This window comes from Abramis brama, assembly GCF_963993115.1.
Source record: "Abramis brama genome assembly, chromosome: 9".
Lineage (NCBI taxonomy): Eukaryota > Metazoa > Chordata > Actinopteri > Cypriniformes > Leuciscidae > Abramis > Abramis brama.
This window is the reverse complement of record NC_139971.1, coordinates 40,072,383-40,178,091: the sequence shown is the minus strand read 5'-3', so window position 1 is coordinate 40,178,091 and position 105,709 is coordinate 40,072,383. Positions and strand designations below refer to the sequence as shown.

The 105,709-nt window shown below is 37.6% G+C and overlaps 1 protein-coding gene and 1 pseudogene across 3 annotated transcripts; one reads left to right on the top strand and one right to left on the bottom strand.

The window, feature by feature from the left end:
• Positions 1-4,908: 4,908 nt before the first annotated feature.
• On the top strand, positions 4,909-20,877 carry LOC311089534 (annotated as a pseudogene). Its single transcript has 11 exons — positions 4,909-5,093; positions 5,176-5,355; positions 5,437-5,563; positions 5,657-5,803; positions 10,804-10,912; positions 11,047-11,353; positions 17,110-17,239; positions 17,300-17,449; positions 18,725-18,831; positions 18,947-19,272; positions 20,632-20,877. The product of its transcript is annotated as an uncharacterized misc_RNA (transcript).
• A 13,381-nt stretch (positions 20,878-34,258) lies between these two features.
• Positions 34,259-104,567, bottom strand: LOC311089237 (uncharacterized protein). 2 transcript variants are annotated; one of them, XM_084123790.1, is made up of 14 exons: positions 104,058-104,567; positions 92,855-93,172; positions 60,461-60,518; positions 53,626-53,880; positions 52,577-52,637; positions 52,296-52,426; positions 46,574-46,693; positions 46,067-46,180; positions 42,755-42,868; positions 40,850-40,963; positions 40,553-40,599; positions 40,292-40,459; positions 38,530-38,680; positions 34,259-38,451 (listed from the first exon to the last, which is right to left on the bottom strand). In XM_084123790.1, the coding sequence occupies exons 1-14, from the start codon at positions 104,283-104,285 to the stop codon at positions 38,021-38,023; spliced, it is 2,310 nt and encodes a 769-aa protein (XP_083979916.1). In that variant the 5' UTR covers positions 104,286-104,567; the 3' UTR covers positions 34,259-38,020. The 2 variants fall into 2 exon arrangements, with proteins under 2 accessions (XP_083979916.1, XP_083979917.1); XM_084123791.1 differs by having other exon boundaries at positions 42,755-42,865.
• Between the last annotated feature and the right edge of the window lie 1,142 nt (positions 104,568-105,709).

The following is a 105,709-nucleotide window of genomic DNA, read 5'->3' as shown; positions in this document are numbered from 1 at the left end:
CTGCTCTTCGCTATAATCCGGCTTGTAAAGGTAGCCACAAACACCTGATTCAAGCATCAGACTTCCGAAATCCTCTTCCTCTATATCATATTGAGCACTCTCCTCCGCTATTGTCATAACTTTACATCTGTCTCCACAGCGTCTGTTAGCTTAGCTTCAAACAAGATGGAGGATATTGCTTTCAGTTTCAGAGAGTAAAGTCCCACCCACTGATCTGTAATAGGTCTGTAGCGTGAGCGGTTCCCGCCCCCTGGGAAAGATGAGGAACTAGTGCTTGTAGTCTCAACAGAAATCCCCCCCTCTTACACTTCCTCCTACAATGACGCAAAATGACGATTTTTGCGTCATTGTAGGAGGAAGTGTAAGAGGTAAATAACGGATTTCTCCCGTCTCAGGGGAAAATGAGAGAGTGTTGCACGACCATTCAATAGTATGACTGGGTTTCTAACAATGCAAAGCTTAATGCAAATGGGTGAAGTGTCCCTTTAAATGAACAACTACTAGTCAACCAGAAAAAATCTTTAGTCAGGGCAGCCCTAAAAATTACATAAGACTGTAATGAAAATATGAATTATGAATGAGCAATGAAATAAGGAATGATGGATTGCATACAGGAAAGAAGACACAGTGGCCTCAAAAAGTGTTTGGACACTTACGGCACAATTAAAAATTTATGAATTTCATCTATCTATAAATTACAGAAACGTCTGTCTGTCTGTCTGTGTGTGTATGTCTGTTAACCACATATCTCTCAAACCGTTAGTCCGATGGCTTTCAAACTCGACAGGTGTCTTGCTACGGGCATGAGTAAGTGCAGTGCCAAGTTTGACGTTGTTTGGATGATAAATGCTAAAGATCATTTTTAGAAGGTTGTGGTTTAAAAATAAACATTCTGACATTAGAGGGTTGTATCGGTCAAAGAAGCCCCAAGAAGGTTGTGGTTTAAAAATAAACATTCTGACATAAACACTCTGTCAGCTACACTGTTTACTTCTGAAAATTATAGTTTGGTTCCAAATCGTGATAAATTTCTGTTTCAAACTTTCACATAGCATCTTTAGGTTATAATAACATAAAAATTTAAAATCCAGATTTTGATTATCAAAGATTTATTATAAAAATGGATTATTTTCCCCCAAAAATGCAATAAATTCATGACACTTTTTTTTTTCAAAATGCAAATAATCCATTGAATCAATATAAAAGTTATTTTTTATCATATTGAAACTGTTGAAATCAGCCATTGCTAAGAAATATCTCCTGACCTTTTTTGACTGCGATCAGCTCACAAAAACTGATTTTGCACGGGCACTTTGCACTGCTCCCTGAATCGTCGCACTTATTCATTTGTGGATGTTAACTGAATCTGTAAGTCAGCTATGCTGTTTACTTCTGAATATTATATTTCATTCTGATGCGCTTAACATTATCGCTACTATAATAGTAGCCTATGCTATTCACCAACTAAACATATCCTATTCAATGCGATCACAGTCTCTTTCACGGCCATCATTTGTAGTAGCATTTTCTCAGAGTTCACTGTGTGCTGTCTACCATGCACAAATAAAAAAAAGTCACTGAACTTTTGCTGTGTTATTGTAACAATGAGCACTCAAACACACCAAACCAACAATTACTAAAAACACACAAAAACTGATTTTGCACGGGCATTTTGCACTAGTCTATCTATAAATTACAGGAACGTCTGTGTGTGTGTCTGTTAACCACATATCTCTCAAACCATTTGTCCAATGGATTTCAAACTCGACAGTAGGGCTGCACAATTAATCGAATTTGTAATTGCGATTACAATTACGGATGCCACAATTATGTAATCGTTTAAAGGCACAATTACAACAAAAAACTTCACTTACATTATTCTGTATGTTTAAGATGTGTTTTTGTTTGTCTTTCTATAACTTATTTTAAAGGTGCAGTGTGTAATTTTTAGCGGCATCTAGTGGTGAGTTTGCGAATTGCAACCAACAGAAGTTACGGTGGCTGACAGGAAGTGATGTCGTCTGAGACAGCAGAGAGTAGCCAGTTAATCAATGAGGTTTCTTAATTAAGTAATCCTAATTTCTTAATTTATCTTTAAGTAAAACGATGTTATTGCGAATATTAATGTTACTTGTTCTTCGTTGTGTCAGTGTTTTATTCGCTGACTTTAGCTAGCTTATTTGCATGAAGAACAACATGGTGACGAAACACATTTGTCTGCTTAGGGCCACTGTAGAAACATGTCGATGTAAGCGGACCCGCTTCAATGTAAATTATGATAATCGTAGTTAATAATCGCAATTACAATTTCAAGGGAATAATCGACAATTATGATTTTTGTCATAATCGTGCAGCCCTACTCGACAGGTGTCTTGCTACGGGCATGAGTAAGTGCAGTGCCAAGTTTGACGTTGTTTGGATGAGAAATGCTAAATATATCGTTAAATATATCATTTTTAAAAGGTTGTGGTTTAAAAATAAACATTCTGACATTAGAGGGTTGTATCGGTCAAAGAAGCCCCAAGAAGGTTGTGGTTTAAAAATAAACATTCTGACATAAACACTCAGTCAGCTACACTGTTTACTTCTGAATATTATAGTTTGGTTCCCTCTGAATATTATAGTTTTCTTTACCATGAAACCAACAATTACTAAAAACACACACAAAAACTGATTTTGCACGGGCACTTTGCACTGCTCCCTGAATCGACGGATGTGGATGTTATTCATTGTGGATGTAATTCATATTCATTTGTGGATGTTAACTGAATCTGTAAGTCAGCTATGCTGTTTACTTCTGAATATTATATTTAATTCTGGTGCGCTTAACGTTATCGCTACTGTGTAATAGTAGCCTATGCTATTCACCAACTAAACATATCCTATTCAATGCGATCACAGTCTCTTTCACAGGCATCATTTGTAGTTGCCTATTCACAAGCTGTTTGCTCAAGCATAGCGTTTTCTTAAATATATCGGTAAAAGAAGCACTTAGAAGGTTGTGGTTTAAAAATAAACATTCTGACATAAACACTCTGTCAGCTACACTGTTTACTTCTGAATATTATATTTTATTCATGGCCATCATTTGTAGTAACCTAGCCTGCTCCTTGAATTCAATGCGTTCACAGTCTCTTTCACGGGCACCAAACCAACAATTACTAAAAAGTCAAGAAGCTCAATGAGGTAGATAGGACCACACTAACAAGCCAAACCATGACGCACTGGTTATTTCCTACATGCAAATGTTGTCTTTGTACTCCTGCAGTTGATTCGGAAAGCGCAGTGCCATGTTGTCCGGGATGCGCAGATTAAGGAGAAGAAACAGAACCGCGCAAAGTGGCTGGAGGAGGAGAAAAGGCTGGATGCCATCATGGAGGCGGAGCGTTGCCGAGCCGTAGAAACTCAGGAAAAAAAACAAACAACTACGCAAAGAGCAGATGATTCAGTAAGGATGTTTACACTCTGTATTCCATATACTCTACATACAATGTATTGCTCCCTGGTTAATGGGTGGGTGTTATTAAAGGAGGAAGCTGTGCATCCTCGACCAGATCCAGATGCGTCTGGAGGAGAAAATGCTTCAGGATGAGATGAAGGACCAGGAGGGTCAGCAGTTGCTGGAAAACAAATAAAGGAGACGACAACACATTGACTGTTTTTTACGAGCGTTCATGCTTACGGTTGCCAGATTTTAATAATTAAATCCCCAGACAGAGCTTTTCTGTTAAAAGAACACGTTTCCTACCCGGCCTTTTCAATAGTATCTGGCAACCATGCGCGCGCTCGCTCTCTACACTGCTGAAGAAGCGCGGATGATCTGAAAACAACACAAGTAAGCTGGAGTTTAGCGATCTTCATTTGAGAATTTTATCTACTTAAATTAAAGTGTCTTTCAGTCGGTCTGTGTTCTGCCACGAGCCGTTTGCGCTATCTGTGCTACTAAATCTGCGATCAAAATATAGGCTGATATCTAGTGTTTTTAATGTCGATCATATTATACGAGCAAGAATGCAATGTTTCCTGAATATCTACACGATTTCAAATGAGACATTGATTTTATACAACAGTGCAACAAACAGAAGGGTAACATTAAATGATTTACTACATTTAAAACAGTATTGTCATAGGCGTATTGCTCTATTTTGCAACGAAAGCCACAGCAGAACTGCAGCACACAGCGGTGATTCGTGAACGATTCTGTGGCTTAGAATGATTTGTGAGATTCAATGACCCGTTCATAAAAATAGCAGCTTGCTTCCTTACTGAATGAATGAATGACTCCATGACTCGCTCATAAAGACAGTGACTTACTACTGGCTTTAATTTAATATTTTAAAAGTACCGGTATTACTAAGTTTTTACCATCATTGCATATTTATTGAACATTGTTTAATTTAAAAAAAAAAAAAAAAAAAAAAAAATATATATATATATATATATATATATATATATATATATATATATATATATATATATATATAACATTTTTTTTGTCCCTTAGTGGAAAAAATGTGAATGCAGTCTAAGTGGAAGAGGGGGTACCAGGGGGTAGGGCACTCTAAAAAACACTGAACTAAGGAAAAGGGGTATGTAGAATTGCACAAGTGCTACTGCTAAAGAGTGCAATGTCAATACAGCCTGTTACATAAATTTACATTTCTCATAAGCTTAATTGAATTGGCCTAGAGATAAAAAATGTAGGACATTTTTTTTGTCTAAAGACTACATATAAATAGCTACCTAAATGAATGTCGGTAACTGCAGTTTGACTAAAAGTTGACAAAAAACGCAATGACTTTTCGTCAACTAAAACTAGACTAAAACTATGAAAGACAAAATGACTAAAATGTGACTAAGACCAATAAGTATTTTTGTCTCAAGATGAAAACTAAGACTAAATCAAAAATGGCTGCCAAAATTAACACTGTCTGGTGGTTGTCATGTCAGGATTCTGCAGAGGAGAGAAAAGCACGGATGCGTCAGGCGGGCCTCTCTCGGCAGAAGAACCAGAAACTCAGTGAGCTCGAGATTACCTGTTGGAACGAGCCAATGCCATGGGAATGGAACAAGATGAAGTCAAGCTCAATGAGGTAGATAGGACCACACTAACAAGCCAAACCATGACGCACTGGTTATTTCCTACATGCAAATGTTGTCTTTGTACTCCTGCAGTTGATTCGGAAAGCGCAGTGCCATGTTGTCCGGGATGCGCAGATTAAGGAGAAGAAACAGAACCGTGCAAAGTGGCTGGAGGAGGAGAAAAGGCTGGATGCCATCATGGAGGCGGAGCGTTGCCGAGCCGTAGAAACTCAGGAAAAAAAACAAACAACTACGCAAAGAGCAGATGATTCAGTAAGGATGTTTACACTCTGTATTCCATATACTCTACATACAATGTATTGCTCCCTGGTTAATGGGTGGGTGTTATTAAAGGGGGAAGCTGTGCATCCTCGACCAGATCCAGATGCGTCTGGAGGAGAAAATGCTTCAGGATGAGATGGACCAGGAGGGTCAGCAGTTGCTGGAAAACATGGAAAAGATGAAGATGGAGGAGCTCAAAGTACATGCAATATCCAGAAAATTTTATCTCCAGATCAATTTGAATCAAAAGTACCGGTAGTTTTCGAACTCACTCTGTTTAATGTTATCTCAGGTCATTGAAAGGAAGAAGGAGGAGCAGAGGAAATTGCTTCAGGATATTCAGAGGATAAATGAGGAGAACCTGCTTGCTAAAAAGCAGAAAAAGGAAGAAGAGAGATTAGCAGATTTGCGTGCTGTAGAGTATACAACCAAGAAGTTGGTAAGAAAAGTCTTTTTAATGGGTTTAATCGCCTCTCTTGACATCCACCACCACTGTAATCTTAAACTTTAACCCTCTGGAGTCTGAGCTGTTTTCTGGGCCCTGGAGGTGTTCTGACATGCTCTGACATTTGTGCTTTTTTCAGTTATTTATAAACATGTTAATGGCAAAGGTGTAAATTCACTCTATATAGCACAAACAGGGCTACCAAAATATCTGATCAACATGCATGTATATGTTTGAATTTTTAAGAGAATGTTTATGCGTGGTTATTGGAAAAAATAAAAATGAAAGTTGCAGAAATAAGGCCACAAAACACATACTAAATATGTGGCAATAAGACTTTTGACTAATGGATGTCATCGCCTATAGTTTTTTCTTCAAAATTATGTGAAAATAGTCTTGCTTTATCGTTCCCATAAACCATACATTGATTTAAATTGATGTAAAACAGGTTTTGCTTGGAAAGCCAATATGCGAGGGGGGCGTGAACGAGGAGTGGTTTACACCTTAGAATACAATGTCCCATCCCACTCTGCATAATGATGAGCCATTCACTCAGGTGTGAAACTGACTGAGCCACAATGCAAGGACAAAAGATATATTTAGAAGAAGACTTATATTGACCATTTAAGATTTTGCTTACATCTATCTTGTAAATATGTAAATGCTATTTTATTAAAAAGGTTACAATTACAACAATTACAATTTCAACAATATTTCAAGTGTACTCTTTCTTTGTAAAAAAAAGATTATAGGCCTACATTTTATCTATGTATTCATTACTTTGAATATAGCCAACATTGGAACAGCTAACATCTTAGTTGATGACTTTATTTTTGACAAAAATAGTAGGCTATTTTATATATAGAAATTGCTAAACAAAAGCTTATTTGACGAGGCAGTATACTCTACAGTAAAAACTGTACCCAAATCTACTAAACAAAATGTTGTCTTTCATATTTCGCCTGACTGTAACGTTGTTTTCATGAAATACGCTTACACACGCTTAAAATGATGATAAATAAGTGTAAAGATAGGTATTACTGAAAATATTTGGTGTTTGGGGTGAGGATTGGGGTTGATCCATTTATAAAGTAACTGTTTTTTATTTATTTTTTCTGATGTGCACAAATAAGCGACAGGTATCATAAGATTTTCTTCTTCCTGTTCCTTTTTTTCTATTCTTTTATTCGTTCATGCATGTAATAATGAATGAATGAATGAATGAATTTATGTATGACTTGTGCAATAAATAAATATATAAATAAAAAAAATAAAAAAAATACGATAGGCGCGACTCGCGATCTTCGCAGTAGGCTAGTGAACGCACCGGAGAAATGCACATTTATTAGGCTACATAGTTTTTTTGTTTTGGATGGTTTTGTTTAGAACCAGCTTTCTGTAAATATATTTCAAATTTTTTAGACATGTGAGGCGAGTAGGCTACAGTCTGGTTCATGATGATCTCTTTAAATCCACTTTAAATCCAGGAAATTTGTTAATGAAAAAATTATTAAAATTAAGATACAATTGATACAAAACGAAATTCGTTTTAAAGAAAGGATTTGTACTTTCTGTTTTGAGGTCTCTGTGAATGTTTGAAAGTCTTTTAGTGCTTTTTTTAGACCGCTCGCGTCCATAATGGAGAACTGTCACGTAATGTTTTTTCCTCATAAATGCGAACATGAAAAATAAAAGACAAAAGACTTAAGTAAAACTTACTCCGACATTGTGTCCTCGGCGGAATTCGCTCTTCAAAATGCTGTCGTTCGTCGTCTGTTACAATCTTCCTCTGAGGAAACAACCTGGTATCGTGCATTCTTCCTCGCTGTCCAGAATCATCTGAAGGGCGTCTTTATTACCGGAGAAGCGTGCCATACTCAAAACGCGATGAACTATCAGTAAGTCTGATAGAAACTGTGTTTTATGGCATTGATCGGGGGGCGTATGCGATGCATACTAGATCACCTAAACTATTTACATGTGAATCGCGCCGGGGGGCGGGGCGGCCTCAGCTCATTATAGAGATAATGAGGCAGAAGTAAAAACGGTACCTCTCCTTGCTTTCAAACGGACTACATGAGTTGAAAACATTTTTTTTATATAAATTACTTCATTTAAAAGAAGAGATTTCAAGCTTCATAAAGACATATATCACGTGTCTGTGTGAGAAGTATTCGCTGAGTTATGATTCATTTTCGGACGCGTTTCAGAATGGACTACACTGGCAGAGAGAAGGCAGAACTCGCTTCGTGTTTATTTTTCTTTATTTGGCAAAAAGCACAACACTTTGTTTTTATTGTGAGTATACACAAAAATAATACACATTTAACAGAATCGATTGATGTATGAAACTCCTATGGAAAATCAAAGTCAACAGAGTATTTATGAGTTTCTTTTACACTGATAAAAAAAAAGCGAGCTGGTATCGCCGGCGATACCGTCGACCTCTGGGGGTTAAAATCAGGGGCAGACTGTTCTTGCAGTTCTTACCTTGTTAATCAAATACAATAAGATCAATTAAGCATTCATATAGGCCAATTCACACTGCATCGACAGACAGCGACCAGTGTGGACAAACACCAGATTACAATGTCACTTCTCAGACATTCCACAAGCCGGCAAACATGATTCAGCATAAAAAGCCCTATAAGCCCATGCAAACACCAGACGAACTGTCTTGTTGCTGTCTGTCTGCGCAGTGTGATTCGGCCTTATAATGTGAGATAAAATTTTCCCTGATCCCTTTTTGTATTAAGTACTACAGACTACTTTAAATGGATAGCTCACCCAAAAATGAAAATTCTGTCCTCATTTACTCACCCTCATGTTGTTCCAAATCTGTAAAACATTTGTTCATCTTCAAAACAAAAATGAAGATCTTTTTGCTGAAATCTGAAAGCTTTCTGTCCCTCCATTGACAGTCTTCGCAACTAACACTTTGACCACTTTCTCATAAAGAGTTCGTAAAAGGAACTGAGTGGTTTAGTCCAAATTTTCCGAAGAGACTCGATTGGTCAGTTTTTCTGTCATTTGGCCAAAATCTCAAGTAACAAACTGTGAAGTGGTTTGCACAGGCAATTGGGCTTGTACAGGATTGGCTATGACTCGACAACACATGCTAGACGAAGACACTCTTCTCCGCTCTTCAAATACATACATATATACATACATAATTATAACCACCCATTTTACAGAAAAAGTGTTTAAATATTAATATTTCAGTGCAAAAATGCTGGTTATTCTTGCAGGGTTCGTACGTTTTGAAAAAACCTGGAAAAGTTATGGAATTTGAAAAATGCAAATTCCAGGCCTGGAAAGGTTTTGAAAAAATAAAAAGACCAGAGAAAGTTTTGGAAAAGTCATGGAATTTTTTTTTTTTTTAACACAGCATAATATGTGATTAATACAAAAACTGTTTAATAACAAAAATATTTCGCGTTGTCTTAACGTCCTTATATTCGGGCGGCATAACGTTCAGTTCACTTCCGATTCACTCACTTGTTGCGATGTTGCCTGAGGCGAAGTCGGTGCTGACAGAAATTTAATTGAAATGCCAGGAAAGTGGCACGAGCATGCTAAAGTTTTGCAAACACCGGTGGGTCGAGAATGTAGCGGTAAGAGGATTGCAGCTCTGGCCACATGTGAAACGATACGCAGCATATTAGCCTACGTCTGTCTCCTGCACGCGAGAGGAGAGAAGAAAACGAGTAAATGTCAGTTCAATTGTAAGTTCATTCTTTATGCGCTTAGGAGTGTGCGATATTGTCTATGAACTATGATGATAGTAATCATTGTTTGAACTATACGAGGCACTGCGAGTGCGAGCTGACATCGCGTTTCTCTCATGCTTGCTTTCACTGCGTGATGTGTCAGTTTATAGATGTCCCCAAATGAGTTTTTGTCTTATATTTATATCATATTATGTTGTCATATTAGAATATCACATGAGCAAGAGTGCCTTTTTCCTGTGCATAATTGCAAATGTGATATTTATTTTATACAACAGTTAAATTAACAATAAAGTTAACATTGTGAGTTACTTTTTGGACACAATATTGTCAATTTTCACTTTATATCGCCGACGAGAATTTCATAATGAAGTCGTAGTCCAACAGACATCGATGATTTTTTTATTTATTTAATGAAATCCGCGTTTTGAACGAATCATTTTAATGATTCAATGAACAATCACTTTTTTTTTTTTGAATGAATCAGCCATCTGAACAAATCGGTTGAAATTACTCTAACAACTCGCTTATTAAGACAGTGACTTGCCGCCTCCTACTGGTGGTTTTAGTTTCATATTTAAAGTATCTTTTAATTAAAACGTTTAATTAACGTTAAATTTATAATAAAATTATAAATCATTTCATTTAAATATTGAATAGCTTTATTTATGCAATTGTAAATGAAGTGTAAATATAGTAGGCTAATGCCAGTTTTGATGCCGCTTCTGTGTCAGCTCTAATGTCGACTGACATTTTCAGGAATACATAGTCATGGAAATGTGCCGAAAAGTCATGGAAAGGTCATGGAAAAGTCATGGAAAAGTATTGGTTAAAATGTGTATGAACCCTGTTCTTGTGCTCATTGTTTTCATCAAGATCTGGCCGTGTGGTCACATAATATATATGGACCATATTATGGTCTAGTTGCAGAAGTTCAAATTGAATCAGAACATTTATGCATCTAAGTCAGACCTCCATGCAACTGGACCGTAATATTCTTCATTGGAAATTAATTATTTCCAGTCTGTCATTTGTCTGTCCATTGATTTTGACCAATATTAGAAGTGGACCACAAGGGAAAAAACATCTTTTTAAGTCTGACCTACTTTACTGTGATCAAAGGAAGGATCATATAATGGTAGATTAATATGTTGAGACAAGCTAAACAAAAAACTTTAAGGGCCTGGCGACATCAGCAGCTGCAGTTGGCTTGCCCACCAAGCCACATTGAATAGCCACATCAATCCCAGATGTGTTTAACTCTAGGAACGAGAGGCAGAGTATGAAGCTGAGCAGGTACGAATCAAAAAAGAAAAAGAGGAAGTGGCACGACAGAGCTCTTCAAGAACGGGACAGGGAGCATAAAGCCGAGCAGGTAAAATGTTACAGTATGTCTTTATAAAAAATTACTAAATTCCTTTGTATGAGCTGTATACCCATGATGGCGTAATACATTTTGCATGCTGGATTCTGGATTTCAAATAAATTAGTTTTTCTCTGAACTGTGAGGATGAGATCAGGGCACGGAGGAACCAGGAAGCGGCTGCGAGGGAATGAAAAGAAAAGAGAAAGAGCAGACTTTGAAAAAGCTGGAAGAGGAGCCAAAGGCTGCTCGTTTGGAACAAATGACTCATAAGAATCACTTGGTGTCCATTGAAGCCAGACGAGAAAGAGCAGACTTTGAAAAAGCTGGAAGAGGAGCCAAAGGCTGCTCGTCAATGGTGCAAATGACTCATGAGAATCACTTGGTGTCCATTGAAGCCAGACGAGAGAGAGCAGAGTTTGAGAGGGTCCTGAGATACAAACACCATCACATGTATCAAGTACTATTAGCATGGCCGTACACAAGGTTTTAGAAATACAGAGGTACAAAAACTAAGCTTGCTAACATTTTCGGGTCCCCCCAATCTACATTTGTGCATTTTAAAGGGGTCATATGATGCTATTTTAAAAGTTCATTATTTTGTTTATTGGGTGTAATAGAATAGGTTAACTTGCTTTTATGTTAAAAAAAACACTTTACATACTGTATATTATTGCATAGCCTCTATTCCCAGTCTGTCTGAAGCACAGATTGCTCTGATTGGCCAGCTGACCCAGTGCATTGTGATTGGCCAAAATCCTCAATGCACTTTCCAAGGCTTCTAAAGCAAATGTAAACACACAGTTAATAATGGCATTGGTATAACCGAATCAGAGCCCAAAATAATCAAGCAGATAGACCAGAACCAATTTCTGCAAGCACGTCTAGAGCAGGGCTGCGTTTCCCGAAACCTTCTTAACACTCCGTCGTTCTTAAGTTACACCTTAAGCTGTACCTTAGCGATAATACGCGTTTCCCGAAATGTTCTTCGTTAAGTATACCTTCTGTAAGTCATACGTTCGGAAGGTTGGTCTGGACCACTCTTAGCTTTACCTTATCACTGTTGCAGGTCTATACGAATATAACTCTGAAGTTTTAATACATTCAGACAGTGTTCAATTAGGCTCATTCAAGTGTTTTCATGCAAATAATAAAACTGTCATTACACTGATTGTTGTTAGATTTTTTTATTATATTATTATATATATTATATTATTCATTTAATTAAAGAGTGCTTTTAAAGGCCAGTGAAAGCATAGGCTACTGTTAGTAAGTTAGCTACTGTAAGTCCTAGGCCTATTCGGACGCTAATTGTTTCTCATGGGCTTGTATTTTAAACATTTACAGGGGTAAGTCGGTGATTTTAGTGCCGTCCGAATCCATAATATCAGTGTTTTTTCTCACCCAACCCGCGTAAAAATCCCTGGCCAAATTAGTACCTACTGTTTTTTGGCAAACAGTTTAACTGCCGTCTGAATCCACATCTCTGAGTTAACAAGAAGAGATTCAAAATTCACTATTTAAATCCTTTTTGATCACTGCAGAGCACCGTACGTAAGATGTACACTTTTATTTAGTCCTAATAAATGCAATTTAGAGGGGAGAATGGACAAAGATAACATTGAAGATTGTATGCTGTATACTCCTTTTCCAGGGCACAGCAGGATTTCATTGAGAAAGAACGAGATAAAGAGGAGCAGCGGCATCAACACATCTAGAGGCATGCTGAGGCTGTGAGGCAGCAGATACGGGAGAGAGAAGTGCAGGCCGTCAGCCAGCGCCGAGAGCTGTTTCGAGAGGGGGAACGACTGGAGGAGGAGGCGCGCAGTCGCAGAGCCTGACTGGAGGAGATTAAAGATAAGAAACTAAGGGAACTCAGGTATGTCCTTAGAGTAAAGTAGACAGCAAAATGCATTTTCTCTATATATACACTATTCTCTTTGCCACCGACATTGACTCATAAACACTAGTTTATCAATAAATGATTAAAAGTAATTCAATTAATGTCATAAACATGTGCGACTAGTCGACTAATGGCTTAAAGGGGCATTTCACCCATTTGAACATTGTTTTTTATTTAAAGTGGGTCATATATGTAGTCGATATGTAAAATAAATTTTGAATTTGGTGCCTTTGTGACCGAGGAAAGACAAAAAATAACTTCAGGACGCATTTGTATGAAAGACAACAACTCCCACAATGCACCACATTGCACAGCTCCGCAAGCCACTCCCACTAATCCAGAAAGCGCATATCTGCCTATAAGAGAAATCACTCTTCCGTCTACAAGGCTAGCTACCACCAGAGCTTGAAATTAATTTCACATTCACACGAAATGTCTAGTTAGTTGGCGAACTCATTAGTGCATTACTCCTCGTTTGTATTTCTTTCGAAAAGGTGAATTATTGCATGGTACCTGGATGTTCAGTCAGAACATATGCGGTGCGAAACTAGGATAGTTCTCAACACAAACGTCCGTGTCCTCGTCTGATTCAGAGATTTCGTCCAGGAGAAATTGTCATCGTTGAAATTCTTTGCCGCAGACGGACTCTATCTCTGTGTTCGTAGTTGCATCTGACAGTCTATGAGTTGCATAGTGAGATCACCGGCGCCACCAGTCCGCCCTAACTCGAGCCAGTCCGGGCTCCTCGTCCGCGGCAGGCAGGTCTTCTGCCTCGGCTGCTCTTCGCTATAATCCGGCTTGTAAAGGTAGCCACAAACACCTGATTCAAGCATCAGACTTCCGAAATCCTCTTCCTCTATATCATATTGAGCACTCTCCTCCGCTATTGTCATAACTTTACATCTGTCTCCACAGCGTCTGTTAGCTTAGCTTCAAACAAGATGGAGGATATTGCTTTCAGTTTCAGAGAGTAAAGTCCCACCCACTGATCTGTAATAGGTCTGTAGCGTGAGCGGTTCCCGCCCCCTGGGAAAGATGAGGAACTAGTGCTTGTAGTCTCAACAGAAATCCCCCCCTCTTACACTTCCTCCTACAATGACGCAAAATGACGATTTTTGCGTCATTGTAGGAGGAAGTGTAAGAGGTAAATAACGGATTTCTCCCGTCTCAGGGGAAAATGAGAGAGTGTTGCACGACCATTCAATAGTATGACTGGGTTTCTAACAATGCAAAGCTTAATGCAAATGGGTGAAGTGTCCCTTTAAATGAACAACTACTAGTCAACCAGAAAAAATCTTTAGTCAGGGCAGCCCTAAAAATTACATAAGACTGTAATGAAAATATGAATTATGAATGAGCAATGAAATAAGGAATGATGGATTGCATACAGGAAAGAAGACACAGTGGCCTCAAAAAGTGTTTGGACACTTACGGCACAATTAAAAATTTATGAATTTCATCTATCTATAAATTACAGAAACGTCTGTCTGTCTGTCTGTGTGTGTATGTCTGTTAACCACATATCTCTCAAACCGTTAGTCCGATGGCTTTCAAACTCGACAGGTGTCTTGCTACGGGCATGAGTAAGTGCAGTGCCAAGTTTGACGTTGTTTGGATGATAAATGCTAAAGATCATTTTTAGAAGGTTGTGGTTTAAAAATAAACATTCTGACATTAGAGGGTTGTATCGGTCAAAGAAGCCCCAAGAAGGTTGTGGTTTAAAAATAAACATTCTGACATAAACACTCTGTCAGCTACACTGTTTACTTCTGAAAATTATAGTTTGGTTCCAAATCGTGATAAATTTCTGTTTCAAACTTTCACATAGCATCTTTAGGTTATAATAACATAAAAATTTAAAATCCAGATTTTGATTATCAAAGATTTATTATAAAAATGGATTATTTTCCCCCAAAAATGCAATAAATTCATGACACTTTTTTTTTTCAAAATGCAAATAATCCATTGAATCAATATAAAAGTTATTTTTTATCATATTGAAACTGTTGAAATCAGCCATTGCTAAGAAATATCTCCTGACCTTTTTTGACTGCGATCAGCTCACAAAAACTGATTTTGCACGGGCACTTTGCACTGCTCCCTGAATCGTCGCACTTATTCATTTGTGGATGTTAACTGAATCTGTAAGTCAGCTATGCTGTTTACTTCTGAATATTATATTTCATTCTGATGCGCTTAACATTATCGCTACTATAATAGTAGCCTATGCTATTCACCAACTAAACATATCCTATTCAATGCGATCACAGTCTCTTTCACGGCCATCATTTGTAGTAGCATTTTCTCAGAGTTCACTGTGTGCTGTCTACCATGCACAAATAAAAAAAAGTCACTGAACTTTTGCTGTGTTATTGTAACAATGAGCACTCAAACACACCAAACCAACAATTACTAAAAACACACAAAAACTGATTTTGCACGGGCATTTTGCACTAGTCTATCTATAAATTACAGGAACGTCTGTGTGTGTGTCTGTTAACCACATATCTCTCAAACCATTTGTCCAATGGATTTCAAACTCGACAGTAGGGCTGCACAATTAATCGAATTTGTAATTGCGATTACAATTACGGATGCCACAATTATGTAATCGTTTAAAGGCACAATTACAACAAAAAACTTCACTTACATTATTCTGTATGTTTAAGATGTGTTTTTGTTTGTCTTTCTATAACTTATTTTAAAGGTGCAGTGTGTAATTTTTAGCGGCATCTAGTGGTGAGTTTGCGAATTGCAACCAACAGAAGTTACGGTGGCTGACAGGAAGTGATGTCGTCTGAGACAGCAGAGAGTAGCCAGTTAATCAATGAGGTTTCTTAATTAAGTAATCCTAATTTCTTAATTTATCTTTAAGTAAAACGATGTTATTGCGAATATTAATGTTACTTGTTCTTCGTTGTGTCAGTGTTTTATTCGCTGACTTTAGCTAGCTTATTTGCATGAAGAACAACATGGTGACGAAACACATTTGTCTGCTTAGGGCCACTGTAGAAACATGTCGATGTAAGCGGACCCGCTTCAATGTAAATTATGATAATCGTAGTTAATAATCGCAATTACAATTTCAAGGGAATAATCGACAATTATGATTTTTGTCATAATCGTGCAGCCCTACTCGACAGGTGTCTTGCTACGGGCATGAGTAAGTGCAGTGCCAAGTTTGACGTTGTTTGGATGAGAAATGCTAAATATATCGTTAAATATATCATTTTTAAAAGGTTGTGGTTTAAAAATAAACATTCTGACATTAGAGGGTTGTATCGGTCAAAGAAGCCCCAAGAAGGTTGTGGTTTAAAAATAAACATTCTGACATAAACACTCAGTCAGCTACACTGTTTACTTCTGAATATTATAGTTTGGTTCCCTCTGAATATTATAGTTTTCTTTACCATGAAACCAACAATTACTAAAAACACACACAAAAACTGATTTTGCACGGGCACTTTGCACTGCTCCCTGAATCGACGGATGTGGATGTTATTCATTGTGGATGTAATTCATATTCATTTGTGGATGTTAACTGAATCTGTAAGTCAGCTATGCTGTTTACTTCTGAATATTATATTTAATTCTGGTGCGCTTAACGTTATCGCTACTGTGTAATAGTAGCCTATGCTATTCACCAACTAAACATATCCTATTCAATGCGATCACAGTCTCTTTCACAGGCATCATTTGTAGTTGCCTATTCACAAGCTGTTTGCTCAAGCATAGCGTTTTCTTAAATATATCGGTAAAAGAAGCACTTAGAAGGTTGTGGTTTAAAAATAAACATTCTGACATAAACACTCTGTCAGCTACACTGTTTACTTCTGAATATTATATTTTATTCATGGCCATCATTTGTAGTAACCTAGCCTGCTCCTTGAATTCAATGCGTTCACAGTCTCTTTCACGGGCACCAAACCAACAATTACTAAAAAGTCAAGAAGCTCAATGAGGTAGATAGGACCACACTAACAAGCCAAACCATGACGCACTGGTTATTTCCTACATGCAAATGTTGTCTTTGTACTCCTGCAGTTGATTCGGAAAGCGCAGTGCCATGTTGTCCGGGATGCGCAGATTAAGGAGAAGAAACAGAACCGCGCAAAGTGGCTGGAGGAGGAGAAAAGGCTGGATGCCATCATGGAGGCGGAGCGTTGCCGAGCCGTAGAAACTCAGGAAAAAAAAAAAAACAACTACGCAAAGAGCAGATGATTCAGTAAGGATGTTTACACTCTGTATTCCATATACTCTACATACAATGTATTGCTCCCTGGTTAATGGGTGGGTGTTATTAAAGGGGGAAGCTGTGCATCCTCGACCAGATCCAGATGCGTCTGGAGGAGAAAATGCTTCAGGATGAGATGAAGGACCAGGAGGGTCAGCAGTTGCTGGAAAACATGGAAAAGATGCAGATGGAGGAGCTCAAAGTACATGCAATATCCAGAAAATTTTATCTCCAGATCAATTTGAATCAAAAGTACCGGTAGTTTTCGAACTGGAGGAAGAAGGAGGAGCAGAGGAAATTGCTTCAGGATATTCAGAGGATAAATGAGGAGAACCTGCTTGCTAAAAAGCAGAAAAAGGAAGAAGAGAGATTAGCAGATTTGCGTGCTGTAGAGTATACAACCAAGAAGTTGGTAAGAAAAGTCTTTTTAATGGGTTTAATCGCCTCTCTTGACATCCACCACCACTGTAATCTTAAACTTTAAAATCAGGGGCAGACTGTTCTTGCAGTTCTTACCTTGTTAATCAAATACAATAAATAAGATCAATTAAGCATTCATATAGGCCAATTCACACTGCATCGACAGACAGCGACCAACGTGGACAAACACCAGATTACAGTATGTCACTTCTCAGACATTCCACAAGCCGACAAACATGATTCAGCATAAAAAGCCCTATAAGCCCATGCAAACACCAGACGAACTGTCTTGTTGCTGTCTGTCTGCGCAGTGTGATTCGGCCTTATAATGTGAGATAAAATTTTCCCTGATCCCTTTTTGTATTAAGTACTACAGACTACTTTAAAGGGATAGATCACCCAAAAATGAAAATTCTGTCCTCATTTACTCACCCTCATGTCGTTCCAAATCTGTAAAACATTTGTTCATCTTCAAAACAAAAATGAAGATCTTTTTGCTGAAATCTGAAAGCTTTCTGTCCCTCCATTGACAGTCTTCGCAACTAACACTTTGACCACTTTCTCATAAAGAGTTCGTAAAAGGAACTGAGTGGTTTAGTCCAAATTTTCCGAAGAGACTCGATTGGTCAGTTTTTCTGTCATTTGGCCAAAATCTCAAGTAACAAACTGTGAAGTGGTTTGCACAGGCAATTGGGCTTGTACAGGATTGGCTATGACTCGACAACACATGCTAGACGAAGACACTCTTCTCCGCTCCTCAAATACATACATATATACATACATAATTATAACCACCCATTTTACAGAAAAAGTGTTTAAATATTAATATTTCAGTGCAAAAATGCTGGTTATTCTTGTGCTCATTGTTTTCATCAAGATCTGGCCGTGTGGTCACATAATATATATGGACCATATTATGGTCTAGTTGCAAAAGTTCAAATTGAATCAGAACATTTATGCATCTAAGTCAGACCTCCATGCAACTGGACCGTAATATTCTTCATTGGAAATTAATTATTTCCAGTCTGTCATTTGTCTGTCCATTGATTTTGACCAATATTAGAAGTGGACCACAAGGGAAAAAACATCTTTTTAAGTCTGACCTACTTTACTGTGATCAAAGGAAGGATCATATAATGGTAGATTAATATGTTGAGACAAGCTAAACAAAAAACTTCAAGGGCCTGGCGACATCAGCAGCTGCAGTTTGCTTGCCCACCAAGCCACATTGAATAGCCACATCAATCCCAGATGTGTTTAACTCTAGGAACGAGAGGCAGAGTATGAAGCTGAGCAGGTACGAATCAAAAAAGAAAGAGGAAGTGGCACGACAGAGCTCTTCAAGAACGGGACAGGGAGCATAAAGCCGAGCAGGTAAAATGTTACAGTATGTCTTTATAAAAAATAACTAAATTCCTTTGTATGAGATGTATACCCATGATGGCGTAATACATTTTGCATGCTGGATTCTGGATTTCAAATAAATTAGTTTTTCTCTGAACTGTGAGGATGAGATCAGGGCACGGAGGAACCAGGAAGCGGCTGCGAGGGAATGAAAAGAAAAGAGAAAGAGCAGACTTTGAAAAAGCTGGAAGAGGAGCCAAAGGCTGCTCGTTTGGAACAAATGACTCATAAGAATCACTTGGTGTCCATTGAAGCCAGACGAGAAAGAGCAGACTTTGAAAAAGCTGGAAGAGGAGCCAAAGGCTGCTCGTCAATGGTGCAAATGACTCATAAGAATCACTTGGTGTCCATTGAAGACAGACGAGAAAGAGCAGACTTTGAAAAAGCTGGAAGAGGAGCCAAAGGCTACTCGTTTGGTGCAAATGACTCATGAGAATCACTTGGTGTCCATTGAAGCCAGACGAGAGAGAGCAGAGTTTGAGAGGGTCCTGAGATACAAACACCATCACATGTATCAAGTACTATTAGCATGGCCGTACACAAGGTTTTAGAAATACAGAGGTACAAAAACTAAGCTTGCTAACATTTTCGGGTCCCCCCAATTTACATTTGTGCATTTTAAGGGGTCATATGATGCTATTTTAAAAGTTCATTATTTTGTTTATTGGGTGTAATAGAATAGGTTAACTTGCTTTTATGTAAAAAAAAAAAACACTTTACATACTGTTTACATACTGTATATTATTGCATAGCCTCTATTCCCAGTCTGTCTGAAGCACAGATTGCTCTGATTGGCCATCTGACCCAGTGCATTGTGATTGGCCAAAATCCTCAATGCACTTTCCATAATTGGAAACTCCAAGGCTTCTAAAGCAAATGTAAACACACAGTTAACAATGGCATTGGTATAACCGAATCAGTTAGAGCCCGAAATAATCAAGCAGATAGACCAGAACCAATTTCTGCAAGCACGTCTAGAGCAGGGCTGCGTTTCCCGAAACCTTCTTAACACTACGTCGTTCTTAAGTTACACCTTAAGCTGTACCTTAGCGATAATACGTGTTTCCCGAAATGTTCTTAGTTAAGTATACCTTCTGTAAGTCATACGTTCGGAAGGTTGGTCTGGACCACTCTTAGCTTTACCTTATCACTGTTGCAGGTCTATACGAATATAACTCTGAAGTTTTAATACATTCAGACAGTGTTCAATTAGGCTCATTCAAGTGTTTTCATGCAAATAATAAAACTGTCATTACACTGATTGTTGTTAGATTTTTTATTATATTATTATATATATTATATTATATTATTCATTTAATTAAAGAGCGCTTTTAAAGGCCAGTGAAAGCATAGGCTACTGTTAGTAAGTTAGCTACTGTTAGCTACTGTAAGTCCTAGGCCTATTCGGACGCTAATTGTTTCTCATGGGCTTGTATTTTAAACATTTACAGGGGTAAGTCGGTGATTTTAGTGCCGTCCGAATCCATAATATCAGTGTTTTTTCTCACCCAACCCGCGTAAAAATCCCTGGCCAAATTAGTACCTACTGTTTTTTGGCAAACAGGTCGTGTGGTAATTTAATTGCCGTCTGAATCCACATCTCTGAGTTTACAAGAAGAGATTCAAAATTCACTATTTAAATCCTTTTTGATCACTGCAGAGCACCGTACGTAAGATGTACACTTTTATTTAGTCCTAATAAATGCAATTTAGAGGGGAGAATGGACAAAGATAACATTGAAGATTGTATGCTGTATACTCCTTTTCCAGGGCACAGCAGGATTTCATTGAGAAAGAACGAGATAAAGATGAGCAGCGGCATCAACACATCCAGAGGCATGCTGAGGCTGTGAGGCAGCAGATACGGGAGAGCGAAGTGCAGGCCGTCAGCCAGCGCCGAGAGCTGTTTCGAGAGGGGAACGACTGGAGGAGGAGGCACGCAGTCGCAGAGCCCGACTGGACGAGATTAAAGAAAAGAAGCTAAGGGAACTCAGGTATGTCCTTAGAGTAAAGTAGACAGCAAAATGCATTTTCTCTATATATACACTATTCTCTTTGCCACCGACATTGACTCAGGCGTGTTCTGGCGCAAACGTTCCCTGGTGCTATTTTGCAGTTCCAGAAAACAATTCCACCACAGACAAGAAAAAAACCTAGTCTAAAGTCAGTGGCGCATTATTCAGATGCTATTTTAAGGGCGCATGCTTGGCCATAATGTAGCGTGTGCACAACGCGCATACACTTTGCTTCTCTCATCTACACACAGCAGTTGCCATTTTTGCAAACCATACATAATTACAAGGAAAAATATTCCACATCAGGGAAATCATTGTGGTGTCCATGAAGATGTGATTTATCTGTGATAAATCTAGCTTACATATTTACCAAAATTATTATACGCCTGTTTAACTGAACAATGTCACTTCTCTGTCTTTTATGGCCCTGACGAGAACGTCAGTCTCCTCGGCTGTGAACTGCTCCTGGCAAATCTGCCGTTATAATAGCAATCCGCCATGGAACAAGCGCGCCTGCTCTTAAAGGGAATGTGAGATGACGCTCTGATTGGTTTATGGCACGTTACGCCCAAACCACACCTATGAGTAATGAAGCTACTTCAGACCAACCCATTTTAGATTTGCGTCGGGCGCAAGAGTCATTTATCCCGTCGGTATAATAGCAACAGCGCCTTAGATCCGCCCACAAAGTTACTTGCGTTTCGCGTTTAATATTTGCGTTTCAGATCGTTAAAATAGGGCCCATAGTGGCATTCAGGGTTTTTATTGGGAACAAGTCTAAGGCCCAAAAGATTGTCATAAATTCAGTGTTTTTTTATGTAAAAAAAATTTGTAAAAGAATATTTGAAACATAACTTTGTATGAAGCAAGTAATTTTGGTATTTCAATCATTTCTACCACTCCAAAAAAAAAAAGGAAGATGGAGAGAAATCTGCTTGCTACACAAGAATGAAAGGGAAAAGCATTATAGAGTATGCACATGACGTCAAAGAAAGACATTGCGGGTTCACCCACTGAGTGGCTGCATTAGTGTTAAGCTAACACTAACGCAGCCACTCAGTGGGTGAAACCGCAGTGAATGACAAATCTAAAATGTGAAAGAGCTGCTGTGTTATTGACTATATTTCACAGTTAGGATAGGAAGGAGGAGAGTTGAGGATCTAGCCTATGTGTAAACTGAACTTCAGTTAATCAAAACAAAAGAAAAAGGCACTAGGAGAGCTAGGGAAAAAACAAGAAATGCTTAATTTCTACAACAGGGTATCTGCACAATTTTTAATGTCAAATTTAAGGCATTTTAAGACCTTTTTAAGACCCGAAGAAATCAAAATGAATACTGTACATTAGGGGTGCGCAATATTGACAAAAATATGTCTAGATATTTTCTAAGTTTTGTTGATAATAATTAGATGATATTTTACTGATTGTGTTTTTGTACTGGTATCCTGGCTGGTTTAGGCCTGTTGTTGACAGCAGACCCACGAAGATATTCATATTTTTTATATTCTATGCAGTGGTCAGTTCACAGTAGTGACCGAAATTAACATTTTTATTAAGGGGCAATATTTGCCATCTTAAATTGATTTCCAGGGGCATTTTATCCCTATATATGGACATTGTTTCTAAACGTATTTAGAGGTATGCATCACCTTTGATGTCAAATTCTAACATTCAAATTAAATTATCGTTAGCCTCATGGCATAATTGCCCAAGTAATTTTTTTTAAAAATAGGACGTAGGCAATTATGCTATGAGGCTAAATAACACAGTCCCAATGTCAAATTAAATCATTAAATTAAAATCCATCCTTGCAGTGCAGAGGTGACACAGAAGCGTTATCAAAACTGGCATTAGCCTACTATATTTACACTTCATTTACAATTGCATAAATAAAGCTATGCAATATTTAAATATGAAATGATTTATAATTGTAACGTTTTAATTAAAGGATATTTTAAATATGAAACTAAAACCACCAGTAGGTGGCGGCAAGTCACTGTCTTAGCGAGTTGTTGGAGTCATTTATTCAACCGATTTGTTCAAACGGCTGATTCATTCAGAAAAACAAGTGATTGTTCATTGAATCGTTAAAATGATTCGTTCAAAACGCGGATTTCAGTAAAAAAAAAAAAAAAAAACATCGCTGTCTGTTGGACCACGGCTTCATTATGAAATTCTCGTCGGCGAAATAAAGTACAAATTGACAATATTGTGTCCAAAAAGTAACTCACAATGTTATTTTTATTGCTAATTTAACTGTTGTATAAAATAAATAGCACATTTGCAATTGACCCTTCGCAGGGAGCTTGATTGACAGGCGATCTAACCAATCATAATCCGCCATCCGCCATTTTGTCCGACAAAGCAGTCAGGAGAGATAGCAGATTAACATGGGAGGATATGAACTTGAAAAACGGAATGTACTGACGCCTTCCCGCGGTTTGAAACAACATTCCTTATGTTCATTCATGTTTATTTGATGCTATAAATGAACTAGAAGGAAGAGATGATCGGTTCACGAGCAACTTTAACTGATGCTCTACAGCGATCTGTCAGACATTTAAGAGCCACAAAACGGTAGCAGCTATGTATCGTTTAAATTTCTTTTTTTTTAAATGACCAAATTTGACAGGTGAGACTTTAATATGTTTAATATCAAAAGTAACCGAAAAGTAACCTGGTCTGTCCTGTCTGTCAGCGTGTTGTCAGTCTCCTCTCTGCTCCGCGATGTATTTTTCACTGCGTAGCTGCTACTAGTAACTAAGGGGGGGCGGGTCTTTGCGAAATGCGAAGGGTCAATTGTGCACAGGAAAACGCCACTCTTGCTCATGTGATATTCTAATATAACAACATAATATGATATAAATATAAGACAAAAACTCATTTGGGGACATCTATAACTGCACACATCACGCAGTGAAAGCAAGCATGAGAGACAAACGCGATGTCAGCTCGCACTCGCAGTGCCTCGTACATAACTTAGTTAAAACAATGATTACAATATCATCATAGACAATATCGCACATAAAGAATGAACTTACAACTGAACTGACATTCACTCGTTTTCTTCTCTCCTCTCGCGTGCAGGAGACAGACGTAGGCCGGTTTCACACTGCACGCGTTAGCGATAAAAACAAAGATGAACCAAAAGTTATATAAATGAAAAGATTAATAAAATAAGCTTCTTGACAAGTCTTTTCTCTTAAATGTATTTGAAAACGAAATAAAGCAATGCCAACTTACCCATTATAGAGTACTCTGTCTGTACACATGCCGCGCGTGACAAACGCTGCTAGTGTGAAAGCAAAACGCACGTATCCTGCTCTCGCTCACCATACGCTCTGCTAACGCGTGCAGTGTGAAACCGGCGTAATATGCTGCCGTAAGTGACGCGAATTGTCACGTGAACAAGCAAATCCACAAAGATAGAATTAAAAAAAATATGTAGGCCTACGCTAATTAGATCGTTTTAATTTCGAAAGCATTTAGATAAGTCTAAGTCAAAGTGTCATCTAAAATGTAAGACCTTTCATAAGTAAAAATAAGATATATATATATATATATATATATATATATATATATATATATATATATATATATATATATATATATATATATATATATATATATATATATATATTACTTTTTATGGCCTTAAATAAAAAAAAATCTAATTTAAGACCTTTTAGGACTTTTTAAGGATCCGCGGGGACCCTGTACAATATTTCCAGTGTTAGAAATTGCTTCCATTTGTCAGAAAAAGTGTGCCAGATGACACAAAACACTCCAAGACTTTTGTGAAAACTGCTTTACTTTTGTCTTTTATTTTTCGTGTTCGCATTTATGAGGAAAAAACAATATTACGTGACAGTTCTCCATTATGGACACGAGCGCTCTAAAAAAAGCACTAAAAGACTACAAATCCTTTCTTTAAAACGAATTTCGTTTTGTATCAATTGTATCTTAATTTTAATAATTTTTTCATTAACAAATTTCCTGGATTTAAAGTAAATATAGGCTAGCAATCACAACATAAGGTGCTTGAACTGGAGATCATCATGAACCAGACCGTAGCCTACTCGCCTCACATGTCTAAAAAATGTGAAATATATTTACAGAAAGCTGGTTCTAAACAAAACCATCCAAAACAAAAAACTATGTAGCCTAATAAATGTGCATTTCTCCGGTGCGTTCACTAGCCTACTGCGAAGATCGCGAGTCAATAGCCTATCGTCAACTTCATCTTTGCCAGAAGTTAAATTTAAATCGCGTGTGTGTATGAATGATGATGTTTTAGCAAACTGTATTGCTATACTGAGATGAGTAAAAATCGACTGAAATATGTTGAAATAAAATGTAGGCTATTTGTATAAGCAACGTATTAAACTGCAAATTAACAATATGCCCTAATATTTCATGAAAACAACGTTACAGTCAGGCGAAATATGAAAGACAACATCTTGTTGACTAGATTTGGGTACAGTTTTTACTGTAGAATATACTGCCACGTCAAATAAGCTTTTGTTTAGCAATTTCTATATATAAAATACTATTTTTGTCAAAAATAAAGTCATCAACTAGATTAGGGGTGGGAATCTTTTACCATCTCACGATTCGATTCAAAATCGATTTTCGATTCAAAAAGATTTTCGATTCAAAACAATTCAATTTTATTCATAATGATTTCTAATCAGGTTTCTGATCATGATCTACTCTCATCTGCTTTGCAATACAGAATGACAAACGGAGACATTAAAGTGTCTTTTTCACATTTATTAAGTTCAATTCTCAGGGAAGTGCCTTTTATCAAAAACATTGAAAAAATATTTTTACTTGGTACTTTTAAAGCAAAGTATTTATGATGACCCATAACGAACTTACTTCCAATACTTCCTATATTAATTGTATTAATAAAACAAATGGAAGTGATTTGGCAAGTCAACTGTAAGGTTGCATTTGCCAGCATATGTCCCAACATTGCTGAGAACCAACAGGAAAATAAATGTGTGCCTGTACTAGCAGCATACTTGTAGTAAATTAATACAAACTTCAGCATATTCTGAATCTCTAGCATTTAATAATAGACTTCTAACCAACATCCTCTTGTTATTTCCAATGAGCAATATAATCCTTCAGACAAAAAAACATTTTGCTGTAGCAAATTCACAAACAGTTTTCGTTCAAAAATATAGAATTATGTACCAGAAGCTATCATAACGTATAATGCTTGTGGACTTATGCATATTCTGAATAATTAGTAACATACAAAGTCGCTCTTGACTTATACACAACTAAATAATAAAGAGTTATGACTTGAAATGTTTGCTGTATACCACAATCAAAAATAGCAAAGAAAGTGAATGAACATTCTGCAGAGAGTAACTTAGTCAAAATGTAACTTTTTGTGACTGGCATTGCACATATTGCATACAGATCAGATCGGTTTACACAGCATATTGATGTGAAAACTAAAGAATACAGAAATTAGCTCTCATACAAAAAAATACTAAATAGATCACAATGAAATTGCCAATGTTCCATACGTTAGCTTTTAACGAAGACATTCTCTGGTGCCGTTCGGATTTGGCGCTCAGCCATCATGCGTCTGTTATGTGCGCGTCTCTGTTATGTGCACGCCACAGACTGTCCGCGCACTGCACGTCTGCTTCAGAGTTCCGCCTTTTGCGTTCCTTCAATGTTAAGTTATTAGATTTTTTTTTTTTTTTTTTTTTTTGAAAATCGATTTTTGACATTTGTGAATCGATTCAGAATCGTCCACGTCCCGAATCGTGATTCATCTAAGAATCGATTTTTTTTTCCCCACCCCTAAACTAGATGTTAGCTGTCCCAATGTTGACTAAATTCAAACTAATGAATACATAGATAAAATGTAGGCCTATAATCATTTTTTTTTACAAAGAAAGAGTACACTTGAAATATTGTTGAAATTGTAATTATTGTTGTAATTGTAACCTTTTTAATAAAATAGCAAAACATATTTACAAGATAGATGTAAGCAAAATCTTAAATGGTCAATATAAGTCTTCTTCTAAATATATCTTTTGTCCTTGCATTGTGGCTCAGTCAGTTTCACACCTGAGTGAATGGCTCATCATTATGCAGAGTGGGTGGGACATTGTATTCTAAGGTGTAAACCACTCCTCGTTCACGCCCCCCTCGCATATTGGCTTTCCAAGCAAAACCTGTTTTACATCAATTTAAATCAATGTATGGTTTTATGTGAACGATAAAGCAAGACTATTTTCACATAATTTTGAAGAAAAAACTCTAGGCGAGGACATCCATTAGTCAAAAGTCTTATTGACACATATTTACTATGTTTTGTGGCCTTATTTCAGAAATTTTAGTTTTTTCAATAACCATGCATAAACATTATTCTCTCAAAAATGAAAACATGTACATACACGTGGCTCACATATTATGGTAGCCCTGTTTGTGCTTTATAGAGTGAATTTACACCTTTGCCATTAATATGTTTATAAGCAACTGAAAAAAGCACAAATGTCAGGGCATGTCAGAACATCTCAAGGGCCCCAAAAACAGCCCAGACCCCAGAGGGTTAATGATATTATTACAGATTATAACCTAGATGGGCTGTGTTTGACAGAAACCTGGCTAAAACCAAACAATTATATTACTTTAAATGAGTCCACCCTGCAAGATTACTGTTATAAACATGGACCTCGTCTGAAAGGCAAAGGGGGAGGAGTTGCTGTAATTTATAGTAATATCTTCAGAATTAGTGAGAAGTCTTGTTTTAAATATAATTCTTTTGAAGTGTTGTTGCTAAATGTAACACTATCTAGTGTAAATGATAAATCACGTTTAGCATTTGTGCTGGCTAATGTATACAGGCCACCAGGGCAACATAAAGACTTTATCAAAGAATTTGCTGATTTTCTATCAGAGTTAGTACTGGCTGCAGATAAAGTCCTAATTGTTGATTTTAATATACATGTAGATAACGAAAAAGATGCATTGGGATTGGCATTTAAAGACATTCTTAACTCTATTGGAGTAAGACAACACGTGGCAGGACCTACTCATTCTCGTAATCATACTCTAGATCTAATATTATCACATGGAATCAATGTTGATGCTGTTGAAATTCTGCAGCAGAGCGATGACATCTCAGATCATTATCTAGTCTCGTGTAAACTTAATTTAGCCTGGCTGCAAAGTTGACTCCGTGTTACAAATATGTTAGACCTATCACTTCTGCCACTAAAGATTGCTTTATTAATAATCTTCCTGATCAGTTTCATCATCTCAGCATCCCAGATAGCTTAGAAGAACTCGATATTGCGACAAACTTTTAACTCTCTCTTTTCCAGCACTTTAGACACAGTTGCTCCTTTGCGCTTAAAGAAGGTTAAAGAAAATAGTCTAATGCCGTGGTACAATGAGCACACTCAGGCCCTTAAGAGAGCAGCCAGAAAAATGGAGCGCAACTGGAAGAAAACAAAATTAGAGGTATTTGCATTTCATGGAAAGAGAGCTCGATTGCATATAGAGAGGCCTTAAAAGCTGCTAGATCTGCTTATTTTTCAACCCTATTAGAAGAAAATAAACAAAACCCTAGGTATTTATTTGAAATAGTAGCTAAACTAACGAAAAATAAATCCTCAACCCCAGACGTTTCCAAGCAGCACAGCAGTAATGACTTTATGAACTTCTTTACTAACAAGATTGATAATATCAGGGAGAAAATTATAACTATGCAACCGTCTACTACAGTATCGCATCAGGCAGTGCAATGTAGTCTCCTTGAAGAACATTTTATTCATTCATTGCTATAGGAGAGGAAGAATTTACTAAACTCGTTAAATCATCTAAATCGACAACATGTATGTTAGACCCTATACCGACTAAGCTACTGAAAGAGATGCTTCCAGAGGTCACAGATCCTCTTCTTAATATCATTAATTCATCTTTGTCACTAGGATATGCACCGAAAACTTTAAGCTGGCTATGATTAAACCGCTTGTTAAAAAAACGCAACTTGATCCTATAGAATTATTCAATTACAGGCCGATCTCGAATCTACCTTTTCTGTCAAATATACTAGATAAGGCAGTATCCTCACAACTATGTTCCTTTTTAGAAAGAAATTATATCTGCAAGGATTTTCAGTCAGGATTTAGACCGTACCATAGTATGGAGACAGCTCTCATTAGAGTCACAAATGATTTGCTCCTATCATCTGATCGTGGTTGTATCTCGCTATTAGTGTTACTCGATCTAAGGGCTGCATTTGATACTATTGACCACAACATTCTTTTAAATAGACTCGAAAATTATGTTGGCATTAGTGGAATTGCATTAGCATGATTTAAATCATACTTATCTGACCGTTATCAGTTTGTAGCAGTAAATGAAGAGATGTCTTATCGATCACAAGTTCAGTATGGCGTACCACAAGGCTCAGTACTAAGACCGTTGCTTTTCACTCTGTACATGCTACCCTTAGGTTTACCGCAGTCCGCCGGATCCAGGCCGTATCCAGATCTGATGAAGGACCTGCGCCTGGACGCGACGACAACCCAGTACTGAAGTGTCAACCAGTCTCTCCGTTTACTGAAGTGAGGTGGACCCCGGCCGTATCCAGAACAGATGGTGGACCACACAGATGGTTTATGACCTCAGCAGAATTAGTGCGTAAACATTTTTGTGGAAAAGATTGCATCATCATAAGTGGGAAAGAAATGTAATTTTAAACCGAAAATATACAATGAGATGTTTGTTTCTTTTTCTCTGTTGCTGACTCAATGTGACTTAATTTGCTGATGCCAAACGTGTTTGTAACAATGACACCTTAAAATAAAGTGTAACCCAAAAAAGCAACCCTGACTTTTGAATGACAGTGTAATTATATATTTAAGTACTGAGTAATTATAAGCAACTACATGTACTTACTATAGGATTATGGTAGGATTAGGATTTGGTTGAGGGTTAGTTGCGTGTAATTATGCATCATTTACTGTTATTACTATGGTAAGTACATGTAACATATGTAACAAGGACGCTGTAAAATAAAGTGTTACCTACTCTAAAATAATATATTTTAGTATAAACTGTCTGATTGTAATATTTTTGGACAGTTAAATGCAATTAAATGAAGAATGTATTAGAATTTAAATGCAGTTATCTGAAATTTTGTGCTTTGACACACTTAAGTAGGACTTAAATACATATTTGTGTAATTTTATAATTACTTATATTTGTCTTTGAAATATGGTTAAAGTGTGTTGAATGTACTGACAAAAGCATTTATGCTGAACTAAAATATGTGATTAATGCCATTTTTTATTGTCATGTATTTTAAATGTATCTAATTACTGTAATTAATTTTTTTACAGTCTATGGTAATTACACATTTGCAGTTTTGTACATTTAAAATACATTAACTGTGAGATGTTTAAGATAAAACAGGACTAAATCAAACATTAAGCTTTTATTGTTAAGGCCTGTTCACAACAGGAACAATGACTATAACATATATTACTATGAAACACCAAAGCATGATTGTATAAAAGGCTCTGACTTTTCTGGGTGCCTGCCGCTTTAAGACTGTTCAAGTTCAACAGCATAGTTTAGCCTACGTACCTGTGTTGTGTAGCTTCTTTAGTCCCTTCTGAATGATCCAGCTTCCAATATTCATGTGTTGAGTTAATGACGAAAAGTAAGTGACTCACTTTGTTGTGTTTGTGTTTCATTATTGTAGAATTACCGTGCATTAACATGTGCCCATAAATGAGATTTATAGTGATAGAACAATGTTTATGCTGTAAAACACTGTAGGAAATAATAAGTTAACTGGTGTGAGCCTTCTGATGTCTAAGTTACGAAGTAACGTTTATAACATTGAGTTAATAAGAAGAGTTAATATCGTGCTCAGGAGACCATGTGCGGACGCTGTTTGTGTAGTAGCCTTGTCTGGCCAGAGGATGTCGCCATTGCTCCTTCTGTAAACCCCCTTTAATACAGTTTCATGTAAACTGGTCAGTGAGATAGGTGAAGGCAGCTCCTTATATTTCTCCAAAGAGTAATATCCTCGTTTATGTAATTGTAGATTATGTTTAAAGGGGCATAGCAATGTTTATTGAGATATTTATGTTTGATGATCCTGATTTGTATTATGTGTGTGAATTTATTATTTACGTTGCATAGTAATTTAAGTACTGTAACTGTTTAAATTACAGTACCTAATGGTGATTTATTTTTTATTTTTATCAGACTATAATGACAATACTGGATATTGGAATGTTCTGATGAGTAACGTTACTGCTGGAGCTCAATACAGTTAAAAGAAGAAATTACATCTCCTCGTCTTTATTCCTGTATCCTGACCGATACACAATCCGGTTTACTGGCAGAAACCTTGATGAACTAGCCCTACTAGAATACCTCATTAACAATGATATTGTCCTGGTTATTATAAACACTCACTGAATTTTTTTTGTTTACATTTAAAAATAAAATAAAAATTGTATCATCTGCTGCTTTGTTTTTACCATTCATGTTTAAAAAAAAAAGATTCCTTGAAAGTGGTTCCAACAATACGGTTCCTCTGAGCAATTATCATTATAGTTATGGTGTGAAGAGCTCGACGGCTCCTTCAGAAGCCACAGGACACCCTTCAGGCTTTATCTTTCATTATGTAGGTCATTCCATGTGTTTGATGAGAAATTCATAAAGATATCTTTTAATGATATACCCAACTCATGTGTAATGCTATGAGTCTTCAGTACATATTAAACTTGAAGTTTCATGCCATGACAAATTTGGTTATCTGATGATGTTATAGTGTGTGGAGGTTGAAATGCCTCAGACAACCACCAGATGTCGCTGTGTGACTGAAATAAATACAGACTCGCTGACAGAAACTACACCTTCACGGGTTTGACTGTTCTGTTGCATCGCATCTTGCTTTGAACGACAGTTTTAAAGTCATAATGAAATCAGAATTGACCCTCTTAATGTTTTTAATGCGTTTTCCTGGTCTTTTTGTCAATTATTCAACAGAAAAACGTGTTTTGCCTCTGAGGACAGTTTCCTTTTCAGCTGACATCAACCTCCTCTTTTCCTCACTGATTTTAACTTTAAACGATTCAATCAGTTATCGATGGATGGTTTTTACTTAAAAACATGTCTCAGTATTATGGGAAAGTATATTTGTGTAATTTAACATTTAACTATTGCAGAATATTCTGAGCATTTGCATAATATTCTGATATTATTTGCATTTCACTGTTTTTATTCATTTTGAGGAATATTGAATCTGTGTTTGTGTAAGTGAGATGAGTAAATTAGTGTAAATCCATAATAATCATGATGTTCACACACAACACCTCTGCTCTCACTCCTGATTTCTCTACATCGGGACAGCAGTCAACACAAAACAACGTAACTTGCGTTACTTATTTGAAAAGGTAACTTTGCAACTAATGCATTACTTTAGTTACTTTACAAAAATGAATCTGATTATGTTGTAATGTATGTATTACCCCCGACTCTGATAGCCACTGCCATAAAGTAGCCTACCTTCCCAGAACCTTAAATTCTGTGGGCCATTGGTTTTGAAGCACCTTTTGAGTGTTGCATTGTTACATAGAAAACAACAGATTTGAGTTTTAAAGATGTGGAGCTTCTTGTTCAGCTGCAACTCCTGTTATATGTCATGGTTAAACTCGCATTTCAAACCCTGAATACTATCCAGCATTTGTAAATGTGACTGGCCTCATGATTGTCCTATAACCGAACACCTCACTGTCATCGAGACTTCACTTCACCCTGTTAAAGACAAATGGCAGCTAAGACAGGAAAACGACTAATTGAGAAGCTGACCTGCTGGTCTCGAGCACAATGCTGTGAATGAGAGGAGGGTTGTGTATCCTGAGACCCAGCAGGTGTGTGAGGGAGGGGGTCCCGACTTCATCACTGTCAGTGTGTGTGTGTGTGACACGGCTCATTTATGTGTTTTAAGAGGACTGAACATCCTACATTTCCTCACGGACGGGTGGGAACAGGAAGGCAAGAGTTATATCCGCCCATTCCCTCTCTGTAGAGGTCAAAGGTCACATTTGTCATACGGCACGCTCACTCTCTGCTGACCTCTGACTCACTTTCCCTATAATGCACATCAGTTCACACTTTATATCTCTATCATCGTTCTAGATAAGGAGTGATGTTAGTGAATCACTATTTTGGACCGATTTGCAAAACATTTGTAGTTACGTTCCTACTGTATGCATTAGAGTTAGGTTGATTTTGTGAAATATAAAAATAGGGATGAACAACTAAAATGTTGCGACTAAAATTAAATGTATAATCAAAGTATTTTAGTAGTCCTTCACAACTGTAGGCTACTTATAATAAGTAACAATTATAAGTATTATTTTGGGGAATCTGTACTTTCCTTGAAATCTGTTAAACCCCAAAACTTGTAGTTACATTTCTAATAAAAAAAAAAAAAGTTTTACGCCATTACAAAATCACGTGGACATAAAAGTACAAGTACGTCATCATGACTTAAATCTGTCATTGATTTAATAATAATAAAAATTGTATTCTGTGACTAACAAGCCAATCAATCATGCTCCCATAAGTTTATCTTTCCTTTTAAACAGCCAATTAATTTTATTTTTTTAAATAGTTCACCAAAAAATTTATAAATACATTTCCATAATTTCCCCCGTCATTGTCATTCCAAACCTGCATGACTTCAGTGGATCTCAAAAGGAGAAGTTCTAAGAATGTTCATGATTTTATTCATGATGCTGGTGCTCTGATTCACGCTGTGCTGCTTTTTTTTGTGGCCAATTTTAGAAATTTCATAATTGTCAGAATCATTAAAATTCCAAAATTGGCCAAAAAAGCAGCACAGCATGAATCAAAGCACATCAGCATGAAAGCAGTCCATTCAAGTCATGTGCTACTCCAAGTCTTCTGAAGCTGCTTGTGAGGATCTCCATTGACTTGTGTTGTATACATGTGTTTGTATAATAACCATCATTTGTAGATTAATGAACTTGAGCTAAGGGTGAAAACGGTTCATGATCCATTCTTGATTATTAGTCTAAAAATCACTATATTCAAACCTGTCAACTCTGTAAAAAATCATCTGCTAAAAAATAAACAGGAGGATTCAGAATCTACTGTGTCCTATACATAGTCAGAACAATGAAATTTTTTTATTTCTTTATAGAGGTTTTCACTTTAGAGTGCATCAAAAAAAAAAAATGCAGTATTTAATGCAATTACTGAAATTAAATTACAGAAAAATTATGAGTAATCCATTAATTTTTTTTAAGGGAAAAGTAATTAAATTACAATAATTACTTAGTAATGCATTACTCCCAACACTGATTTTAACTTGTAAATATTGTCCTTTATATACCTCTGTGTAAAATTCTGCATGAGGAGCACATTTGACTGATGATTGATCTGTGAATCGAAAATGAATCAAACTTACTAACGCTGAGTAGCTATAAAATAAACACAAATAAGTCTGCCCACAAAATGAAATGATTGTAATATGATTAATAATGAACATGCTGTAATATTATTTGTGATAGTGAACATGAAAGTCAACACTGACACGTACAGTAAACTGCTGTTAGGAGCAGGACGCTCTGTGAACAAATGTCCTTTATTCACTTCACACAGCTTACCAAATGGCAATTAGACAGTAAGGAAGAGTCAGTAATACAGAACAATATTACCGAACACACACACACACACACCCTGATATACCAAATGTGCTGCAATACCGCTAATGTAATGCACACAAACACGTGCTTTGATTGATAAATGCACTTTAATTACAATTCCATCTTGCAAATACCAGCTGAGTGGAACGAGTGAAAACAGGAAATTAAAATGGCGACATTTTGAAAGGAGTCAGAGTACAAAAATGGCAAAAATTTATATGTACAAAATATGTACAATGGCTCTATATACATCCAAGTATTATAAAAATCATACATCTTGTACATCTCCAACATGACAGGCAATAATTAACAAGATTTTTAAGGATGTCACCTGGCACTTTTTCAGTCGGTGCTGCTATTTTCTCCATAATTCCTTTATATGTCAATCATGGACACAAATATACTGTTTTTACGCAAGTATCAAAAAAGTCAGGGGCCTCATTTATACAATGTTGCGTAGAAACTGTCCTACATTTGAGCTTACGATCATTTCTCAAATATGCCTACGTGTGATTCATCCGTACGCCTTTCTGTCCAGAAATTTCAAAATTGAAATTGTGCAGCCGAATAGTTTCAGATCTCCACCTTGTAAACGCCTAATTAAAGGGATACTTCACCGATTAGCATTAAGCTTTGTATCAGTAGAAACCCGGTAGTATTTTGGAGTGACCGTGCTTCCCTCCCTGATGTCCCCCTGAGACGAGAGATTTCTGTATTGTGTTTCTGGAAAAAAATCTCAGATGACGCAAAAATCTTAATTTTCAGGCTTATTTGTCCAGAGGCGAGAGACTCCAGCCAGTAGGAGGAGCTCGTCCCGCATGTGTTCAACCCGCCCATAGGGGGATCTCACGATAAAACGCCGTCTTTTCAGTTTCAGTTTTCTAGTATCCTAGTTGTATAATTTCTTCCGATACTGCCCTCTGTAACCGGTAGGCGTGGCTTGGCCTCATAGGGCAGCAAAGCAAGTGCATTCTGGGAGTTGTTGTCTTTCATCCACATGAGCCAAAAATACATTTTCTGGCTTTTCTCAGTCTAGAAGGCACCAACTTCTAAAATAATTTTACATTTCTACTACATAAATGACCCAATTTAAATACACATTCATCTTTCCAGTGGTGAAATATCCCTTTAATGTTATTAGCATATAAAAGAGAGCCAGTCAATGTCCAAATGCTTTACTTGAGAATAGAGAGTGGTGAGAATTGCTTTTCCAAATACCTACAAGGAAAAGTGTGTACGCTTGATCCGAGCACTTTTCCACGTCAAAGACGTACGCATGTTTTATAAATGAGGCCCAGGGAGTTGTGATGATGTGCATGGCTTCGTGGGAATTTATGGTGAATCGTTCGCAAACACAGTCATACATATACACTTACACGCTCACAAACACACACTTACAATCAAAACAAATGTGTACAGATATATAGGGCACAAGTGTAAACACAATAAAACACACTTAAATATCCAGGATTCAAAGAAGCTGAATTACTGGCCTTTAAAAACACTTCTTGCTCTTTCTTCCAAACTCATTTCTGACCTGACAGGGTCCAAAATTAACTCTCGCCAAGCATGAAATATGATAAATAAAATGGATTTACTCACCAGTTGGCTGGTAACATTATCAGGAACTGTAAAATTGATGGTTGAAAATCGATTAGTAAGAATGAAAATCTGATCCTCGCTGATGTAAATGACATGACCGATACAGAATTTGATATGGTGTCATATTGTACGTGGGATAATATTCCTCACATTTTTGTAACGGCGCAGTTTCATGGTCTCATCTGATTTATCATCTCATTTATCAGATGATGAATGTTAAATGGCTGTTAAATGTTCTTAAAGGCACACTATGTAACTTTTCACCACTAGAGGTCGTTTATTCAAAACAAAGGCGTAGCTTGATACCTTGATTTCGCAGAATCATGGAAGTTGTAGTCTTCACCTCTAGCCTGGCAAGCCAGACCTACATCAAGATGTTAGGTCTGGAAACTCGCCATTGACACGGCTCAATCCGAGGGGCGGGATAAACGGCTGTCTTTCAAATTCCCTCTGCATGCAATAGGATAGGGCTACAACCAACCAGAGCGATTTCCCACTAGCGGAGCTAGTTGATAGATTAAACTTTTGCCGTATCTGATCGGCAAAACTACGAACACATCTTCCTTTTTTAAGAATGACTTAAGTGCCATTCTTTGCTCTTTTCTCAAAGAAAAGCTTAACTCCAAGTCCTCCAGAGTCGCGGCCAAAGCCGATTCGAAAGACTGTTCTCCAGCAGCAGCCGTTCTTTGTTTTCAAGTAGCAGGGAACCGTCGCAACTCTGTCGTCATTATGTTAAGCCCGCCCACCGACTCTATACACGATTTGATTGGCCTGACTAGAGTTTGGTTTTTCCAAAGTCAACGGAGAGTTGCTAGACTACCCTGACTGCAAAATAAATGTTGCTGCCGCTAGGGTGCGTCTAGATTTCTAGGCAACTTCACCTCTACAGCCGGTGGAGAATACGATGGACTCGGGCAGAAATCATATTCATGGATGACCAGTAATGTATTAAAGAAGTTAACGAAAGCCGTTGGAGCGGATCGAGGCCGCTGGAGCAATTGCGGATTCTTCTTATGTGTATTTGAATGAATGAATGAATGAATGAATGAGGCATTTATATAGCGCTTTCATATGTACTACTGTACACCCAAAGCGCTTTACAATTGTATCAGGGAATCTCTGTGGGGTAACGCAGCGCTGTTTTATCATATTAGATACATTTGAGTGTGTTGAAAGTTGTTATAATGCTACTCTGTGCTATAACTGCTACTATATGAGACACTTGTTGCTCACTGCAGTAAGCAAGATCAATATAATCTGTTGCCTTGGATTTTGGCTTGCTTAGTTGGGGACATTTAATATTCAACAATATTACTGATCTGCCTTACTTAAGGTGGACGATGATAATACAAACTGTTGTATTATTTTCATGTTCTCACTGTAAAGCTGCTTTGATACAATCTATATAAATAAAGGTGACTTGATTGGACTATTAGGCATGGTAAAGCATGGTACTCGTGGTATATCAAGAAAACGAGATGTGTTTGAGCTGTATAACGATGATTAGTTTTCTAATTTCTCTGGATTTAAACATTCTAAGAAACATTTGGGATAATGTAAGTACACAAATCAACAAAATATATAATGTTGTTCTAGGTGATATTTGAATCCAAAAATCTTTCATAGTGTGCCTTTAATACAACCATCATTGGCAAGACAGCAAATTAAAATTTTGGACTCTGTCTGTCAATAGAGTTTCTTCAGTTGAGATCAGATCTCTATAATGCAAAGCTCAGAGGTCAAGGTTCACGAGCAGAGGTTCACCACAACACAAGTCATTTATTCCCCCAGTGGTCAAAGTGCAGTCAGTCACACCTCCAGCTCCTGGTTTTCTGCATAGTGGAAGCGGTTGAGTTTCTCGCGCTGGCGGTTGCAGATGTCCGTCTTGGGTCCGTGCGCTGGTTTGAGAGCTGGAGAGGGTGCAGGTGATGGAGGAAGGGTGAGCTCGATCTCTTCGCTGCAGAGCACTGGCGTGGGCACAGAGGTGGGCACTGTTTGGGCAGGAGGCAGCAGAGCCGCGCTGTGGTCCAGGTTACGGATGAGAGTGCAGAGCCGCTGGTTGTTAATGGCGTTGTCTTCGGGCGCTGAGGTGCGCAGCTGCTCTTTGGTCCGATGGCGGTGGTGCAGACGGGACAGTAGTAATGCACACACAGAGCAGCTGCCTGATACAAGCAGGGCAAACACACCCACCAACACCATATAAAGACTGAACCCGCTCACCCCTGGCTCTGACACGGCTCCTGAACAGCAAGAAAGATTAGGTCAACATCATTTCACATGCTAAAGAACTGCTTTATGTGACTGTTTATCCCTCTAACCTTGGCAATGGGGTTCATAACATGGATCCTTCAGGCTCAGGCACTCGTTTCCAAAGTAACCCTCAGGACAGGCACACTTGTAGCCTCCTCCTGTACTGCGGCATGGCACCCCCTCCGGGCAGGGGTTGGGATTACACAGATCCAGCTCCGCCTAAAATACAGTCACAACTTTACAAACTAGATTTGCATTTTCAGCCTATGAAGGTGGTTAAATAGGAGATCAAACATGTATAATTTATTATGTATGCAAGAAATAATAAGCATGCAAATATACAGAGGCATCATCTCTGTCAATTACATTTTGAATATCAAACATTCAAAAACCGTAAAGGCTGGAATACACTATATGATTTTTGCCTTGATTTGCGGTGTAGATGGGTCAGTGCTAGTTGTCAGAAGTACACTACCAGTCTGCAGATTTTGGGCAGATAGCAGACCGATTTTGCTGAAAATACACGTAGTGTATGATGATGTGTATCCTTTTTTTTTTTTTTTTTGCTTCAGACTACGATTAGATGCATTTGGAGGATATCAAATACGTTTTATATTTTGATCTGATTTTAAAACACATTGTTTTCATTTGTCATGTCTCGAGTCACGTTTATGTGTGAATATTTAGTCAGATCCTGTCATTTAACTTTTCCCACCAGCGTTTAAAAAAATAAATAATAATTTTCATGGACCCCAGAATATTTTGTTGTATGAATATCTGAACAAGAAAGAACAGAGCATGTGCTTTTTATTCTAGATTCATGCATTCTTTTATCAACACTTGAATGTGGGTAAGTTTCATTAAAAAAAAGCAAAATATTTAACAAAAAGCTGAGAAAATCGTGTTTTTGTCAAAGACTACGCCTGGATTGGATTCAGAACGATGATCAAAACACAGATGGAGCCGATCGAGTCCATCAACACACTCAAAGCTTAACAGTCCTGTCGACATTTCATTCAGTAACATTCGGCAGTTTTGATTTATATGCCGTTTAATGTTGATGATTGTGTTATTTTACATGTGTATCAGCAATGCTTTTATCGCTTGTTTCTGCTTCTTCTTCACCTATGTTTTGATCTGGAGATTCTGTACTCTTTCAGAAGATGTGTAACACCGCCCCCTACCATATAACAGTGAAAACATGGATTGTCTAAAAATTCTGTCAACGGTGAGGAAGCGTTGTGTCATAAATAATGGAAAATGTCGTCAGCGGCGCTGAAAGAAGAAATGTAACCAATGTTTCTCAATTTCAGTCAAGTGTATGAAGCCTATTTTCTTTTTTGTTTTGTTTGTTTTTCAGATTCAGATAATTTAACACTTTAATCTTAAATCTCTATATTTAGAAGAAATTTTACCCAAAAAAATGAAAGCGTCAAAAAAATTCATATTATTCATATTTTCATATTTTGTCTCATTCAATATATTACTGAAGTAAAGTCAGTAGAGACTTCCGGTTCACACAGACTTGACACCAGTTTTTCCCAACCCTGTTTCTGGAGGCATTTAACATTTTGGATGTGTACTTATCTGACCAATTCTATTCTATTTTCTATATCTATTTCTGGTCTTTAAATCTCTATTAACGATGTGTTGAGCTGAATCACTTTATGTTTGATTTGGAAGAGTTTGAAAATGTGTAGTGTTGGTGTGCATCTAGGCACAGGGTAGAGAAACACTGCTGATTCGAGCTGAATCAACCTCGGAAACTTGTGGTTAAGAAAAAGACTTGTGGGCACTGTTAAAATACACCAAACCGTAATAATCTCTGACCTCACAGTAGGAGCCAGAATATCCCAGCGGGCAACTGCACAACATGCCTCGGCCATCCTGACGCTCGACACACTGCCCTCCATTTACACAAGGATTGCTGTCACAGGCGTTTACTGCTGTCTGGCACAGTTTCCCAGAGAATCCCGGCAAACACACACACTGGGAGTCCTGCACACGTCACACAAAGAGAAATGGTTAAATATCAAAGTAACTTCACATCCTCAATGTGCAAGTAAGCTTATCGAGTGAATCGGATCTTACCTTACAGTGTCCTCCATTCAGACACAAGCCCTGGCAACTACTGTTCCCTGTTGAATAGATGATATTTAAAAAAATCAATAGCCAACCAAGTGGAAACCCACAGAACACTGGGTTTAAATGAAGAAAGAGACTAGCTAACTACATTCATCAATGACTGTGAGCTCACATGGCAGAACAAGCTCACAGTGAGTTCACCCTGAAGTCATTTCCCACGAGCACTGAAACTGTCGTGTTTGATTTAAAACTCAATCATACAGTGTTTTCGCTGGTTCTGTGAAAACCACATCTAATACTCACGGATGTCACAGTTTGCTCCTGACCAACCGGGAAGGCAGTCACACAAATATCCTCCAATCAGATTGCGGCAGGAGCGAGCATTGACACACACGCCAGTCTCACATTCATTAGTGTCTAAGGAAGAGGAACGAAGCACAGTGATGAAGTGAGGCTATATTTAGCATATCTGCAGTATATAGTGTGTATAATTGGCAAACTTCACATTAGCAATATCCAGATGACCTTCTATATTTGCCAAAATGTGCAGTATACAGCATAACATAATGAGCTGGGTAGTGTATCCCACAATGCCATGCGCTCAACTTGACCTCCAATTTCCAGTTTAACTAATGAAGTGAAAGTAATATCCACCACAAATTGCACCATCTTTTTCTAGGCTGCCAATTGACATTTTTTATTAGGCTATATAGATTGGAATAATAAAAATGTATTTCCGAGATGACTCAACTAGATGCCACTCCCCGCCACCATTTAAAAAAAAAAAGTTGTCAGCATTTCTGATGATTTTCACAGAACTTTCATGGCCCCAAGAATATTTTGTTGCATGAATATCTGAACATAAAGAATAGAGCCTCTGCTTTTAAACAAACAAACAAAACTATTTTATTCTAGTTTCATGCATACCTTTTTTTTAAAATCAACACTTGTATGTGGGTAAAAAAGATATTTTGAACAAAAAGCTGAGATTTTTTTTTTTTTTTTTTTAAAGATTACAACGTGCATAAGCAATGCTTTTATCGTTTTTTGCCTGTGTACTCTTTCAGAAGATGCGCACCTACCGTATAACATTAAAAACATTGAAAGCCAGAAAATTCCGACAATGGCAGGGAAAGAGTTAAATATGCATATAATGAGGTTTCACATACTATTTAAAACAATTAAAGGCAGCTGAGAGTGACTTTATCATGGTTAAAGGATGCTGATTAATACAATGTTAAGTGGAGTTCAATAAATAATTACATGATAATTATAGTTATCAGCAAATAATAGTCCATTAGTTAACTCGTGACAACTTGGTTGTCAAATAGCAAAAAAAACAGCAAAAATCATTAACTTGCCACATTAACAAAAGTATTAATTTTCTTACAAAAAAAAAATCACCCCAAACTTTTGAGCATGAGTGTATATTTCTCAAAGTGTAAAATTTCTCACTTAAGTTGTTCCTAATAAAATACTCTAGAAAATATTATTTCTATCCACAGTTGCTGTTTTTGTACTTATTAAAACCCACGCCGCCTTCAAAGACAGATGTGCTGACGCTAACGGCTGTTTTCTGAGGTGTCACTGTGACACATGAGTGTATTTCACAGAGTGTCAACAGTCCAGAGAGACTGATCCTCTCCAGAGAGCCAGAGCTGATCTGGGCCTGAGGGGCGATGGAGTGTGAGAGAGACTCTCCCAGAAGTCAACAGCATCAGCGACAGCTCTTTTTATTCAGCAATTAAATATACTGCACACTGTAGCATGAAATTGTCTGATGTGGGTTAGCGGATAATGGTCGGTGGAGCAGTGATGCTGATTAATAATTTCAATGTGGTTTGTGCTGATATGGAATTTATAAACACAAGATGTGCGAGCGGAGTTTCCCATCACTGGATTTGATTGTTATGATTTAGTGGTTTCAAATGGCAAACATGGTGGTGGTTATGGTTTCTGTAATATTTTTTTATGGTTTCTTAGGTTTAATTCCTGGATGCATTGCTAGTCCATGTACCCTGAGAGTGAGGAACCGAGCAAAAACAAGAAAGAACAGACAGGTACGGTCTATGACAAGTTTAGGCAGGTAGAGGCAGGTTACGGCAGGTGAGACTGTGGATGAGTGTGAGCGTAAGGCCAAGTCAGGCAAGTGTGGACATGTATGGACGGCTCAGGACAGGTGAAGCTAGTGTTGCTTTATATACGTACCGAGCTGGCAGGTTCTGCCGGTCCAGAATGGAGGACATAGACACTGGAAACCTTGCTCCGTCTCTTGACATGTGGCCCCACGACCACAAGGACTGGAAGCACACTGCAACACTGCTGCATGCAAACAGAACATGTTCTCGGTCTCGTCAAGACATCAAATCCATCCATCCATCATAATGATTTTGAATGCAACTTTCATTACTTTGTTGCTTGGTTGTTGCAAGGTTTTTTCAAAGTGTTTAAAAAGCTGTGTCACAGTCTAAATCTAGTCGCACCTTCCTCAGATCTTTGGCATTAATCTGAATGTTTTGTCACCATCTCATGTCAACCAAAACTTCCATGACCTTTTCCTGTGTAACGCAAAATTATACATAAAAAAAATGTGTTACACTTTATTTTAAGGTGTCATTGCTACAGTGTAATTATATATTTAAGTACTGAGTAATATTAATCAACTACATGTACTTACTATAGGGTTAGGGTAGGGTTAGGATTTGGTTGAGGGTTAGCATGTAATTATGCATAATTTACTGTTATTACTATGGTAAGTAGATGTGACATATGTAACAAGGACACTGTAAAATAAAGTGTTACCAAAAAATGTCAAAGTCTATCTCATTTCAAGACAATAATTTGGTTTTAAAAAAGTAATATATTAGATTGTGTTTTAGACCCAGGCCTCCTTGCATGCTAAACTGTACCACTAGACTAGCAATTTTTACCCTGTAAACCTGTATGAATTTCTGTCTTCTGCTGAACACAAAGGAAGATATTTTAAAGAATGTCTGTAACCAAACAGTTGATGGACCCCATTGACTTCCATAGTATTTTTTTTCCTACTATGGAAGTCAATGGGGTCCATCAACTGTTTGGTTACGAACATTCTTCAAAATATCTTCCTTTGTGTTTAGCACAAGGTCCGCTTTCCTGCAGAGTTTAGCCAGAGATTTTTGGGAGACATGAGGGAGAAAGCGTAACGGCTAACTTGAAACACGTGTGACTTGATAACCAATCACAACCTTGACATCACTGAGTTGGGCGACAGTCAATCACTGTTTGCGGATACCATAATGAATGAGAAGTGCTGTAAACTGAAATCTAAGGGATTTCTCTGTTAAAACAGCATTTTATTTGGTGTGAACTCTAAATATAGATCAATCCAAAACAAATGTTTAAGAGCAAACATGTTGAAGATTAGCCAATGGGCTGTCGATTCATTAAGTGATAAGCTATTTCCTCACAAAAACGTTTTTTTTTTCAGTGTAGTGAAGCCTCTCCTCCATTGACAACCATTAAAAAAAAAGTCCTTGTGTCTCTTTCCCTGCAGCTTTAGCTGACGTTATGCTTTTTTCGACTAGGGTTGCAGGCTTGCCTTCAAGTGGCTTTGGTTTAGCTCCAATCCTAATCAAACACACCTGAACAAGCTAATCAAGCTCTTCAGGATTACTAGAAAGGTCTCAATCAGCTCCCTAGTTCAATAGTCTGGGCACTGATCAGGGAGTCAAACATTTTAAGGGCCGTCTCAATCTCAAAATCCTTCCAGTGCACCGAAACATTTGATTCTGACTGGCCTGGCATAGGCATAATACAGCATTTTTTTTTGTTTTTGCGGATCCGTGTGAACAGGGGTCATTTTGACAACCTTGTTTTCCATATGATACATTTTTCAAAAACACAAAGGTAAAACCTTTCCATTTGTAGTGTAAACGTACCCTTAAAGGAACACTCCACCATTTTTTGAAACAGGGCTTATTCACCTTCTTTCCTACATTTAGATAGGTGGGCAAATGCATTTTTGTATCAGTGCATGCATTGTTTTAGTTTGACAGGGTCGGTGCTAGCTTAGCTTAGCATAATGAATGGAATCCTTTGTTGCCAGCTAGCATGTCCTGAGTAAAAGTGATATAAAAATAAAAAAAAACCACCTAATTACTTCTTGTGGCCTGCGTATTCACAATAAGTACAAATAGCGATGCAGATTAACACTAGGCAGCGATTTCAGAGAACATCTGCGATTTCCTAGGCAGATATTGACTTATATATTAAGGACTATATTAGGGGGAAGCACAGGTGAAGCACTGCTACTTGGGCGTGATATCTCTGCGCCCAAGTAGCAGTGCTTCGCCTGTGCTTCCCCCTAATATAGTCCCAAGTCAATATCTGCCTAGGAAATCGCCTAGTGTTAATCTGCATCGCTATTTGTACTTGTTGTGAATACGCAGGCCACAAGAAGTAATTAGGTGGGTTTTTTTTATTTTTTATATCACTTTTACTCAGGACATGCTAGCTGGCAACAAAGGATTCCATTCATTATGCTAAGCTAAGCTAGCACCGACCCTGTCAAACTAAAACAATGCATGCACTGAGACAAAAATGCATTTGTCCACCTATCTAAATGTAGGAAAGAAGGTGAATAAGCCCTGTTTCAAAAAACGGTGGAGTGTTCCTTTAAGCTGGGCTCAGACTACAGGATTTTTTCAATCTTAACCGACTGTGCATAAGGAGAATCTTCACAGATTTTCTTCTTTCAAATCTCAAACCTGCACACATTACAAGATTTGAAAATCGTGTCGCAACACACACTACAAGATATTCTTAAGATTATCATGCCAGATTTAGCACCTCATGTGATCTCTCGGGAAAGCGGGTGTAAACAAAATATAATGTAACCTACGTATATGAGGAGACATTATAAAGGCAGTCGTGTTGTTGTTGCCACATTTCGACCAGCCGTTTCTCAATCCCCGTTGTCCACCTTCTTATTGTCTCGTGGTCGCCATTTAAAAAAGTTTTGTCACTTCCGTCTCTCATTGGCTATTCTGGAAGTACTGACATAATTATAAATCCGATTTAAAATCCTAAATATCAAACATGTTTCCGGTGTCCCTGATGTATTCGCAATCAGGTTTAAGATTTGATCTGTAAACGCCTCACATTACCATAAAACCGAATGTCGGGAGGGATAAAACAGGCATAAATCTTGCATGAAACTCCTGTAGTCTGAGCCCGACTTTAATGTCTTCTAAAAAATAAAGGCATGATGCCCATGCTTAAACTGATGAGAACATGTAAAAACAATGCAATGGACAGTCAACCAATGTCCTTAAATTTGAGGAGCTCTCACAACCTGATCTCTGAGACACATTATCATCTGTACATCCTACATGTGCGTGTGTGTGATTGCTGACTGTTAGGGAGCATTATTTTAATGTAGTTCTGACTAAAATTGGCACATGAAATAGCAGCTGCCTTTGATTGGTGCTGATTGCAATCTGTGCAGGTGTGTGTGTGTGTGTTTGTATGTTTAACTACCGGAGGCACAGGAGGGTCCCGCCCAGCCCGACGCGCACACACATTTGAAGCCTGTTGGGTCTTCAATACACGTTCCTCCATTCCCACATGGAGAGGAGAGACAAGCGTGCTCCACTGTTAAGGGGACGAGAGGAAGAGATGCTTACTGAACAGCTCTACTCTGTTTGGAGCAGAAATGACACACTTTACCTTTAATATGAACATAAGAGAGTATATTTTATGCTGTATTTGTCGTTTTTACACAGACTCTTGGTTTGAGGCATTCAACACCAGAACATTCTTCTTGTAAATTTATCTCTTATCAACACCTCTCAGAGATCACACGTTAACACAGACTAAAATTATCCTTTCGGAGGAGATAATTGGTGGCACAGTGAAAAAGAAGAGCTGAGCTTTGACTACAATATTCTGCTGTTTTTTTCATGTCCAGCACATCTTTGAGGTATGGTTGTATTAGGCTGTCAGGGCTGACAGAGTTTATGGTTGTGTTTTATAGCGTTAGCTCACCGATGTCACAGTTGCGGCCACGGAAGCCCTCCTGACACACACACAGGTACTCGTTCGGCTCAGTGTTGGTACAAGTACCAGCGTTCTTGCATGGCTGATGGTTACCACAATAATTCAGATCTGTAAGTGAGAGAGAATAATTTATTTATTTTTGCAGTTAGGGAAATCTGACAATTTATTATATTAACATTGATTCACAGGTGTGTATTTAAAAAGCAATCAAGAATGCTTGCTTGATGTGTGAGAACCAATGAGGTTCATTCTCGTGTTACGCATCACGTTTGAGCTTCAGCAAGAACCAATGAGGTTCATTCTCGTGTTATGCATCACGTTTGAGCTTCTCAAGAACCAATGAGGTTCATTCTTGTGTTACGCATCACGTTTGAGCTTCAGCAAGAACCAATGAGGTTCGTTCTCGTGTTACGCATCACGTTTGAGCTTCTCAAGAACCAATGAGGTTCATTCTTGTGTTACGCATCACGTTTGAGCTTCACAAGAACCAATGAGGTTCATTCTCGTGTTACGCATCACGTTTGAGCTTCTCAAGAACCAATGAGGTTCGTTCTCGTGTTACACATCATGTTTGAGCTTCTCAAGAACCAATGAGGTTTGTTCTTGCTCGTCAAGCAGGTTCGGTTGAGCTTCTGTCTATGTTTGCTGATCAATGTTTATATGTGAATAAAAGCCTAAATTCAATCTGTTCATCATATAAAGCGATCGAGTCTCTTCAGAAAATTTGGACTAAACTCAATTCTTATGGATTAGTTTTACGATCCATTTATAAACTTTTTGAAGCATCAAAGTGTCAGAAAGCTCCCAGATTTCATTAAAAAAAAATCTTCATTTGTGTTCTGAAGTCTTTCGGGTTTGGAACGACATGAGGATGAGTAAATAATGACAGAATTGTCATTGGTGATGATCGCAAAGTTTTGTATCAAACATCCACTCTTCTTTATCCAATCATGAAAACGGATAAAATCAGGTCCTATCCCACATTTTTATGGTTATGCACTGTTTAGTGAATGTTGATTAATGTTGACTTAAGAAAAAAGAAACTTGTGGTAAAGACAAAACCAATGCAAATTTATCATTTACATTTTCCTTGCAGCCCTCCAACCAACTGAGGACAAATTAAAACCACATGATTCAGACAGAGGAACATTTTCTTTCTCAAATGATACAAAACACATATACATACAAACACACAGTTTTAAATGATTTGTTAGAAAAATCATTATTGATTCTTCAAAATGACTCAAAAAGCACTGATAGCCGTGTGAAAACAGCTGTGATACATCTGTTCCACATCCCACCACTTCCAGAAATACAATATACCAACATCTGTAATATATGTGAATATATATCTATAAAATCTCACTAAAATTTACATCTCCCACTGGGAACTGTTGCTTGAAGGAATATGATTTTTTAAACAATAATTTCAAGCTCAGATTCATGGGATTAAACAAAATGCCAGTTTGGTCTAGACACAAATCAGGTTTGACAACCCAGACATTGTTTAAATGTAGTTTGTATCATAAATCATGCAAAATCTAACCAAGAATTCCTACACGGTCATGCTTGAGGGGATGAGTTACACTCAAATGGATTGCTTCCTGAAGATTTACCCACAACACAAAAGCATGCTTAACTGGAAGAATTACAACCACAACATACAAATAGACACAAATTAAAACCAGCACTATGATGGAAAATGATGCAGGACTGGTAGACTGACTCCTGAGATCTTTTGTGTGTGTGTGTGTGTGTGTGTGTGTGTGTGTGTGTGTGTGTGTGTGTGTGTGTGTGTGTGTGTTTGAGAGAGAGAGAAAAGCAATGAGATCAAGCTATTATCTTTAGTTCTATGACCTCAATTAATCTGTCTGCATATTAGTCCTGTGTGTGTGTGTGTGTGTGTGTGTGTGTGTGTGTGTGTGTGTGTGTGTGTACTTGTACAACTATCTTTGTGAGGACCAGTTTGAGTTTTACACCATTGGAGTGAGGACAAAGAGAGTAAAGTGAGGACTTTCTGAGATCCCTTTAAAGGCCTGTTTGAGGGTCAAGACTTGGTTTTAGGGATAAGGTTATAATGAGGTTAAGGGTCGGTTTAGGCAAGGCAAGGCAAGGCAAGTTGATTTATATAGCACATTTCATACACAATGGCAATTCAAAGTGCTTTACATAAAAGAAATTAAAATAATAACAAGAAATAAGAATAATTAAAACAGTTAAGAAGAATAAAAAATAAAATACAGTACAGTACAAACAGTCGGACGAACAGCGGCACAGTGCTCAATCAGTAAATGCACGGCTAAACAGATGTGTTTTGAGTCTGGATTTGAAAGTGACTACTGTAGGAGCACATCTGATCTCCTCTGGAAGCTGGTATCAGCTGTGGCTGGCATAATAGCTAAAAGCGGACTCGCCATGCTTAGAGTGAACCCTTGGTATTTCTAGCTGATATGATCCTAATGATCTGAGTGATCTGTTGGGTTTATATTCAGTGAGCATATCTGCAATATATTGAGGTCCTAGGCCACTGAATGATTTATATACCAGTAATAATACTTTAAAATCAATCCTAAATCTAACTGGGAGCCAGTAAAGACCTGAGGACTGGTGTGATATGTTCATATTTTCTGGTTCTGCTCAGAATCCTGGCGGCAGCGTTCTGTATGAGCTGCAACTGTCTTATGGTCTTTTTGGGAAGGCCAGTGAGGAGTCCATTACAGTAATCCACCCTGCTGGTGATGAAAGCATGCACAAGTTTCTCTAAGTCTTGTCTGGAAACAAAGCATCTAATTCTTGCAATATTTTTCAGATGATAGTATGCTGATTTAGTTATTGCTTTGACATGACTACTGAAACTAAGGTCTGACTCTAGTGTCACACCAAGATTCCTGACTTGATGTTTAGTTGTTTGACCCCTAGAGTGAAGGTATGCGTTCACCTTGAGAACTTCATCTTTGTTTCCAAACGCAATGACTTCAGTTTTGTCTTTGTTTAACTGAAGAAAGTTTTGACACATCCAACTGTTGACTTCATCGATGCATTGGCACAGGGAGTCAATGGGGCTGTAATCGTTAGGCGATAGGGCTAAGTAAATCTGTGTCTCGTCTGCATAGCTGTGGTAGGCAGTTTGGTTCTTTCTCATTATTTGGCTCATTGGGAGCATATACAGGTTGAACAGGAGTGGCGCAAGGTTTAGGGTCATGGGTCGGGTTAGGCACTTAGTTGTGATGGGTAAGGTTAGGGTAAGCGGCTAGAGATTGCATTGTGTCAATAAATGTCCTCATAAAGATAGATGTACAAGAATGTGTGTGTGTCTGTGTGTGAGTGAGTGAGTGAGTGAGTGTGTGTGTGTGTGTGTGTGTGTGTGTGTGACAGTGCCATTCACATAACTGCTAAATGGCAAGAGTCTGTTTTATCCTCCACCTCTAAAAACCCTGACGAAAATAATCATGATCTATTTACACAAACATTGCCGCATAGTAAGTCTTGGAATCAGTGAATCTAATGACTTTTGTTTTTGGGGGGGGGGGCTTTTTTTTTGTGCATAATTATGTTTAATAACACTGTTGATTTACAGTAGCGACTGCTGGATTTTAAAATAGGGGAGGCAAACTAAATAGTAGTAGTCTAAGAATCCCTACCCGATATTTTTTCCTCAACACTCGAACCGCTGAAAGTGCAATACTTGATGGTGATTGGCAAATTTTTTCCCAACGGAGGCAAAAGTCTCTGGCTATGGATTTGCCTCCGCTTCCCTTTTCATTTCCCTTCAGAATCGCCTTAGCACAGTTTTCCTATCGGTAGATTTGGCAGGATCAGGGAAGAGCAGCAGTTGTTCTGACTCATATTTTATAACGTAACAGTAGTGAAATTACAAACAAGAAATACACATTCTGAGACAAGAAATAAAATAAATAACTGGGAATTTTATTAACATTAAATTATCCTTCTCCCATTTTCACCTCAAAATGTTTGGAAGCCTGTGCTTCCCTTGCCTCCCCTGACGAGCCGCCACTGTTCATTTTATTAACCCATTTTATTAAGGTTTTCTTTTTCAATTTGATTTTTCACTTTCATTCTGCTAACTTCAACATCAACCTGTCTCCAAAACCCTGCCCTGCAAAGACATGACAGACATGGCGTTGTCAGCAATCCTGCACAAAATGATTGACAGACAGACAGCATTTCAGATTAAAAAAAAATTAAGTGTTTTCCTATTTTAATGACATCTGTCAGGTTGTACTCCAGCCACTTTATTATCGTCATCTGAAATATAAAGATTTTACTTATAAACATCATAGGTAATTTTTCACCATTCATTTTACACTACAATTCACAAGTTTGGGATCAGTAAAAAGAATACTTTTATTCAGAAAGCATGCATTAAATTGGTCAAAAGTGACAGTAAAAAACCTTTATAATGTTACAAAATATTTATATTTCAAATAAACACTGTTGTTTTAGAATTTTCGATTCATCAAAGAATCCTACTTTTTTTTACGTTTTCCAGAAAAATATGAAGTGTTTCGAATGTTTTCAACATTGATAATAATAATAAATGTTTCTTGATAGCAGCAGCATTAGAATAATTATACAACACAGGAATAAATTACAATATAAAATGTAATACAATAGAAAATAGTTGTTCTAAATTGTAATAAAATTTCACAATATTACTGTTTTTCATATTTTTTATCAAATAAATGCAACCTTGGTAAGCAGAAGTGATGTCTTCAATAAATCTTTAAAAAATCCCTAAATTTAATACATTTGACTGTGACGTTAAAGCCAGCTTTTGATTTTTTTAGGTCTCTGGTCTTCCTAATATAAATCATATGTATTTATGTGAAAATCATATGTGACCCTGGACCACAAAACCAGTCACATGGGTAAAATTTTTTAAATTGAGATTTATACACAGCATGAAAGCTGAATAAATAAGCTTTCCATTGATGTATGGTTTGTTAGAATAGGACAATATTTGGTCGAGATACAACTATTTAAAAATCTGGAATCTGAGGGTGAAAAAAAATCGAAACATTGAGAAAATCTCCTTTAAAGTTGTCCATTTATGTTCACGATTGTGTTGCATTCACTCACAAAAATAAATGTTTTATATATTTACGGTAGGAATTTTACAAAATATCTTCATGGAACATGATCTTTACTTAATATCCTAATGATTTTTGGCATAAAAGAAAAATCGATAATTTTGACCCATACAATGTATTGTTGGCTATTGCCACAAAAGAGACTTGTGACTGGTTTTGTGATCCAGGGTCACATATGTATTCATAATTAAATCAACATTTTAATAATTAAAATTATATGTACATTTTTAACCGATGTGTTTATGTTAAAAATAAAGTTCACCGCTGTCATCAAGCTTTCAGCTGTTGGTTGGTGTTAAGTGAATGCTGTGTAATGCATCATCTCTTCCAGGGTGGAAAAGAGTGTGAGACGAGTGCTGAAATGTGCCTCTGTCTGCTGCCTTTAAATATGCACATATTTTACAGATACAAGTGTCATCCACACATGTTTTTCCCTTCTTTGAAAAGCAACTGAATGTGTTAACACATTAACTACACTGAAATGATGAGGTTAAACACAAGTAAAGATTTAAATTGATTGATGGCCCTTATAATAACATCAGACATTTATGCATACACACGCACCAGCACATTTCCTTGTGTTGCAGATGTCATCTCACCTTTGTCACAGAGCAAGCCGCCCCAATTTGTGTCACACACACACTTCCAGGGTTCAGTGCAAGTGCCATGATCACACCCAGGAAACGTCTCGCACTCATCACACAGATCACCCTTCCAGCCATAATGACACCTACAGAGATAGAGAGAGGGTACAACAGTGAGAAAGTGAGAAAAAGCCAGAAAACAAAAGCAAGCAGGTCCTGCAGGGCATATGACATGCATCAGCGTTCTGTGGAGATTGTGGAAGCGCAGTGTGTTTCTGAAACCTGGGCAGACTCACTTGCATTCTCCGGGCACATCGCAGGAACCGTGGTCCACGTGACATCTCTGCTTACACACCGCTACAAAGACGCATATAGAAGGTTTATTCAGATATGATGATCAAAATGATCAGTCATTTTCATAACACTCATAATAACACAGAATTAGACAAATACAGAGACTTTGGACACGTAATCCATTGCTAAATGCAGCCAGTCATGATGTGATGCTTCTCTGACTCAACTATTGTTAACATAAGGCTAGCTCAATGTTTTGACTTTGGTGGTAATATCTCTCCCTTAAAGGAACAATCTGATTTGATTAGCTTATTCACCATATCCCCCAGAGTTAGATAAGTCCATACTTACCCTTCTCATCTCCGTGCGTGCCGTAACTCTGTCTGACGCACCCACCGCTAGCTTAGCTTAGCACAAAGACTGGAGGTAAATGGCTCCAGCTAGCATACTGCTCCCAATAAGTGACAAAATAACGCCAACATTTTCCTATTTACATGTTGTGATTTGTATAGTCACAGCGTGTACAAATAACAAGGTCACATGAGACACAGCCATCTTCTAACCGTATACATACTGGGAACTATATCCTCAGAAGGCGAAGCACTGCTGCTTCTGCGGAGTGATTTGCTCGCAGCGCCTGAGAAGCCCCGTGGTGAGAAGCAGAGAGTTCCTCAGAGTTGGAGTAAATCACTCCGCAGACGTAGCAGTGCTTGGCATTATTTTGTCACTTATTGGGAGCAGTATGCTAGCTGGAGCCATTTACCTCCAGTCTTTGTGCTAAGCTAGGCTAGCGGTAGGTGCGCCAGACAGAGTTACGGCACGCACGGAGATGAGAAGGGTATGCATGGACTTATCTAACTCTGGGGGATACGGTGAATAAGCTAAAGTCCCAAAAAATCGGCGTGTTCCTTTAATAATCCTGTAGCTAAAGTCTAATACGGGTTATGTGCAACAAACTTATGCTATCTTAATTATAGCTAGGTTAGCTAAGTCCATAGATATCGCCATCATTTTATGATACGGCTGTTAACAGTGTGCTGGACCCACTCACCCTGTCGGCACTCTGCTCCAGTCCAGCCCTCCTTACACACCTTAATCCCGTAAGGATCACAGTCAAAATGGCCGAAAAAGTCATCTCGTGCTCGACAGAGTTTGGTGCAGAGTGGGCCGTAGTAATTGGTATCACAGCGGAATCGAAGGCGGTATTCCAGATTGAACGTGTGACCGTGATGAGGGAACGACTGCCACTTCTCACCTGGGTTCAGCATTGAGGAAAGCAGCACTCGCTCTATTAATTCCTCCCGACCTGCAGGGGGCGACAGACAGAGAGAGTAAAATAAAAACTAAACATCTTTTCACATGTTATTTTTTTCCATGGAAAAACCTGCTCCAGCAAGAGTGAGGGTTGCCAACTGTCCCGTATTAGCCAGGACGTCCCGTATTTTGGGCCTAATTTATTTGTCCCGTGCGTGACCTCCCTTGTCCCGTTTTTTGACTAGTCTATTACGCTGACCTAACCACTGACTGATACAACAGCAACAGCAGCAGTGCTGATCACGACACTTGAGAATGATCACCGACACCTGTCATCATCCAATCACAGCTTTTTAAAATTATTGTTTTGAGACAAATCATTGGTTGATTTGCGAACATAATCCTCTGCCGTCTGGTCGCTTCCGCTTCAAGCCGGACTCGTCTCGCGCTAACGGTAATTCCCTTTCACTGTCCACGTTTTGATTTCGGCAAATCAATTTTGGCGAATGCAAACAACGTGATTATTGTTCATGAGTCCAACATCCAGCCACGCAAGAAAACATGTAATCTACCTGAGGGAATAATATGCCCAAAAAACATTTCTGATTATTATTAATGTTTAAAACAGTTTTTTTTCCCCAGGATTCTTTGATGAATATAAAGTTCATAAGAGATTTATTTGAAATAGAAAGCTTTTGTAACATTATAAATGTCTTTACTGTCACTTTTGATTAATGTATGCATCCTTGCTGAATAAAAGTAGGCAATTACTTTCTTTAATTTCTTTCAACAACAAAAAAAACTTAATAACCCCAAACTTTTGAACTGTAAGCCTAGTGTATAATGTTAAAAAAGCTTTCTATTTTAGATAAATACTGTTATTTTGAACAATGGTTTGTTTGTAATGTGACATTTTTTTATGTATGACATTAAAATTATTTTTAGAATTAAATTGTACATAAATAGGTTAAGCAATACAAATGTGTTTATGTCTGATAACCTTTTAAACACATACCTAATTGCAGACACTGAAATGATGTACACTGTGTGATACAGTACAAATATTTTGAGTGTCCCTCATTTTCCTATAAAGAACCACGATTGTCCCACATTTTCATTTTCTGAAGTTGGCAACCCTAGTGAGACAGGACCTTAAAGGACTGTTCAGGATTCTATACAATACTATGTCCTTTTTTCTAATACTCTAATATGCTAATATAACTAACAAACTTTTCTTATTATCAATGTTGAAAACAGTTGTGCTGCTTAATGTTTACATTGTATACATGTTACATGTTTTTCAGGATTCTTTGATTAATAGAAAAGTTCAAAAGAACAGCATTTATTTGAAACAGTGTTTTCGTTTCCTATACGTTTACAGTTTTTCTCGATTGTTTACACACATTTTCTGGTACTTGAGACACAATGACCACAACATGTAACTCATTCACCAACCGCCTGAACCAATTCTGCTAAACTACAAGCACAATTCCTGCTTTACACTCAAATTGCAGTTCTAAAACACACTTTTTTCAAAACACTACACACAATTATCTGCTTTTGGCACAATTTTCATGCAGAAAATATCTTGTTTTCACAAGGAACACACTGCCATTCAGATATGCACACTGACTCATCACATGGGCAAACACCCGTCACACAGGTTTACAATCAGCAATCAGAGCTTTAGCATAAAAGGGCAACAGGTGAGCTCTTCAACAGGTGAGCTCTTCAACAGGTGAGCTCTTCAACAGGTGAGCTCTTCAATGGAGCAATGGATGCCAACATTGGATTTTTTTTTTTTTTTACTGTAACTGTATACAGTCAATTCTTCTGTTGTTTTGTATGTAGACCACTGCATGTACAACTTTGTGTTGGTTGGGATGTACACTGTGTATATTGTTTTTGTGGGAAAAATAAAATATATTTGTTACCGTGTATTTGTGTGTTCTGAGTATAAAAAACAATATTCTCAAATATTTTACAACACACTTATGTATGTACTGTCTGTAGAAAGTGTAACACTGAACAAAAAAAGGCCTAAATCATTATGATGAATGGAGAAGAAGTGTTTTCCATTCATCATAGTGTTTTACATTGAGCACATCCGTGTTCAACTGGTTCTTATAAATGTCTATTCATATGATGGTTTGTGTGTGTCATTTGAAAACAAAATACCATTTTGAGAAGAAATAACATTGTTTTGAATGTAAAGTTTCCTTTTGCAGGAGAATTGAGGGGTTTTGCCCATTGTGTGTGTGTTTTTGGATTTGTGTGTAGAGTTCTGAGAATATGAGGCATGCTTTCAGAAAATGTGTGTAAACAATCGAGAAAAACTGTAATACATCCTTGATGAATAAAAGTATTAATTCCTTTTTTCTTTTATTTTTACTAACCCCAAACTAGACTAATGTCCGTTTACAATCTATATTGTAAAAAGCGCTATATAAATAAAGGTGACTTGACTTGACTTAATGTGATACCGATCTTGAATGTTGTGTCTAATCTTTCAACTTCATTAACACAACAAATTCTGTTTATAGAGATTAACTTATAGTGATAAGTCATAAAGGTTTTCCCTCTGACAGTTTTGACTGTTAGCCTTCCTAATCTTGAATACTGTTACATAGTGCATTATCTCCAACAAAGTGCTCTAAAAAGAAAGAGAAAGAAAGAAAACTGGCCGTATAGTCCAGTCATTTTAAGACAAAATGGGGGTCAACCTTGAACAAATTGCAACAGATGCAAACTCAACTGATTTTGTATCCTCAATATGTCCTGAGTAAGGAAAAAAAAAGCCCCGAAGAATCCCATTAGGGGAAAGTTTCGAAAAAGACCCAAATATAGCCTATTCATTCTTTTTCTCACGTGAATAGGGTAAAAATGTTAACCTTTAGATATCACCATGAAAATTACTGTGTTGATTACTTACATCAAGACAAACAAAAAATGTAAATGTTTTTTTAAATTTAAGTTTTTTTTTTTATGGTTTGTTAACATGGACAAACAGTGCATAATCTAATTACGTATGTGCTAATTTGCATGAATTACAACAGATCTAAACATTGGGTCTAGCCAGGTGAAAATGTCTTGTTGAATCTTGTTGACACATAACAGTAAAATACTTAATGTTAAGGTCTGAATGGAACCCATTACGGCTACCCATGAGCATTAATGCAGGAAGAAGTACTTTAGAAACCAGCCTTTATTAATTTTTAAGAGATGGGGTTTGGGGCTGGGTCCGTGGGACTGTTTCTGGGGGACGAGTCTGAGGGAAGAACACGAGACAATGGTAAGGAGAATGCAGAAGACAAAAGGTAGGCAAAATAAAAAGTGAATCCCCAGAAACAGTCCCACGGACCCAGCCCCAAACCCCATCTCTGCAATAATAATTAATAAAGGCTGGTTTCTAAAGTACTTCTTCCTGCATTAATGCTCATGGGTAGCCTAAATGGGTTCCATTCAGACCTTAACATTAAGTCTTTTACTGTTATGTGTCAACAAGATTCAACAAGACATTTTCACCTGGCTAGACCCAATGTTTAGATCTGTTGTTGTATTTATGCAAATTAGCACATACGTAAATAGATTATGCACCGTTTGTCCATGTTAACAAACAATTTAAAAAAACTTGTAATACATTTTTTGTTTGTCTTGATGTAAGTAATCAACTCAGTAATTTTCATGGTGATATCTAAAGGTTTACCCTATTCACGTAATATGAATAGGCTATATTTGGGTCTTTTTCGAAACTTTCCCCTAATGGGATTATTGGGGACTTTTTTGTTTCCTTACTCAGGACATATTGAGGATACAAAATCAGTTGAGTTTGCTTCTGTTGCAATTTGTTCAATCTTTTTTCATAAAATGACTGGACTATTACAGTTGAGATCATCTGGGCTTAAAAACAAAGCAATGAAAACAGGGAAGAGCAAAGGTGTTCAAACATAGATAAGTTATCATAACAACTCCACGCACTTAATCAAAATAAACATATCAACCACATTCAGTGACCCCAAAAATATTTGGACCCTTAAGGCACAATTTTCGCACACACAAATCTGGACATGATGGTCTCGTCCTCTTCTGTTAATGGACTGCAGTGTAAGCACAGTCAGTTATTAGTGGTGTTGTCCATTTAAACATCATTCTACTACAATCCATTAGAGATGTAAATGACTAGCAGAGCTGCACTCATGCAGAAAGCCTTGAACACAGTTTATCTCTGACATGTTCAGGCACATCAATTTACATGAACATAAGTCTGATTTCTCACTCGGCAATGTAAGATAATGATCACACAACATCCATCAAGAGAGGAATAAATTTGGATTTAGAGGGTGGTTCAATAATAAGAGAGGGTGCACATATATATTTGTACAGAACCAGGATTGAGCAACATTTAGAATAAAAAAAATCGTCTCCCCTTCAATTTATCAGAATAGAAATATCGAGAAATGGTTCCAAATCTCCAAGAACCATGAATTCAATAAGACAAACGCATTTTGATTCTGCTTAACCATTCCTGTGTGTGTGTTTTAATGTGACTATTCAAGCGCTAGAAGACGTGAAAGAGAACTCAATTCATTATCTGTGCTGAACACACATTCAAAGTGCGCACACAAAAACCCACCTCTCATTTGGTGTTCTTTTTCACGTCTTCTTGCGCTTAAATGGACAAATACACAGAAATGTATGTCTTAATATCCTTGTAAACACAAGGATTTGTGTCGTTTTTGTCTTAAGTGAACATATTCAGTTGAGAAAGAAAATGCATGTGTAACAGTATGTTGGATCCATGCATTTGGATATAAGCCTAATATTCCTGTAATATTCCCCATTTTCTGTCATTTATGAGAATGCTTTCCCGCCATTGATGGAATTTTCCAGCAATACATGTTTTCACTGTTATATGGTAGGGAGCGCTGTTACATATCTTCTGAAAGAGTGCAGAATCTCTAGATCAAACCCTATTCATGAGTGTGAATTTGAATTGCATTGGTCCCGTCCAGAGCTGATCAGCCCTATGCAAGTTAATCAAAGTTTACAACATTGATGAGAAAATTAAGCGGAACTATCCTTCTGGTCACGAAAAGAGAGAAAAATACACCATATGAGTGAATTGTTTGTTTATAAACGGCAGCTATCAAGTATCAAGTATTGCTTTTATCATTTAAAACACAGTGACATGCAATGGCAAGCCATTTTTAGCTTTTATTCATTCACAGAATGCATTTTTGATATCAATAATTCGATTTGTACTATTTAAAATGTGAATTCTTGATATTAATATAAAATATGTCTATTTCTGATATCAGGAATTACATTTTCATTAGTACTAGTTAAAGGAGGGAGGATTGTAGTGGGAGCGCTGGGGTGTCAGGTGTGACTGTGTGGCAATGGCAAATGGTTTACATGGCTCACGGGTCAGGTATGAGGGTCCCTTAACAGAATTTAGCTACGGGCCCCAGGGAGGTCAGGATTGGCTCTGGTCCGACATTGGACTGATCAGAAGGGATTTGCTGAATTGCAATTCAAAGACACTTAACATAGTCAATTAATTTTATGTATTGCCTGATATTTTTGCTTCTCAACTAATTAATCATATTTAAAATTTCAAATATACTTCCTTGCATAAAAATACATGTATGCTGTTAAAATTCAGGAAAATTGATCTGCAATTTAAATTCGTTCTTCATTCAATCTGAATGGCGCACCACCCTGGATAGAAGACGATATAATAAATGGGAAACTGAACAACACTTTTGTCCTTGCATCTCCCTCTCTCCTTTTCTCACACAAAGTCTTTTTCAAAGACATAATGGGTCAGGACAGACTTTGCTGAAGACTGTTAAAGCTATGGCACTCAGATACCATAAGATGGTTGTATAATAATCCAGAGCTGGCAGGAAAAACGGCTCTACAATTCCAAACTCGCGTCATTTAGACTCCTGGATCAGCCCACCTAAGCCTCGCCTCACCAGAGACAAGCTGTAAATCCAATGAACGAGAGAAGGGATGGGTAAAGTAAATGAAAAGATATGTCAGGAGCTGGAGGGCAGTGAGAATGATAAATTAAGAGAGAGGAACCAAATAGGGAGAGAGATTTAGAAGAGAAGCAAAATGAAAGAAAAGAAAATTATAATAAAAGAGAATAAGAGTGCCAGGAAAAAGAGTAGATGTGCATGCATGTTTGTGTAACAAATTAAGTTGAGTTATTTTTGAAAATAAAGCGGCAATATCCAAATGATTAAAATGTATCTCAGCATTGTCTGAAGCGTGCATATGTGTCTAATTTATTCATTAAAGGACATAATCGGTGCATCTGAGTGTGTGTGTGCAAAATCCAGCAACATATTTTCAGTCATGGAGCTTTTCTTCAATTATAAGGAGAAACAATCAGAAAGCAACACAGGAAATGAAAGAGTCATGGAGACTGACCCTGTGCATTACTCGTTCTCTTGTAATCCCCAGAAGACAGCGTGAGGGGTAAATACGGCTTGGCTGTCTGATGTCCTCCTTTTCATTCTTTCTTTCTCTGTGCTATTGCTACAAATCGTTTCTGTGAGGACACATTTGATCCATGGATTTTGTTTTTTAAGTCTCTCACACACACACACGTATCATCATACCTGCCTCTGATGTTTCATTGTCATGATCCAGAGCCTCGATCACCAGAGAGAACGATTTCTAGACAAAGGAAAATAAACATGTCAGTGCATTTTATATTGCTACAAGTCCACGAGTCATTGTGATGGATTTATTGAGTGAAAATGCAACAAAATGCAGCAAAAAATGCATAAATTATCCATAATTCAGTGCAGAGCGAATTGCTGAAATTAATTTTATTTCCATTTAATCATCAGTTACATAAAAAGTCAGATCACTACTTCTCTCCACAATAATAAGTCATTGGATTTGAGTTATTAGCAATTAAAGGGTTATATTCTATGCCTTCCCTTGTGAACAAGAAGTGTTTAATTGTTCTGAATGTGAACTTGTACTGCACTTTAAGTCTTAAAAGCATATATTTTTAGTACACTTAAAAATAACAAATAACTACACTTATTTTGGTGTGTATTTTAAACATGCTAAATTGCAACTTCATCATTACAAATTTAGTAATTATACAAAACAAATATATTTAAATAAATGACAAGTTTCAATAGAAATGACATTAAAGTATATTTTAGTTCACCATTAATGCTTGTAAGGTCCTTTAACTATATTTCAAAGACAATAGAATTATGAAATGACAAAGATGTACAACTTAAGTGGGTCAAAAAAACACTATAAAGTTCAGCTAATTGCATTTATTTATTTATTTTATAATTTAATCAAATACCGTCTTGCTTTAGTAGGAAATACTTCTTAGCAAACTTTTGGCCATTATGGTGTCGACTTGTTTTGTTCCTGGGTGCAAGTGTTCAAAGAGTAAACGTTTAGCGGGAGTGAGTTACGGCAAGCGGCAAAGAATGGGAAATACGGAGAGAACGCCGCGATGGTTTGTGTTCAGTCAGAAAAACCTAGTTACATACAGGTAAGAAAGCTGTTGCCATATTATTCCATTTTACCAGAATTTTTACCATATTTGCTGACAAATAAACTTGAATTTCTCAGTCCGGTTACACAGAGAAAGGGTAAACATTAGGGCTGGGCAAAAAAAACGCTTTTTCGATTAATCGTTTTTTAAAATGTGGTCGATTGAAAATCGATTCTCAAAGGCCACGAATCGATTTTTTCCATATTTATTTATCTATCACCCAAAAGCCAGTGTTAGTTTTCCTCCACTGTTCATAGGCTTGCAGTCTCCATGTTACAGCTAATGCTGTGAGATCTGATGTGTTTTATCTTAAACATAAAATAACCTGATCCTGTTTGATCAAGGCATACGACTGTTCTGACTTGTCCAATTTTCAGCATCAATTTTTCATCTTGCATCAAAATCCTGTCTATTCATTGAATGCATTTGAAATATAGGGTTGGGTTCTGTTTTAATGTACCCAAGTGTACCTAAAATAAAATAAGTTTAAGAGTTCTTAATTTCTTTTTATTAATTAACCACTTGTAAACTTATGTTCACTGTTCTTTTTTATAAATATAGGATTTAAATTAAATCTATATTCATCGTGTCGAATCGAAATCAATAATCGAATTTAGAATCGAAATCGAAAATCGTAAGATGTAACATCTAAACATTGTTCATAAACTACTGACATTGTAACAATACAAAGCAAAGTTTTTTTTACAAGGGTTGGGTGTTTGTTCAAAGTATAAGCAATATAAATGCTGTAGCAAGCACCACTAATACAGTACAGATGTGAAATATTAAATCATGGTTGTTTGCGATGTGCTCTTCATTTGGACTAAGCTGAAATTTGCTAATGGATCTCATGGTTTGAGCTCTTTTTTCCGGATACAGCTCTGAAGTCCAGTGGGGGAACAGATGGTGATGCTGAAAACAACAGAAAACCCAGAAAACAGAAGAATGTCAGTAGCACTGAGACCAAGCCTGTCTGAAGTCACTCTAAATACGTACCCATCATCCTCTGACAATGAGTGCTTAAACAAATAGAGTACTTCAAACACCACTGAACAAGCGGCCATAGCATCACAATGTGATTTAAAGGGGCTGGACAAATTCATGAGAGCAGAAATAGACAGACAGAGGACAGAAAAAAACAATTTTCTTCTTCCGCTCTGTGTCTCCTAAATGAATAATTCAAAGCCACACTCTCGTTCTCCAGTGAGAGGTCCAAACCCTGCCATGCAAATGACACAGCTGCAGCATTCTGGGTAACGAAACTCTAAAAGGCAGAGTGGATGTGCAGTCACGCCTGTCTCATAAGTGTCCACCAGAGGAGTGAAGGACGGAGGAGAAGACATGAGAGGTGTAGGAACGATTGGCAGGAGGAGTAGGGGAGCTTGATAAAAGTGGTGTTAAGGGTTGAGAGAAGATGATTTCGTGATTGAATGGACATGAGATGAAGAAGAATCTTGCACTAAAGAACAACAGAGCTTGAGCTTCATTATTATATTCCTGTTTTAACAGCACACAACAGACTAACGTTGCCGCAGTTCAAAAGACAAAAGCTCTTCCATATACATTTTTGTCACTAGATTAGCATTCCCATATCTATTTGCATATCCATTCACCTCGATGGCCACTATTTTTGCATGTTTAACATTCAACTACTGCTCACTTACTATTTTAAAGGTTCATTCAGTAGTTTGGTCCTAATTTTGTGTTGTTGTGAAGAGTCGTCTGAATGGAGTACACTTGAGATGATTACCCATAATAGTTTTTATAAAAAGTGTTTTAATTTTGTATGGTGTGGGTCACCCTCCTCAATGTAGATACAATAGTGTTGTTGAAAACAAAATTGTTGCTAAAACCTCTCATGTTCAGGATAAAAAACTACAAACGGAGTATAAATCAGTATGAGCTTGCAGTCTTTGACAGCAGTATAACAGGTATGTGTTAGCTAATGCTAAGTGTCTAATAAATGTTTAGTATAATAAGCTAACAGTCATTACACAATGTAAACAGACATGTTTTACATCCTTAATGGCCCCTTCAGAGACAAAGACAGCACTGAGATAAAACCAAATTTGCATTTTATAATTCCAGAGATGATTTGTGTTGTAAAAGCACACACACGCTTGCTCACTCAAATTTTGTGTGAATTTTATGCTTTCCACAATTGCTCTCCACAACAGCACACTCAAAAATAACATCCAGCACTATACTCTTTTCTTTTCCCTAACAAGCTTGAAACATTCACAGCACCCACACCCTTAAATAAACAACCAGAACAAAGGCAACTTTCTCAGACACACTAACACAAATGTCCAGCTACAGTGGTCCCCTCTCAGCCCCCTGCAAAGAGATAACCCAGACCACTCAAGCTCAGCGTTCGACACCCTCATACACACACACACACACACACACACACACAAGTCTTAGATGGATATCCAGCTCCAAACTAGCATAAACAGCCTCAAAGCCCAGACTGCCATTATCAAAAACATAACTCTCCCTACGCCACCTTTGCAACAAGTCAGTTCGTGAAATTTCTTCTCTGCTAGATATTACATGGGTCAACTGTATTATTGGAAAGTGGAAGTGTTTAGGAAATGCAGCAACTAAAGCGCTAAAGCTAAAGCGCTTGATGCATAAAAGTCGGCAACGCTCTGCTGATTCAATCGCTGAAGAGTTTCAAACTTCCACTGGCTGTAATATCAGCAGAAAACTGTGCGGCGGGAGCTTAACGGAGTGGGTTTCCATGACTGAGCAGCTTCATGCATACCTCACTTTACTAAGTGCAATGCCAAGCGTCAGATTGTGTAAAGCACGCCGGCACTGGACTCTGAAGCAGTGGAAACATGTTCTGTGGAGTGACGAATCAAGCTTCTCTGTTTGACAGTGTGATGAGTGAGTCTGGGTTTGACAGATGCCAGGAGAACGTTACCTGCCTGACTGCACTGTGCGGTAAAGTTTGGTGGAGGAGGGATAGTGGTACGGGTTTGTATTTCAGGGGTTGGGTTTCAGTAAAGGGAAAACTCAGACAGTTTGGAGAAGGTCCTTTTGCACAAAGCAAAATCTATAAAGACATGGTTGGATGAGTTTGGTGCAGAAGAAATTGAGCGGACCGCACAGAGCCTTGACCTCAACCCCATCCAACACCTTTGAGCTGAACTGGAACGGAGACTGCGAATTCAGGTTGATTGAGACACTTTTTGCCATTGAGATGACTGGGAAAAAGTTATTAAATATATTTATTACATGGCTTGGTTGAATTGTAATGTAGAATGCGGTCTGTTATTTCTTGATTACAGACCACTGCTAAGTATAACACACCGTTGCCATGAAAAACAGAGCGTTGCTATGGACGCAGGATTCTAACCATAGAGACGGAACGGACTATTTTCTTTAGCGGAAGCAATACAATCGTTTTTAAATCAATAAACTCCTTTTTAAATCAATATTTTGTGTCAAATTATTGATTTATTTGGTAGGTAGCCATGTAATAAGCGGGATAATGTAGAGCGAGACACTTGTTATAGCGAATACACAGGGTCCTGATCAGCCTGGGTTGTATTCGCTATAACAACCGCCTTGCTCTACATTATCCCTTACACATATATATATACATAACTTAATGTTATCTCTTTTGAGCAAATTTACCCCTTACAAAACCACAAAACAGTACAGTGGAGGAGTCAGTGGGATTTATTCATGAGACATAGGCCGAATGGACTTTTGTATAAATTGTATGTTAAACCAGGGTTTTTTAAGTTTTTGATGACCAAGACTCCCAAATATACCCCCCCCCCCCTTCGTAATATATAAAAGCTAATATATACTTTTATTTATAAAATACAAATATATGCTGAGTGAGAAAAGTATTCCATGTGATGATATAGACAACTTATACTAAATTAATTTATATTGTCATTATACTAATGTTTTTATATATTTTATGAATATTATGTTATATTTTTTATAACAAAGCATGTTTTTTGTACAAAGTGCAAAAAAAAGAAAGAAACATATGCAAAACATTTTTGTTCACAATTAATCTCTTTAGAAGGCATTATAGAAAGAAAGAAATTATTATAGAAAATTCTATCATCATTCACTCATGTTGTTCCAAACCTGTATGACTTTGAAACCAGTCAATGGGGCCACTCCATTTTACTGCATGGTAAAAAAATAAAAAATAAAAAAACATCAACACTTCTTTTGTGTTCGACAGAACATGAAGGTGAGTAAATAATGCATTTTTTATCCCTTTAAATGCATGGATTTCCTATAAACATACCACATCATATGTGGGATCAGATTTTATATGTATTATTTTAAAGCATGGTCAATTCCAAAATACAGTCGCATGAGCCGAGTCCTTATAACTGCACTGCTGATGGGAAAATAAGATGTTCATAAACAGCCTTTGGATGCAATAACTATTAACTTGAGGTATATGCTGATTCGTGTTAAGCCCATCGTGTTGGTGTGTTTGTACTGAAGTGTGTGTAATGTCTGTTGTCGGTTTGGGGAGCCGCTGACACTCTCTGCTCACAGTCTGTGTTTTGGCTCTGGGACATCCTGGCGGAAGAGATGAGGCAAAAGAACAGAGAGTTTAGGAAGTGAAGCTCTCTATAACAAAACCACACTAACACACACCCATTACATCAGCGCTGGCCGATCTCCAGATCTTTATCTCCTATTCCTCCTTTCCTCCCTCTCTCTCTCTCTCTCTCTCTCTCTCTCTCTCTCTCTCTCTCTCTATGAGGCTGCATCAGCACAGATCGGGCCAGCGGCCCCGTGGCAGTGCCAAGGTCAAACGCAGGCGTACACACAAACACACAGGTGAGTGAATCACACACGTGCAGGAAGGGTGTACGAGTGTCTCCTGTCCTGTCACAGGTCAAGTTCAGAAATCTGCTAAATCACTGTTCCCCTGCTTCACCACACCTCTGGCTCCGGATCAAAAACTGTCATTTCCGTTCTAGCTAATTTATCTGTGATGCAAGTTTTACATCCTCATGTTATGATTAATGAGTCATAAATCACTAATCATCAAAACAGCCATAACGAGAACTTAATGTTATCTCTTTTGAGCAAATCATAAAACAATGGATGATTCTTTTGCAAAATGTACTAAGGTGGTAGAGTCAATTACAATTAATGTCATGATTTTCAACCAGACTTCCCTGGTGACAAATAAATATACAAAAATGTATTTTAAATAGATTTATTTTATGCAAAGTATACTTCAAATACATTTATATTTATGTACTTAATATAAAAATCCTGCAATTGTACATGGTATACTAAACTGATATACTTAAAGTCTGCTAATTTTGTACTTGATGCACTTTAGTTATACAGAAATAGAGCTTAACTAAAGATATCCTTAAATATGTTTGATTGTGCTAAAGTGGAACTATTGCAAGTTTACTTTAGATACACTTTAAATATCTTGCTTTTAAAGACTGATATTATACAGAGATCATACTATCTTTACTAATAGTGATATTAAAACACATTTTAGGCTAAATATTAAGAAATGTGCATTGTGCAGTAAAGAAGTACTCCAAATAAAGTTTAATTATAATATTTATATCAGTAAGTTTCGAGCGATATGTCAGTAAATATGTGAATTGGTTTATAGTGTACTTAGTATGAAATACAAACATGTATTTTAAATATATTTTCGTATAGGTTTCTTTCACTAGGGTTCAGAAAGCAAATTTAAATAATAATATCAAATTCAGAAAAAATATATATCCTACGGTAACTAAGAAATACATTTTGGAAAAAAAATTAAAAGGTTAATAGTTTTAATACTATGACATGTCAAAAAACAAAAAAACATGGTAGTACCATTTTGATACTATTTTTGGTAATGTAGATCTCATCAAATATGTTCTTTAGGTTAATTAAAAAATATATTTTAAAATTAAACCATATCTTCAGAAAAAAAGTGCTTTGCAAAATAGATTGCATATATTATTTACTTGTTTCCCATTTAGCAGGATTAGAGGTAAAATGAAGCTTTAATCCACTTGAGCATGTTTCTAATATACAGTGTGTGCTCATCTGAACTATTGCTAACATACTGTATATAGTCATGAGTTAAGCATCATTTAATACATTAATTTAGTTAAAGCTTTCCAGGCTGTAACTATGACAGAAAGCTATAATTATCTCTTTTCTCAGTATTCTTGGAACCTGTGGGAACCATCGAAACAAGACCAAAGACGGTCCCATTACAAAACACACACAAATACATCATGTCCTGTTTATCATCTGTGCCTGTTTCTCACACAATCATGCCTAATCACACACACCCAAAATACATGAAATAAACTAGCAAATTAACGAAAAGACAAACATACACCGGAAGGTCCAGCAGTAAACAACACAGATAAGATAAGCCTCAGAGACAAAACTCAGACCGTTTTTAGCACTCAGGACAATAGTAGAATGAGTGTTAATTTTTTTAAATCTTTAATCTTTAATTAATCTTTTTGTTAATCTACCCGAGGCAAACTTTCGTTTAAAAGCATAATTAGGATGGAAACGCCATTTTTAAGTTTGACCATATTTTCGTTTTCGGTCAAATTGCCTTTTGAATGGGAGAAAAATTTGAAAAATTTGGAGTAGGATTTACTTTTTACCTTTTGCTAGGCAACTTTTTTCACTCAGAAAATGCTAGTAAATTTACAAACATTTGCCAAGTAAAAACCTAAACATATTCATCAGTAGCTTTAATTAGAAATCTTTAAGTTAAATTTACTTGGAATATGGAATTAATTAAACTTTACTTAACCTAGTTAAGTGAAAGTAACACAAAAAATAAGTAATTGTAACTTGGCTAAAAGGTTGATTAATATCGATTTAGTTGAAATTTCCTTTGCATTACATTTCACTCAAACAATAATATTAAATTATACCAGTCATTTATAGTATGTGCTTTACTTAGATTATCTAAGTAATTTATACTACATCATGTCAGATGTTAAGCATCATGTGAATGCAAAGACCTCAATACTTGGTAGACAATACACAATGACGGTAACATTTGATGGATCGTTTTTGTGTTTGAATGTGTCATTTTGAGCAGAAAATTTACTCAATGTCACAAAATGGCAAGTTACTAATCCTGACAACAAAAGCAATGATAAAACAGTGTAAATACAGCTGGAAACCAGTGAAAAATTAACCTCATTAATTATTCAAGGTCCAGTGCATGATGGGAACCCCAGTATCAGAAAAGCTGAGTAATTTTTACTTAATTTTATTGAGTTGATATTTACGCTTTCATTTCTACTCGCTTGAATTAAGTACTGATATGGAATTTACTTCGTTTTACTTCGTAAATTACATTGTTTTTTTTCAGTAGTATTTACTTCACCAAAAAATCATTTTTTACAGTATTGGCGCGTTTCCACCGAGCGGTACGGTACGGTACGGTACGGGTCGGTACCCTTTTATTTGCGTTTCCACTGCCAAAAGTTGAGAATGGTACCAAAAAGCCGAACCGTACCGTACCACTTTTTGGGTACCCTTCCGTTGGGGTACCTAGCACAGTGGTACGGTACTAAAAGGTGGAGCTAGACTCACTGCAGGACGTTGATTGGTTGACAGAGAATCGTCACTTGCGCGTGCTACGAGGGGAATGACAACATAAGAAGCGCCATTTTTTTATATACAGTTTAATATAATATACTGTTACTGTGTCACGAAATGTAATTTTAAGAGTTTTTCAGGCGAGAATGTAGTTGTTTAAAGCTCTAATCTGTGGTTTATTTATAAAGATGATTTGTTTTTCCCCGGTTGTGAGATCCATGCGATCAGCGGGCGCTCGGCGCTCATGTTTCCCGGCTGGATGAGCCTTTCCTCGGCTAAGTTAGTTCTTCTGACGTTCGCCGATGACTCCGACGGTAGTGGTTAAACATGAGATATAATTCGTCTTGTGTAGACCTAACGGGCGATCTTTGGTCTCGTGAATATATAATGCGTTCCCTGTCAATCGTTTTGACTGAGGGCTAAGTTTAGTTTCATATTATAGGCTATTTGTATTTAACTTTACTGTTGTAATGTTAGACTAGCGCAGCATTTGGACATTTGACTGAATTGTTTGCTTTATTTCTTATTGTATAGCTTCTTGTACCTTTTACTTAAACTTTTATATTGGCTATTATTGATAAAACTGAAATTTTACAAAAAGAAATATGGTTTCTTGTCATTTTCTTTTTACAAGATTATCACTGATGTTTATTGCAACATTTGTACAAATGCATATATTGCCTGTAATGTGTAATTTTTTTTATTATTTAAACGAAAAGAGGTAACGTTAGGGTTGTGTTTTAAATCGTTTTGTTATAAATAGAATAACGTATAACGTGCAGTGAATAATCAATATGCGTTGCGCATGAACCACATTTGTGTCCCTATAATGTTTAATTTATTTAAATGAAAACGAAAAGAGGCAGAGTAGTGTTTTATAACATATTTCGTTTTATTGTTGCTTAAATTTGTACATACAGAGTAACAGAGATAACCGGAGTAGCAGAGCGAGCTGAGTGACGCTTTTAAGAACGCGCTGTACCATTTGCATGTAGGAGTCGCACATGGCAAGTACAAACTTTGCGTACTTAATATTGAGAAAAGCCTAATGTCGGCGCTTGTCTTCTTGTGACAAACATGTCGAGGAGCAAGAACAAGATCTGCTGTATGTCATCCATTGTAGTTTACTATGTTCTTCTTCGCGCGAAAATTACGTCGATCGAAACACCACGCCTATCAAGTAAGGGTACTGTTGGCAGTGGAAACGCTAGCCAGATCATGGTTAACAGACCCGAACCGTACCGTACTGTACCGTACCGTACTGTACTGCTCAGTGGAAACGAGCCATATGATAGCATCAAAATCACTATTTTTAAAACACTGAGAAGGCTCGACACAACATGAAACTTTGAACTCGAGCATTGAGAACATTGTTTGTGAACACAAAGTTTACTAAAAAGAAAGGTTTTGTACAACTCACTTTATCAGTTAGTGTTTCCGGTGGCTGGAATTTTGTCAGTCAAAAGTAGTCGATCTCCGAATGTGAATGAACTGACTCTGAATTTTAGTATTGTTTCTTATATGAGGATCCTTTTTCAAATACAAGGTCAATATTGATTTTCACTAACGACAAAACAATAAATTATCCGTGAATTTATATGGAACTAAGCTTTAGGAGCTTTCCATCTTTACACTCCTCCCTGTTACGTTGCATTCGGAGATCGACTATTTTTGACTGTCAAAATGCGGCGGACACAGATACAGTGAGTTGTTCTTTCTTTTTAGTAAACTCTGTGTACACAAACAATGTTCTCAATGCTTGAGTTCATGTGTAGAGCCTCTGGTGATACTTCGAGCAAAGTTTCATGTTGTGTCGAGCCTTCTTATTGTTTAAAAATTAGCGATTTTGATGCTATCATAGAAGTGCCCCAAGCACTCCCATTCGAAAACAAAAATACGGTCAAACTTAAAAGTGGAGTTTCCATTCCAATTATGCTTTTAAAAGAAAGTTTGCCTTGGGTAGATTCACAAAAAGATCCTAGGTTGCATTTTGGCGAGAGTTACCCTTTAAGCGTTGCACTTCAGCACTGATTGTGTCGTCTCTGACATTTTAAAAGCATTGTGTCCCATCTCTTTTCCTGCAGTAGCTGTGCATCAAAAAAATGACAATCTTCAGGAAAATAATTTTACTGAATGGCATCAAAAACCATCATGAACAATCACAGTCTATTATAATGACTGGCTGCCAATCCACAGACATATAAAGTATTTTGTAAGCCCTTGATATGCAGAGGCTACAGTATCTCTCCCTCTGGAAGAACATAATCAGTATATGTATATGCGTTAATTTCATGCTGAAATGGGATGTTTCGTTTGTTATTTCCAAAAAGCCTTTAGCAACAGAGCTGTTTGACAGTCTAATACGCTTGGATGCCTGCATATGAAAGAGCTCTATTCACACTTAAGGGAAAAAGAGGCACAATTGCACTGCAGTGAATTCATAATGAGCTAGCACTGTTTTCCACTGCATCCGGCTCCTCAGAATAGCAACACTTCATGAGGAGACTCGAAACTTGCCGGACCGTCTCAGTGCAGCAACAGGCTCTTCTAACCAGGGCTGGGTATCAATTCAGATGTTCCAATTCGATTAAATTTCGATTCGCAAGCTCTCGACTCGATTTTGATTCTCGATTCGATTTTCGATTTGATTTTCGATTTCGATTTTCGATTTGATATTCGATTCGATTTTCGATTCGATTTGATTTTTGATTTGATATTTGATTTCGATTCGATTTCAATTCTCGATTCTCGATTCGATTTTCGATTTCGATTCTCGATTCGATTTTCGATTCTAAATTCGATTTTTGATTTCAATTCGACTCAATGAATATAGATTTAATTTAAATCCTATATTTATAAAAAAGAACAGTGAACATAAGTTTACAAGTGGTTAATTAATAAAAAGAAATTAAGAACTCTTAAACTCCTTTTATTTTAGGTACACGTGGGTACATTAAAACAGAACCCAACTCTCAAATGCATTCAATGAATAGACAGGATTTTGATGCAAGATGAAAAATTGATGCTGAAAATTGGACAAGTCAGAACAGTCGCATGCCTTGATCAAACAGGATCAGGTTGTTTTATGTTTAAGATAAAACACATCAAATCTCACAGCATTAGCTGTAACATGGAGACTGCAAGCCTATGAACAGTGGAGGAAAACTAATACTGGCTTTTGGGTGATAGATAAATAAATATGGAAAAAATCGATTCGTGGCCTTTGAGAATCGATTTTGAATCGACCACATTTTAAAAAAGATTAATCGAAAAATCTATTTGGATTTATATCGCAGCAGCACATCTGCAATCTATCATCCATTCAGTTACATTTAACAAAGATGTTTGGCTGAGACTAAAATGAGTGAATGGTGGGGGGTTAAGGCACGGATTAAGACTTGTTTTAGTCTGGAACTGTAGAGTTCGGTCTCTAGACATAAGAAGCCTGTGTCTATTTCTGAAGCGAGTTATGAAGTTCATTATCACCCGAAGAATAGCTAAACAATATTTTACACACAACATGATAGTGCAGTTTCAAATATTGCAACTATACATTTTATTTATTTATTTTTTAAATGTTGCACTGGAATCACAGGAGAAAGCAAATCCTGCTCATGGGTGAGCTAATGTATTAAAGTTTTATTAACTCTGGTATGAAGCACGGTGGAGCTGAGAGACTGGGACATATACGTTGCTGTTTTCATTATGCCTGTATGCTGCTGCCGCTCCTTTTGTTTTGTTGCTTCTGTTTATTTTACGATTAAAGTTACATTTAACGTCCGCCTCCAATTACGTTTGATCAATTAAATTTCAATTATTATATTTCATTCTAATAAAACATCCACAAGTCAGAAATTAACCTTAATCCTAACCCAGAAAAAAAAAAAAAAAAAAAAAAAAAAAAATGTATATATATATATATATATTATTATTATTATTATTTTTATTTAATTTTTTTTACATATTGTGCCTTTAAACTAAAGGTTGGCATATTTGGTTTGATTAAAACGAACCCTGAAGTGATTTCTCTGTTAGTGCGGTTCATTTGAATAAGTGTGAACGCTGCCATCTGAACCCTGGTGACACCAAACAAAGGCATGTAAACAAACCAAAAATGGGACCTAATGTCACAAGTTGTGACCCTAAAAAGGACAGAAAGCTCAAGCACACCCGTTTTTTCTGGTCAATAGTCGTGATGTTGCCGATCACAGTTCAGTACAGGCATCAGAACCGCGTCTCCTCGCAGCTGATCTGTGTTTGTGTGTGACGGAGGGATTCCTGATGCTGGTTTGGCACTTCACGAGTTCTCAGCTGGTCAAAATACCATCATATGTAGCTACACACATACAACGAGCGCATTTAGCCCAGAACACAGCATTGTTTTGGATGTTTCTGTAAGTTTCGGTGCGAAATATACATAATAAAAGCCAACCAATCAGGGGTGCGTTTCCCGAACAATGACATAACTCGCTGCTTAACTACCATAGTACGATGCATCGTTGAAGAAATCAACTAGCGAGTCACGACTGTTTCCCAAAACCGTATTGTCGCAAAGTGGTCGTTCAACCACGTTGGTTTATGATGCCACGCATGTGGTGGAGTAATAACTTATTTTAATGAATCTGTTTGAGATCGAATTAACGCTAGATGTTTTGCTATAAATTACAGACATGACATCTGAGGACTATTTCTCATTTCTCTCAGTTATTTTGCTTTATTTCCAGATTCAATCATAGACTCGTTCTTACATAGTAGAGCACGTTCGCACATGCGCACTCTTCAGAAACGGTGCTTTAAATCTCTTAACAAACTAAAAGACGTAAATGACATTTGTATGTATTCTAAATAAAAGACACAGTACTGAATGTGAGCTTGATTATTTTGCTCAAGATAAGGCTTCTAACCACAGGTCGAGATCTGTCGTTCCAAACACACAACTCTGCGATGCTGTTTGCGAATATTCGTTAGAACGATGGTTTCGGGAAACACCGACTCGTTGAACTGCTGAAAACGACAGAACTTGCGAAGTTGTTGGCTAACAATGCTTTTGGGAAACGCAACCCTGGTTGTGAACACATCTCTATGCCTTTAGTTTGGCTGTTAAAATGCCAATGTGAATGCTAAACAGACCAGGAATATATGTTATTTTTATTTTATTTTTGTCTGGAACAAACAAACCGAACTACAATTGTGAACACACCCTATATCCATAAAATGATCCCATGATGGGAACCCCTAAAAAGGTTTTATTAATGAAGCAGCGACAGAACTCTTCTAAGAGTGTGGTCAAAAACCTTGTAACTTTATTTGAGCTTGATTTGGGTAAAATCTTGATAACTTCATTGAAACACATGCAAGTGTCAGATCACATATGAAGCGCAGTGTCTTTTCCATTTCATGAAAAGTAGCCGTTTTGGACATACAGTATATTTAGCAACAGTAAGAATGCTATTCAGAACATGCCCTCTATTTCCATCTAACCACTGATGAAAGCTTTTGTTAAAAAGCCCTTTATGTTCTCTCTCACTCAACCTCTCTCTCCCCTCTAAATATCTGTCCATCCATCCATAAACATCTATATACCAACTTGCATTCATCTTTAAACTCATTGACCTTCCACACTCGCTCGCTCTCTCTCTCTCTCTCTCTCTCACTCTCACTCTCTTTGTCCGTCTTGCTCATATTAAATGACTGTCAAAATAATAAAGCGAGGTCAAGTGAAAATGCTTCTTTTTAGCATTTTTCTAATTTTATTTTAAGTGGAAAGTTGAACTGAAAAATTAATATTTCTTTGTCTTAATATTTGGTTTGTGTCTTTTAATTTAATGACAGCAGCGTTCGACTGAATAAACTCACACAAGTTTGTGTAAAACCTGATGATCGTGATCTCCAGCATCATTTTTGATGATCCAAAGCTGAAATTGAATTCTTCTGTACAAAGCAGTTCACATTATCAATGCCAAAATTTACTGATTTGATTAGTGACCTAGAAATAAAGATGCATCATAAATATTTATGTCATAAAACTTTATTTCCAGGTTTAAATCTAAATTTAATTATCAGATTTTTCAATGCGGTCTCAGAGTGTTTTGGACCCCACCGTACACTGCAAAGCTTATGCTGCACTTCAAAAAGTTATGAAATACACACAGACCATATGAAATACTACATGCACACAAAAATGAAAAAAAAAAAGTTCTGAAAAAAGAGAAGCACTAATGATTTGCAAAACTCAAATAGTGTCCCACAGATGGGGGTACAGGAGGATATCCCGACTGAGACAGCCTGTACAAACATGACTCATTCCAACAGGAAGAACTCCCAGCCCTCGGAGAGGAATTTCCCTCTCCGTCTCTCTCCATCACTTTACTCACTATTCTTACATGCTGTTTTGACATAACCTTCCATCATGCTTGTGTTTCTATCACTCATTCTTCCCCAAACACAACCCCAGTTAACATTAAAGTTACTCTCTCAATTTCCCAGATTTACAATGGTCACAAAAACTATCTGGACATAAAAGCCACACTTAAAAATGTATAAATGACATTGTTTTAGATAAATATCAAACCAAGTGGCATTTTTAACGGATGATAGAACAAGCACACTCTCCAAGAAAAACATCTGATATATTTTTATGTTTTAAATGATAAAACAATTGATACACCACCATTCAAAAGTTTGTGGTTAGTTTTGAAAGAAATTCATACTTTTATTTAGCAATTTAAATTGTTCAAAAATGACGGATAAAGAATCTTACACTTTCTATTTCAAATGCTGTTACTTTGAACTTTATATTTATTAAAGTATCCTGAAAAAAAATGTATCATGGCTCCTATAAAAATATTAAGCAACAAAATCTGTTTTCAACATTGATAATAATAAGACATACTTATTATAGGCTATATTAAGAAGTATAATAAGAAATAATTTCTTATACTGATAATAATAAGAAATACTTTCTTGAGCACCAAATCAGCATATTAGAATGATTTCTGAAGGATGATGTGACATTAGCGCATAAAAAAAAAAAAAAAAACGCTGGATGGAAACACCAAGATGCGCATAAATTAAAAAAAAATGCACATAAAAAACGTATTCACTCAATTGAGGTTTTATCCGATGAGAAGGCACGCACATAAATACGATGGAAACACATTTACCAAATAAATCCCTCGATGCGCGACGTAAAAACTCACGTGACTTTGCCTCAAAAGAGGATGTGATTGGATAACTGGACTAACCAGCGGACCAATCGCATCACAGCACCTCAAATGTTGGTTTGAAACGCCTGAGTCAAAGTCTGTGATCATATGATTTGGTTTAATTCCCTCCAGAAGCATCTCACATGACAGCATTCACTGTGTTTCCTCTGATGCTCTGAGACACAACTCATTTATGATGTAGAGAAAAAAGCCATGTTTCTTCCCAGATTGCAGCAACTTCCATTTTTATTACAGATATTTTACGCCAATTTTCCAGGAAGTGATGATTTTGTTCTCATGAACAAATGGGATTGAAACACTGCTTTATTCGCGAATGTTTTACGCGATTTTCCAAAGTTAAATTTGCAACTTTGGATGGAAACAGAGCACACTTGAGTAATGATGCTGAAAATTCAGCTTTGCATCACAGGAATAAATTACATTTTACAATTTATTCACATAGAAAACACAATATTACTGTTTTTACAGTATTTTTTATCAAATAAATGCAGCCTGGGTGAGCAAAAGAAACTTCTTTCAAAAACATGAAAGAATCGTACTGCCCCCAAACTTTTGAACAGAATAATTCTCAAAATTCAAGATAAAGACTTGTCAAATGTTAAAAAGCGACTTAAACATTATATACAGCATGAATTGCTTGCTTCTACTGTGAGATACAAAATCACATCACGTCCCTGCTGTAACATGCACAGATGAATCAAGGCCTACACATCGACCAATGAGGAAAAACAGTCTCATCAATAGTAATTATGCACGTTCACACACACACTTACACACTTATCAAACCCCATAATAACTACACTTATCCAATCCTCTCTCGCTCTCACACACCTGCAGAGAGACGGTGTTGCCATGGAAGCCGAAGCATCCACCTGAGGTGAAACAGCATCAGAGAGGAAGAGACTAAATCAGAACAGCTACATTAATTATCACTTTACTTTACCCTCGATGACCAGAGGGAGAAACGGGGGTCGTTTGTTGTTTGTGCGCTTCATTTTATACACACACGGCGTGTATCTCCAAAACATGGATGCCAGTCTTCAAATCTAGTGCTGGGTATTTTTTCATTGCTTTCTTTCTTAACTATTTGCTTGTTCGAAACTGTTTAGCATTCTCTGCTGTCCGTCATCTTACTTTTTCTGTCTCGTTGTTTTTCTGTTTTGAGAAGTTTGTGTGGTTTCTGATGAGCGTTTAGGCGGTTTGGCCACAGTGTGAATTATTTGAATATGCATACACACATACAGTGAAGAAACTGTAGAGAAATGACAAAGATTAAAAATCAAGATTATAAACAAAGTGTTTTAATTAACACTTTTTAATGACCTTTTAGCTTTTTTCAGTTCATCCTGTATTCTCACTAATTAAAAATACAAATTAAAGGTCTCTCAATTAATGTGATGTCATAAAAACAGTGTGTGATAATTCTACATGAATTAGAAAAAAGTTAATTGGGGAAATGCTATAACCTCCTAAACTGTTTGCCTTAAAGTAGTGTTATTGTATTTACTTTGTTTTAGTCATTTCTTTTCATTTTTATTAGGTTTTTAGGTCCCACTTTATATTAAGTGGCTTTAAGTACTATGCACTTACATTGAAATTAATAATTTGATACAATGGACTTATTGTGTAAATACATGTTTTTACATTGTACTTATATTTTGAAAATACCTATGTAATTACAGCTGTAATTAATTTATGTAATCACACTGTTGACACTTCCCTTACACCTTAATCCACCCATACCACCACACCTGTCCCTAACCTTACCTGTATCACACCTCAATAGCAGCACAAGTGTTTTACAAGACAACCTGAACACAATAAGTACACTGTACTTATTTTTCAATGTAAGTACATAGTACTTAAAGCTACTAAATATAAACTGGGACTGGTTTTTATTTTTGAATTTTATTTCAGTTTTAGTTATTTTAGTACATTAGCATCTCACTTGTTTTATTTCAGTTGCGCAGATCTTCTTCTTCGCTAGTTTTGGATCCAGAGATTCAGTACTCTTTCAGGAGACCTGTAACAGCGCCCCCTACCTTATAACAGTGAAAACATGGAGTGCCAGAAAAAAAACGTATAATGGTGGGGAAGGAGTAAACAAAAATGATTTTTAATAGATTTAGTTAACAATAACACTGATCGCGATAATGTTTCAATAACATTATGCTACGTTAAAAAATAGTTCAGAATAGTTCAGACAAACACCGGCAAATAAGTAATTGTTTGACTGAAATGCCTTTCATCTCCTACAGTGCCATATTGAGCATTATTGGTTTCTCACATTACATTTTTTTAGTCAATCTCCTCCGTCTTATAAGGTCTCTGCCACGTCACAGCCAGACAACGAAGGGGGACAGGGGCTTATATGAGCATGTAAACACATATTACGGAGACCCTGACCTCGATCCTTTTGCCCATTCGTATCGCTCATTCTTCTGAGGTATTTCTCTCTCTCTCTCCCTTTGTCCCCACCCTCTCGTAATTTCCCCTCTCTCTCAAAGTCAAATTCTTTCTGGGTTAATTGGCTTGACAAAGGTATGTGATTTCTGAGCACTAAAAACAACAGGCCCCCTCGAGCCGCTCCACGGCAGGGGCGAGCGGGTCCCTTTTGTCTTTCACAGGAAATTAGCCCGTCTGGCATGTTCACATAAAAAGCATTTTTAGCAAGTGTTGCTCTGTTCAAAAACCGAGTGAACTACCTACGAAGACGTCACATTTTGTCACATTATGAAGTAATAGTGTGACGAAAGACTGTCTCAGCAGAATCAGATCAATGAGATGCTAGCAAAGTGGTTATTTATTTTCAATTATGTGAATGTTTCAGTAGAGTATTGTGAAAGAATAGGTTGGGAGGAAGAATCATTTTCACACATGATTGGCTCCTCTGAGTCCAAACCGTAAATTCATTAAAAGTCTTTGGGATGTGCTGGAGGAGGCTTTACAGAGTGCTGGACTCTTGCATTGTCAGTACAAGATCTTGACCAAAAACTGATGCACCTCTTGATGGAAATAACATCACAACATTTATTTCCATCAAGAGGTGCAATATGACCATGATGTCTTCCTACATAGTGGTTTAAGAAGTGAGTTAGGGTTAGAAGAAGTGTTGCCAAACATATAACATGCTAGAAACATAATAATCACTGCAATAATCACTCCAAAACGCCTGAAGACGGCTCCCACTCAGAAATCAATATAGTCTTCATTCGCTGCCGGTACTCGTTATGAGAAGACGGGCAAAAAGTGGAAAGACATAACAAGTGCAAGAATAACAAGAAAAACAATGGCACAATAAAAAATATTTTTTTAGGTCTATGTCCAATTAAATCCCTCACGTTTTTCTAGATATATAGGGTTAAAATACATATTTTGCCTGTAATTTAGACTAACTAATGTGTACTAAAATGTGATTCCAATTTTTTTTCTCATATCGCAATATAATATTGATATCGTCCGGACAGTGAAAAATATCGTGATATATTTTTGCTCATATCGCCCACCCCTAATTCACGCATGGTTCACATTCTTGCCATACTGTGACTGATTGCACTCATGCTTTCCGTCTGCATGCAGCAACACTCTCATTTATCTGAAGGAGCCTTAAGCAGCGGTGAATAAATGAAACAGCCACTGGAGAGAAAGAATAGTCACACTTCTAACAATCAGAACTGCAGGACATCAGTGACCTGCCCTATTCAGTGTGGAAATAACAGCCCTCAGAGCACCAGATCAATATACAGGACACCAAACCCTGTATTTCAGGAGCCGGTGGAGAAATGGAAAACACTTGAGGTGGAAAAAAAGTTCAAATTAATGAGCGAGGATAAACCGAGACGAGTGATGAAATGACAAGAAGAAATGACAAGGCCTTGTTTAAATGAGAGTAGCCAATTAAAGTAACCTGCCAGTCAGAGTAAATGGAGAGTAATTCCACCAAACTCAAACCAGTCCCAGCTCTTTAATATGTAATAGTCCCAGCATTAGACAGAAGACGGGCAGATAAAGGACAAGGAACTGTGGGTCTGGAGTAGATAAGACAAGAGACTCGAGAGCACAGTCCAGCTAACAGGAGTGAGTAGATGAAAAGAGAGAGAGAGAAAATGTAGGAGGAACGCTATGGATGAGTGACTTTTAGAAAAGGACAAAATCCCGAGGCCAGGGAATTGAGCAAAAGGCCGAATAAAAGATACAGCAGAATATCAAGAACAATAGAACAGACAGCATTAAATTATCATAGCATTTATCAAATCAGTGAGCTATCTAAATGTTAAATCTGGATGTTTCATTTTATCTTATCAGTAGGCTCGTTTCCATTACAGATTTGCTGAAATTTTTTGCGATTTTTTTCTAAATGACGACAAAAAACTATTGAGAAATGTTGCCGTTTCCATTAACCGATGTTATGCGACTAAAACGTCATTTTTTCCTCTTTGCGATAAGTAAGTAATTCCAAAAATCATGGCAACGGACATTGGTAGGTTTATGTATCCCAGCCACTGCACTGGCCATTATTATTAATGGAAGGAGACGTATGTGTGTTATCCAATCATTAATGGCAAGGAAAGACCCTTATACTTGAGTGTTTCTCACTCATATCTGCTTCGAGCCCTTGATTGTGGCATTTATTTGAGGTTTAGAATCCATTATTCCTGTAATTCTTTTGTCTTTTATGAATTTAATAAAGAACTCTGTCTTGTATTCTGTCCAAACATACCGAGTTATCTACGTCAGGTGACCTGGAAATGCGCAAAAACTGTTTCCATTGCAGTTTTGTGGAATATTTATTTTTCGAATTGCCTGAAAAACCACCTCATGCGAGCATAAAAACGCTTTTGCGAAATTGACGTGTTCCCATTGGACATATTTGTAATTTGCAATTTCAATTTGAGGGGTAATGGAAACGCAGCTAGTGTCTTATTAACCTGTATATGTGGCTGAGCATCTATCAAGACTCTCACTCTGTCTCTCTATCTGTCAAATTGAACAGATAGCGAAACTTAATGGCGCTTTTCCACTACACAGTACCAGCTCGCCTCGGCTCGCCTCGACTCGACTCGGCTCGGCTCTGTTTGGTTTTCCACTGTGTAAAAGTTGTACCTGTACCTGCTTCAAGGTACTTTTTTTCCTACCACCTCCGGCGAGGTTCTGAGGCGAGCTGAGGCGATACTAAAGTGTGACGTGAAAACATGGCAGACTGCTGATTGGTCAGAGAGAATCGTCACTATTCACTGCGTCATCATTGCACGCGCCAGACGGAGTATCCTGAATAAAAAACAGCAAAAACAAAAACCAAAACATCCAAAAAAAGCATACACTCGATTTCCTCCATTGTCCTGTGTGTGTGGGTAGCGGGTGTGTCTCGCGCGTCTCGCGTAAAAGATTAAGACACGGCAGTTTCCTGCGGCGTCGCTATGACGACCAGGTACTATTGTGGAGGTACTATCTGCAATGGAAAACGGAGCGAAAAGCAAAGCGAGCCGAGCCGAGCCGAGTCGAGTCGAGCTGGTACTGGTAATGGTAAAGCGCCATAACGCACTTCTCCTCAAGCGGGCGGATGAAGACAACGGCACGGCGTTTAAGGATCACTTTTAATGACTGACATCACAGAATTTACTGGTATTTTTTAGCTGATGTGTGAATGGTCTCTTACCTGTAAAAAGCCAGAACGCCATTGCTTGTGTGAACAGCTTATTTGTGTATTTACCGGTAAGTCATTCTGGCTCATTTTACGGTAATTTACCGGGAGTGCTGTGTGAAAGGGGCTAGTGAATCATTCAGTCAAGAGATTCGTTCAGAAAACACTGATTCATCCAGTAATGAAACTAGTGAAGTATTTATGAGTGAATCATTGAAACAGATTTAATTAACTCTGGTTAATTAAACATTTTAAATAGACTGAAGCATTTAACATTTTGTCATAACCTCTAGTATATTACATGTTATTTTGTCTGTTCAGAATCGTAGGAGATTGAAAATCGTGATTCTCAATTTATCCAAATTTGTGCAGCTCTAATATACAATTAAATTATGAAGGTGAGAAGAGAACGAGACCAGCTGCTTTATACAAACTCCTTCTTCAATCCAATTTGCAAACAAATGAGAGAACAATGTCCCAGCGTCCCCCAACTCTACTGTCCCAAGGCTAGGGTCTTATCTTCAGCACATTCGCGAATGAATGTTAATGGAATTAGCATAGCATGTTAATCAGTCAAAGCGTGTTTGTATGTAAGTCGTTACAGGTGTTTTAAGATGCATACAGAGAGACTTCTGGAGAACAGTGCAACGAGAGATGAAGGCAGCACATTAGAGAAAGACACAATGGCCTTTAAACAATTGCACAGTATACATTAGACTGTCTGCGTGAATGCACAGGTATGTGCTTGAAGTCAACAGAGAGGGAGAAAGACTCTCTCTCTCTCTCTCTCTCTCTTTCTCTCTCTGTCCCTGTGGTAAATGAGTTTCTCTGGTTCCCAGGCATCAGGAATGTCCAGGTAACTGAGTGCTGAAACTCTCCAAAATACAACATGACATAATGGAAGGGGATCAGTTTACAGCTCACCCTGGAGACACACTCTCTCATACTCTCACACACACACACATACACATAAATAATCACAAAACAGAGCGCATTCATCATATTACATGATACATAAACACTGATGGAAATTTACAGGAAACAGTTGATATATATTCCCATGTCTAATTTAGTTGGCTCTTCATCAGCATGTCTGTGATCTACTTAAACAAAATGAGTACGTACTAGTATGAAGCCAACATTACACACTACGGCTATATTAATAACTGTACCGACTATGAAACCACATCAACACAGCCTCTAAAATTCTCTCACAGCTCACAGATCCATTATTTCAGGACGAACATGGAAACCTAATTCATTTTAAAACATTTTCGTCTGATGAATTGCGACTGAAACATTTCCACAGAAACATATGGGTGGATTTTCTTTCATTCGGATTCAATCTTCTTGATTTGCTCATTGGAATTGACATGGAGTCATGGATAAATTGCTTTTCACATGTTTAATTGATGGATGGGACCCATAAGCTCAGGCAGGGATCATGTCTGGACATGCCCACTCCATTTAACCAGGCATATCCGCTTCAGGTACATTCAATTGCCCATGTTAAAGCTCGGGATTACGGGTTTAAAGGAAAGAAGAAAGGAGGGAAGAATTTAAAATCTAGACCAGGCAGCTGAAAGATTTTAGGTTTTAAATGAAGGTTAAGGCGGCATTTATTTGATCAAAAATAGAGTAAAAACAGAAATATTGTGAAATAATATTACAATTTAAAATAATGTTTTTCTATACTTCAAATTGTAATTTATCCCTGTGATCAAAGCTGAATTTTCAGCATCATTACTCCAGTCTTCAGTGTCACATGATCCAATCATTCTAATATGATGATTTGCTGCTTAATAAACATTTATTATTATCTTACTATCAATGTTGAAAACAGTTTGTGGAAACCATTGTGCATTTTTTTCAGGATTCTTTAAAGTTTTAAAAAAATCAGCATTTATTTGAAATATAATTTGTTGTAACATTAGAAATTTTTTTATTTTCACTTTTTTGATCAATTTAATGTGTCCCTGCAGAATAAATAAATATATATATATATATATATACATAAAATTGAAAAAGGCTGCATCTGAAATCGAATATAGTAGGCAAAAAACAGTATGTGACAAAAGAAGTAATTCACAGTACTCATAAAAGAGTATGCAAAAGTACCCGAATGACCTGCTACTTCCAGCAGGATTCTGGACACTTTAATATCCCATGATATTTTTTTAGTACTGTTTTTAGTACATTGTTGTCATGTAAACGTACCCTCAGTCATTTCATTGACCCATTAACTCAACCCTAGGTCACACAGAGAAAAGTTTGGTTAAAACTGTCAGCTAAATGGCATATTACTAAAATTAGTATCCTAGTTGATAAAGGCTGTGGTCCTCTAATCAAATCTGCTCTGAGGTTTGACCTCAGCTGTGGTGATAAATGAGGTGGAGGGTCACTAATGAACAAAGTGTGCAACGTCAGGCTTCCTATAGGAGAACCGTTAGCCCAGTAACCATATTGTAATCACTTTGAATAATAATTAAAAAAAAATATATATATGCTCAATCACGGAATGATGTAGAGTATCTACAACCCACAACTACTGCTCATGAACACAGACCCCAGAGTATTGCTGGGACAGTGATAAATTGCTTCAAATATCTCAGAGGGTACAAATCCAATCTTCATCAGATAACCTTCAGGACTTGAGTATCACACTCGCTTAAATTCAGCAACATGCAGGGAATTAAACACACACCAACTGCACTGTGAGAAAATAACCTGTAGAAAAATTGATAATGTCCTTGCATAAAATTACCATTACCTTTTCCATTAAAGCAACACTGTGTAATTTTTTAAGTTGATTCTTAGCAAAAAACACTTTGTTCTTTCAAAATGATATGTGCTCATTAATGTGTAATTACTTCTACCAACTAAGTATTCTCGTAAGCGTAGAATCTGCCATTTAGAATACATACGAGCAAGTCGCTAGACTGGCGGCAGCCATCCATCTTGCGGCAGCGCCTCCATCTTGAAAATACATGTGCCAAAGAGGGACATACCTGGAAATTCAAGCTTCGCCTTTCGCTTTTTTACACTCAGTGGCGCCGTGACGAGTGCGAGGGGGAGATTACTCGCGACTGCCGGCAGATTTGAAGTAATACGGCCACCGTAGGAGTTAAAACGCCCTCGGAAGGGGAGGGGCTAGAAAGTAATATTCAGTTGGTAGTCATAAACAATTTCACCGCTAGACGGGAGAAAATCCTACACAGTGTAGCTTTAAGTTTACAGACATTTCCTTCAACCCAAAAAGAAATCCAAATATGGGTAAAACATCTGTGAAAAATCCATACAGAAGATTTCTTCATATTAACACAGTATATTATTTTTGCATTTAAAGGTACAATACATGCACGAAAACAGCATGTTTTTGCTCCCACTCAAAAATGTCAAAACCATGTCAAAAATGGGCATTTACAATATTATAAATGTTCTGTTGGGTATTTTGAGCTGAAACTTCACAGACACATTCTGGGGACACCTGAGACTTGTAAAAAGGGGCATAATAGGTCCCCTTTAAGATATTGATTTAGTACCTGTTGTTAAGTAAGCTTGATTCATAATGCTTCCCACGTTGCAAGCCTGTGCGCTCTCTAAACTGTCCACTGATCTCGCAGTTGCTGCCGCCTTCGTTGTTCTGACGTTATTAACAAACATTTAGAAAATAGATTTTTTTTTATTTGTGAATTGATTCGAATTGGTAGAAGATAGAATCGTGATTCACATGTGAATCGATTTGTGTGTGTATTGTAATGGATATTTTTGGATATATATTACTGTGATTGCAATGTTGGTCATAAACTAAAATGATTACAATTAAGGGCTGCATGATATTGAAGAAAAATGCGATATGCGATAACTCGTTAAATAATGCGATATTCGATATGCGATACGATAATGCTTAAAGTGTGTAAAATAAATGTAAATTATTTTTAAAATATATTTAAAATTATATAACCTACATGTGTGTTTCACATTCTTTTTGTGACAAGGAAACATCCCTTCAACTTCTGAAATTGAACATCAGTGTTTTACTGTAGCATAAGAAGGGTTGTTTTAACATCACAGGGTTCAGGGTTTCAGGTTATCCTACATTAGGTTTATTAAACAACAGAAACTGAATAATAAAATGTAAAAATAAAACACTGCTTAGTTTTCACTGTATGAATTAAATATATACTGATTCTTATTAAAGCTACAAAAGTTATTCAGCCAAGAGCAGTGAGTGATTTTCTCTCTGTCTTTTGTACATGACCCCAGTTATTGCAAGCCGTTGCGATATGCATATCGCAATATATACATTTGCGATATTTCGATATATTGTGCAGTCCTAATTACAATGTTGGTCATGCTGCCCTTGAATGGGGATTATTCAAATATCTGAGCTTTAGATAGAGGTAATGACCTCAGACACTGAAGACAATGATTCCCAAACCTCCGACCTAGAGTTCACACACATCAACTTCCTCTGCACATCCATTCATCCCGATCATAGACGCCCTCCTCTCGTCTTTTCTTGTCACAACGGAAGAAAGGGAGAGTGATGATCTCATTTACTGTGCGACCACATGAAGGCCAACAGCTTCAATCACGGCACCATTAATCAGGAAACACTAAACAATGGCGGAGACACAATGCGTTACAGTATGACAACACAGTTAAACGGTGAAACACAGTGTGTGGGTCATCACTCAGGAACCGACACTTACAGCGTGAACGGAGAGGCTGGGAAGATCAGAAAGCGAGCGGAGGAAAAGAGAAGGGAAGAAAGCCAGAGAGAGAACAGCTCACCTTTCCTCATAATAACTGTGCTCACCTGTTTGTCTCCTCACCTGAGGCTGTGGGATCCTGATACCATCCCTCCCTCCATAAACCACCACACAAAGATGGACAGATAATACTGTTCTTTCACCACCTTGATGCCCAGAGAAATCCATTCACTCCCTCTCCCTGAACCTTCAGCCCTGCCCTGAAACTGATCCAGACGGTCTTTTTCCCTCCACGATTTTCTCACACTCTTTAAACAGACCGACATATACTCATATACACTCACACACTTCAATGCATCTGTGCATACAAGAAAATGCATTAACTTCAGTACGTTATTGCTTTGTTCTAAGTGTTATTAGTTTTGTGTTTGGAATTGTAACTTTTTTATATCAGTGATATATTATTATATAGCTAGCGCCATGCTCTCAGGGTTTCCCAATTCAGGGGTTCACGATGTTGATAAAAAAGCTAATAATTAATTTAACTTGAATGTGAAATTAAAATGAATAAGATAACTGTGATATACACCACTGTATTCAGCATCTCAGAGCAGCTTGGTTCACAGTAAACACAGCGAACTCCATCTCTGCATGCGCTGTGAGTGAGTTGTGGGAATGCATCATCCGCTAGGTTTACTTCTTTTACATATTCGCATTATTCCAACATTTTTGTGCACCGAAGTTTACAGCATTTTAGCAATATTCAGCTGAATTAGAGCTTGAAGATTTGAAACGTTTGAAAGTAAAGGATTTAAAGCGGTCATATGATGCTCTTTAATGTTTTCCTTTAGTGTGTAATGTATCTGTTTGTGCATGTACAGGTGAAACTCGAAAAATTAGAATATCGTGCATGAGTTCATTTATTTCAGTAATTCAACTTAAAAGACGAAACTAATATAATATATCATTACATGCAAAGTGAGATATTTCAAGCCTTTATTTGTTATAATTTTGATGATTATGGCTTACAGCTTATGAAAACCCCACACTCTAAAAAATGCTGAGTTGTTTCAACCCGACTTTGGGTCAAATATGGCAAAATTTTAAATTACATTTTTAACCCAACGTTTGGGTTTGTCCATATTTGACCCACAATTCAAATAAGGTGCACGATATTCAAATTTTTCGAGTTTCACCTGTACATGATCTGCAATGTTCCCACATTACAAAGTCTACGTCACAATGTCATATATTAGCATAATGTCCACCCAGAAGCATATGCAAACAAAGAAAGCAACCGTTTCAGTGAATTCTAGTGTCGTCATGTTGTGGAAACGCTGTGTTTGGATGCAAAAGCATCAGAGGTTACAGTAGGTACAGCACATTTCACAGAGGACAGCTTTCTGAACATCAGAGAGTACAACGCAGACGACATACAAATAATATTTTTAAATTTTGTTGGCTAAACCTTATGTTTTTTCTCATTCCACTGCACTACCTTTCCATTATTTTTCTATGTATACATGCACTTGAAGAGCATGTTTGACTGTTGCACTCGCGTCTCGCTCTGCTGTGCTTTTGTTTATGCTTCGCCAAGCGCACACTTGCTGTGTTGCCATGTCCTCTTATTTTAGGCATTTTTGGGCTTGTTATTTTTTCCATATTAATAGGTGAAGTGACAACTTAGTTTAGTTGGAGGGTGTACATGGTCTTTAGCCAGTGTCATAGTTCTTTGAACGATAAAAGTCAGCTGTTAATATAGTCGAAATGCTTGCGCAACAGGGGTCACCATGGCCACCCCCTAGTTACGCCCCTGAAACCATTCCAAAAAGGTTGTTCCAAAACTTCTAAAATACCTCCTAAATTCTAAGACAACATCGCATACATCCTTTGCATAGAAGGAAATCCCATTATGTATTGTTCAAAGATACAATGAATGAACCATGAGAAATGTTCCATTCCATTTAATAACACATTATTGATGAAAAATACTTTAACATAATTAAAAAAGGTCTGTTTTACCCAAATATTATTATTTGGGTGTGCTGTGCCTGTTTATTTTTATGTTTGTTGCCATACATTAATTTCTATGGAAGAAACCCATTACACTAGCCTGGAAATCCAGACCTAAATCTAAAAGATTAATGGTCTGGCATCAACTAATGAAACTCGGCCAGCTCGAGGCGCGGCACCAAGCATGCATTTGAAAATCTCACTGCATGCAATTGGATAACACTACGACCAATCACAACAAGCCCCATGCGCTTAGCTACCAGCGGAGATAACTGGGAGATTAGACTCTTGCCGTATCCGGTCGGCAAAACAGCAAAAACGCCCTTCTTGCAAAGGAACGATTCGAGCGCCGTCTTCTGTTCCTCTTTTAGATAAAAAGCCGAGTCTAACTCGTTCATTGTAGCGGCCAAAGCCGTTTCAAACAACTGGTGGTCATCCATAGCCATCTTGCAATGTTTACTAATGACTTCGATGTCACAGCGCTGTCGTCATCTCGCCTCTGGCCCGCCTATATCAGATAACCCGATGTGATTGGTGCAGCTCAGATACAAGGGCATATTTAATGAGCATCATTACTCGACGCCAGAGTAACTCGCTGAGCAAATTCAACTTGTGCTCTCGCGAGAACTCTGGATTTCCAGGGTACCGTTCCACTGGGTTCACCTCAAAGCGATTGGCTGGCATTTTTCGACTCTCATTTGCAATAAATTGTGCATTTCTTACATTTTTGATGCTTGCATTAGCTTAGCAACACACTAACACCATACTGAAATCAACAATAAGTCTAGTCTCCAGCTATTTACATGATGAGCTCTAACTGAAGTCGCATTGGGTTTGTGAGTCACTTTGGATATAAGCATCTGCCAAATGCATAAATGTATGATGCAAAGATTTAGTACAATAGTTGGTATGTAGAGTGATGGTCCACTTTGGCCACTTGTGAGGTTCATTTCTAGGATGCTAAGAGTCAGAGAACAGCCCAATTCAGACAACAATATATATGTGGCGAGCAGGACGAGATTACTAAAGAGCGACACCTGAGCGACGCACCGGTCTCGTATCTCTCACGGAGGAGCTGCGACAGTGAAGGATGAGAGAGGCCAGGCCTGGATTTATGTTGTGTTTTATTTTGTTATATGTGACAGCAGTCATCCGTGAGGGGCTGCTGTCTTTACTTTCATTTTGTATTTGTTTATTTTGTTATTAAAGTCTTTAAATGGTTCGCCGGTTCCTGCCCCCTTCTTCCCACATCAACGAACTGCATTACAATATATATATATATTTTTAAAAAAACCAGCAAACCCTACTTGTACCATCCTATCAGTCTCCTAGAGCTGGCAAGTGATTCTGAAGGGATTCTGGGGCCTGAAGCTGGTTGTAATGCAGACAGTAATTACAGCAAGAGTATACTGTAATGTTTTACATGAGAGAGATGTGGGTCATGAGACTCATCTTTCTTTTATTGGGGGTTTCTGTGACTCATCAACGAGCTTGATATCCACAACCCCTCCCTTGAGATTCTGATCATAAGATTAGCATTATGTGTGATGACTTAGCATAGTGACTAGACTTTCATGATCTCAACCACAAGACTAACAAAAGAGTTGGTTTCCTTCTTGGGGCCTTGGGCATCTCTCTTTTATGTTTAGGTTTGTATGAAGTTATATCATTAAAAAAACACACCAGTATTAAATCACGGTGGCCTAATTAAAGATTAGTTTTTAAATCAAAAATGAATGGCCTATTTGTAGTGATGGTGTCTGATCTGTTACTAAAAACATGTGATGTCAATACGTCTGAAAAATAAGAGAGAATAAACATGTTTCATATGAGAAAAGGCAAAGGAAATGAGGGTAGATGAGACACAGTGGGAGGGTAAGAAAGACACATTTTCTAGTCAAGACAATGACCACAGAGGAAATAAACACAAATTGAAGAGGAGTGGAGAAATAAACAAGCTGTAAAATATGATTTTTAGGTTTGACTTAACCAATTGAAAACCAATTCTGTGGTTCACGAGACTGCAACCAAACTACTTTCATTGGCAGCAAGATTGCGATTGTGATGTTGCTTTTGTGAATGTAATATCGAGGAACAAATTCAGACAAAATATGACCAAATTGTTTATTTTTGCTCCATCAATGTAAATCGTTTGGTTACAATGTTGGTATGGATCGGTGTGTGGTGAACACTGAAGCAACCGAATGCCGTTATATGAAATATCAGCGGCCTTATTAAATTATAGGACCATGAACAACACCCATTATGTTACAAAGACATTCTTATCTTCAGCCACCACTACACCAATATATAAAATTAAAAGGAAATGTAGTGCTGCAATCTTTCACCCTCATCTTTTTCTCTCACACACACACTCTATCAATCCGCTCTAATCAATAAGTGCGTCATCAGTTTAAAGACTAAGGCTGGAGAAAGCCAAACACTGACCGCAGAACTCAGGGTTCAGTAAGATCCCTGGCACAGCATGTCTACGATCTCGCCAGCCAGCATTAATGCCTCCATATGCTCAGCGTAATGCCACTGAGGTCAGATCAAGGTTAAATGAAAACTTCCCTATAAGCGAGTTAAGGAAACAGCTTATATAGCTTTAAGGAAACCGCTTTAAGGCTGCAATCCAAATTTACTGTAAATAGATAGAGTCAAACGAATGCTTCTATACAACACTTCTAGTGCATCTACTTTGAAAAAGTTTCTCTCAAAGGGTTAGTTTGCCCAAAAATGGAAATTCTGTCATCATTTACAGATAGTATATATTCTCTTGTCATTCCAAACCCATAAGACTTTCGTTTATCTTCAAAAACTAGGGCTGTCAAGTGATTACAATAATAAATCTACAGAAACTACAGCCTTTTTTTTATTCAGAATAGAATTTACACATAAACACATCAACTTTTAGGCTTCAATGGCCATGAGACCATTAGGGATGAGTAAATTATGAAAGAATTATTATTATTTTCAGAGAACTATACCTTTAATGTTTTTTTTTTATTGATATGGAATTATGAAATAATTTTTTTATGAAATTAAACTGTAAATAAGAAACTAAAACTGCCAGTAGGCTGCAATAAATGTCTAAATGAGTAAGTAATTCATTCATTCGATTCATTCAGGAATGAAGTTAATGGCTCTCTTTATGAATGGGCCATTGAATCATTGGTTGACCCGACTGATTCGCTCAAAACGTGGACTTACTTACAAACAAAACTGATGCACAACAGTTCTGTTCTGGCTTTACAGGTAATATTGGCAAAAGCAGACAATATTGTGTTTAAAATGTAACAATATTTACTTCTTAGCAAGCTATTTGGGACAAAAACAGCACTCGTGTGATATTGATAAACGCGCCAATAATTTTAACGCATAATTTTTTCCCATAACTAATCAATTAAATTAACGCATTAAATCGACAGCAAAAACACAAATGAAGATACTTTTAATGAAACCTTAAAGATATCTGTCCCTCCTTTTAAGTCTGTTACACCAAAACTTTGACACTAGAAAAGGATCGTAAAGACATTGTAAATGAAATCCATGCAAATCAAGCGAATTAATTCAACTCTTCTGAAGAGTCTTTATGAACTTTTTGAAGCATCAAAGTTTTAGTGTAATGGACTTTCAATAGAGGGACAGAAATCTCTCAAATATTATCAAAAATATCTTTAGAAGATGAACAAAAGTCTTCTGGATTTAGAAGGACATGAACAGAATGCGGTTCCTTTAACATACAGACAACAAACACTAAATAAGATATTAGTAGGTTGATTTCAAAGAAAAGTGTAAATACTGTGCCTCTGCTATAAAAAAAAAAGTTGGCATTGGCATTTACACCTTTATTTCGATTTCGAAATTTAGTTGTTTTTTCTCCATTATCAGCATATTTAAAAAACAAAACATTGGCTCAACTAATGGAGTGAGTTTTGGAGGCGTTACTAGTATTTTTCAACCACTGGCAGATGGAGGAGTGATCTGGAAACTTTTCCAGTCTTATTTTTTCTATCTTTGTAAATGACATGGTTCACCTTCAAGAACTTGCATGATAAGGGCAGCAGAGGTGACGTCTTTGCAACTGAGACTGTTTAATGGTGACATGACAGCTGCCCTTTAGAAAAATATCCCCCTGATATGTTCAAACACGCACTGTTGTCTGTATAAAAGTGAAAAATCATCCAAGTGTCTTCAGCAATATGAGGCTTCGATAAAACATGATCTATATAGAAATTACATTCTCACTTCAGCAGTGTTTGCTAAACTGATAAATAAGTTGTACTCACTGGCCATGCATATTTAAATGGGATAACAATCCGTCCATTTCTGCTGTCACTTCCCTCATTTCCATGGTGATGTAAGGTGTGGGAGTTGCCACCCAGGACAGGTGTGCTGCCAGTGCCGTATGTACAGGAGCCGGTTGGTGAAACCCGCGCCTGGTACTCCTTCAGACAGGCCTTGAAGAAGGTGTCACACTGATCACCTGATGAGCAGCGCTGCCCCCCGCTGGCCTGGGGGTCACAGCACTGACCACTCTGTAGAAAGCCCTGAGGGTTCTGCCACTGTCGAATCTCCACCTCAAATTTGCCCACCGCACACACAACCTACGGGACATCAAAACAACAAGGTTAAATAAACAGTAAATCTGAAGCGACAGAGTGCATGAAGTCATTAAGATGAGACACATCACATTCAGCCTCCAAAGATTTTTGTGTTTTTTAGTTTATGTTAATAAAGCACAGGTGCCATGAGCGATATTCCAACCGAGGGGAACACACATTTCAACCCAAGTTTGTCAAGGCTCTTTAAAGCCCTGAGTATACTTTGGCGCGCACTGTCCGCACGCAGCCTAATTTTTATGTTTTAATGCGATGCGAGTACAACAACGCATGTGCAAATGACTTGAGCGTGTTTGAATCTCCTTCATTCCATTCCATTCCATGTTTATTTATATAGCACATTTAAAAAAACAAGGTTTACAAAGTGCTGAACAAGGGATAACAACAAGCCTGGGAATACAAATGAGTTTTTAGATGAGATTTAAAAGATTCGAGGGTTGGGGCCAATTTGACCTGCGGAGGAAGCTCATTCCACAGTTTAGGGGCCGCAGCTGAAAAAGCGCGGTCACCCCAGGTTTTTAACCTGGTTTTTGGAGCGACCAGCCGAAGTTGATAAATAGACCTAAGTGACCGTGAGGGGGTATAAACTTGTACGAGGTCTGAGATGTAGCGAGGAGCCAAACCATTTAGTGATTTAAAAACAAACAATAAGATCTTAAAATGTATTCTAAAATGGATCAGGAGCCAATGTAGCAAGGCCAGGACTGGTGTTATGTGTTCAACAGGCATGCGGCCGAGTTTTGTACTAACTGTAAGCATGAAAGAGAGGTTTGGTTTAAGCCAATGTAAAGTGCAGTACAGTAGTCTAAACGAGTTGAAATAAAAGGATGAATCACATGCTCAAAGTGCTTAAGAGATAAGACAGGTTTAATTTTAGATAAAAGCCTCAAGTGATAGAAACTGGTTTTAACAACGTTATTTATCTGTTTATCAAGTTTAAAAACATTGTCTATTTTGACACCCAAATTTGTGACTATGGGTTTCACATATTGTTGCAGGTAGCCCAGGTCAACGGGAAGAATATCATCGCCCCGATTGGGTCCAAACAAAATGACCTCAGTTTTATCTTCATTTAGATTTAAAAAGTTAGAAGCCATCCAGGCCTTAATATCTTTTAAGCACTCCAGTAGAGGTATGAGAGAGTTGCTTTCACCTCTTTTGAGGGAAAGATTTATTTGAGAATCGTCTGCGTAAAAATGATAGGAGATGCCATGCTTTCTAATTATGTTTCCTAGGGGGAGGAGATAATAGCCGCTTTCCGACCAAGTAGTTACAGGAACTTAGTTATAGGAACTGTCCACTTCTAAACAGTTGTATGAACTACTCTCCCCCAAACTCGGTTTTGCTGTTTGCGTTCGCACTGGCCAAGTGGCCATAGGAACTGGTAGGAGGGGTGAGGGAGTGACGCAAGCACGGCGACCTTTATTTTGACGGCGCTGAGAACGCCAGAGCAAACAATGCTCGCATTATCTGTGTTCATTAGTTAGCGATCTGTCTAACAGTACTGTTTAACATGTTATTAGATAGAACTGTTATAGAAAGTAGACAGTATATGAAAAAAAAGTTATTAGCCTATGCCGTGTGGTTGATGTCCAGTGTTGCTAGCTGGGCAGATAAACATAATCATGTTTGACTTGGTCCCCTCAAAGTTGCGTTGGATTTTCTCTTCAGCATAAAGGTTTAGAGGCCCATCTATCACTGTTTTCCATGTTTGTATCTAGTTTCTGGAGTAAATATATAGGCTATAATCTGTGTGTTTACATATAGCTGTTTTAAAAATGGCAGGTGCTGGTGTTTTGCGTGCGTTCGGTCATCAGCGTACACTAACGTCACGAGTAGTTCCTATAGTGCTGGTTTAGACCCTACTCTGAAGTAGAAGCTAAATTAGTTCCTCCAAATGGAGTTCCTAGAACTAAAATCATTCCTAGTCGGCGTGTTCGCACCGCAGGAACATCCGGGTACTTTAGCCAATAGTTCTATGAACTGTGAAAAGGTTCCTCCAGTCGGAAAGCGGCTATAGAGAAAAGAGAAGTGGTCCAAGAATTGCGCCCTGTGGAACACCACAAAGAAGGGGGGCAGTAGATGAACCAAAATCTCCAAGCTTTACTGAAAAGCATCTCCCAGATAAATAGGACTTAAACCACTGCAAAACAGTGTCTTTAATACCAACACAGTGCTCTAGACGGGAGATAAGAACTGCATGGTCAACTGTATCAAATGACACAATGAGGTCTAAAAGCACTAGTATGGCAGAATTTCCAGAGTCAATGGTTAATAAAAGGTCATTAAAAACTCTTAAAAGTGCCGTTTCAGTGCTGTGAAATGCTTTAAAGCCAGATTGAAAAATCTCAAAAATTCCATGTACATCTAAAAAAGACTGCAACTGTAGAAGAACAGTCTTCTCTAAAACTTTTGAGATGAAAGGAAGCTTCGAGATAGGTCTATAATTGGATAAAACCGAGGAATCCAAATTTATTTTTTTAATCAGGGGTTCCACAACTGCTTCTTTGAGGTATGTTGGAACATCACCTGCCAAACTACTATTTATAATTTTTTTAACAATTGGGCGAATGGTCTCCCAGGCTTCCTTAAAGAGTCGAGGGGGCATAATGTCAGTGGGGCAATATGAGGGTTTTAGTTTCATAACGATTTCAGTGAGATTCACAAGTGACACAGGCTCAAACTGGTTGAGGACAGATGAGTAAGTGAAAGAGTGAAATATGAAAGGGTCGAAAGCGGGGGATGCGATATGGTCTCTAATATGGGCTCTAATAGTGGCAACCTTGTCTAAAAAGAAGTTAAGAAAATTCTCACAGATTTCAAATGAAGCTTCCAAGCTGGAAGATTGTGGAGAGTTCAATAAAGAATCAATAATTTTAAAAAGGACTCGAGGTTTATAAAAATTTTGGGAGATAATGTCAGAAAAATATCTTATTTTTTCAGCTTTGACAGTTGTCTGATATTTTCTCAAGCTTTCCTTAAGGACTTCATATGATACATGGAGCTTGCCCTTTTTCCACCACTCAGTTCTCCTGCACACTCGTCTGGCCTCACGGGTGACATCATTGAGCCATGGCTCAGATTTAGATCTGAGGCACCTAACATTTTTAGTGGAGCAACAGAGTTTAGAAAGGAAGGACGAAAGAAGTTGTTCTGTGTCAAGGTTAGCTAGAGAACTACTACCAGACTGGGTTATATTAATAAAAGCAGAAGTAAATTGAGCAGCAGTGGAGGGCTTAAACACACGACACAGGCGCTTAGGAGCAGGCAGTTTGAGACTATGAGAGGGCAGAGAAAAATCAAATAGGACAGGCATGTGATCAGAAAAAACAGCATTATGTACTCGAATATTAGAAATAGGCAACCCATAAGATAAAACAAGATCTAACGTGTGGCCATATTCCTGTGTCGGTCCAGTCACATGTTATGAAAGATTAAAAGCATCAATCATATCTAAAAAGTCTCTAGCAAGTGGTTTTAAAGGACAGCAGACATGTATGTTAAAATCCCCAGCAATTAAAATCTTGTCATAATCTGTCATGATACCAGCCAGAAAATCAGAAAAGTCTTCTATAAAATGTTTGTTATATTTAGGCAGAACCTTTATCCTCAACCACCAACATTGTGCAGCATCCACCTGGATGATGCGACGGCAGCCATTTTGCGCCAGAACGCCAAGAAAACACCAGCTTATTGATGGAGAGGAGACAGAGTGATGAAGCCAAACGGTATATGGGGATGATTAGGAGGCCATGAGGGCAAATTTGGCCAGGATTACACCGTTTCGATAGACGATAGGCAAACCCAGCCTGAGCTGCAGGGCGAAATCAAATCGCCAGCAGAAACCTGTACATTTATCTATCCTGCTTCCGTTACAAATTTGCGGGAACCAATCACAAACTGGCTTATCCACCTGGCGCGCTATTGGCGGGTTTAATCCAATCCAATTCCAGAGCCGTTACGGCTCTGTCCAATTCCTTTTAACTTCTCGACGATGCTCAATGGCTTCTTTTTAGCAAACAAATCACTCGAGTGGGTGTAAATACCACTAACTTTCATGTTTTTTTTGCACAACCTGTAAAAATCGCTCGACTCAATCGCTGCTTCTGCAAACCGCTGATCAACACGTTTGGTTACACATTTCCTGCCTGGAATTTTCGCGTCGCTCTGCAAAGTACGTCACCCGGATCGTTGGTCTGATTGGTTGAAGGACCATCCAATTGAGTCATTTGAACTATGCCCGTTGATCACGGTCCACTCCCCAGACCAATGTTCGATCTTAAAAGATTGAGCTTGGTCTGGTGATAGCCAGACTACCTCTTTGAAGGACATCCTGGGATTTTTAATGACCACAGAGAGTCAGGACCTCGTTTTAAGGTTTCATCCGAAGGACTGTGCTTTTTTTTGACCTACACAGACCACAGGTGAGCACCCCCTGCTGGCCTCACTAACACCTCTTCCAGCAGCAACCTGGTTTTCCCAGGAAGACTCCCATCCAGGCACTGACCACACTCTCAGAAGAAAAGACTCTATATAGAACCCTAAAGTGTTCTATCAGGCGCTTCATATATGAATCCCATAAAAGATTCCATATAGAACCCTTTTTAGGGGTCCAATCAAAAGAACCCTTTAGGGTTCTTCGTAGCCAGGAAAAGGTTCTATATAGTACCTTTTAGGGGTTCTCATGAGGCTCAAACCTGCTTAGCTTTAGTGGGCAACTAGTCTTGGGCTACAGGGTCATGGCTGCTTGTAAAAAGATCCAATACCTTTTCCATACCATTAAAACCTTATCTAAGTTATGCAATTTATAAGCTATATGTGACCCTGGACCACAAAACCAGTCACATGGGTAAATTTTTTGAGATTGAGATGTATACATTATTTGTTATAAATAAGCTTTCCATTGATGTATGGTTTGTTAGAATAGGACAATATTTAGCCGAGATACAACTATTTGTAAATCTGGAATCTGAGGGTGCAAAAAAATCGAAACATTGAGAAAATCTCCTTTAAAGTTGTCCATTTATGTTCATGATTGTGCTGCATTCACTCACAAAAATAAATGTTTTATATATTTATGGTAGGAAATGTACAACATATCTTCATGGAACATGATCTGTACTTAATATCCTAATGATTTTTGGCATAAAAGACAAATAGATCATTTTGACCCATACAATGTATTGTTGGCTATTGCCACAAATATACCCGTGCGAGTTGTGACTGGTTTTGTGGTCCAGGGTCACATATGACAGTAGAAAATCCTTCCCTCCATTACAGCTCTCAAATCTCCCTGAAGTTTATTCAAATATGGCATGTCAAGATGTGAAGCTCCCTAGGGTTTGATGTCAGTGATATCAAACATTACATTTTATGCAACACTTCTTTGACTTGTCTCACTACATTTACGTTTAAGGTGTTTTTAGTGTAATTCCTGGAGCATGACAGTACTCGTCCCCCATTCACTTATGATATAAAGGAGAGCACAGAGCATTCTAACTAAATTTAGAATAACAGAGTGTGTGAAAATTGTGATTTTTTTGGGGTGAACTAACCATTTAAGACAGGAGATTGAAAAGCACTCAACAGCATTACCACAGAATCAAAACAAAACAAAAGTACTGTGGTTGCATGAACACAGATGAACTTGCTCTGAGTAATGCTCAAAGGCCCTGCTGGTTTGGACTGAGTAAAATATGTGAATTCAAAATAAAACATGACATTCAAATCTGTTACAGATGTATTCATTTCAGTACACAATGACGTTTCCTTGACATCTAACAACCTTTCACGAGTTCACATGTTAATGAAATCTGATGTAATATTATAATGCGTATTTGGCTTGCTGTCCGGGGGGAGGGCTCCGAGCTCGGAATTCGGCCCGACCCCAGAGTACTCCCCCCTATGAATGTATAGATCATAGGTATCTATGAGCAGGCCCATCTGAATGTGAGGTGATGGGGTGGTGGCGGGATGCTGAGAAATTTGTCATGAGACAGGAGGTAAGGGAAGGCTTTATTTATACTGGCTTCTTCTTGTGCTGATTGGATGATTACCTGAACATGCTCCTCCCGAACTTTGTTACATAAAACTTCATTTAAACAACACAAACACGATCCTCATGAGACCCCATTCATCCAGACAGTTAATGACTCTAGTAGTCTTTGTATCCGAAGGCAGACAGAAGGAAAAGACGATAACATTGGTTCAAAGCAAATCCCTTGTGTCTAAACGGACAGTCCTCTTCTGAACTATAATCACCCTCTTCATCTGCATGCTCACTTAACTTCATTATCTCCATCTTCTCCCCTCAGGATATTTACCTCCTCATATCTTGCCTCTCTCTCACGCTTTCTCTCCTTAATCCCTTGTGTTAGTTACTTCCTACTCTTCATCCCCTTGTCCTCTTTCTTCCATTCTTTTTTTATATCAATACCCCTCCTTTCTTTTCTCTCCATCTCTTCCCAAGGGGGGGAAACATTTACACACCAGCTCCGACCGTGTCATTCTTTTTTTCCCTCTCTTTTTCACCTGGGAACAGATCTGTCCTTCTCTCATTATTGTGTTCAGACCTTCCTTTGTTCCTTTATTCAGTCTTTTTGTCTTAAGGAGGAGAGAACGCACACACACACACACACACACACACACACACAAATGAACCATCACTGAACTTACTTAAGCTGGACTATGACGCGATTTTCTTCTAGAAACAAACTTTGTTGCATTATTTTCCTGTTATCACTGTAAAGCTGCTTTGAAACAATCTGTATTGTAAAAAGCGTTATATAAATAAAGGTGACTTGACTTGACATTCACACACACTGCGGTAAAACTCTGCAGAGGGACAGAAGAAAGTCATGAACGTGTATTTTAGACCTTAATTTTAGATATTTTAGACCAGTGCATGATGTCTTTGCCATATGCAAATACAAGAAAAAACAGAAGCATCACACACTCTTTCCCACACAAACAAACACACACACACACTGATTCTCCTGTGAATACGACATTCCAAGCGGGGTCAGACAGTAAGACTCAGTGGTGCCTTTCCTCTCCCCGTGACCCTACGTTTGAGCCGGACCGCTGAATGGCTGTACTGTCCTCCCATTGTTCCATCAAGGCATGTTGTCCCATTCCTGCTCCTAAAACATGGACACATCAAACACTCGGCAGATAGACCACCGGCCATCACTCTCCATCTCTCTTTCTTCCTCTCCCTCGATCCTCTGCCAGGGTCATTCCCAACATACCTGTATTTCAGCAGTCTCTCTTGTGGAGCTGCATCACGGGGCTCATTACTGAGACATTAAAACCCCTCAGAGACTCATGCTGAACTTCTGCTGTCCAACATCAGAGACAAAGACATGCTGCGATTCAAAATGAGAATAATAGTGCCCATTTCTGAGGGGACAACTACATCTAACAGACTGGGATTGCCCAGCTGATACTGTATTATCAGCATCTAACAGTACAAACGCATTTCTGATTTAGTCGTTTAACCAGGAATTGTTCTTGATTTCACTTTTTAATACTTCCCACAATGCATGAATGGCTGTACTGTTAAAATGGCTATCCTCCCACTACTAATGGACTTAACCGCTAAAGTCCACAGTCTGAGCACAAGACGTTATATCCAACACAGCACTGCAGAACACACCTGGTCTATCTGACACATTACTGTCATGCATATTTAGGCCATCTTTTCTGCACATATTCTGCAGGCTCAACAGATCATTATTTTCAGCTGGCCAAGTTGAGTCATTAGTTCTTTACATTACTTTAACTGGCAACAAATACAATAAACGACAACATTTGCAAGTTATAGCAACATATTTATATATGCGTCAGAAAAGAATATGCGTCTTTCTGTTTATAGAATAACAGCTATAGGATTACTCGTTCATTCATAAACACAATTTTTCTGGAAACAATGGCATGAGGTATGCGAGATTATAATCATTTTTTTTAATGCACACTACCGTTCTGAATTTTGAGGATTTTATTTAAAGAAATTAATATTTTAATTCAGTTCAATGTTATAAAAATGCTGTTCTTTTGGACTTTTTATTGATCAAAGAATCCTGAAAAAAGAATTATCACGTTTTCCATATTAAGCAGCAGAATTGTTTTTTAATAAATAAAATAAAAATGGTTCTGAGCACCAAATCAGCATATTATGATGATTTCTGAAAAATGATGATGATAATTATGATGATATCCTAAAACAGTTACTTTAAATTGTAATGATATTGAGTATAAGAGACTTTCTTTTCTTTTTTTCAAAACCGACCCCAAGCTTTTGAATGGTAGTGTAGTGAATATTCATAGTACTATCACAGCTATAACTAATGTAACCAGGCTACATACAATATGTGACATATTTAAATTTGCAGAAATCAAACTGAACAACAGAGTTCAAATAGACAAAACCCAAATGTTAGCAAGGCATAAAAGCACTTAATCATGATTGTTGAACATAAGAAGAAGTGAAAGCGCAGTACTGGCCCGGAGAGCTCAAGTGACATTTCCTTCAATGACCTCAGGCCACTGACTAGGCCATCCTTATTGTTGAGCCCTGTTATTTATAGCCCAACCAACGTAGATTTCTTTCCTTTCTCGTCTACCTTCTTTACTTTGAAGCACTTCTGATCCAAGAACCATCAAAGCATTCAAAAACCAAAGCTCTCGTATTGCAAAAACTGCAGAACCAAAATATTAGTGTTTTTCACACGCCCTCAGTGTCAGGACAGGTATGTTCAGCCGCCAGAACACACATGCCGTTTCTGAGCTCAAAGGGTTTTCATACGCAGGATCTGCCCTCCACAGCAGGCGAGGTGTCAGACCAACAACCCCAGCCGAGACCTCAAAGCCTGGAATAACAGGTGCTGCGGTGGGATGTGTAGCATTGGGAGTCGATTCAGAAATGATGTACCTTGTTTTTATGTACCCAACCCAAAATAATAATTAGAAATGGCCAAGTTGATATTCTTAATGCTGCTCTGCTGCATCCCATTATGCACCGGCCGCTCTGTTAGGATGACAAAAAGTTCAAAAAGTTCAATTATTTTTATGCTGATCTGCCTCAGCGGTCGTCAGTGTCAAAATTATGGCCAATTAGATCAAAGAAGGCGGAGCTTACTGAGTGCGATTTAGGTTTTACAATGAAAGAGGGCGTGGTAAGATGCAGGTAGCTAAACATTTAATATTTGACAACTGTTTTACAATAGATATGTTTAAAGACCCACAGTAATGTGAACTACTCAACTTTTTTAATGGAATTTCACCATTTTGAATTGAAAATATGCCATCATTTACATCATACATGTCATTCATAACTCAATGTGATGAGACATATGACATATTTTTCACATATTGTTAAGCCTTTTTGACATATTTTGACATTAGACATACATATAAGAGCGAATGTGTCCATATTTTTAAATAAAATATAATTTTCAAAGAGTTTAAATGGATTACTTCACAACTATGTTAGAGCTAGAACTTCTTTTGCCATTCTTCTTTCTTTTAATCCTTTATTTCAAGACATCAAGACATGGTTATGGCTTTGATGCTAATTAGTTTTAAACAGAGTAGGCTTTTTTTTTTCAAACCATAAAAGAGATTCATAATTTGAAATAGAGATTATATGTGTTCTCTAAATACAGCTAAGCCATTCGGGTGGTACAAATGGATCATCAGCATAATTGCAGTCACTGAATGTTTTCTGGGAATGCAAACAAAAGCAAAATCACATACCCACAAAGAGACCCATTTCTCTTTATAAAAATCTCCATAGCCACTACTTCACTGCCTGATATAAACATAATGAGATGAACAATAAGCCTCGCTCTAAACAGAAAAACACTGCAATGTCCTCATTTATATACTGGAGCAAAATGATGCGTTCTTGAACAAATAAGCCAGTGCACCAGGGTACATTTCACTCACAAATATGCTGAGCCTTGTTTTTCATTTCTCTATTACAGAGCAAATAGTATTAAAGACAAAGCTTTGCAACAACAAATTCCAGTGTGCGTCAGATATATTGTTGGCTATAAACCAAAGCTGAGCATGAGAATTAAATATCTGCATGAAAAATGATGAGACAACACGCCCAAAAGAGCGACAAGTGCAGCGAGCAACAAAGAAAGATGGAACAACAGGTGGCTGCAAACGGTAACGCCACAGCATTGGCTAAAATTAACCATGGTTTTACTATACTAAATTTAGACCATGGTAACCAATTAACCATGGTATGCCTCACTAACCATAGTTTAACCATGGTATTTATAGTAAAACTGTGGTTATACAAATGGTATTAATCCGCCAAAAAAAAACATCGTTACTACACGTTTACTTCTGTAAAACCCTGTTTAATTTTCGTTAAGGGTTTGCCACCCCTATTTCAGGGTCAACCCTCCCAAATTTTGGTAAAGAAAGATATATAATCGCTTTTAATATAATTTTAACAATCACAAAAGTTTAGTCAGAAATCGCTAAATGTGTCAAAAGGAGGTAACCATAGCAACAGCTAGGCGATCAGTGTCGGTGTCAAAAACTAATTACTGTAATTATTTATCACGTTATTATTAGTTTGCACAACACGCACACAAAACAAATTATCACAAAAATCGTTTTTAGTTAGCGAATTGTGCGCGAGATGATGAACCTCAACCGACTGCGCCCAGAAAATAACTGACAGAAACTGTTTTGAAAAGTTGAGCTCCCTGAAAGTCACTTGTGTGGTGTGAATCTCCTGTACACACCTCTACAGTAAGATCAACACTGCACTGAAGCTCTCACAACCGTGGAAAAAAAAGTCAACGCAGGTTAAACGGTGGCTGAAAATAGCGCGTAATCGGCGGATTACCTGCGGCTGTAGCGCGAGCGAGAGCAGGAGAATCGCGGTCCAGTGCTGTCCGTGCACTACATCCCTTATCATCGCCCTAACAGCACTCCTTCTGCCCGTCCTCGAGCACTCCCAGGAGTGCCAACTCTTTCTGTCTCTATCCATTCTCATTGCAGACATTTGCGCACTTGGTCTGTGCGTGCGCAACAGCCTTTCTCTGTTTGGTGACGCTCTCTTCACACTGTCCATCTGTCCATTATGAAGACAGCGTGAGAACGGGCAAAATAAAGGTGGCAAATGAGATGCACAGGTAAATGATGAAACCACTGAGGTCTTTCTACACTCCGTGCGCGCGCCTCCTCCTTCTCCTCGAGCTCTTCCTCCTCTTTCCACCTGCTGCGGTTAAGAAGCTTTGAATGTTCGACCTGCTGGTCTACTGACTCGATATTTCATCCCATTTACTTTCCCACTCACTGAAAGCTGCTCTTTACCCTCACGTCAACCGGACAGGCTGTTCTGTGCGCGTGCGGAGCGCGAGACTCACTGCGCATCACCGTGGGAAGCACTGGTGGTTAAAGTTGCCAGGAGAGGGTGTGTCCTTCGCATGGGAAAACCCGTCACCTGTCTCCAACTTCAAAATCATATCCGCACATTTGTCTTTTACAAATTGAATTGGATCAGTCAAATTGTTGTCTTGTCATGCAATGTCAAGAGTGATGCTGTTACTTCCACAACTTGTAACACTTATAGAATAATTTATTGCCCTCGTTTATTGTGGGAATCTCATAATTATTATAGGGTAGAATGGGGAAAGATGTTTTTTAAAGTGTCATTAATGCAAAATACTAAATTAAAAACTATTGTGACAGACCAATGACAGACAAAACAGAATCCTGGTAAAAGAGATTCATCTGAAAGTTAAAATTATTCTATTTGACTTATAAACAGGCATATGGACATTTACTTATTTAATTGGCCATATTTTAATTGAAGAAATGTCAACAACACTATGCATTTAATGATTTCACTCAGCTAACCTATAGGCTTTAATGAAAGCAAAGATTCATGGAAATACTGAATAATAACCCCATTAATTAAAATAATTATTCAATTTAAACATAATAGCATTACTAACTCTGGTGGCCCATCTTACCCCAAGGGTCTAATTTCGTCTTTCTACTTCAAAAATAAACTTGTTTCAGAACGTTCAGAGAACATTGAAAGGTAACGTTCCCATAATGTTTGCAAATTTATAAAATGGAACGTTCCCTTAACGTTCATATAGCCTAACCAAGAAAAAAACTGAGCTGATGCTGAACTCTGTCAGAAAAACACACGAGGTTAACCTCAACACATCTGCATCTCAGCTGTTGTGTAATAATTACAGCAGTTTATAAATTACAGTGATGCCCATGTGTGGCTCCCCAAAGAACCTTTCAGTGAACAGTTATTAAAAGAACTGTTTTTTCCTTAGTTTTAGTGGAACCCCTTTCCACTATAAAGAACCTTAAGTGCAATGGAAAGTGTCCATAGATGTTCTTCCTGAAACCAATGATGCCAATAAAGAACCTCTATTTTCAAGCGTGCATTGTCTGTTTAAAAAGAAAATTGTTGCTTATTCCGGCATGCAGTGTAAAACAGCACTGCATAGATCTATCAGTAATTGCACAATA

What these genes read in the sequence shown, in the direction of transcription:
- LOC311089237 (XM_084123790.1), bottom strand. Translation starts at nt 104,285, where the DNA reads ATGGACAGTGTGAAGAGAGCGTCACCAAACAGAGAAAGGCTGTTGCGC. An exon ending in CGGCTTGCTCTGTGACAAAG is followed by an intron (nt 46,694 to 52,295) that starts GTGAGATGACAT and finishes TCTCACTTACAG; the next exon opens with ATCTGAATTATTGTGGTAAC. An exon ending in AGGAGCAAACTGTGACATCC is followed by an intron (nt 40,600 to 40,849) that starts GTGAGTATTAGA and finishes TCTATTCAACAG; the next exon opens with GGAACAGTAGTTGCCAGGGC.